Here is a 144,179-nt window from a genome sequence, read left to right as displayed (position 1 = left end):
TGTCAGTAACAGTATCAGCTTGATATGATATATGATGACGAAATGCTTGCCAGTTAGTTACCTTTGCTGAGGGGCTATATTTAGTAAAGCGTAGTTTTGGATGCTGTATTAGGATAGGTAAATGATCACTACCCCTTGTTTCAATGTCTGTTTGCCATGACGCCCCAGATGCAATATCATGTAAGCAGAGCGTGAGGTCTAGGCAACTCGAGTAATTGAAATCCCGTAGGAACGTCACTGGACCGTCATTTAACAAGCATAATGAACTATCCTGAATTGCTTTTTGTAGGTTCTTTCCGTGACGATCGCAGTACGCACTTCCCCACATAACATTGTGAGCATTGAAATCTCCGTAATACATCACAGCTTTCGTGTACATCCGAAAAAGTTCTGTCAATGCAGAAAGCGAGATATTTGTGGAAGGCTGGAGATAAATGCTGATTACTGTTATATTTACTCGACCAAATTTAACCTCACATGCTACATATTGTGGACAATCCGATGATGTAGCATTCAACTGTACTGATGGCAGATCTTTTCTCACACATATCATCGCTCTGCTCGGTCCTGTAGATATAGAGGACATATACACAACGTAGTTTGATAACCGAAAAGTGGTGTCTACCTCGACCTCTGTAATACATAACACTGTAAAGGAGCTCTGAGCCACAAATTTTCGGAAGTCTGCACACTTAGGGCGATTACTATTTACATTCCATTGGAAGATCGCGACATTTTGATAACAATGTTTCATGTTTCGCCAGCACAGTGACTGTTGTGGCTAATTGTAACACTACCTGTTCCATCGACAAGATGGCTTTGACCTCAGGAAGGTTGTTAGCCAATGGGATCGCGGCTAGTATGGCTTTTAAAGCCGAGAATAACATTGGTATGACAAGATGAGCTATCGACACCGAGGAGTTTTTTGGTTGTGTTACACTTATTGGACGCGATGTGCTAGTGCTTTCTCGGATGTAAACCACGTGGTTACTTTTCTCTTGAGGTCCCTTCTGAGACTCTTGTCGAGCTTGCTGCTGGCTTGTGGATGTCCCCGCACTTTTTCCTTGCTTTCGTTGTCCTTTTTCAGCTTGCGCGTACGTCATTACATGGCCCTGGCGTTTATGTTCTTGTGGTCGAGGAGGCCGTGCAGGGTTCATGGTGTTCATGTTGGGCTCAGGCGCGTCATGCTGTTGCGTGCGACCATAGGTGATGTCATGTTGATATTGGAGAGAAGCCGCCTTGTTCTGTGGGCATCCAAAGAACGACGCAGCGTGGGGCCCCTTGAAATTGGCACATTCAGGTTGTGTTATCGATTTGCAGTCCTTGTGATGGCGGTCTTCGGCGCATATTTTGCAGCGCCTTGTTCCTCGGCAATTTTTTTGCCAAATGTCCGAACCTCTGACAAATATAGCAGCGTCTTGCGGGGCCAGATATTCCTCAAATGGATGGCTTGTAAATCCAAGGAACACTTTCTCTGGAAGAGGTCTGTCATATCTGAATTGTAAAATCACACTTCTCAGTGCGTGCGATGCCATCTTCTTGTCGTATGTAACGAGTCTGGCGTTTAGCCGATATCACTCCTGCCTCTCTTAAATACTCTGTAAGTTGTTCTCCTGTGCATTCTAGAGCCACATGTCTGATTTTGCTTACATTTCGCATGTAATACTCCGGAATGAATGGCTTCACCAACAAGCCATTCATGCGAGAATTAAAGCTCTTCGTATGTGGTGTGGTGTCGAAGCATATTTCGCGTATTTCAGAAGCATTGTGTTCACATAACAATTAATGCACAATGCATAACAAAAATGAACTTATTTGCTCATTTAAGCTTGCTTGGGGCCAGGAGTAACTTCACAAAACCGTTTGTTTGTTTCACGAAGCATACACATAGTGAAATTGAATACGGCAATGCTTGTTATGTTTAGAATGCTCTTTTTGTGCATTAGTTCCTCCCTTTCTGGACAAGAATCACACAAACACGCGATGCTTATATTTCACTGCCAAAGTGAAAACACTGTGTTTATTTAGTTTTATACTTTTTGTTCAACAATTCAGAAACTTTAAGTCATGCCTATTTGCAGGACGACAAGGTTGCCGGGTGCCCACGTCACGATGAATTCGCCGGGTGGTGATGTCACGCCAAAAATTTTTAATTCGTGTCATGGCTATTTTGGCAGCCTTAAACTTCTATTTTGGCGCATTTAGTTGTGTTCTTTTCTATTTTGAAGAAATACTGAGCAAGCTTATCAACTACCCTTCGTTTCGAACTTTTTCTGAAGTGTTGGCTGATACTTTCACCTCTCTTGCTGCCCGTCAACAGCCTAGTATACACCCATCGCGACACCTCAACACAAGCCAGGCGCGCCTCCGAAGGCAGAGCCACTGAGCTCTTGTTCTTCCTCACCTAAACTTAAAACCTGGAGTGGGAGATTGCCGAGGAATCGGACGATTTCATGAATTTGTATAAATATAAAAACCAAGAAGCAATACGAGCGAAATTAGGTTAAAGTGATAAAGTTTAACTTCGCCTTTTGGATAGTAGGTTTGTTCAAACTGCCTGCCACACGTGTTGACGGTACGAGAAGTTCCTAATGCGAATATATAAGGAGTATTCGTGTGCAAAGTTGCCAAAAATATCTGCCACAACGCGAAAGTGAACTTGCAATACGGTGACTACTAAATATCGCATACCTCGACTTGCTTCTATTGACGATGAAGTTGTTCCTGTTGACTCATTCGCTGAAACGTTCTAATCTTACTCAGTCTATAGTAACAGCTCTATAGTAACAGTCTATAGTAACAGCTCCATCTCTTTCTATTTTTCTGCTGACTCAAAATGATAATATTCATTGTTGAAATATATAGGCTGTTGCTATAATAAATCTCTTCAATATTTCAAGTAAAAGACTCGTGATAAGGCTCTAAGGCTGGCTACTTTGATTACTTTTGGCCTAATGTCTGACTTCTTTTCAAATTAATACCCGACGGCAATACTGCTAAACCACTAGCTCAGATTGTAGAACAATCTGCCAGACTGAATATTCACGTATTGGGACTAGCTTTTCTAACAGGAGCAAAAATAATTTGCACTATAAGAATATTTCCAGTGACGAATTATTTTGCTGAATCTATGTTCAAAACAATTATTTACTTTTGGGCGTGGAGCGTGTCCACTTGTTGAACCTATAATACCCGGCTTCAGAGTATGGTGGCTAAGGACGTGCTTTGAAAGTTATAAGTATACAGAATACATTAAAAGGCATCAGTACTCGAGCTATTACGCAGCCGCAATGTTATGTTTAGTTTACTACACACTCTACGCGTCCTTCCGAGTCACTTTGGAAACTTTTTAAAGAAGCCAAGAGTTTATTTATTGCTTTCTATCTTCAATTGATCAACTAAAGAGCCATATTTTAGTCTCTAAATTATGTTAGTCATTTTCATATTCGTTCAAAATATTTTAGGTGATCCTGCTTTTTCGATATTGACTAAGTTACACTGATGAACCGGCCGGGGCCTACAGCAACGTAAAGTGAAGAGCCGATGTCGCAACTCAGAGATTAATAAACAAGGTTAGGATGATATACTGCTACTTCATATTTATTAGAGCACGGTATATATTCTGTAAAACTTAAAATATTTCATTTGCGGTTCAGAAACAAATTGTCCGATCAGACCGGGTCAGCATACGTTAGGCTTGCAAGCTGGCAATGTTCATAGGGTGAAAATGAACGACACATAAATAGGTATCAAAAAAGCTGCAGAATTGGTGGCTACGCCATTAAGAGTGCATATAGTCTTTACCGTGTGCCTTGACGGGCTTTCAAGGACGTGGAAGGGCAAGAAAATGCTAGCAAGCATCACAGCCTAATACCTTATATCGAAGGGCACGGAACAAGCTACTCGTATCTTTCCTGGTATGCGATCCGGATGTAGGGCTTGTGACTTGGCTACCATTAGGAAGGAAAACCAAAGACCATGCTTCTTTGGACCAACTAATCTGAGAATACGGCAGAGCCGAATGACGCTGTAAAAGGCCGTGGGCGTTATCCCAAGGGGATATTCAGACCAAAAAAGTACTTCATGATCAATATTCAAACATTCTTAAAGGCAGGCATGTTTGCTGAGAGAGGCAGATTTTCGTCATGGCTTTAGCATTTGCCACGTGACTGCTTATGTTCATTTCCTATTTATCCGTAATCTTACTACAACTACTTTACTTGAATTTCTGTATTACTGCTTATCTTATATTTCTGTTATTTGGCTGGCTTATGCAACAAGCACACTTAACATGACAGCTGCTGTGTGTCCTGTCTTCGCCAGTCGCTCTTTTTTTGTGCCTGCTACAATGAGCAGAAGAGGGTGTTTTGCGACTTACAACGTGTAACTTCACCAGAATTATAATCAAGAATTCTGTGTGTTATACCAGCCTGTGACTTTTCAAGATGCATAAGTAATACAGAAAGTGTGGCAATTTGGCGAAAGCAATGTGGTTGTAAAGTTGGCGTAGCAACAAGATGTGTTGATCTGTTAGGGCGGTAAATGAAAAAAAATATCCTAGCCAGAAACAATTGGTACACGAGTGAAAGCCTTTAGGTTTCAAAAAAAATCGGTTTACTTTATGAATCATTACTACCAGTTTGCTTGATTCAAATGGGATAACTTCTTGGTAAAGGAAGAGATTAAAATGCAAGTCAGTAAAATTTGTCACCAGGGAATAGAGGAATAGCACTAACTCAAATGTTTAGTCTATCACTAAGTAGCTAGACATCACGTTTGCGCCTTAATAACTGTACTAACTAGAATTAACCAAATACACGTTTACTCCTCTTTTGCGCACGTGTCTGTGTCCAATGTCGTATTAGGTTCAATATCTTGCAAAAGAATATGAAAGAAAAAGCTTGAAAAAAAATGAAACGGCATCGTCCGCGTTAACCCATCAAGGGGTGCCAATTACGTGAAAGAATTTTCAGGGTAAATTTACACCACAACACTGTAGATAAATGCATAGACGTACGACAGATGAGAACACACACAAAGGCGCCCACAGATATTGGCTACTATGTACCCCCTGTCTGCACTAGCAGATGCTTGAAAGTTATTTACGATCTTACTTTCAATAGCACGCAATGTGCCGGTTATCTATTTTGGATGGCTTGCATACATTCACTTGCGACCTTCTTACTGCACGCTCAGCTGTAAGCATGTTTACCTCGAATTCTCCGACGCCTGGCCTCTGCAGCTTGCCCCACCGTGGTGGTCTAGAGGCTAAGGTACTCGGCTGCTGGCCCGCAGGTCACGGGATTGAATCCCGGATGCAGCGGCTGCATTTATGATGGAGGCGGAAATGCTGTAGGCCCGTGTGCTTAGATTTTGGTGCACGTTCAAGAACCCCAGGTGGTCGAAATTTCCGGAGCCCTCCACTACGGCGTCTCTCATAATCATATGGTAGTTTTGGGACTTTAAACCTCACATATCAATTATCAATCTACATGACCAGCCATCGAATGCACTAACTTAGCGTTCCGTTTTCGTCACATTTCACTCGTAGCTACGTTATCGTGCGCACCAATGGCATTCATTGTCGTATACTTATCTCTACAGTGAACCATTGTGTGCGATAAGCTTATGCACCTTTCCAGATTGAATTTTGATTGATTGATTTGTGGGGTTTAACGTCCCAAAACCACCATTTGATTATGAGAGACGCCGTAGTGGAGGGCTCCGGAAATTTTGACCACCTGGGGTTCTTTAACGTGCACCCAAATCTGAGTACACGGGCCTACAACATTTCCACCTCCATCGGAAATGCAGCCGCCGCAGCCGGGAATCGAACCCGCGACCTGCGGGTCAGCAGCCGAGTACTTTAGCCACTAGACCACCGCGGCGGGGCCAGATTGAATTTTCAACTGCTGCTCAAAACAAACAACTTGTACAAAAGCAGAGCAAACACACGTTTGTGGTGATTGATTATTTTAAGGAAGCAAGAATTGAACTGTTCTCGCTTTTTCTGTTGAATTGACGCTACCTGCTTGGTTTACGCTGCACGGAAGATGGGGTCTCGCAGCGCAAGACTTGTTCGTATAATAGTATCTGTGGTTTAACGTCCCAGAAGCACAATTTTTAGATGCGGAGCATCTTATACTCGCGCCTTGTAGTGCGCCGTCCGCACCGCTTCTCGAACATTCGACAGCTGACGCGCGCGCATGCGCCGTTGCGCCGTCGCCCACTCTTCCACCATCTGTGCATCCCTTCCTCCTCTACACACCGCGCGCGCTTCACTCCTCCACCATCTGTGCACCCTTCCTCCTCTACACACCGCGTTCGACATCTACAATTCTCCTGATTCTCCAGTGGACGCGCATGTGGCGTCGCGCTTCGAGAACATTCAACAGCTGACAGTGCATGCGCCGTCGTGCTGTATATATACTCAAGGTCGGCGCTCGCTCGCTCAGTTGCCGCTCGTCGGTTGGTTTGTACGGCGCGTCGACGTCCAAGGTCGCGGTGAAATGAATTCCAACGAATCCACAAACACAATGATCGACGTCCCTTCGACCAGCGCCGCCCTTTCGCATACGTGTGTATGTGTTCACTCATTTAACACCACCTCCTACAACCACGTTAACCAATTCAGCCATCGACCCAAGTAAGTCGCAATTTAACACCCCATTTCACAACCACGTTAACCAATTTAGCCATCGAACCAAGTAAGTCGCACTTTAACACCCCGTTAACCAATTATATGGTCCGCATCCTCCTCAGTGTTCCCCCGAGGGAAGCTGCGGGCAATTTTTTTATGAGGGTTGCCGTAGTTGAGGGCTCCAGAAATTTTACTGTGGTTCATTACTGTACACCTAAATGTAAGTACACAGACCTAACAATTCATTTGTGCGTGTTGCAAGCAAGGAAGGTGCGTGAATACAATATAAAAAACCAAGACCATATCTTCCGTACAGCATGAGCCGAACAGGAACGCATACTCTGAATTGTGAGAACAGCTCAATTCACGCTGTCTGAAAATTAATGAATGAGAACATCAACAACGCCATGACATTTCAGATTTTTTATGGTACAACTTTTACAAACAGCATAAACGTGCATTTGCTTCAGTTTTTATACATGTGATGTTCTCCGGGGTGGCTCAGCGGTTAACGCCTCGGTTTCACTCACTCATACATGTAATTTCTTTTGAGCAGCAGCTGCGAGTTCAAACTCGCGAGGTGCAGAAGCTGTCACACGCATTGGTTAATTTTCAAGGTAAATATACAACGAACGCCGTTGGTGGCACGATAACGTTAGCAAGAGAGAAACGTGGCGAAAACGGAATGCCAAGTGAGTGCATTTGGCCCGCTAGCCAGGTAGACTGGAAACAGGAATTCATTAGTGAAACCGACACATGCTCTATCTAGCATTAACTGCAGCGAGTATATCATTTTCAACGTTTGGCGGCGCTGACGTCAGTCCAAGCGAGCCGAAGCCTTGCGTCGAAGCGTTCGAGTTGGAAATGCTGACGGCTGTATGTGCGCCATCATGTAACCTAAATGTGTTATTCCTGCGTACTACAATTATAGACGATTTTCCGAATTTTGCGTACGTTTCTCACATATACTGCATAGTACAATGTTGTATCTACGAAGCATCTTCCAAGAGAACTGGCTCAGTAGTCACCTATATTTGGTTACAACCTAAGAATGGATTTACATATGTATTCGGTTTCAGCCAGACAGGATTTACATATGTACCCCACTAAGATTCATGGCTTATTTACGTGACGTCAGGCATTTTCACGTATTTGACGCATAAGACTTCGCCGTGCAGGCAAATGGTAATTTCGAAAGTTCACTGTCGACAAATTTTACTTTGACTATTTCATTGAAAATTCTGACTTCATGCACTGCTCACCCAAAAGTTAACTTCTAACAACAAACGAGGAACTCTTAATTATTATTATGAATAGTATTGGCAGCAGTATCAGTTAAAAAAGTGCTTAGGCTTAGAACGGAAATCGCCAATCGTGTCTTTGTTGCAGAGATGAATGACAGGCGTGCTGTCGTACTTGTGGGGGGGAGAGGTAGTATTTATTCTGAGGTTGTGACCAACTGTAGTTACGCGCGCTCAGAAAACTGGTTGTGAACGGCGAAATGCATAGGTGCTGGTTAGTACAGGGATTATGCGAACGTTGTCAGCTATGTCTAAAGCAACTAAATACTCGCGTTTAACATCACTGCACTTAATTTTTTAATGTGTTTACTGCTTTACCTACAGAAACGATGCACTTGCGGAATATATTCGAGTAGTCGCACATTGCTCTGTTTGAATCTCGCACACTCTAAACTCTCAAAGTTGAAAATTCAGGCATCGTGTAGCTGAGTGGACTTTGTACAAGAACAAACATATGTTAAGTACTTTTGATGATGATGAGTGGTTTTTAATGACGCAAGGGCAAATTGATGGCCAAAGAGCGCCTTTTCAATAGTCTAGAGGTATGAACAATGATATGTTGTGTGGCTGCAATTTTAGAGACATGAACAATGATATGATGGGTGGCTGTAAAGGGGCCTTAAAATTCTTCACGCTAACGCGGGTTAAAACATGGAAGTAATATGAGCATGACAGTGGTGTGAAATATGTGCTGTGAAAGTGGATGGAAATGTCATGATATTAATATCATGGAGGAGATGTAGTCATCGCAGCCACGACCACGGTACAGAGGTCGTGCTATGGATGACCTCGAAATATCAGGTGAAAGCTATGCACATCTTTTAAACACGTGAGAAGTGTATGCAGTTTACAAAGCGGATCCCTACCGATGAGCATCCCAGGGTGCAGTGGGAGCTGCTGTCGGTAGGGCAGTAAAAAATGCTTTTTCCTTAGAGCATCAAGCTCATTGCACTGGACGAGAATGTGGAGAACCGTAAGTGGTTCTCCACATCTCTCACAATACGGTGGATTGCCGGTAGGGAAGAGATATGAATGTGTAGAGTATGTATGTTCTGTTCTAAGCCTTGTTAAAGTTACTTCTGTGTGTCGTGATTTTGATAGTGGCGGCCAATAACCTAGTTGTGACTTAATAGCATGGAGTTTATTCTCTGTGTGTTTATACCACGTCCTCTGCCAATACCCCCTGAGCTTTCGTTTTAGAAAAGGTTTTAGGTCAAGTGCAGGGATTGGTATTGATGCATTGGGAGTGGTGTTGTTGGCGGAAGCAGCCAGCTTGTCCGCCAATACGTTCCCTTGTATTTCACGGTGCCCTGGAACCCAGCAGACAACGACGTGCTGTTTTGATGGGTACAGTGTGCACAGAAGTGAGTAAAGTGACACCAGCACTGGGTTCTTGTGTTTTTAGGAGTTTTCAGGGCTTTGACCACGCTTAGGCAATCTGTGTATATTACCGCCTTTTGTAATTTTATCTGTTTGATGTGTTTTACGACCGCCAGTATTGCGTAAGCTTCTCCTGTGAAAATGCTTGCATGAGGATTAAGAACGCCGGCCTCGGAAAATGATTAGCCTACCGCAGCATATGACACAGAAGTGTTTGACTTTGACGTGTCGGTAAAGAACTCAGGACATGTGTATTTATGTTGTAGTTCTAGGAAGTATGTATGTATGTGTGCAAGTGGTGCGTGCTTTGTGACTTCAACAGAAGAGACGTCGCAGTCTATAAGCTGCCACTGCCACGGTGGCAGATGTGTTGCAGGAGCCATCAAACAGTGTTTGAGAAGAGGCACACCTGTTTCTTCGGCCAGGCCCCTTACACGGAGCGCGTAGGGCTGCCTAAACGAAGGACAGTTCTCGAACAAGCCAGAACAAGACAAATCATTAATTGTGAAAGGGGAAGGGTGTTTCTTGTCTGCCTTCACCTTCAAAAAGTACAAAAAGGACAGGAAACATCTTTGTAGGTGGAGCGACCATCCATTCGAATCCACGTACAAGCTCTCCACAGGGCTAGTTCAAAAAGCACCCGTCGAATGCCTAGATGGTGGACGGGGTCGAGAATCTTCAAGGCTGATGATGTTGCCGACTGATAGACTATAGCACCGTAATCTAGGCGTGTGCGTATGAGGCTTTTATATAAGTTCATTAGACATTTCGTGTCACTACCCCATGTAGTGCGTGACAACACTTTCAAAATGTTCATTGTTTTTAAGCACTTGTCTTTTAAATACTTGATGTGTGGGATGAAGGTTAGTTTAGTGTCTAATATGACACCAAGAAACTTGTGCTCGGTCTCACTAACAGAGGTTGACCATGCAGGTCAATGTCGGGGTAAGGATGGAGGCCCCTCTTTCGCCTGAACAAGACACAAGTGCTCTATTGCGCATTGAGTATAAAACCCTTCTCATTTGCCCATTGAGATATCTTGTTCAACCCTAGTTGAACTTGACGTTGGCACATTGAGATGTTGCACGATTTGTAACCAATCTGCACATCATCGACATATATGCAGTAAAAAATATTACGTGGGAGAAACAGGTGCAAGGAATTCATTTTAACTATGAAAAGTGTGCAGCTCAATACACCTCCTTGTGGCGCTCCTGTTTCTTGGACAAATACTCGAGATGGGACAGTGCCAACTCGCACACGAAATGTACGGCTGGAAAGGTAGCTTTCGATAATTGTCAGCATTCTACCCCGCACACCTAAATGTGACAGGTCTCGCAATATGCCAAAGTGCCATGTAGTGTCATATGCGTTTTCTATATCGAGGAACACAGAAAGAAAAAAATTGCTTATGAACAAAAGCGTCGCGAATCTGTGCCTAGATACGGACAAGGTGGTCAGTGGTGGACCGAGCCTCTCGAAACCTACACTGGTATGGGTCAAGTAGGCCATTAATTTCAAGGAAGCGCATCAGGCGCCTGTTAATAATTTTCTCAAAGACCTTGCAAAAACAGCTGGTGAACGCTATTGGCCTGTAGCTGGAAACTGAGGCTTGGTCCTTGCCTTGCTTTAAAATTGAGATAACGAAAGCTTCCTTCCAGGCTGAGGGTAGCTCGCCGGAAGACCATATCGCATTGTACAGAGAGAGGAGAGCTTTCTGGGTTTCAGTGGGCAGGCGTTTCAACATTTCATATGCCACATGGTCCTTGCCTGGGGTAGATTTATTGCAGCACGTAAGTGAGGCTTGTAGTTCAGCCAAACAAATGTTCATTGTATGTCTCATGTGTTGTGGTTTCGTGCTCTAATCTCTGTTTTTCTATTCTGGTTTTGTATCGTTCGAACGCTTTACTATAGTGTGATGAGCTGGAGACCTGCTAGAAGTGCGCCCCAAGAGGGTTTGCCTCGTCTTCCAAGCTCTCCCTCTGTCGCCGCTATAACCTCTGTGTGTTCACTAGAGAAAGTGTGTGTACTTGTCTTCCTGCTACCTTACTAACCATGTTCAAGACTCTCGCCTCATCTGTGTATGAATTAATGCCTGATAAGTATTTATGCCAACTTTCTCTTCTCGCCTGTCGGCGCACCCTCCTTCCTTGCGACTTGATCTGCTTAAAGTTTATAAGATTCTTGGCTGTAGGCGAGTTTCTTAGCAACTTCCATACCTTACTTTTTTCTTTGCGCGCACTACGGCACTCATTACTCCGCCATGTGACTCGCCGTTTGCCCGACGGTCCACATGTTTGTGGTATACATTTTGTTGCAGCATCAATCAAAATTGCTGTCAGGTAGCTCAGAGCAGCTTCAACGCTTAACCCCTCCATGTCAGTCCAAGTTAGGAGAGTCATTTTTTGATACTGTTCCCAATCGGCTTTGTCGGTGAGCCATTTGGGAACCTGTGCAGGACATATATTCGTTATTGATGTGCTGATAACGATAAGAAAATGGTCACTGCCGTATAGATTATTAATGACCTTTCATTTAAGTAGAAGCAGGAGTGATGGAGATGTTATGCTGAGGTCTATGGCCGAGTACGTATTGTTAGCGATGTTGTAATATGTTGGCTCTTTCCGATTCAGAAGGCACGCACCGGAAGAAAAAAGAAACTGTTCAATCAGGCGACCTCGCGCATCGCAGCGATAGTCACCCCATAAACTACTATGAGAAATAAAGTCCCCTAGGACGAGATACGGTTCTGGAAGTTCTGCTATCTGCGACTGAAACTCGTGTTTAGTCAGTTGATGGTGTGGCGGTATGTACATACTGCAAATTGTTACCAATTTGTTGAAGATGACAGCTTGGACAGCTGATGCTTCCAGGGATGTCTGAAGGGTAACCATGTACAGGCTGTTCCTTGATTAACAATTAAGGCAACACCACCGGATGAGGCGACAGCATCATCTCGATCTTTTCGAAAGATAACGTAATTTCGAAGAAAGTTAGTATGTCTTGATTTTAAGTGTGTATCTTTCACACACAGCACTTTTGGTGTATGTTTGTGTAGAAGTTCTTGGATACCGTGGAGGTTCCTCAGTAGGCCTCTCACGTTCCACTGTATTATATGTGTCATTTTAAAGATGTGTGGTGCTGTGTGTACAAGAAGTCTCACTTCAGGTTACAGGGTCTTTTGGGGACCCGTAATTCGACGTTTTTCTTTCTGGGCGCGCTCCAGAGAGTTGCGCCTATCCTTCGGCGTCTGAGGCGCCGGAGGAGTGGGGCTTGTATCTATCACCTCCTGCGAGGTGGTGGATGGTGCCTGATGAACAGGCACATTCACAGAAGTTTTAGACGCAACTGCAGGTGCAGTGGTCCGGTGTAAGGCAGACTCTGAAGTCTGCTGAATCTGTTTGGCAGGAGGCGGAGCAGAACAGGCTACTCCAGCCTTGGGCGCAGATGACGCGACCGTAGTCACACTTCGAGTGACATTCGCAGACGCGGAAAGATGTGGCACGGCACCCTGGCACGTCACATCTGCAAAAGAAGGAGAGTGCTTGTTATGGAGGGAGAAGCGCTGGCGCGCCTCTTGAAAAGACAGATTGAATTTAACTTTGAGTTGATGAATTTTTTTTCCTTTTTCCAGGATGGGCATGTTCGTGAGTAGGCGGGATGGTCTCCTTTGCAATTCGCACAGCAGGCTGCAGCAGTACAATTGTCCGATGGGCGTTCGTTTGAGCTACACTTTGCGCAAGTCACGCGCCCTCTGCAGCTTTGCGAACCGTGTCCAAAGCGCTGACATTTGAAACACCTACGAGGATTTGGTATGTAGGGCCTGACTCGAAGCTTTCAGTAGCCGGTTTCGATTGAATCGGGTAAATCGCTAGTACCAAAGGTGATAATTATATGTTTCGTTGGTGTTTCTTTTTTGTCTCGTCGTATTACTATTGTTTGAACCTTCACTACATTCTGGTCTTGCCAGCCTTCCAATACTTCACTCTCTGATAATCCAAGAAGGTCGTCATCAGAGATGACGCCGCGGACTGTGTTCAAGGACCTGTGGGGGCCTACGAAAACTGGGACATCCCCAAATGTTACAAGTTTCGGTAAATTGTCATATTGCAGCTTGTCGCGAACCTCCAAAAGGAGGTCGCCGCTTCCCAACTTGGTTACACGATATCCTGGCTTGATTGCTTCTGTGAGTGTTTTTGAGACAAGAAAGGGTGTGATTGCTCGGACTGTTTTGTTTCCTTTCTGGCTATGTATGACATGAAACTTGGGGAAAGACTGCTTTGGATTTGAAAGGAGGAACGGGTCTTCGGTGCGCCACCTTTTCGGGTGGCGATCAGGGAGAGAGGGGAAAAAGTTAGCCATACAGATTGTTTAAAGTTCGGCGGCGATGATGGCCACCCACCACCGAGCAAAACAAGGCGACGCTACAAGGTTGAATAGTAAACACTTGGAGACACCAGCCATGCATCGCCGCTATAACCAAATATAACTACCCAAAGTTGGGTAACTACACAAAGTTAACCCTTGCCGCCTGGGGGATGGAAGTAAACAGAAGTGAGGAGATGACAGGAAAGATTGAAAAAGATAAAAAGACGAAGACCAGGGGAGAGAGAGAGAGACAGGAAAAGGCGACTACCGATTTCTCCTGGGTGGGTCAGCCCAAGGGTGCCGTCTACGTGAAGCCGGGGCCAAAGAGGTGTGTTGCCTCTGCCGGGGGGCCTTAAAGGTCTAATCACCAAGCGTAAGCTCAACCCCCAGGATCCCCTTTTCCCCGGACACGGCAAAGTCACGCACGGCTAGGCGTGGGAGGGGGTCGAAACCCCCCCGTTAGCTCGGGTCCGTGTTGTCGCTACACACCAAACGTCTGCTTGCGCAGACGCCCCTGCGGGGTGTTAAGTACTTTTGGGGTTTCACGTACACGATAAACCGTATTAAAGTTACAAAGTATGCTGTAGTGGGTGATTAATGATGAATTTTCAGCGCATGTGGTTATTGCATGATCACACATTTCCAGTGTTTCACCAGTCCACCAATGTTTCAGAGATCTGACCTTTATCTAAAAGCAGCCGCATTGGCAGAAAAGTGACTGCTTAGCTACCTAACGCGGCTATAAAATATTACGTCTGTTTTCTATGATAGCGATTCACCAAAAAAGGACAACAAATGATTTATTTCCTCATTTCGTGTGGTGCTTCCTTGTGTAAATAAAAAACGAGAATACCAAGATTATGCTACCTTCTTCTGTCAATGCGACGATCACATTGATAATGTTTGGCGTTCATTATTACTCTAAAACCAGTCTGAGTCACGTCACACATAAGCAAAGCATGCTGAGAACCGTTTACAAGTTGATGGAAGGCTTTATTCGAATACAAACCATTTCTTGCATGCATTGCACTACAGTGTGGATAAAGCTAATGTGTTGATAACCATAGTTCTTACCATTACGAGATAAGACACACTGACAGGCAGGTGTTGCGAAATTGCAGGAATATTACCGGTCGTAGTCCTAGTGGCTGCCTTTAGCGTTACTCTGAAATGCCTTCAGCGCTTATTTGGAGAAGTAACGCGGAGCCAGGTGGCGATAATGGCTGGAGATGCAAATGTGTTCCGGCTGTGCTTGACTGTCACAACGGGTATTGTTCTTTAAGCACATGTAGGATAATGCAAAATAAAGAAATGTTTGTGGGCATGCCATGGGAAGCCACAATAGAACTCCCGCGGAAGTTTTGATAGTTTGCAACAGCATGTGAAAACGACCTCATCAAGTCGCACATTCTTGTCAACAAAGGGCGTAATTTCCATTCATACGTTGAGCTATTCTTCCTTTGCAATTATGAGCGGAATTAGGTATCACCTATTTGTAATTTTCAGTCTCTCGTTAACCTTCTGTTTACATGTTCATACAATTTTTTCCAACTTTTTCGCAAAATGTGTTTTCAAAAATATAGATATGCATTTACAATTTGCTAATCTCGGACAATCACTTGACACACTTGAACCAAGTTATATAAACTCAAGGTAAACGAATTTCCACCTGCATTGAAATGCAGGTAGAACTTAATTTATTTCAGGATAAAAAAAAATTGTCGGTTACATTCGTTTTACAGGCGACGAATCGGCGCACCATTTACAATGGACCGTTTACAACATTCTGAAGAAGCGCTACAATGTTTGTTGCAAAACTTCCTTGGTAAACCTACGAATTCATATATTCGTTACTCTACGTATTTTTTTTATCTTGCATAGCGCAGAAAACGAAAAGCCTGATTCACAGTTTTCTTCACAGCAATGTGGCCAATTTGACTTGACTAGCCCCTTACGTAACGTTTCTCAAGCATGGCGTCCGCAAGCTTATTTATAGGATATGCTTGCTATCCGTACAACGTGCAGCCTCCATTCTTGCGGAGAGTATTCCACCACCCGAACGTCATGAAAATGTGGTGGTCGGGATCTCGAGCACTATACGTTTCGCGTGGTATACTCGGCCTATCGCAGTTGCTGGTGTGACTGCGCTTGCGCTGTACGCAATTGTGCAAAGAAAAAAAAAGTCGCAGCTCTGCCGCAAAGACGAAGCAATGAGTGCGATAGCAACAACTTAGAAAGTCACGCGCAGAATGGCAAGCAGATTGAAACGTGCCCCGCGTTTTTCACGCAAAAAAGAGGAACGCAATGTACTCACAGGTACGAATTAACGCAAATAAGCGTCTTAGGTGTTACTTTGCTTTGTCTGAAAAGCGTGACCTTCTCGCAAATGGAGGCTGTGCAACAAATGCAGTGACCTTTGTGCGTCCAATAACTACAAGAGAACCATTCCGGTGAAATTCAAAGGCCAGTCGAGACTTACGATTCTCTCTACTTCAAGATAACGGTGTGTGGTCAAGCGTACACCCCCCCCCCCTTATTCTGTACGCGGGCCAAAGTACGCGTGAGAGGTAATAACCGCCGCGTGCTCACTGCGCTATCTCGCTAATAATGCTGAAAACAGGATAGTCCCCCCCGTCCCCCCGAGATGCCCACCAACAGCCGTAAGTGGTATAAATATGAATAGCTTGCCGTTTGAACGTTGAAGGAGGTACTTCTCAGTGGCTCAATGGTAAACGCCTCCGACTTACGACGCGGAGGTCTCGCGTTCGATTCCGTGCGCCGGAGTCTTTTTTCTGAGACTTTTTCCTTCTTGCGTTTAATATATATATATATATATATATATATATATATGTATATATATATATATATATATATATATATATATACGTTACATAACATCAACGCTGACGTCGACGCTCACGCTGACGCCAGCGGCGAAGTCCAGGCGACGGTGTCCAATTAATTGCTGTCACACTAAAAAAACGGTGCACCGACGAGCTATGTTGCGGTTACTTTCACAGGAACAAAAAAGACAAGATGGAATAAGTTTCTTTTAGGTACTAAGCATCTTATGCCGGAGGCTTGTGTCCCTTCCCTGCGGCATGCACTCGCCCCCCCTCCCCCACTGAGCATGAGCGTTCTCTCCATCCCCTCTCTCTTCTCTCCTACGCGTTTCCTTCTCTCGCCTCGCAACGCTGATGCAGACATATATCTTCTGGCGGGTATCTGGATTTAAAAAAACCGACTGGTCGCGCTACAGAACCGTTCACTGGCCACCCCGGATATATAGGCACTGGATCTCGACCTCCAAAGTATCAGAGGGAGATTTCTCGTGTGCGTTGTTGCGCAATAAACATTTTAAGCGTGCGGGTTAACTAAACGTGGGGCGGCGAGTCTTTGTATTCGAATGGAGTGTTCTCTCCCTATCTGCCCATTGTCCGCGATTGCGCGTTCCCGTTGGAAACACCGGTCCACCACTTCAATCTTTTCGCCTCCTCAGGTTTCTCTCGTGCGCAGCGCCGCGATGATTGCCGTCGTCAACGGCACCGCCAGAGTAGGCATTAAAGTCCGCTGCTTCGCATCCTCACATGTTGCTCTTTAGCGGGAAATTGCGTAACTTTTTCTCTGAACTTTTTGTTCACGAAGAGCGTGTCAATACATTAGCCGCAAGTGTAACACGTGAAACTTGCCTCAGAGGCCAGCTCATCAGTTATGTTTTAGAGCGGCTGCTTTTGGCCTAACATAGATTATTAGCTTTGCTAGACGCTCGTTGTTGTAATATACCGCACCGCATTTATTGTGTGTAGACAGAGCAAGCTTTTAATTCCAGCCAGAATCCACAGAAAGACATGCACTCGTGCTTCTACTGGAACAGCTTAAGAGATGAATTTTATTTTTCACAAAATCTCAATCTGTTTCACAGGTTGAAGTAAAATGAGACACCTGCTGTCTTTTTTAACTATATTTATGATAACCTTTTGAAATGTGCCAACAAAGTCATAGTTATGTTGCACATACTTTATACGCAAAGAAATATTTCTGCGGTAAAGTTTCATAAAAACGAGCTAAATGAAAAGATCTACTAAATACATCGAAATTTTTGTCTCAATTCACTTCACCCTTCCATAAGTGGGATAATAATTATGCATACAACTTATCTAATGTTGAAACTTCGCGGCAGAGAAGAGCTGTTCGGATAGGTGGCGAGGCAGTAAATTTTGTAAAGAAAATTGTCTACTTAAGACAGGTACTAAATAAAGGGTCAAGCCATTGACGAAATCAATACGCGGCTAAAGACTGGATAGAGCCCATTTGGCCAATATTTTTAATAATCGCATAGTCAGGGACTGCCTCTTGAGAGGATTGTATTTAACAGTTTCATAGGAAAAGTAATTGTCTAAGGAGCCTGTAGGCTTACAAAAAATCTTGCCCCGCCGCAGTGGTGTAGAGGCTAAGGTACTCTACTGCTGACCCACGGGTCGCGGGTTTGATCCCGGTGTCGGCGGTGGCTGCATTTTCAATGGAGCTGAAAATAATGTAGGCCTGCGTGCTCAGGTTTGGGAGCACATCACAGAACTGTTCGAAATTTGCGGAGCCTTCCACTACGACGTCTCTCATGATCATAGGGTGGTTTTGGGACGTTAAAGCCCACACACCCCAAATATCAATCCGTCAATTTCGAAGAATGTTTAACTTCAGGATGATACAGCGAGAGGTGGAAAGGAAAATGACACGTGCCAGTTCAAAAGACAGGAAGAGAGCAGAGTGGTTCAGGCATCACACGGAGGTTAAAGATATCATAGTTGAAATCAAGAAGAAAAAATGGACATATGCTGCGTTCGTAGTGCATAGGCAGGATAACGGCTGGTCATTAAGAGTAAATCACTGGATTCTAATAGAAGGCAAATGCGTGAGATGAAGACAGAGATTAGGTGAGGAGATGTGATAAAGTCCACATCTATAACATAGCAGCGGAGTGATTGATATGTAGGGTTTCACGTCCCGAAACCACCATTTGAATATGAGAGACGCCAAACATGGCAGCGGCAATGACAGCCCTATGTTGTTTGTCGAAACACGCCAGAAGCCTTTTCCCTCCTGTGCCCGAATTTCAGCTGATGATGATTAGATCAAAAAAGCACAACTACTGACAGCTGTGCAGTGACTCGAAAACTGGTTGGTCAGGTAGTTGCGTGAATTATTCTCATTATTAACTATTCAGGATTACTTTCAGTGTTTCCTTTCGCTACGGAGTACGACACAAACGCTTAAAATTGATGAAATGATACTGCACAAGTGCAGTTAGGTGGGCCTATTGGTATGGTTCCATGGTAGTAAGAAGCGCGCAAAAGGAGATGATGAACACACAAAGGCAAGTAACAAGAAGAAGCGTGCGTGGGGCGTCCTTTGTGCGCAGGCTGGTTTTTCACGCTGTTTTAGCGTGTGTCGTACTCTATAAGCGCGAATAACTGATGCTATACTATACCATAGCAGCGTGCTATTGTATAAATGTAATTGATTGATATGTGGAGTTTAACGACCCAAAATCACTATAAGATTATGAGAGACGCCGTAGTGGAGGGCTCCGGAAATTTCGACCACCTGGGGCTCTTTAACGTGCACCAAAATATGAGCACACGGGCCTACAACATTTCCACCTCCATCGGAAATGCAGCCGTCGAAGCCGGGATTTGATCCCGCCACCTGCGGGTCAGCATCTGAGTGCTTTAGCCACTAGACCACGGCGGTGGTGCTGTTGTATAAATGTACGCAAAACTGGCAGTAGGCACTTTTGCCAAAAGCAAACTAATGAGCTCAAAAAAGAACTTCTAAATATCAAATTTATTTGTATAAAAGTGTTATTTTACCTATTCACCGTCTCTACATTGTTTTTGCGAACTGTTGCATTACATTAAAATGATGTCTTATATTTGTAAACCTAAAGGTTCAGCGTGGCCTGACATTACGCATTATCAGTCCTGTGCAGTCAAATGAGGCTGTTTCTTTTCTTACGTAGACATTAGTATTCTTAATTATATATTTAGCTAGTTCAGTACCATATGACATGGAAGTTTTGACGTGGACATGTTTCCTAAATGAGTGCATCGAAAGCGAGACGTAGGCTTGCCATTCATGCAAGAGAAAAATTCCTACTGAAGAGGTAAGACGTATGGCCAGAATGAAAAGAAGCTACGTCTTGCTTCTACAAAATTGGAAGCGGAATAAAATTTCTGGCCGCCTTAAATTAACCCTTAATGACAATGGCGCAAATAGCTTCCCTAATGAGAAAGAAAACGCATGATGAAAACTTGACAGAGAAATCTCAGAATGGGGAAAACTAGAAGGTTTTGCGCGCCATTTAGAGTCATTTTGCCGGTGGGCTAATCACCCGACTTTCATTCATTCATTCATTGTTTCATTCATTCATTCATTCATTCCTTCGCTCGTTCGTTCGCTGTTTATTCAGACAAAAACAACGTGTATGCCGTAGGTGGTAATGAGCGAAAACAATTACTCATTCGAGATTAAGAGAATGTAGCACGTCTTTACGGCACTTCCGCGTAGCTTCAAAAGTGCTGTCCTCACGGCAAACTTTCGGTTTTATTCAAAGTGCCAACTTAGAAATGGAGGCTATCAAAAGACGAAAAAAATTATGTTGTAGGTAGCGCAAGTGCTTTAGCCATGGTTGACTTTGTTGTGAAATTCTTGTAGAAAACAAACTGGCACGCTTTGCCTTTATGAGCTGACTAACAAGAATATATGTCCTCGGTTGAACATCAGAGTGACAAAAATACCGAGAGTCTTTCCGTTCGTTCGGTTCTTTATAATTTTATCGCTTATGCCTGGCTTTCAGCGAAGGAAGTGACTTATTTGTGTATCAGGATATGATTTTTCCGCAAGTTCACTGCGCAAAGCTGAACCTAACTTTCAGATGTATTTTTCTAGCATATATAAAAAAATGAAACATCTGTCTGTAGAGCAGGATATTGAAGCATTCGCAATGCCTATAGCACTCTTAAAAAAATGGAGTGACGTTCTCTCCATTTAGGGAGAAACGGCGATGTCCCCAATGTTCGTCTTTAAATAGAGAAACGTTGCTCCCTCATCCACGGAGAAACACGTTCCTCCTTATGAAAATCAACATGGCTGCCCCCCCGGCGAAGTGAGTAGGCTTAGCAAATGCAACGATTCTCGACTGATAAGGAGTACACGGCACTGAAAGTTACAAAAAACGGTCCCGCAGAGCTTCATATTGCACGAAATGATTATAAAAACAAGCAGACGAACCTATGGCGGTGAACACATCGCGAAAGAGCACGACGCAGCAAGAACGTTTCGTTCGGTCAGCGAAGCCACGTTCACTCCGATAGACACGGATATATACTGCAGAGCCCTCACCTGAAGAGTGCATTCTAGGCTTGCTGTATTTAGTTCTCGCAGATTCACATATTTTAGCGAGGTTATCCATGCGTTTACGGGTTCACAGGTCACGAGATGTGCCTCCAAACCATAGACTCGATTGCAGCGAAACCATTGCGACTCAGTATTGCAGCTTTGATAGACAGATGTTCAACGTTATATAAGTAGCTGGAGGTGTGAGAGCGTCATAACGGTGAAGTAGGTGGTAGCTGGCGCCATCTAGAGGGACTGAACAAAACTAAAAAACAAAAGTTGCCTGCCGCGAAGTACATTGCCGTACTCTCTTTCTCGGCTTCATTGCGGATTGTTTACGCCTCAGACAATTCAGGACTATTTACGTCACAGCCCATTGAGGATTACTGTCACTGACACCGGAAGACTAAACATGCGCTGGTGCAATGCATATAACTACACATGCACACATGGGCACATACTGCACATATAGTGCGCAACAAATATACGCTATCATATACGCTTACAACTACGCAACAAGAGCACAATCAACCACTCACAGCAACGAATCACACTACGACGTGTTTACTCACACCATACTATGAAAGCGCGCCAGCTTATATAGCAATGAATTTCGACTGACCATAGTGGCACAGGTTACAAGTAGGTTTTGTTACACCTTTTTCAATACCACGACATGCGCACACGTAAATATATTGTATCTGATGCTAAGACAAACGCGAGTTTATCAACGGTTGCACAATAATGAACGGAATAATTACTAGAGCTTATCAGGTTTTCACGAACGCGGATACCCCCAAGCCTTGCATAGTTGCCCACGGCATTCCGAACGCTGCGCCATCTGTTGATCAGTGCCACAGTTACTTTTTCTTTCTTGAAGCCTTCGAGAGTGCAAACACTTGCCGCACGTTAGCCATTTCGGAGGTCACGGTGCTTTTTCTTCTTGTTACTTGGAGAGGGCGCAGCATGCGGACCAAACTTTGTCTCTGTCGTGGTAGGTGTTCTGTGGTCACGTCGACCTCGTTTAGTTGCTTCGTCTTAACGTTTGCTTATATTCTTTTTACGTGCGTACCACAAGTGTGACCGTTAGTCATGGATACAGTACACCACTAGCCCTTCAATGACAAGGTTTGTGATGTGGTAACGACCGTCCTAGCAGTGTATACGTGCGTTACAACGCGGGTCTTGCGAGAGAAATAAGCGATGACCTCGCATCCGACGGTATTTTTTCGTGAGCTATGACAGTGGCTGTTGGCGTCGCGGCAGCTCTAATACAAGGAGTGGAGGAACTATCGCTGCAGTGCGCAAGCTTACTATAACTTTATATAATGTTGTGTCTGCATACATTTCTGCTTCAGATGCCTCTCGCGATTCGGCTCGCGAGTCAACTGGCAATCATTGTGCGTGCCACAATTTTGTTGTTAGCGCTGCGGCTGTGATGGTTATTACTCTGGATTCGGAATACTCTTTTCACAAAGGTGAGTGAGCATTAGTACTTACTTGCTGTGCACAGCTGTTACTAGAAGTGCATTTTGTGTTGAGTTTCTCACGAAAAAGGAGAATCATGGACGAGAAAGGCATACTGCACGCGTGCATAATTCCTTCCTACTTCTCAGTGCTGGCATGGGCAATTCAAAACGAATGCGATTCAGAATTTGGTTTAACCTACAGAAGTCATTGGTTCACTTTTCACAAAAGTTTAGTTATGATGATGTTTATAAAGTTTCTGATGGTTGTAACCTAGCCTGGCGAATAAACACTCGGTGAAACTTCGCAGCCTGTTTCCCTTTGTGCTTTCACCTGCCGTGGTAGCGTAGCCTTATTGGGTGTCGTGTGATTATGCTGGAGGACGCAGGTTCGACTTCCGGACACGGCGGCCGTATTCGAATGATGTAAACTGTTTTAGCGTGTGTCGTACTCTATAAGCGCGAATAACTGATGCTATACTATACCATAGCAGCGTGCTATTGTATAAATGTAATTGATTGATATGTGGAGTTTAAAGACCCAAAATCACTATAAGATTATGAGAGACGCCGTAGTGGAGGGCTCCGGAAATTTCGACCACCTGGGGTTCTTTAACGTGCACCCAAATCTGAGCACACGGGCCTACAAAATTTCCGCCTCCATAGGAAATGCAGCCGCCGCCGCCGGGATTCGAACCCGAGACCTGCGGGTCAGTAGCCGAGTAGCTTAGCCACTAGAACACCGCGGCGGGGGGTGATTATAATATTGGTGTATGGGTATTGTACAAAAATATGTGTCATCTTAAAGTAAAACAATTAGTTGAAAGTTTGCGCAGTGCACGTGGCCTTCTTTTTCGTGAAGGTCGTGTTGCGGTTCATCATATCTTCTAAGAGTCCTGGCCAACTATTCGGCAACGTGAATAACTGATGGGTATTCTATTCGAGTATGGCCAAAAGTAAAGCTCCGAATCAGTGAAGAACTGCCACTTCGGTGGGACACCTTTTGCGGTGCTTATCGGCTTGCGTGAACGTCGTTGGTTCAATCGCAGCAACGGTGGTCACATTTTAAGCAGGTTGAATAGGCCCCTGTAGACTGCACGTTGAGAAACCGCGGAATTCAAAGTTTTCTGGCACCCTGTGCACGGTTTACGTCACAATTGTATAAATATTTCATTACTGAAAACTTTAACAGCGAAAAAATTTTAGAAAATTCTCGGTTTACTATAGGTCTTCGATATCTCCTTATCAAACGAAGTAAAAGCACGCTGTCAAGGAGATGCGAAATGTAGACATTTCTAAACATTCCTTATCCGTGTAAACAATCTTAGCTCCCCAACCTTCAGAAAAGAGTAACCCCTTCTAATATAAATGCCTGTATTGGGAAACATAACAGGTAAATCATGAAAGAAAAGCTTGATTATCTCCTTGCATTTTTGAGTGTGGCTTAAAAGTCTGCACTAAATGTTGGGGAGAAATACCCATGGTTACACAGTTTGAAAAAATACTACGTAAAACCACCATGATGAGCGAGCTTTGCTCTTGTTTTGGAAGTCAGCATTAAGAAAATGCACAAACGACAAAGAAGAAACAGCAGTTGGATGACTGCAAACAAATCACCCTCGACTATCGCGATTCAGTCAGTGTCATACAGGCGGAAGGTCTCCTAAAAAAACTGCTCAAAAAGTAATCCTACTGGGTAACCCCATGGGAAGCATTTACTCTGACAGGACAGAGTGCCTTCGGTATAAGAGACGGTACTCTTTGCTGATATAAAAACATCATACTGAGTGGAGAATTAAATCAGAAAAATTCAACTGGTGGGGGCAAAACCTAATTCCAAACAAAAAAACACAAAAATACATGACACAACAAAGTTGGATCAATGAACCTGGTATATTACTATGTACATCAATCTTTCTCTTCATTCTAAAAGCAAGGCTTCCGCGACACGGCACTAGAAAACTCAGCCTCCTTTTTTCTGGATCCATACGAGTTATAAATAATGAAATACTGTTGAAATGTCACGTATGTTTTCATTCTTTGTTCATCATTTCTGATTCATAATTTTTCATGGACATCAATAGTATAGTCGCTGTGGTGGTTTTTTGCTGACCCGGAAATTGTTGGTTTCGTCCGTGCCTGCCATGAGAAGTGCTACAAACCTACCGTTCACTGTTCGTTTTCCGAACACGTTAGGAAACAGCAGATTGCTTTAATTTCTTGAGCCACCACTAAGGAATACCTGAATAACCTCATGTTTTTGGCACATGAAACAACATATATGATAATGATCCATTTGAACCCAGTATGCTGTGCATTCACCTTGGATTGATATTTTTCAATAAACAACCAAGAATGTCATGGTTAGAGAGCGCTCTTTTGTAACCTATTCTGCTTCTCCAGAGGAGTAAGTACTCTATTAGATATCATTTATTTTGTTATCTCACTAAATTTATAAAACATGGTTCTCTGGCGTAGGACACCTCAGGTTCTATTGAGCTTCTGAGCTTGGCAGCTGCTCGGAACATACTCGGGCACTGCTGAGTAGTAACTACTATTGAGGAAGCGCACCCCCTGAGTGCTCCAGTTACTAAAAAGTGAGTGAGAGTTTTCACGGGATATTTACCGCTTGTTATCCACAAACCAGTCGCTTAAGTGGATAGTTTAACCGAACTCTTGGTGACATGTCGATGCAGGTTGCGTCAGACCACTCAGTCGGCTTCTTGTAGTTGTGGTTGTCATATAAGCACACAACGCTATCTCCCAAGCCACTTCAGGAGTTTCAATTTTTTTCGTCACACCTGCGGGTCTTCCAGCGTATTTTCTGGCATTTTCCGCAGTGCCAGCGCTGCGCTCTTATAACCTGGGTCAGCAATCACTGAACACGCTGATCCATGCCAACAATTGGCCAGTTCTTTGATGCCTGCTCAGCAACTTTAACAAAAATGTAATAAGTACAAAACACATCCTACCTAGTTCGCTGACTATTCTCGGTCGTCCTGGGTGCCACCTGCCTATGGTCCTGGTCATTCATCTAAAATTCTTCGGAAGTACCTCGGATGCCATCATTTGACTCTGCAAAGACATCTAAACCAACCTTTTCAGTCAGTCAAGAACTTTAATATATGGTCCTGAGGAGTTTAAGCCACCAGGGTGCCCACGTGGGACATCCTAGCAGCCGCTACCGTAGGCGACGCCCGAGTCGGGGCGGGAACGTGGTGGCGTTCCGCCAGTTCTTGGGCCCTCTGGACTGCCTTAAGTTGGTTTCGGAGATTGGGGCTCCTGAGTGCCTCCTCCCAGTCGGACTCACTGGTGAGAGGTCCCTGAGGTAACGCGGGACATTGCCAGAGCATGTGCGCGAGTGAACAGTACACTTCTGTGCAATCTGGGCACTGTGAATTTATGTCTGAGTTATAATGGCTGAGTCGGCCCCGTGATGGGTACGATCTCGTTTGTAACATTCTAAAGGCTACTTCTTGCGCGCGTTCTAGTTTTGAATGGGGTAAAGGGTATCGGCTTCTGTTGTGTCGGTAGTGGGAGGTAATTTCATGGAAGGTGAGTAGTGGGTCATTAAACTGCACGTCTGGGCCCAGCTCTTCGGTGGCTGATTGATCGTCACGGCGGGTCAGTTCTCGTGCTCGATCATGAGCCATTTCGTTGAGGTTGGGTTGTTGTGGGTGAACGTCTTTGCCCATGTGGGCAGGGAACCAAGAGAGGTAGTGCGAGCCCGTATATTTCCGTGTTTGTAAAATGCGGGCTGCTTCTGGAGCGATGTTGCCGGTTTCGTAAGCCCGAATGGCGGCGCGAGAGTCTGTGAAGACATTAGTGAGTGAGGGGTCGGTCATCGCTAAAGCTATAGCAACTTGTTCGGCTATGGCGCTTGTTGATAGCCTAACCGAGGCGGCTGAGCGTAGGGCTCCGTCGCCATCTACTACCGCGAGTGCGAAAGAGGAGGAGTTACCGTATTGCGCTGCGTCGACGAATGCGGTAGAGTTGCGATTCGCGGCGGTACGGTTTAGGATCGCGCGAGCGCGGGCCAGCCGTCTGCCTTCGTTGTGTTGTGGGTGGACATTTCGCGGAAATGGGGTTACCATGTAAGTAGCTCGGACAACTCTGGGGAGGGTTACTGCGCGTTCAAGGCAGGGGTGTGGGGACATGCCGGCCTCGCTTAGAAGTCGGCGGCCTGCCTTGGAGGAGGAGAGGCGGATCACTTGGGCCGTGGTCTGGGCCTCGATCACTTCATCGATGCCGTTGTGCATGCCTAGTTGGTCGAGACGGGAAGTGCTCGTGTTTTGAGGCAAACCAAGGACTTGTTTAATGCTTTTGCGCATGAGTGTGTTTAGTTTCGTCTTTTCTACCTTCGTCCAGTTGTGGGCAGAGGCGACGTAATTGATGTGACTCATTAGGAACGCGTGGTATATGCGCAGAAGGTTGGCCTCTCCAAGGCCTCGTCTACGACCCGAGACTCGCTGAATGAGTCGGAGCATGTTCTCTGTTTTTGCTGTGATATGTTTAATTGTTCTTGCATGACAGCCAGTGGCCTCGACGAGGAGGCCGAGAATGCGTATGGAGTCCACTCGGGGTATTCGCTGCCCATCTTTGGCGTGTAGCGCTATGGGTAGATCACCTAAGGGTGTTAAGTTACGAACGCCTTGGCGAGATTGCCGGTACAGTAGCAACTCTGATTTTGTGGGCGACAAACGAAGTCCAGTGTTTTTTAAGTAGGCTTCTGTGGTATCGAGAGCAGTTTGAAGGGCTTGCTCCAACTCCGCCAATGAGCCTCCTGGGCACCAGATGGTGATGTCATCTGCGTATATAGCATGGTTTATGTTTGGGATGTCGCGGAGTTTGTCAGATAGTCCCTTCATTACTATGTTAAAAAGGAGTGGAGAAATGACTGCCCCTTGTGGTGTCCCGTTGGAACCAAATGTGTAAGTATCGGATGTAAGTTGCGATAAATGCAGCTGAGCTGTTCGATTTTGCAGAAAAGAACGAATGTACGCCTGGAATCTTTTACCGAGACCAAGGCTGGCAATGGATTCCAGTATAAAGCGGTGTGAGACGCTGTCGAATGCTTTAGTGAGGTCTAGGGCGAGAATGCCACGAACATCTCTCGTTTTTGAGTCGAAGATCTGTTTCTTTAGTAATAGCATGACGTCTTGTGTTGAAAGGTGCGGACGGAACCCGACCATGTTGAACGGAAAGAGTTCGTGATCCTCTATGTAGCCACGGTAATCCTTCTCTCAAAGCCAGGTAAACCACTCAACTTCGACAATCTACGCCCGATTTCCCTAACCTCATGCATAGGAAAAGCAGCTGAACATGTCATCCTAAATCGTGTATCTAAACCAACCTAAATCAATAATTTTGACTTACATCACTACAGATGGGAGATGGCTCAAACACTGATTAGCTGGAGTTGTCATATGGTCCTCTGATATCTATTAAGGTCGCCAGGATGCCTAGTTCACACACCACTTTTCGACGCCATTGTTTTGATACGATAACTATGCATACAAAAAATGCAAGGCCCACTGCATAGAGCTATTTATTTAGGTGCAAACATTAAATGTTCATCAGATGTACGACTGATTTCAGTACCCTTGGCGTTTCCGAAGCATGCTTCTGAAAGAATCGCCATAAGTTTATAGTAGTTTTAGTGGAATCAAGCCATTTGGTGACGTTACCTACAGATCACGGGCTGCCAAAAGTATTCGTTAGAGGGGATTTACATTATCATTGCTGTTAAATGAAATACATGATGGTGGTAGTATGCGGATTTTTTTTTTAGCTTCTCCTTCAGGAAATGGCTCGTTTCTGCGGCTCCAAGTCGCAACAACTACAGGCGCTACATTTACATTGTGCGAATGGTTACACACTTATAAAGCCATCCTCCTCACTCAAGCCGCAATACAAATGATGGTGAATATCTGAAAAACTGAGATTTTTTACCCATACTTGGCATTTCGTTGTGGCCACTTACACCGTTGTTGTGGTGTTCTGAACTGAACGTATAGCCGGTAACCGGAACATTTGCAGTGACTTTGCGGGAGTTCATAAGGGTCGGTTTGTTTTATTTACGTGATAATCTTGACGCAACTACGGGTGTGCAATGATTCCGCTCTGAGCCTCTTATTTTTTTTAACTTACATTACTTTTAAACACACATCCGAGATCCGCTAATAGTTGCGTGATTTTTTTTCTTTAGGCAACACTCCACGTTTACCAAATAGGTGTCTCTTAAACCACATATCTTTCCGCCTTCTACCCTTTTATCTTGAAGGTATAAAAAGTGAACAGCTTGAAAGTTAAGCTGTAAGGTAGGGTTGTAGGTTTAGTTTTATGTACAAGTGAGTGTCTCGAGGTCTCATCATGAGGTGTCCAAAACAAAGTACGCCAACCATGTAGCGATGTCAAGCTTAGGCCCCCAAACTCTCTTCTTTTTTTCTGCAATAAATCTTTGCAGCTCTCTACACCTGCGTTCTGTCACGCCTGATTCACGTTCTGCTTACAAAGCAGCAGAAACGTTCCTAATCTCTGCCGGTGGTAGTAGCTTCACAATGCTTTCGGCTTTCTAGCAACTTACTTTCATTCATGTTTACCTCCGAAGTTTCGTAAATCATCTTTGTGATCCTCCAGTCACTCCAGCATGGGAGACGTCGAGCCAGGAATCGGGTAATGCAGAAAAGCATGAAGCGCCACACCGGGCGCGGCATTCCGGTCGTGCCGGTGCCCTGGGCTTTCAAAAGCCTTACGCATTTGGAAGCCTACTATGCTGGCCCACGCCACACTCGGCACAGAGCAAAATAGTGTTGAAGCGTGGAAAGTTAAACGTTTAATTAAATACCACCTCCTACTTTTTGGCGCAAAGCAAGGGCAGATTTTACGCGCACTCTTCTCTCATTCATTTTCATTTTGAAGTTTGTTAGGCGCTCCTTCGAAAGGGCCCAAAACGTAAACAATGCGTCGAGTGCTTTTCCTAAAGTTTTTTCTAAGGTGTGTTATTTATGCCAGTACTTTGCAGTATTCTGGCGGGGGCTTGCCCTGAAACCTATTCAAGAGCAAAAAAAAAAAAAAACTTGAAAACAAATCGAGGCGGAAATGTTTTTAAGTAAACAGATTTCGTTTGTTTTGTTCGTAACGAGAAGAAATCAGTGCTCCATAACAACGCCACGCAACAATCCCACTTGCCTCAGCATTCTAGCTGTCTATGAACAACTATATCTGTTACGCAGTATTATGTTTGGATGGCTTTGAAAGGAGAGCTGGGAAAGTGGTTCATTGCTATTTTAATTGTAAGCAGAATAGACGCATGTAACCGCCTTAGCTTTCATGATGTAAATCTTGTTACATGTTCGCGCCAATAGGACAGTTTCGTTGCGTTTCATTTAGGGCACCAGGGTTTCGTTATAACATATGCGTTTTTTACCACTTTTAAAATGATGTACATTATTTTTAAACAATTCTGGTATTACCGGCATTAGTATCAATTTCCCACTGAACCATATGGAATCGAAAAATCAAGCTAGATTAGCTGTTCTAGAGAATTACATTAAACCAATAACTCCAACGCCATTCTACCTGAAAGACAGCTTCCATGGGCAAAAAAAAGTGCAGCGTAGGTTTCATTCTTAAACTGTATTCTGGAGTCAAAAGGTGTCCAACGTGAAGTAGTGTACAAGACGCAGGTGTTTGGGTAACAATCTTGAATGCTTAGCCCTTATAGATGGTCGCGGCCAAGGTGTGGTGGTTTAGTAGCTAAGAAATGCTAAGCTAAGGTAGAGAATGGCTAAGGTACTCCGCTGCTGACCTGCACGTCGCAGGATCGAATCTCGGTTGTGGCGACTGCACTTTTGTTGGAGGCGAGAATGCTGTAGCCCAGTGTGCTCAGTGTTAGGTTTACGTTAAAGGGACACTAAAATCAAATAACAATTTACGTCAGAGTGAAAGCTCAAAGAATGACAAAATCTAAAACGACAATATTATCAACAACAGTGTCCTAATTACCGAGAAATTGAGGTAAATGCATAAGAACACATGTTTTGCAGTGGGACATTCTCAAAATAATCCCGATGACATCAGATGTACCGCCTACATTTAAATAATGGTAATTGACCTAGCTGCACTAAATAAAGAACCTTCCGTGCATCCAGAGACCCAATAAATTGCTGTCTGTTCGTTTCTGTTGGATTCATGGAAGAAATAACCACCGGATGTTACTATGGGGAACGGCACGGGTGGTTAAAAATATAATTTTCAGGTAGTTGCACTGGACAGGTGGTGTCATCTAGCGGGGCACAGATGAATTAGAAAAACGTCTTCGGTCTTGGAGCCAATGGTATGAAATTGTTCAATGGCCGTTGTTGCTGCTATGGCTCCCACTGTTTTCGTCTGCTGCTACTAGCACAGCAAAGCCGGGCAACGTTGTGCACGGCAACCGTGACGTGAGTCGGCCCTGTCGGTCCGCTTCTTGACGCGGGTAATTTAAAGTGCGCTAACACGATGCAGACCACTGAAAGATGATTTTATTTCAAAATAGGCCCTTCGTTGGCACAAAAAAAAAACACTACGAGGTTCCTGGACCGCTATTTCAAGAATCAACGTCAATTTCATGGTTGTGTTTATTGTCCTTTTAAAGAACCCTAGGTACTCAAAATTAACGGAGCACTCCACTACGACGTTTCTCATAATCTAATGGTACTTTTGGGACGTTACACCCTACAAATCAATATTATACCCGATCATGTGATACTATCTTTGATATAGTACCATTCGCACGCGTTCGTGTGTGTCTGTGTGTGTGTGTGTGTGTGTGTGTGTGTAAAACACACACATACACTGTGCTCAGGAACGTGTGTAACACACACAAACACACTAACATGCACACAGGGAAGTTTTCTCGACCACCGTGCTCCTAATAAAGAAATGGGCTTCGACCTCTGAGAGCTCGAAGCCCATTTGTGAGTGGGTTTGGTACGTTAAGCCTCACCTAAAAATCAATCAATCAATCAATCAAACAATCAGTCATTCAATAAATCAATCAAGTATTCATTTTTTTTATTTCAACAGCAACGCATTTTGAATATATACACAGACACGTAGACACACGCACGCACGCACACAAGCGCACAAACTTCAATCACTGATCTAGTGAAATACACCGCTGATGCATGTTGACCTGCTTCTTTCGGAGATCCTAATTGGTTTATTGCTTGTACCCCCATTCCACGCTCATTGACTTTTACCCGTGTGTTTTTTTTTCACAAATTGGCTTTTTTCAAAAATTCCCTTGGGGCATTTCGCTCATTTCTGTTAGATTGGCGTGAGCCCATTATACCTCAAGGTAGTGCTGGCCACTCTCATTTTTTTCAAGTTATTTTCATATATAGCAGGTCAAAGAAGCACACGCACACACGCTTCCCTAGCATGTCTAGTACGTTTTCCGCATTGTTAGTGCACGTGTTACACACACATAAATTCACACACACAGTGGTCTAATACGTGTTTGGTGTACCACCATCCGTGTGTGTTCATAGAACGTTTTGGCGCTAAGTTCCTTTCAGTTAAATCGTAGAAGCCAATCCTTTACATGGCCGATTCTAGACGCAGTAAGCGCGTAACGGCAATGCTTCAAACAATCAGTCCTCTCTTTTTATATTCATTAATGTATGTGAACTGCGGAAAACACATGGGACGAGTGCCTGAGTCTGAAACCTCTAATTTCACAATTTTATCGCCAGTAACAAACGAGCAAACACTTTTTGTTTTACGGCTTCATTGTTACGCCAACCATAAGTACTGATTTTTCTTAACAAATTTTGTGTGTTAGAATAAATATCATGAGCACGTAAAGTGTTCGACGTGCCTAAATAATTCTCTTTTCAGAATGACCGTAGTGTAAGAGGTAAATAGAGATAACTGACTTATGTGAGGCTGTCTTCTGCATTGCTAAATCCCGAATAAATACTAGAGCCTGTTTATTTAAATAAAACGCTATCCGACTATATTGGATGGATCTAATAATCATGGCAAATAGGTCTGGTTTAATTATTCGTGTAAGTATATGTTTTCGAAATTTATTTTTATAGATTAAAAATACGCCTGTGAGTTTTGTAGCAGCTTAGTGATGCATAACTGCTGTGTGTGAACTTCTAAGAATATATTTAGGCTTGGCTAAACACCATATAAACTTTACAAAATCATTCCCGACTCAAGTGCGAAATGTGTTTCCAATTAAAGCGTTAATAAAGAATCATCTGTACTCCACGCTAGCATCAGTAATTTTTTCATGTTTCTATAAAACGAGGAAGTACAAGAGAGACTGCCATAAATTAAAGTGGACGGGCATGTATCCGCAACACTGTAACAGTGACCCTGATATATGAGCCTTCACACAAGTTATTGCTCACCATGAATCATGGACAAAGAAGTTGCTTGCACGAAGACAGGCCACTGTGCCTTTCAGCATTGTTGATCGCGGCAACTTGGAACGCCAATTTCGCACCTATTACCGTCGAAGCAGATGTACGCGGCACTGTGAGACGGGAACATGTTCTTTCGTCTGAATGTGTCACCTTTCCTCTAGTACGGATCATATTTTCTTCGCTTTACGAGGAAGCTTACCATCAACGTGTTTTTCTTCCACTTTCTTGACATAATAAAGTGCGGTTCTCCAAAGCGGGCTACACGCGCCGTTATTTAAGTGACACCGCGAAGCAGGAACAAAATTATATCCCTGGAAGAGGGCATGCCTTCTCTGACCTGCTGTTCTTTGTGTGCAAACGATGAGTAAGTAGCAAGCAAAAAGGGCCCACAAGAGACGGCCAGGCACCCTGATCAACTTGAAACTTCTAAATTACACAGTGACAAGTCACGCATTTCTTAAATCTTGGAGTGTAATTAAGCGTCAAACAGTCGTGTTTTCTTTGATGTTATTGAGAATCTTTGAACATCCGATGTTGCTAGAGTCATTGTTACGGCGAGTTAACTGATTATCGTTAAGATATCAATGCAGCTTGCTCCGACGAAGACGATTGCACATGTCAAAACATAACCTTCAGAAACACCCCATTTTTGAAGATTTCCCATACTTTAAAGTTTCCCCCTTCTCCAGAGCTTTCTGCCTCTATTTTAAAGATGATATTCTGTCTTGGGGACCTTCAACGCAAACATTTTGATCTGTCTGTCTGTCTGTCTGTCTGTCTGTCTGTCTGTCTGTCTGTCTGTACAGTTGTCTGTATGTCCACGCTTAACGGCACCGTGTACTTGAAACGGCCGACCTCATCCGCAGCGCCCACCAATGTTGCTCGAAATCTAGCGTTCATATTTGTGCAATTGCCAATAATAGGTAATTATTGCGCACATCTTGAGCACCATAACAACACTTATATATTCTATATGTGCATTTTTTTACAAGAAAAGGAACGCTTAAGTAATTTTAAGGACCGTAGCGCTTATCACGCTGCACTGACCAAGGAACGCTTGCACGAAAAGCCAAGGGTTTCCAATGCTTTGCTAAGACGAGACGGTGGTGGCACCTACCCGTCGCCTTGTGTTCTACACCTTATCACCTCGGAGACGAGCGCGCACACCCGTCTCAGAGCCACGCGCTTCGTTTTCCAACAAAACTGCCAGAGGGCGCTCATGTCTTACGTGTGACGTGACTTGATGCGCTCGTTTGCCTCTGCTGCGCGCTCGAGGCACTCTAACGCAGCGCCTCCAGAATACTATTCACCAATTTCCTTGCGCAGAACATCAAATTGTTCACTCTCTCCACACACAAGACGTCTTTCGACGACATTTGCAGATTATCATGTAGATACGGGGCCATTTTTTTACTGAATGTGGCGCGCACACAAACAATGCCTTGAAAAGACAGAAGCAACGCATTCTCTGAAAAAAAAGGGAAGGCACCTCACTCCATTCTAGAAATAACCGGGATTTTGTATAGTTCACTCTTTAAGCATCGAGTAACTTCGTCATGACAGCGACTACTTTTAGCTATTTTATTATACTTGTAAACGTGTGAATGCGCTTCTATTAAGGTTGTACTATAATGAAGACATAGTCTTTCATTAATTTTCTGTATTACAGATTATACCTAAGTTGTAAATGCGCTTGCCGGTTAGAAGTATCTTTATCTTTTCTCTTTAACGTACCATGTTAACAACGAAACGGAGTTTCTTATGTCTATGTGGCCTAAACTAAGTATTGCCGAGTGCGCGAGTACATATGATGAATTAGAACCGCTAACATTGGGTACAGTGTACCATACGGGACAGCTTATGCCTCGGAAGAAATTTGTGTGCGTGTAAATTCGACCATCAGCATTGTTACATGAACCGCACTCAGCGGAATTCTCAGCAGTTTAAATTTCGGTTCGGTTAAGGGTTTCATCATTGGGATTTTTTAGCTCTTGCATCGCTTCCTAATTTCTTCTAGGCGACTTCACTAAGGACCTCTAAGGAGTTTAGTTGGGCGCCATCGCCTAACTTCCGTAACTTAGGGGTGATTTGGCGTCACTTGAATGCTTCAGCCCTGGAAATGTGGTAAATTTTAGGTTTTCATCACTGCACATGAAGCTTACGTGCGCTTAATCACATTTAATGACACAAAAAAAAGGTCATACGCAAAAGTACCATGAACATTCAAAATATACTAAATGAGCGGTGGTGTACCGCAGCTCAACACTTTCTACACTGTGGAAATCGCAGTTTAGTGACAAAATAATGAGAAGCAGTCATTTCGTCCTGCTTCCATGACGATCACCTACAAATCATAACTACTTACTTTAATTAACGAAAAATCTTTTCTGTGGGAATTCTCGGGTGACGTTGACTTAGAAGTAACATTGCTTTCAACAGCATACAGGGCGAAATGAGCAGCATACAATGTTTAGTTGACCTTATTGCCACAGCAAAGCTAGTATTAGTTTTTATAACAAAAAAAGAGGCAGTATATTGAAATGTGAACTTCAAGATGAAGCAAGAAAAAGATGAAACTTAAAGACTTCTAAATACAGCTGCAAGAAGCAGGACTGTGCTACATTTCAGTGAATAATACGTAACAAGCTTGTACAATAAACACTCACCAACTAAAAATTACAAAGAATTACTCGCTCTTTCATATGTATTGTGTTTTTTTTCTTGGAAAGGCACGAAGTTCGACCGGAATATCCGTAAAAGTAAACTAGTGGTCATATTGCAAGCCTGAGAAGCCCAGCCGCGCTGGTGCTTCAAAATTATGCTTTAATTTTTTTGCCGAAAAATATAGCACCCGAGAGATAGCAGACCGTCCATTTTCATTGCGCCAATGATGATAAGGCTCATAATGCGTGGTAAGACGACTATGAACGCGGCTATCTCCATAACCAGGCTAAAAGAGTAGATGTCAACACAACCAATTAGTGAGTTTCCTCCACTTGAAACGTACGTAAATCTGGCGAATACATCCAAATTATAAGTTCACGTAATGAAGGTCATTTATTTCTTCGGCTGTGAGTGCGACATACACATCAGAAACAGCAAAAACTAAGCGCTGACATATAAGAAACATCAGAAACATCAGCGCCGAAACTTCTGAGAAGATCATAGTTGCAAATTTATTATAGCTCCGTATTGTTGGGCAGACAATATCTATCCAAGAAGGAACAACTATATACGTAAACGAACTCGCCATTCTATTACTCGGGCCCATTTGAGCACGAGGTGCTTTGATTATTCATACGGTCAAGCAGCCAAAGATTTGTGATTCTTGTGAATCACTCTTTCATAGTTTGCGCGTATCTCAACAGATTTGACAAAACTCTTCTGAAAGGAAATGTTTTCGAGTCAGAACAAAACCTTGTGAGTCTGAAAATATACGCCTTTATGACGAGAAACAAAGAGGAATGATTCACGGGCTTCTCTATCGTAATTTGTGCGGAAACCAGATGTAGATTTTCAAAAGAGTGGCCAGGAAGGTGCACGTACCTTGAAATGGGCAAGTGGGGCAAGGTGTTAGCATGAGATTTATGGTTGTTAAAACGCAGTCTAAAAGGCCCTTCTGTTTTACCAATGTACTGTATTTCACATAGTGCACATTCTATCATGTATATCACGTTCTTAGAATCGCAGTCAAGATTGCCTTTGATTTTTGAGGAAAAGTTGGAAGCAGTACTGGTGACCTGCTGGCATGTGCGAAAGTACGGGCATACTTTGCATCGCGGTTTTTGGCAAGGATGGCACCCGATCGTGTCAGGACTGTCTGCTTTCGACGATGATGACGATGAGATTATGTCTCGAATAGTTTTAGCTTTGCGATACACTGCTTTAGGTGGTTCGGTGAAAATGGTTTTTAAGCGTTCACTTTGCATTTGAATATTGTGGTGCTTTCTCAGCACATTCGAAACACGCGGAACTGACGCAGAATGGGTAAGGACTAAGTTTGTCTGCGGTGAGGGAGTCGAGTTTTTAGCAGCGCACAACAGCGTTCTACGATTATGCATGTCGGCACGTTTTATTGCGTCATCAATTAATTGTGGCGGATATTTTTGTTTGACTAGAGCATCGTTTAGTGTTCTGCAATTTCTTTGAAACTCTGATTGTTCTGAGCAGATTCTTTTAAAGCGTAAAGCCTGACTATAAGGGATGCTAGTTTTGCAATGTTTCATGTGGCTACTATCAAAGTGCAAATATTGTTGCCGGTCTGTAGGCTTTCTGCATAGAGCAGTGGATAGCTTATCATTTACAATCGAAATGCTTACATCAAGAAAACTAAGCGTTGATGTGGAATAGGTATGAGAAAATGATATTGATGGATTGGCATCATTAAAGTCAGATATAAAGGAAAGCAACTCCTGTTCACCATGCGGCCAAATAAAGAAAATGTCATCAATGTAACGTTTATAATATAAAGGTTTTGGCGCGCGGGTTTGCAAAAATTCACTTTCAAGCTGGCCCATGAATATATTGGCGTAGTTTGGTCCAATACGCGTACCCATTGACGTGCCGCTAACCTGGACATAGTGTTGCCCTTCAAATTGAATGTTATTTAGCTCTAAAATGAGCCTGAGCAACACTGCTAATGTGTGGCTGTCGATAAATTTACCCGGTGATGCTGCTTCATAGGACCTGGCGACTGCCGCTATTCCGTCTACATGCGGAATGTTGGTGTATAAAGACGCTACGTCTAGCGTGACCAAAAAGGAACCTTGAGGAATATTCAGATCTATTATACCAGAAACAAAGTCGGTAGTGTCCCTTACGTAAGACGGAAGTGATGCTAGGATACTACTGATCAGAGAATCGACATAGCTGGTCAATGTTTCTGTGCCAGTACCTATACCTGAAATAAAGGGACGGCCGGGGTTGTTTATCTTGTGTATTTTAGGCAAAAGGTAAAAACGACCGGGAACAGGACTAAGGGGAATAAGAGAATGAATCGCATTGTCAGGCACCTTTTTGTTTTCCAGAAGCTCTAGCAAAGTGCTCTGGACAAGAGATTTAAATTGTTCAGTGGGGTTGTGATCCAGATGCTTGTAAAAACTCGTGTCTGCGAGCTGTCTTTGGGCCTCTGCTTCGTAATCAGACTTATTCATTACGACAACAGCCCCACCTTTGTCCGCAAGCTTGATGACGATGTCGTTGCGACAGGACAAGGTATTTAATGCTTTCATTTCACTGGTGGTTAGGTTACGGCGAATCGGCGTTTGCTTTTGATACGACTGTAGTACGTCTCGTTGTACAGCTTTGATATACCTGTCTAAACATCTGTCTCGTTGTGAGGGAGGTACCCAACGTTTTCCAGAAGGTAATGCGCTTGTGGAACCATTTGTATTTTGCCGGTCATGAAAAAACTGGCGCAAGCGTAAGTTTCGGGCAAAATTATCCAAGTCTTTCAGTAATTGAAATTCACTGTGTCCGCCTGTGGCAGGACAGAAATTGAGACCGCGGCACAGAACGCTGCGCTCCTCAGCGGTTAGTACCATGTCCGAAATATTTACTATATTCTGCTCCTTGACGATTTCTTTGTCTATGGAAGGTGACAAAGAAGAATCGGGGTAAGCTTGTACCGGATTCGTTTGCAAAGGCACGTAATTGCATGCTTTGTTCTGGCTAGGGCACCAAACACCATCAAGCGACATTTTCTTGACTTTCAATGCGTAAATTTCACGATGCTTTTTAGATGCGAATGCCTCTAGTGCGGCGGATTCATTAGACGAGAGGCTTAAGTTTGCTGACATTTGATTTTGTTGGTGCAAGATTTTTTTGCTTGAAGAACGATAATGATCAAGGGTAACTCGGGTGAGTTGTAGTGAAGCATTTCTTAATATGTCGTCCCACCTATCTATATTTTGCTGAGACATGTTAGATAGGGCTGGTTTCACAATGATACGTAGACCCTTAGGTGCAACAGATGCAGTTAAGTAGGTGTTCAAAGTATCTACATGTAGGTCGTTGCGAACACGTTTTTCTACAACTTTCCGTAACCTTAGAAATTCCTTTGAAAAGAGGCAAGAAGTGTTTTTACCGGGTGCCAAAGTCTTTAGTCAATCGGCAGGTCCCTGTCGCACGGCTTGGGTATGGCTGCGAAGCTTGTAGCGGTGACCATTGGCTGAGGGATCTGGAGGGTCCTTTGCTGAATGCGAAGGTCCAATTGACGAACCTCTCGAAGCGGAGTCTGTCGGGCAACGTTTCGAAGCAACCTTGTTGCGATAGTCCTGCGTCACTCGCTCGTGGGGTGATGGTGGCTTCTGAGGGGAAGCACAACTTCTTGTTTGGCCAGTCACCAGTGCTGTGTCAGACGACTCGCGCACAACGGTAGGCCTCCTTGCGTGATGCTGAGGTGGATCGGTGGGCACACTGTCTAACCAGGAGTGGGACATTGCGCTGGATGGCTTGTAACAAATGTGCCGAATATGGCTCGCCACGAGCGAAACCCCTTCAAAGTTAGGATGCAAACCATCAGCGGCCAGTACGCGGTGCGAAGGCAACCATTCGAAGCCGTGATCCAGGAAGGATACCAGTCGAGAGCAGCGACACAAATTCTTATGTAGAGCATTAAAATAACACGCTTCACGGTTGAAGCAACGCACGAAAGTTTCACTCGGGTGCCATCGTCGGTGGTTTCTGGTCCTTGGTAGGATGAGGGTGGCGTAGATCAAAGTGACTTTGGGTCGTTCCTTGGCAATAGGGTTGATAACTTTCCAGTAGCTGTAAAAAGCTTTCTGTGCTCAGGCTCGAAGTAAGTCGTTGATACCTACGTGTAGGACGATTCTAGTGGTGTTCCGAGGCACGAAATCTAATAGAGCTGGCACGTCAGCGATTAAGGCACCACACTGGGACACAAAGGGGGCCGTCAAAAGTGATCACGGCAGATTTGGTATCCCCAAGCATTCGTGCACTGTGCACTGTCACTTCCTGCGCGCGCACGCGGAGGTTGGCGGTGAGTTCTCCCGGAGTTGTGCCAGGGTCTATCCCATGAATAACTCCCCGCAAGGTGCCCTCAGGGGCCGCCACATAGGTATTGAATTCCTAGATCTTCCTCTCAAGCGTGAGGGTGGTGATCCGACGAAGAATTTCGGCCGTCTTAACATGTGGCGTGCTGGCAATGATGATGTTCGACCCAGGGCGAGTACGTATAATGAAATGATCACCAGTACAATGTTGTCGAGAATTGCCCGCCAGTGCTACGGCTCGGGAGATTTGATGCGTAGTGAAGTTACATATGGCCAGGCTCTTTTTCGGGCGCATGATGATCTTCATGTCCGTGCGTGGAAGCGGCGGCGGCTTCCGTCGTAGCTGGCGTGGCTTCGTTACGGGTGGTGGTGCTCGCGCCGGTGCGACGCCGGCCGCGTCTTCCTGCGCAGCAGGAGCGCTCGCAGCCGCAGCTGCCCCGGCGTTGACGTGGCTGGGCGGAGTGCTTGCAGGACCGGCCGGCTGCCTCAATTCCGCTCGAGCTTTGTCGAATTTTTTCCGGCGTTGACACTGGCGACGGGAAATCGCCAGTTTCCAGTTGGCGTTGGTGTCGCTCGCCGGTCCCAGCGATGCAGGCGATGTGGGATGGTGCACGGCAACTTCATCTTCGCTTGCCGAAGTGAGCTCGTCGAGGTCGAGAGATTCTGTGTTAACATGGGTGTCGTTGGGGCTGAATGCGGATTAAACGCATCTGGTAGTAGTCACGTCAGCAGTTGGCGTAGTGCTAGTGTCCATATTGTTGTGGAAGGGGTCCCACCGTTAGGCCAATTCACCCGTACTCGCACAGGCGAGCTGGGTCGACGCTTAGGCCCAGCGGCCCAGCGCTCACATGGGTTCTTCTGAAAGCGATAGAGAAAAATGGAGATGCTCTACAGCCTCGGGAAGGGTGTGCGGTTCCTAGGACACTTAAAACTTGATGATCCGACAAAGTGCCGGTGACGATATCAGAGTAATCTGGTCAACGAGAGCACACGTTCGGCGGAGCGTATGCGACGCGCGTCCGCTCACTCCGGCGTCCACCGTGCGTCTCACCAACGGCGAGGGGAGCCTGGTGCGGGGTGTTGGCACAAAGACATGAAAGGACAGTGTAACAATGGCTAGTCAAAGAGCTTCTTCGGATATAAAAACACCCCCAAGCAGCCCGTACAAATGATTAACCAGCGAAAGCTGAAACGTGCCGCCCCGAAGTATAGCAGTGAGATTAGCCCGACGCTGCACTGACGCCATTCCCCTATATTGGTTTAATGTTCGTGCTTTTTAATGAAGTTCGACACAAATATGGGTTTACGCAGTGTTTATTTCGCAAGCCGTACACAGGCGTCGCAGCCGAAGTCAAAGCGCCGCTCGAGAAACTCCCACCTATAGCGGGCGTTTGCACTGGCAAATGCTCTCCTGCAATCGCCTCGTTGACGCTGCAGTCACCTCAACGCCACTTGTTAACGCACGTTATTTCAAGTGTTTGACATCATGAGCTAACTCGGTGGCGTGGTTTCCAAGATCCGCCTGCCTCCGGCGCTTGCCTTCGCATTAGCAATTGGGCACGAATCGGAAGGCTGCCGTATCGACGGTACTCAGTTTCTGCTGGCACTCGGTCTCCCTAGTCTGTTTAAGGGCGAGGCTCTTAGGCTGTGCGTTGTCTCTTCTCTGTTGTAGTAGTAGTAGTAGTAGTAGTAGTAGTAGTAGTACTAGTAGTAGTATTAGTAGTAGTAGTAGTACTACTACTAGTAGTAGTAGTAGTAGTAGTAGTAGTTGTAGTGATATATGTAGTAATTGTAGTAGTAGTAGTAATATATAGCCTCCTCTAATTTATAGATGGCGTTGTGTGCATATAATCTTGAAAATTATATCGCTAGGTGGTGCTAGTGGTGTTTGTACAGTTGACGATTACGTAGAAATGACGGAGGGAAGGACAGACAAACAAATGAACGGATGGATGGATGCATGGAAGTGCCGACAAACGGACGAATGGGACATTCTGTGATCACTTCATATCCACACAGTGACTGATGAGTGGGGTGAAGTGTTCATCCGTCTGTTTGTCCGTCCATCCATCCGTCCACTCTAGTTTGTGGCCGCCTGTTCATTTCTGCGTCCATGCTTCTGTCCGTCCGCCCGTGCGCCCATCTGTCTCTCTGTACGTTCATGCTTCCGTCCGCCCGTCCATGGTTCCGCCCGTCTGGCCTTGCGTCCGTACACCCATCTGTATATTCGCTAGTTGTCCGTGTGTCTTTAATTCATGCGTCCGCTCGTCCGTCCGTGCTTTCGTCCGTCCGTGCGTTCATGCGCCCGTCCATCCAAAGAAAGCACGAATGGACGGACAGACGGAAGCACGGACGGACAGACGCAGGGACGGATGCTTCGCCGCACTCCTCATCTCTAAATTCTGTGGGTACGCTGTGAATGTTTTTGTGTCCACGCTGCAGCATCAACCAGGCGAATGCGAGCTCTCTCACGCTTCCACTGTCAGTGCTCTTCTAAAGTTGTCGGCTCGCTTTAAAAAGCGTAGTTATAAAGCAAGATTCAATAAACAAGAACAATCTACATGATGAAATGGTAATGGCGAACCGTCTTCTGTATGAATGTGGCAATATCCACCCGTGTATACGTATGAGTATGAGCCTACATGAGGCCTTGGGTTTTAGGGACAACCACGGAATGCGGAACACGTCCACGATAGAAGCAACTAATAGACGATTAGAGTTACAGTATTGATAGCACAAAAGCGGAAATAAAGGATAGAAATTGCGGGAAAATTAGATCATTTGGCGTCAAAAGGCAGAGAGATGAGCTGTGAATTTATAATTTTTGTTGTGATGAGCTCGTTTCAATCGAACGAGCTAAAGCACAAAACGAACATAAAAAGACAGTTTTTTTCGTTTTTTTAATTCAAGCCTAGTGGCGCACATGAGCCTCCCCGTTATTTGATCATTACAGCGACGCAGGCGGCGCCATGCAGCCATGCTCCGAAGCTGTGACACGGTGATAATGTGCGACGCAGTTCAGTCTTTCAGTAGCAATGAACCAATGAACGCGTCTTCACGCTCTGTGACACTGACGTGCACGCTCGCGGCATCACCGTCTTGTCCGCCATTTTGGAGTACCATTGCGCCGCCTATATTCGCCGGAATGGTCGAATAAAGTGAGTGCTAATAGCATACATGCGACCGGATGTTCAGAAGTTCGTAGGACCCATGGCTTACCCATTTGAAATCCACCAGTCTGTGAAAACTGATGCGCACATGCTCAGCGCCATGGGAGCGAGAGGATGGACAAACGATAGGAACGACATAACTGATAGCATCGTCAATGGAGGCTGCTCGTCACACCAACACGAAATGATATTATATACAAAGCATCTCCCGGCAGCATGTCCTACGTTCTCGATGGCATCCACCTTACACTGCGAATGCGTAACACTCTTTATTTTCTCTCTCTCCAACCAGCTGCATGTCCCTCTCTCAACTTCTCTCCTACACATGCTTCCAGTCGCCCCCTCTTTCTCCTCTAGGCATCCCTCCCAGAGGCGCTAAACCACCGTTTTGCATGATCGTCCCCTCGCCTCTCTCTCCTCTCCTATGCTGGCCCCTTTCTATCCAAAGCGCGTTTCAGATTCAAATACCAGTCATAAACATCATCATGAATGTTTCGAAGAAATGAGCGTGGTGTTTGCGGCGCATGAAAAACACGCGGTTGAAAAGAATAGACGTCATTGGTTTGACTCGCCTAGCTGGTAGTAGACGTTGCCATCTCATCCTAAGAGAGGACAATATTCGGGAGATAGTCCTCGCTGGCGGCGACTGCTTCTTGCCGTGGTAGCTGTAGCTGTCTCCAAGTAGCTCGGTGTGTCGGCTGAAGATCTGCAGCCAAGGCGCATTTACCCCGCACCTCCACCAGTTCCACAAATGAAATAACAGAGAACGACGAATCGACGTCTTGCTCGCGCCCAGACCAGGAAGCAAAAGTCCTCTTCTTTCTCTATTTCCAAGCGATTTTACGCTACAGTTGTGGCTCATATCCATTACCTGTGACTATATATATATATATATATATATATATATATATATATAAATATATATATATATATATATATATATATATATATATATATATATATATATATATATATATATATATATATATATATATGATTGCGAAATGTTCCTGACGTTTTTGTTTTAGAACACTGTTTCATTATGCTCCATTTTGAGCGTGAGTGTCTTGGTGCTTATTTCTAGTGAGTTCTAAAGGTCGCCTTTCTTACCCGGCACGAAGTAAACAGAACGCCGAGGACAAAGTTGACGACAATAAGGATGGTAAGTGCAAAGGAGTACACTCTGAGCAGGAAGGTGTTCTCCCGCAGTGCCCCGACGCAGCCGCACGAGCTGATGGTGAACAGCGCAAGCCCGAATAGGAAGAGCAGCACCTCCATATGTGTTAGCAGCATTCCCGAGATATCCAGGCGTTCCAGTACGTGCTCCTCTTCCTTGTCCCACGAGTCCATGAACATCCTCAATGCAGCCCAGATGAGGGATATGCCCACAAACCACAGGAGAAGGTTGAAAAGCAGCAGCGGGCATCGAACCTGTAAGTGCGACAGCGAGAACAGCTTTGCACTGACTAGCGTGCTCCCTCTTACAAGTTGGTTCTTGAAATGCCTCCAAAATTATCTGAAATTTCAGCAGGCAAATGATGGCTTCATTCCTTCAAGATGATCTTTCCGGGCGGCACTGGCTGACATGTGAAGTTGAGCGATGTCATAAGCCATCTTGCCACTGCCACTATAGTCTACAGCAGTAGACTTGAGGCAACGGAAAGATGCAGCAGCCACTGCGAGCAGTTTGCCGCAGTAATTTAAACTGAACTGATCGTTTTTTAGATTACAGAGCAAGTGTCCGCTAGCAATATAAACCGACTAACAAAATTTAACGATTTTTTAGAATACAGAGCGAGGGTCCGCTAGCAATTTAAACCGACCAACAAAATCTAACCTATTTCAGCGGCTCTTACATGATACGCGTATCAGCATTATCATGTTTGCACCAGTCGTCTGTTTCGTTATTTACTGACGTCACATAACACTAAATTTGGTATGTGTAGCTATCAAAACGACTGCGAGCACATTATGAAGGGCTCAATACACTCCGATGTAGCGTTGAAGCGCGAGCACGTTGGCAACAGCAGCGCTACCTTAGCAAAACGTGAGCACTCTATAGTTTGACGCCAGGCACAACCAGCGTCCGTCGGCGCGGCCCGACGGCAACTGGCGCGAAATGCGACATGCTGCATTTTGCGCCAATGCGTCAGCCAGACAACACTGCGTCTTTCTATTTGTGTTACCGAGGGACGCCGGATGCACTGAAATGCGCATGCGTCAAAGAAACAGAACGCGGCGCGCGCCTGCGAGTATATGGCAAGACCGGCGCTGGCGTGCACCAACGCTGGCTTGACGCGACGAAATGAACACCAGCGAGCACCCGCACCGCGTCACGTCGAAATGTATTGGCGCCTTGACTGTAGCATGCCATCATGTTCTCACATGACACGCATCTCATGACTATCATGTTTGCACCAGTCACATACCTTCGTCATCAATTGGGTCACATAATACCAAATTTGGCATACGTTAAGCTAACGAAACAGCCGCGAGTGCATCATAAGTGTGGCATGTAGTTATGTTCCTCCATGACACGCATCTCGTGATTATCATGTTTGGATGTGTCATTTACCATTGTCGTCCGTTCACGCTGCGTAATACCACAATTGGTACATGTCATCATCATCATCAGCCTGACTACGTCCACTGCAGGACAAAGGCCTCTCCCATGTTCCGCCAGTTAACCCGGTCCTGTGCTTGCTGCTGCCAATTTATACCCGCAAACTTCTTAATCTCATCTGCCCACCTAACCTTCTGTCTCCCCCTAACCCGCTTCCCTTCTCTGGGAATCCAGTCAGTTACCCTTAATGACCAGCGGTTATCCTGTCTACGCGATACATGCCCTGCCCATGTCCATTTCTTCTTCTTGATTTCAGCTATGATATCCTTAACCCCCGTTTGTTCCCTAATCCACTCTGCTCTCTTCTTGTCTCTTAAGGTTACACCTACCATTTTTCTTTCCATTGCTCGCTGCGTCGTCCTCAATTTAAGCTGAACCCTCTTTGTAAGTCTCCAGGTTTCTGCTCCGTAGCTAAGTACCGGCAAGATACAGCTGTTATATACCTTCCTCTTGAGGGATAGTGGCAAACTACCTGTCATAATTTGAGAGTGCTTGCCAAATGTGCTCCACCCCATTCTTATTCTTCTAGTTATTTCAGTCTCGTGGTTCGGCTCTGCGGTTATTACCTGCCCTAAGTAGACATAGAATTGGTACATGTGAAGCTAACTTATTGGCCGTGAGCACATCATGAGCGTAGAATGTAGCCATGTTCTTACATGACACGCATCTCATGTTTATCATGTTTGCACCAGTATCATACCTTCGTCATTCATTCACATGCCGTAATACCAGATTTGGTATAACTGAAGCTAGCGAAACGGCCGCCAGCGAGTCATGAGCGTGGCAAGTAGTCATGTTGTTACATGACATGCGTCTCATGATTATCAAGTTTGCACCAGTCACCTACCTTCTTCATCCATTCACGTACTGTATTACCAAAATTTGGCATATTTGACGCTAGCGAAACGGCCGTGAGCGCATCATGAGTGTGGCATGTAGTCATGTTTTTACATGACATGCATGTCATGATTTTCATGTTAAGATCTGTTGCTTGTGTTCGCCATGCAATCATGCTTTACCATACTAGTTTTCCAGCATTCCATGTGAACGAAACCACCGCAAGAGCAGCAGGACCATGAAATGTTAATCATCACATTCATGACATACATATCAAGATTTTCTTGTTAAAACTAGTCAACTATGTTCTTCATACAGTCATCGCATGTCATACCAAGTTTGGTATTGATACAATTATCGAAACGGCCTGGAAAGCTAAAAGTTTTAGGCGGCCAGATAGATACATATATAGATAGATAGATAGATAGATAGATAGATAGATAGATAGATAGATAGATGGATAGATGGATAGATGGATAGATAGATAGATAGATAGATAGATAGATAGATAGATAGATAGACAGACAGACTAAAAGTGCCCACAGTTCACTCGAAGCACTTTGTGTTTAAAACGATTTTTCGTAATAGTTTTCAAAAAAACTTTGGGCGTCTGTCATAAAGATCTTAAAATTCATATTACTAGTGAAATATTTAGTTTTACGTGTGAAAGGTACGCTATAATGCACGTCATTTGGCGCACTTCAAAGTTATTAGAGCCGCTGTAAGTTTGTCTCTTCCTGAAATAGTAAGCTGAAATACCAGCGCAGGCTTCTCTCTGCGTCATATTCCCATCCATGTGCTCATACCCCAGCTGGTCAAGAAACTCATGCTCCCGTGCTTACAAAAACTATGCCATTCCTGCTTATTCATCATTCTGGTACTCACTTACGACTCATTCCGAATGGGAGGGTGGTAAAACACGGACACCAGCAATAAATCATGAAACCTACAAACTCTGACTGTTCAGTGCCTTGTATTCTTCGTAATTCTCAAAAGAAATATTTTACGGGCGTTATTGTAGAAGGTACCCAATATCAATGCCGAATGTGTGTGAAAATATTTGTAAGGAATTCTCTGAATTTCTATGCTATTGATTCCGTCTCTGCCAATAAAGCAGACGTTCTGTTACTTCCCAATACGCACACACTGCTTTGCAAAAAGGTGCTCTGCTGAATAAGCAGCTTGATGGGTCGCTCATTAACCAATGTTAATATTTCAACGTCTGCAACTCCTTGTACGTAAGCTTGCAATATGAGCAGGTTGTGTACTTCACATGAACTCACCACTGGATTGACGTCAAGCAGGACCGTCTCCTCCTTCTCTAGGCTGCACACCGACACTGGCTGTCTCAGCGAGCTGGTGCATTCACTTAATCGACCTCTGGATTGTTCAGACATGAGGCTGAGAACGTCGGTGAATGTCCGCTTTGCAGCACAAAAAGCGCTTGCACGTAACAAGAGTTTTAATTTACACCAGCCAATGATCGCCTTCTTCTGAATGTTCACGTTCGTTTGTGGCTAATACCCTCTGTGAGAGATAGGCAAAGAATTTGGGGGTCTTAATAAATCTTATGGAGTTGTTGTTATTCTTGTAACAATGATCGCCTTCTTCTGCATGTTCACGTTCTTTTGTGACTAGTACCCACTGTGGGAGATGGGCGAAGAATTGGGGGGGGGGGTCTTAATAAATCTTATGGAGTGTTGTTCTTCTTGTTGTTGTTTTTGTCCCAACACATGGTTTGTACCCAATGAAGGGGATTGGCCAATTATAAGGGGAATTCTCCTAATTTTCCCTGGATTGTTTAATTCCAAGGAACAATTGTGTAGAGGCCTTCCCAGATTGAAGAGCTTGTCTTTTTCTATAATGCGCAAAACTTGATGGAGACAAGGGCCCATTATCAATACTTGTTCCTTTCCACTATTCACTTTACGGATGTTTTAGTTTCTCAAGAAGAACATCGAACAATGTACTATATTTTAATTAAATCTTTCCTTCATAAGTAATGAATTAGAAATAAATGTTTTTATGCGGTCATTTGCGCAATTACCTCCGTTTGATATTTTTTATTTAGAAATATTACAATCTTGTCAGTGATGCTTGCAGCAGTTGGTCCAAATGGCGTGAAAACATTAGAGCACTCAGTCGCACTATTTCACCTTCTGGCTAAATGTTCTTGAAAAAAGGAAGAAATTTAACGACAAATCGCTTTTGTAAATACAAATTATGAAAGTAAAATAAGTATGATAAACTCACGAAATGGAAAATTGATGACAAGTTTACACCAGCCTCCCCCAAAATTTTGAATTACAGGTGAGAAAGAAAGAGATAAACACATATACATGACTAAGTTTCCTCATACATCTACTGCCAAAATGATTCGTAATGCAATGCAATTATCAGTGCTTTGATTGTAAGCGAAACCCAGATTTCCTAATTATTTTTATTAGAGGGAACTCTGTGGCAGTCGTTGCTGAGCCATATTGGCAATAATTGCTTTCTGAATAAAGAATAATGGACAGCGCGTGGGTTTCCGTGGGATTCATACTTGAATAATAGAACATGGGTATTTTTCAATACTTGCCATAGATGGTTAAATAGACAGCTGAATGGAAGGCAGCCATCCTAAGTCCCATTCCAATTTTCTCGTAGAAGGCAAATAGACAGCTCCGAAAAGACCGCATCGTAGACAAATGCGATGCAGGCTACTTTGCTGTCTAAACAAAATGGCGACTCAACAATTCACTCAGATATGTCGGATCTCGCCGGAATGGTCATCTGCACACAAGTATACACTTCGCCACATACTCAATGTGAGTAACGTTTATTTTTTTAAATTTGAACACGAAATAAGCCACAAAATACAATCTTTGCATTTGCTTATTTTAGCCTTCTTTTCACGACGCGAGGTGGTGCCTCGCAGCGTGGAATCCGGCTTTCCTCAGAGAGGAAAACCAGGCAATGGTAGAGCGTATATCAAATGACATTCAGGAGTTAGCAGGAGAGTGCGAGATAATTATACTAGGTGATATGAATGCGCACATAGAAGATATAGATGGGTATACTAACCCAACAGGCAAATTGATCATGGCTATGTGTGAAAGGCATGATTTGTTCATTTTCGACAGTACCGGGAAGTGTGAAGGGCAAATAACGCGGGAAGTAGGAATGCTGCAGTCGACGATAGATTACGTACTGATGTCACATAGGATGTATGATATGCTCAGGGGAATGTACATAGGTGAAGGTGCTCCAGAAGTCTGGGTAGTAATCTCAAACGTATCAAACTAAGTTTTAAAAGAGCAGTCAAAGTGGGAAGGAGATAAGATGAGCAACTACAGGAAAATGGTTATTCATAAAGGCAAATAGGTATAGCTACTAAACAAATTGAGAAAGTAATCACTGACGATAATAAATCAGTGTGGACATACATGAATCTAATTAGACTGGTTGAGCTGGAGCTTGAAAACACACGTGACTAGTCACCCCGGAAAAGAAGACACAAACCCAAAAGTTGGTGGGATGAGGAAGTTAAGAGAGCCATAGCAAAACGTCAGGAAGCTTCTAGGGAACACAGACATGCTAAGCAGTGGGGTGAACCGATATATGATCTTCAAAGAAAACGGGAAATCTTTCGAAGCTTTAAAATGGATGCATCCCTTAGAATCAATGAAAAGATTAGAAGAAAGGGAGCTCAGTGGCTCGCAGAAGTACACAAAGAAGATAGAAAGGCAGCTGCGAAGTTTTGAAACCATCCAAACTTCCTAAGAAATGAGACGAGCCTAGAGCAGAGGTTTATAAATACAGCTTAAGATGCTAGGCTAGAAGGGGACGAAGCTATTGAATATATGTGGTGCCTAAATCACTTCTTTGTTTGAAAAATTTCAAACAGAGAAGTGCATTAGGCACCACAATAGACAAGGATAAATAGAGTGACGCAATGGCTCCATTTTCACAATGAGAGTGGGAAAGGACTGAGAAGAGGGTTCCTAGTAGTACATCAACAGGCCCGGATGGCATTCCAATTATGCTGATAAAGACATTAGGTCCGAAGTCTAAGCAGGCTTTGAGAGAGGCAGTGAGAAAAAATGGTGAAGTGGTGAAGCTCCCGATGCATGGAAACTTAGCAAGATGAGCATGATATATAAAGAAAAGGGGGCAAAGCTGACATAAACAACTGCCGTCCTATAACAGTGACATCAGTGGTCTACAAGCTGGCAATGCAGATTATAAAGGAAAGGCTGCAGGCATGGATAGAGGATGAGGGGTGCTGGGGGAACTGAAGGTCAGGTTTCGGAAACACAGGAGGTTGAAAGACAATCTGTCCTCACTGACGCAGTGAATCGAAATAGCAGAAAAGGAACACAGGCTCCCGTGGCTTGCATTTTTGGATAACAAGGAAGCGTACAATAGCGTGCTTCAAGAGGAACTGTGGGGAAAACTGGACACACTAGGGGTGGAAGTTGTAGCCACTAATCTTATAAAAAATATCTACAAAGGTAACAAGGTAACTATAAAGTGGGAAAAACAGGTATTGAAGCCAGCAGAGGTAAAACGGGGGCTTAGGCAAGGGTGTCTCCTGTCACCCTTGTTATTGATGATGTACCTACAAGGATTAGAGGCCAAATTAGAGAGAAGTGGACTGGGCTTTAACCTCTCTTTTGTCAAGCAAGGAAAACTCATTGAACAGGCACTACTAGCATTGATGTACGAAGATGATATAGTGCTAACGGCCGACAACAAGAAAGATTTGCAGAGATTGGTGGACATCTGCGGTAATGAGAGAGGAAGGTTAGATTTCAGATTCAGTAAGGAAAAATCAGCTGTCATGACATTTAGTTACAATGAATGTAGTGAGCTTAGAATACAGAAGGTCACGCTAGAGATTACAGGTAAATACAAATATCTGTGCGTATGGATAAGCAATGAGGCCGAGTACCTAAGGGAACACGAAATATACGTGACGACTAAAGGTAAGAGGAATGCAGCGGTAATGAAAAACAGGGCACTGTGGAAATACAATGGTATGATGTTGTGAGACGAATATGGAATGGGGTCATGGTTCCTTCTCGCACGTTCGGCAATGTGGTCTTGCGCATGACATCAGAAGTTCAAGCAAGATTAGAAATTAAACAACGTGGAATAGGTAGGCTTGCCTTAGGAGCTCACGAGAATACACCGAATCAGGAAGTACAAGGTGATATGGGATGGACATCATTTGAGGGCATGCAAGCTAACAACAAGATGAAATTTGAGAAGCAATTGAGAGAAATGGGGGAGGAGCGTTCGGCTAGGAGGGTATTCAGCTACTTATACATGAAAAACGTCGATACAAAATGGAGAAAGCGAACCAGAAAACTGACTGGTAAATACTTAGAAAACAGCAGGGGGCCAAACCATGAAGAATTATCGGTAAAGAAGAAGGTGAAGGATTCTGAGACCAATATGTGGAGGTCGGTGGGATTAAGTGAGCAGTAGAGATCTATCGAACATTTAGGCAAGAAATGGCCAAGGAAAGGATCTATGATAATACTCGGGGTAGTTATCTATTGTTTGAGGCCAGGACAGGAGTATTGCGAACCAAGAAATACCGGGCCAAATACAAAGGGGTATCCTCGGTATGCAGTGCGTGTGGAGAGGAAGAGGAAAGGGCCGCACACTTGATAATGCTCTGTGAAGGGCTTCATCCTTTAGTATTGGATGATGACACCGAGTTTTTAAAAGCACTGGGGTTTAGGGACAGGGTGGGAAAGATACACCTTAAGCGGGTAGAAATAACTAGAAAGAGGTTATCCGATTGGTGGCTAAAGTCAGGGCACGAGTGAAAATTAAACACTTCACTGCAAAGTATGAATCCTCAACCTCACTATGTAAAGGAAAAAAGATATATCTAGTTTTTCGTTCATTAATTATTACGGCTTGGTGGCGCTTGCCACCGCCCGATCTAAAGGGTACAGCCATATTCATCCGTCCGTCCATCCGTGCGTCCGTCCGTCCATCAATGCATCCATCCATCCATCCATCCATCCATCCATCCATCCATCCATCCATCCATCCATCCATCCATCCATCCATCCATCCATTCATCTATCCATCCATCCATCCAAACGTGTTCCATTTATTGGACAGCACGGGCTCGATACCGTCTTTTAAGCTGTCTGCGAAGACGGTTTAAGTGCTGTCTAAGAATTCTAACACAGCCATTATTCTGGATTTTTCGTTTTAGTTCTCCGGTTCTGGATGAGCGCTTGGCCCGGGGTGGACGGCTTTGCATGTGTGAGTTCAAAAGCAGCAGCACTCGATATTGTTGGTTTCGTTGTGGAGACAGTCGTTTAAACATATATTTTCTGTATGTATGCTAATAATATTTCCTGTATGTATGCTACCTCAGCATTGCAGTTAAACTGCTTTCCCTTTCGCTCATGTTTGTCCATGTTTGCATGTATATTTCTACGACTATTTTACGAGGAATTGTGTCATGCCTACGTGTAACGATATTCACAAGGCACAGGTAGCGAGATATGTATACTAAGAATAGTCGAGAGTTCGACGGAATGCCGTCTGGTCAGGTAAAGGCATTGTTGAATAAAACAGGTCACTGACCAATGTCAAACAAAACAATGACGTTTTGGGACCCGTACGGATCCCTTGTTCACAATGGAATGACGACTGAGCAACAGGTTCTTATGTAACGTTGAGCGCATGGCGCAAAGTCCGGGAGTACACGTGGTTTAGTGTGCCAGATGATCTATTGATTGTGTTACTTGTCGTCTGAATGATTAGTGATTCGAGGTTCAGTCTGGTTGTAAAATTCTTCTCCGTGGCCATGATGCGTGCGTTGTCCCAGATTATCTCGTGGCCCGTCTTCTCGGCATGCTCTGCGAGTGCATTTGTCACTGTGTGGCCCTTGGCGACGTCATTCTTGTGTTGCTTCAGACGTCTGCAGTAATTTCCACTCGTGCCAATGTACACTGATTCGCAATCGGTGCATGGTATCTTGTAGACCACACCAGGAAAGTGTTGCCGAGCGAGAGGATCCTTCACATTTAGCAACTCAGCCTTAAGCGTGCTTGCTGGAACATGCGCGATCTGTACACCACGTTTTCTGAATAGACGGGCTAGGGCTACGCTTACAATTCGAATATAAGGAATCGATGCACGCTTTTGCGTAGACGATGTGTTATGCATGGCTTGACTAGTTGCCTGCAGTTTATGCATGACGGATTTAGTTGTTTTCCTAATAAAAATCTTGGTGTATCCATTCCTGATCAGGTCATCTTCAATGGTCCGGAGCTCCTCCTGCAGGCTTCCTTCATCGGAACAAGTGCGAATCGCTCTTTGAACTAAAGACCGAATCACTGAGCGTTTGTGGGCTACCGGGTGGACTGACTCATAGTCGAGGTATCTACCGGAGTGTGTTGGCTTTCGGTACACAGCGAAGGCGAGGCCTGTGGGAGTATGTTTTACAACTGCATCCAAGAAAGGGAGGCAACCATCTATTTCTTCTTCCACAGTAAACTTGATGGAAGTCTCGACGCCATTTAGGCAGTCAAGGAAAGCTTCGACGTCTTTCTTCTTGTTGTTGACATTGTTGTTGTTCACAGTTGTTTGACATTGGTCAGTGACCTGTTTTATTCAACAGTATACTAAGAATGTAACTGCAAAGGCTGAAATCACCGGGGTCATCTGATAAAGGGACGTTCGTAGCACTGATCGTAAGATACATTGCTCGCGTGATGTTTTTTTGCATCATGTGTAAGCCCAAATTTAACTTGTTTACGCGTTACAGAACACACGGCACAGTGCTTGTATCGAATTAAATGTTATTCAAAGCTGGATTGCCCTTGAATTGCGAGCCGAAATAACTGAAACATCTTTTGCAATGTACCCGCAGTTAGTTTGACGAGCTTGCAAATTTTCTGAAGAGAGTTTCGATTGACGAAAAAAGCTTGCCAGGTCCTCAACGTTCAAAAACTGTGCATGAACATCGACAAAAGATGGCTTAAGCACTTTCGGTTGCGGACGGCTCTCTTCACAGAACCTATTTAGAATCAGCGCAGCGGTGAGGGTGCTGGTGGCGGCGTTTTTCGCAGCGCCACCTGGACAGAGCCTGACGTGCATGGCCACCGTAGAGCGAGCTCGGACCAACCATAGAGTGATCGTAGAGCTCTAATGTTGGACCATAAAGTAATCTCGGGCAGACCGAGCGAGCTTTGTCGGCCCGAGAAGCTAGGCTCATCCTGTATAAAACCCCAGTATTTTTCATCGACACAGCCGTGTCACCATATCTGTCTTGAATTACGCAGAGCTGAACTAGTTGTTGTTTAGTGAATTATTATTTAAATGCAAGGCCAGTTTTTGACTGGTGTTAATTTCGAATAATAAAAACATTGAGAAAGTTTATCGAATTAGAAAATTATAAAATACATATGCGACACATTCATGACCTAGTGGCCTACTCACCGGCATTAGAAAAGTGACCTTTGCCTAAGCAATCAGGTTGACACATTTAACTTCTAACCAAACTGAGATGCGCTATGTATTCAAAGCTGCCGCAGAGAACGCTTATTAACGCTATGTTAGTGTTAAAATGTGCGTTACAATTAGAAGCGAGTTAGTTGTACTGAAGCGGTCAGGATACTTCGACAATAAGGTGCTATGCACTTGACGTACGAGAAGACATCAGAAACACATTCAATAATTCTTGTCTTAATAGCAAATTCATCTGCCCTAACGATGATCAACGATCATTTAGACATTGTGTAAAAGAGTGATTATTTTTCAACAGGTGCTGGTAAAGTAATCCATCTCATAAATGACTTAGTGTCAGAAAACGCAATACAATAATGCCAATATATTATTTTGTTGTCTTTGTGACATTTAAAATCGTGTTAAAAATATCATCGTCAAGAAGAGAATATTTTCGAATGGAGGGAAAAATTAACTTCAGTATTATAAATATTTTTTTCCACTGCATACATCTTGGAGCGGTGCGTACTAGCTTTACTTTAACGTTTGAACGCATTGAAAAGCGTTTAGTAAGCACAATGTTTTTTCTTTGATTTTCTAGCTCAAAAGAATGGTTTCCTACGTGCAATGATGTCCAGGAAAGATTAGTGGCTGACAGTGTTTTGTGCCCTACTGCTTTTACCACGTATACGAATGCGTTCGTGCACCACTCGATATAAAAACCTCATAAGTATTCAGCAGAAAGCTTTCATCGATGCATAATACCTGCATGATAGTGCTACATCAAAAGTGTTCTTATTTTACGGGACAAGTCCTTTTTTTTAAAAAAAAATCACTACTGCCTTCCGTCGGCCGGTAACATTGCCACACAAACGCTCAAGACAATGTAAAGAAAGATGAGTTTTTCAGCGATATTTTGCGATAGTAAATGTAAGTAATGCCGTTTAAATTAAGTTCGAATATTCGGGCTCTTTAAAGCATTCATAAGTGTAAGCACACGGTTGCTTATGGTAACTTTGTTTTAAGAACAGTGAAAGTACAGAAGGGTCCCAGTTTTTGTGTTTGTAATATTTCTGTGTAGGGGCACCATGGACATATAGGCTCATCCAAGGCACCTCGCATATTCGCAGGTGCCTTTGCAGGTGCACAACTACAGTGCTGTAGTTGTGCACCTGCAAAGAGCATGCAGAAGTGTAGCCTGGAGCTTTGTTTTTCTTAAGAAGCAAGACCCTAAAACACTGCATGCACACGCCATTTATTAGTACAAATGTTTGAGAGGATGTCAGGAGCATTTTAAAATGTGCTTAAAGTGGAAAGTGGCACCTATTCTGAAATAACTTCAGTAAATGGACGGCACGACGACAATCAACAGCATTGTGGAACGTTTCACTCGCTGATCTCATTACAATGCATTAGCAAAAACCTTGGGGGTCGAAATTTCCGGAGCCCTCCACTACGGCGTCTCTCCTCATAATATGGTGGTTTTGTGACGTTCGAGCCCACATATCAATCATCGATATAAGTATTAGCAGCCGAGGAAGGCCATACTATTTCGTACGTCCTTTAAGTCATACAATCAAGCAGTTACACTCGCACTAACATGACCGGGCAAATCACCCTTTGAGAATGCATAACGTACGCCCACATGGAAACACGACATGGCTAGCAGACGACGCACGGAGCAATTCAAACTTCTTGTTGTTGTTGTTGCTGTTGTTGTTGTAGTTGTTGTTGTTGTTGTTGTTGTTGTTGTTGTTTTCCTTTGCTCATCACTCGTACCCAATGGAGGATATTGGCCGATTATAAGGTGAATCCACCCAATACTTTCCGCATTGCTTCATTCCTGGAAACGCTAGTTATTTAGTTTTGATTTCAAGTGCCAATAGCGAATTTGAAAAATATGTAGTGAGCCCCCTATTTAGCAATAAAATTGTTTAGTCGCAGTGATATATTCCTGAATGGCGAATAAAACATCCCCTTGGCTGTACCCGAATGTAGAGGCTCCAAAAGAACAAAAAGAGCAGGTTCTGATAATTCCAAGCCCAGTTCTTGAAGAAGTGATCCTAGTGCAATTTTTCTAAATAGATGAAAACGGCGATAACTGCGCGCTTCAGACAGTTGCCGCCAGGTGGTGACTCCACACGATCTCACAGTCAATAGTTGAGCACGGCGAACGGGTAGGAAAGAAAAGTGACAATAAGGATGAGAGAAGGCAAAGACGGGTACAGATGAAAAAAAATAGAGAGTTAGAGTACGAAAACAAGTAGTTAACTTAACTAATAAACTTAACACGTGCAATTGAAAGTGTGAGCTCAGCTTCATATCACTGAACAAATCACAGAAAAAAACGTTGAAGACCTGTAGGGAAAGTTTTTTTTTTGAACTATTTCTTCGCAAGGCTGTAAGGCAACGTCAAAGGCGCGTCATTAAGATCCCCTTCACCGCTTTTTAGTACACTCATCTAAGCACAGTAGTTAACTTGCACAAGGGCATGTCAACAAATGCTCTCTTTAACCACTATGTTAGCAAATTATACATTTAGGAACATTCATCTACATACTGCCCTAAGAGATATAGCAAGCTGACGTTCTGTACATTTTCAATTCCTGTATTTTTTGTTCACACAGGCTTCGTGATGTCTACGGTCGTGGTGCTGTCCACCAAATGCGAAAAAAACCCGGACAACATCGCGCCGGCCTTCGCGGCTTCGTTCGGGGACCTGACCACGCTTTTCCTTCTGAAAAGCGTGGTCAGGTCCCCGAACGACCGGCGGGTCAGCATACCGGCGGGTCAGCATACGAACGACCGGCGGGTCAGCAGACCGGCGGGTCAGTGACCGGCGGGTCAGCAGGTACTGGTGCATGGAACGCCTTTAGTAGTTAAGATTCAGCACTAACAGAAAGTGTCGCACTGAAAGATAAAGAATATGTTATCATGACAGCTGGTGTAATTGCAATTTCCAACCGGCGCAAAGCGGCCACAACTGTCAAAAATTCAGCCACAAAAACGGGTATAGATCAGATAGTTGAAAAGTATAAGAACAGTATGAATTCGGTCTAAGTATACCAACACACCAGTTTTCATCTGATTGTAATGCGTCTGCAAGAACAATAACAATTGTTGTAATATTGCGCAGGTGATCTTGTAATAAAGCATCTAAGTTATTACAGGGAAGTCATGGGGCTTTATTTGAAAAAAATATCATCAAATTGAATTTCCTGGGGGTATGACTTATGACCAGTCGGGATGATATTGCACATATGTGCGTTTATGACTTGTTAGCTGTGAAATCGTGGCTATGAAGCTTCAAAAATTCATACCGAGTTGAAAAAAAAGGCCGTTTCTCATTGTCGTAATAGTGAATCATGAATTCTCAAGATTGTTTGTACAGTCAAATGCAAATTCTACTGGAGATAGAAGGAACTCTCGATTCTAGGTACAGAACGTAATGTTAGGAACTGTTTTATGCAGGCTAGGACATAAGCGCAAAGCTTGCCTTTCCGAAAACAAAGAAGAGGTCTAATTTTCAAGCTGAAGCCTTAGAGAAAGGTGTACAACCGGCTTCCAAACTAGGACAAATGTATATATATGGCATATATCATTATCAGCGGGTCTCTTCTAATACTTATGAGGTAGTTGCTTAGCCTACGTAATACGCCACAGGCCCGCGCACGTTTTCCGGCGATATATTCAATTTGAGGTCGCCAGTTAAGCAAAGTATGATGAATTACTTATAGTTGCCTAATATATTCTGCCTGTCGTATATCCTGATGATAATAAGGCAGTGAGATGTGCACACGACACTGCAGTGGGAGAATAAGAAGCGCGCATTCACCCGAATTAAGCATAAATCACTTACCATCGAGCCAGCTATCCATAGTGTTATGGTAAATCTGTAGCCGTTTAGATAATGTCTGAATGTGATGAGCGATTGCAAAAAACGCAATATCGTCTGCATAAACAAAATTTGTTATGTTCTGGTGACGTGTAATGGTGCTGATCAGTGCATTAAATGGCACTGGGAAAACCACTGAGCCTTGCGGTAGCCCTCTTATTTGTGAGTGAGTTGATGATCTACACCCATCTCTAAAAGAGTGAAACTTTCTGTCTGCAAGAAAAGTGCGAGCCTACGTTATTAGATACGTTAGAAATCAAGCTATTTTAATCGATTTATAAAGATACAGTGCTCTACGGTGTGATATGATTTAGCGAAGTGTAACGTAATTAAAGCTGCAGATTTGTTACGTTGCCGAGCAAGTTGCATATGACTTTTCAAATGAACATGGATATTCAAAAATAAACAACCAGTCTTTAACCCAGTCGGACAGAGGCTATAAACTAACCTCTCGTCAATAATTTTATTCTTTGTATTTTGATTATCCTCTAAAACAATTCCACTAAAGTTTATTGTCAATGTGATTGGTCTTTTGTTATCCAACATGTATGCTCCAGTTTGATTTCAGAGCAACATAATTTTAGCAAGTTTCCATTCTGGCGGGATCCATGCGTTCCCTAACAAATAATTCACAAGTTTCAGCAGAAGATTAGGCAATTCCTGAAGTAAGACCATGAATAAAAAAAATTCTTTTTTTTTCATCTGGTTCTGCAGATGTCCTTGTTCGGCATCGTACTTTGTGACTTACTTCAGCTAACAATTTTTTTAAATCCGAGTGATATTACTTGCACAAAGCGAATTGACGAAAATTTAGCAGTGAAGCAGTGCTTTAAACTTAGCACTTTGTCTTCTAGAGAGTAGTTCATTTCTTCCGGCATAAAGACACATGATTGTAAGGTTAAAGGCGTTGGCAGTACTTTCCTTCTCACGAGCTATAGGAACAAATCACGCTCATTTTTTTAATTTGGAAGGGTAATTGTAATGTCAACTGTCGTATTTTTTTCGCACACTTAATAGTACGCTTTAATACGAGAGCAAACAATTGATAGTATTTCCAGTTTGTTCAGTACTGATTATTGAGAAGTTTTCTACCGGAATTTAGGCTTCTATATTCCCGCGTAAATTCATCCTTCCACCAACAAGATGAAGGTGATTTACTCAATCGAATAGTGAATTCAGTATTTTTTTCTAGATCTCTTTAGCATATAGCTATTCGTACATGCAATCTCGTTAGCACTCGCATTTTGAAATTTAGAAATGGCACAATGCAGAGAGGCATGAAATTTACCATGGTTTTCATATGTGCGTGTTGGCCGATCTAAAGTTATGACTCAACAAGTAATATAAAAACAATAAGAAGGTGATCGCTGTTAGTTGTTGAGTCAACAACAGCCGATGAAAAAAAAATTGATTGCATTGAAGAAAAAGGGTCAATCCAATACTGAGCAAGTCTGATTTCGGACAAATGTTACGTGGCCTTTATTCGGACACGAAAGGCTGTGGTCAGTGATCTATTCCCACAGCCGCCTTCAACAAAAATTTGTCCTTAGCTCCCAAGAAAAATGCAGTGAATTAAAGTCTTCTGTGAATACAGTTTTTCCTTCAACAGGCTGCCTAAACACTGCCAACGTGACTAGTGCTTTAAACACCAGAAAGAAAATGACAATTAACAAATGAAAAACGCCTGGTATCCGGGGAGACACAAAGGTATTGCTACTCTTTCACGCCCCGAGCCTAACATTCTGAAGGAAATTTTCGCCCTATCGCATAATTTGCTTGATACAATTATTATTAAACAACTTCACTCGTTTGACGATCTATTCGAAAAAGAAAACAAACCAATTGTCGTCTTGTTCTACTGCATGATTAGTGTGGCTGATATTGTATAATAAAGAAAGGTTGAAAGATATAAAGACTGTTCTAACATGTTTCAAAGGGTTACAATATCAAGCCGCACCAATAATGTCACCACCTTTGTAGTACTATTACACTTTTTAGGGCACATCTGTAATTAAATAGGGCATTGAAAACAGAGAAAAAAAATTACCCGCTCAAGGGGAAATATTACCCTAATGAACGACCCTTACCAACATAAAAAAATGACGGGGACTGTGTCACATATTTCTGTTTGAAGTCTAAAGAGAAAGTTGTGCGCTGGCAGTCATTGATGTACCTTGCATATAAAGAAAACCACACTACTTAGCACTGGTACACTGACAAAGTTAGAGGGGTCCTGCTTCACTACTCACCAATGATCAAGTAAAATGCTGAGTGAGGGGAAATTCAGCAATAAGGCGCATGTAATTGAAATGGCTTTTGAAGACCGTACACGAAACGCCAAGCACACACGGCAAATTTGACAATATTTAGAGGAAGACTGCGGTTGTCGGAGGGAAAAATTGCTTGATTTTTAGTTGAAATATTTGACAATAATGGCAGAAAATGCAATTGTACTTTCTGCGTTTTTATGTTCCTGTCCCAAAACTTTTGCGCCTGTTATACCCATATTGTCGGCTGCAGTGAAAGTGACGCCTGTTATATTCACCATCAGGTGCCAGAAACGCACGAACACTGTTTTTTACGTATCCTGCATGAACTCGCCAATGACAGAATTTTTTTTTATTTTACTTGTCGATATCGTAATGTGCCGCAACGTGATAAACTTGTGTTCGGCGCTTCACTTGAGGTCAACAGTGAGACTGTGGTCGTAAGAGCACTTATAACCTTCTTGTAAATTATTCGACTCGATGTAGAATATAGCACTTGGTCAACTTGTAGCAACGGTATATATTCACAACCATATATCAACATTGTTTTCCATCGTGTGGTTGCTTTCCCGTTTTCCTAACCCGGTGTAGAGGAGCAGGCAAGAGAACACTGTTACCAACGCAGGCCTCTATGCTTTTCTGGGAATCAAAATCCCTCTGTCTAGGTAGATTTCAGCTTTTTCATTCAAAGACGGTGTCACCTCTACGTCATGTACTGTACCACTTTATTCCTCATCCATATTCCCAGAGGGAAATAGGTAATGACGAATGAGCCTTAAATTTCCGATTTCTTTCCTTTGTTAATAGTGAGGCTTTTGTTCTGGAAGACTTGATGTATTTAGGCTGTATGCAAGTGATTATTATTTAGCTGCCAGCTCGTAATATATTCACGTGGTGCGTGACGCCAACAGGCCGAAAGATGTTTTCAGGGCTACTAGCGGCCTTGACTCTGAGATTGTCTGCCTAAAGAGGATGCCTGCCTAAAGAGGACAGATGGATTACCGCTTACAGCAAGGTACGTTCTTGCCTACTTTTCTTTTTTTCGTAGACTTTCCATGCGTCATTTTCTGTTAAGATTATTTATTATAACGTGTAACAAAGAAAACCAAGCTCTTGAATTTTCACATCTTTCGATCAACTATTTAGGTTGCGATTATTCGCTATTGTGGCCTGATGTGCTAAAGATATTTTAAAAAAGTTTATAAAAGGGAACAAGATTGATTACCAAGAAAGATTGAACGTGTATATGTAAAGAGAAAAACAAACGGGACACGTTATAACGAATATTGCCTCTTAGGTTGTGAATGTGGATGACACTCCACCCTCTGCACCGTTGACATGGTCATATATCTTCCGAATGATGTCGATCTTGTCAATTACGGCATTCGTAACCATGTCTATGAAGGCCAGAACAATGACAGCGACGAGGCAGACACCCCCGATGATCATGACGTGCTCCTTCACGTAGCGGTTTGTCGCGTCAGGGCAGCTTCCCGTGTGAACGCGGAACCACGCCTCGTGATCGGACAAGTTCAGTACGCTGCGCCCACAGAAGATGCCGGTGAAAGTTGACTCGGGGCGGCAACACGATGGCGGCACCGAGCACCGTTCTTGCCTCGGGTTCGACGCGTCACAGTGGAAGTACCTGCAAAGACAAGTTAAATGAAGATAAGATGAATTAAGGAATTGGATACTTGTGATAGGTTAAGTTTTTTTCCAAGCATCGAAAACCCACGAACTGTGCTGACCTGTGTTATCATTGATACTATAGGCCATCCTATGGGTGGGTTTGGATACGCCATATTGGGGTGTTAGCTTTGCTTTTTTGCATCTTTAACAGCTAAAAGAACAGTGCTGTGTTCAACACATACGCATTTGAAAGTGCGGGTCAATGCATTTTGACGTTCTGTGACATTAAAGGAACACTGTTGTGAAACAATTATTTGTTCTAGATTGACAAACTGCACTCTGAAAACTCTGGTAGCATTTGTTTGACTATCATAAGCTTAATATTAGCGAAGAAGATTGAGGTTGAAGTTTTGTTTATAATTTTTCCACCAATGCGGTGGCCGCCAGGTGGCTTAGGTGTGTAGTCGCACCTCACATGGGCTCCTGCTCTTATTGCTATTTTCTTTGCAACCCTGCCTGGACACAGCTTGCATTTGGTGACCTGGGATTCCTCACGTCGCAGGGCATGGTTTGATACCAGACTCATCGCAGTGAGGGTACTTTTTTTACTAGATATTGAACTCTAAACATATTGTGCCTGTTCGGGGGGACGCAACATCGCCAAGGAATTCAGAGGTTGCGCTGCACGAGAACGCCGCTGTGGCACGAGCACGGGCCTGCAAAACGAGCTGGGCGCCAGCGGCTCACAGGTGCACGAGCACGCTGCTCACGCAACACAGAGACACGCAGCATCTAAGGTAAAGTGCTAAAGCTCTCATGGAAACGCAGACGTCTAACCCACGTCAAGAAAGCCCGAGTATGATGCAAGTCCACAACACGGAGGGTAACTCAAGAACGGCATCACAATGAACGTTTGATGAAAATAGTGGCAAAACGACAGGCAAAGCCCACATTGAGTGGCTTCACGCTGGCCGTAAAGGCAGGTCAGCCAAAGAAGACAAGTCAGCCAAAGAACGAGCTACGCAACCTGTGAAGCCAGACGCCGAATCTCAACCGCAACGTCAACGCAGGACTAGGATGCTGCCATTCCCTGCTGATGACTTGAAAATTGTATCGGCCCGCAACCAGGACTAGATCTTTCAAAACGAACACTCATCGAAGTTACACATACCATCGGAAGATCCAGTGGCTTGACCAGCAGGACTTCTATGACCATGTGCGAGTGCAGGTGGAGAAAGTAGAGAATGTGATCATCGCAAGCACAGCGAGTACTGAACGAGCTTCCCAACTGCAAATTATAAATGCTATACAGCTCGGTGAAGTAATATATCAAATAAATCCGCACACTCGAAACCCCAATGGTGTGTGCCGCGGAGTGATCTACGGCCTCGAACCAGGAACAAGCTCCACAGAGATTGTTGCAGGACTTCTCGTAGACCCCAGTTACCACGTCCTTGGCGCGCGCATGCTGGGATCTTTCACAGCTGCAGTTATCACTTTCGACGGGCAGCACGTTACTTTTTACGTAACGTACCTCAGTGGAGACTAGCGATGCAAGCAATACCGGAAGTCCATCCTATATTGCCGAACCTTTGGCTCCATAGGTCACCGAAAAGACATCTGCCCTCATCCGAAAGTGAACTTCTGATACAAATGTGGCCACGACAAGGACACAGAACCACATGACTGCCAACCAATGTGCAAGATCTGCGGAGAAGACCATGAGACTGCTGGAAAAGAAAATGCAAGAAGAAACACCGGGCAACTCCCCTACTTATCAAGTAAGACGACAGCAGCTCGATAAAGCCCGCGCCCGTGAGAATCGCTGCAGTGCTTGCACCAATGATTTACCCGGGTCAGTTATCACACCAGAAATTTCACGCGCCCCCTCTTTTCCCCCAAAATTTTACCGAAGTCACTCTCGCTTTAAGAAAAAAGGTCGCTCTGAATCGCGCAAGCCATCATAGTCTCGCTCCGTTAGGGGAATCAGTTACGCCGCCGCTGTGACCGGTTTTGACGGGCCCAGTTCTTTAAATACTACAAGTGCCTCGACCATCTTGCCTGCTCAGACAGCGACCATCTGGGCTCTAAAAAATAAAGTCCAAGATCTACAACGGAGGGTACAACAACGCCCACCAGCCGAGTGTAGCACACTAGAACTTGACGACAGCATACTAAAACAGATGGAAGCCAGAATAATGAAGCGGGTAGAAGAAAGGCTGCAAGCACATGAAGCGAAGATGCTCGAACTCTTCGAACTACGCCTTGAAGCTTTCGAAAAAGCCCTCCCTGTGAAACTCCTCGCATTCATAGACATAACCGTAGAGAAAGTGGTTACTAAAATTTTGGAAAAGATAGAACCACTGACCCGTACTGTAAGCACGCTCGATGACAAGCTTGATGGCTTCATGGCACAACAGCATAACTTCATAACATATGCATACAAAAATTTCGTTACCCATGAGCAGCTGGTGGCGCAATCAAGGACCAAGCGGAAAGAGCAAATACTTTAGGGGATGAAACTGCAGCGGAAATTCGATCGACAGCACCAAACGACCTGCACTAGGCGGGAATCAACAGCCAGAATGGCAGCTCCCACCCATAGATAGTCTGAGCCACTCCCCGCTCTTCGAATTTGGCACTGGAAATGCAGATCCTACAGACCTCGTCCTGCAAACATGCAAGAATATGTTAAAACAAATAATCTAGATATGATCGCGTTGAAGGAAACCCACACAGAAAAAATCAAGCTCCTTGGCTACAGCACTCTCACATGCTCACCCGGCACTCCAATTTTAGTAAAGAAGACTCTAACCGCACAGCGTTATGAAATTGAAGACTTTGGCATCGAACACACCATCGTGAAGATAATCCCCACTCGGAAGACTCAACAAAACTTATGCCTGACCAACCTTTACAGCCCTCCGCGAGAGCAGTTACACCAATACGACCACTTCGTCCACGAGCTCCATCAAATGGTTAACGGCAACCGACTCGTCATAGTTGGGGACTTCAAGGCTCCACACACGGCCTGGCGCTATCACAGCACCACCAAGAAGGGGGCGCGTGTTTACGACGCTGTACAGGAACACGGTCTGACGCTGTGGAATGACTTGCTCCATCCAACCCGAGTGGGCAACAGCGTGTCGAGGGATACTAATCTTGATCTCACGTTCACTAGAGACGTGCACAACGCAACGTGGACAAGGCTACCAGACACTCTAAGGAGTGACCATCACATAATTCAAATAGAGGTCGAACAGGCCCACCGCTCACTCAAGACAGGAAAAGCTCGGCTCATGAACTGGACCGCCTACAGGAATGACCTTCATGATGCCTCGACTATCGAAGACAATGAAGCCTGGTTAAACAATATTCTAAGTGTTGTTGACGGACATACCAAAGCGATACACTTGAACGAGGACGATCCGGCAGTCGATAATCATCTCCTTCCCCTACGGGAAGCTCAAAGATTGCTTACTAAACGATGGCAACGGTAAAAGCTCAACCGCAAGCTGAAGCGCCGCATCGCCGTACTCACTAGACAGGCACAGGAGTACGCCGCAAACCTTGCGAGCCAGAACTGGCGGTCCTTCTGCAACAAACTTCAAGAGACATTGAGAACAAAGAAGATTTGGCGCATTCTTCGAGCCCTGATCGACGACACCCACACAAAAACTAATTAAAGAAATACAATTCAGTGGCTCATGCACAACTATGAGGGCACAGAGCACCAGTTACTCCAAGAACTTGAAGCAGAACTGCGTGGCTCGGTTAACCAGCAAGCTACCTCCATCAACAATTCGACATCCACAGAGTACCGAGGAGCACCGAAGGAAGCACTAGACCAGCCTTTCACGCTCGCAGAGCTAAGCGGCCCTCGCAAAGCTTACGCGCAACACGATCCAAGGAAAAGACAGAGTGACCAATAAGCACCTACTACAGCTACCGCCCCGGGCGTAGACGGCACTCCTTCGGCACTATAACGACTGCTGGAGGAAGGGCGAGCTACCTCAAGCCTGGAAGCACTCAGAGGTGACCATGGTACACAAGCCAAACAAGCCAATCTCGATTGCGAATCTTCATCTCATTTCCCTTGCATATTGCGCTGGGATACTCTTTGAGCACATGGTAAAGTAGCGGCTCACCACACATCTCGAAGGCAATGGTCACTACCCGAACACCATGTTCGGCTTCCGCCAAACGCTCAGCACACAAGACGTCCTCTTGCAGAAAAAGAAACATATCCTTCTCTGCTTGAGCGAGCACAATAAGTCATCTTTCCTTGCTTTGGACGTAAAGGGTGCATTGTACAATGTGAGCCACGAAGCTATTCTGCGTAGCCTGGAAGATGTCGGCTGTGGTGTCAAGACATACGCCTCTATGCTGGCTTTTCTCACCAACCGCACTGCCACTGTAGGGATTGCCAATATCAGGAGCGAGCTTTTTCAACTCCCTTAACAAAGGCACGCCGCAGGGCTCAGTGATATCACCAGTGCTTTTGAACTTGGCCCTCCTTATGCTCCCACGTCTCTTGGACGCTGTCCCTGGGATACATCACCCTTTATACGCCGATGATATCACTATGTACACAAGGGGTTCAAGTATGAGTGAACAGGAAGACCAACTTCAAGAGGCGGTTAACATCACTGAAAGATATGTCAAGACCTGGGGCCTCCAATGTGCTCCGGAAATATTGAAACTGTTAGTACTTGCGGCACGCACTCGGGGTAGACCACCAAGCTACGACACTCCTGACCCACAAGTCTTTCTACAGGGAGTCCAAATACCACAAGTTGACACGCTTCGAGTCCTTGAACTACATATACATAAAGAGGGGTTTGGCTCCGCTGCACTACCCCGGCTGCAGAACACTGTGACACAGCTCACCCACCTAATCTGAAGGGCGGCTAACCGCCTCAGTGGCTTCAAAGAGCACGACAACCTAAAAAGGTACAAGCTCTCCTTTACGGCCACATAACGTACGGAAATCCCTACCTCAACCTGAAGACAGCGGAGAAACGAAAACTTAATCTGCTGATACAAAAGGCTACAGAGCTTGCCTTAGGACTGCCGCCAGCCGCCTCCACTGACCGACTGCTTCGCATGGGAGTTCATAATACGTGGGAAGAACTCACCGAAGCACACCTCATTAACCAGGTCGAGAGACTCAAGCTGTCACTCACAGGGCAAGCCGTCCTTCGACGCACAGGATACCAGACCACCCTAGGACCCAACGAAGAACGCAAAGGCAAAATACCGTCTCAGCTGTGAGAAAGCCTTGGAATTCAGAAGATCCCTCGAAACATGCATCCTCAACGGCACCGAGAGAGGTGGTTCGCCAGGTTAACATGATCCGGAAAAAGCATCGCAATGACCCGCAGGTGCAACACGTGGACGCAGCCAAATATCCAGGACGTAATGTCTTCGCGATTACCATCACAGATTACAAGGGCGTGGTGCTGGCATCGGCGAGTATTATCGCCAAACGTGCGGACACAGCAGAAGAGGCTGCTATAGCACTCGCCACCCAGACGATTGAGGATCCCATCGTGGTTTTTACCGACTCACAAACAGCGGCACAAAACTACCGGAAAGGCAGGGTCTCCACGGTGGCGATTAGGCTACTATAGCGCATGGACAATCCTCCTCCCTACACATGCATCGTGTGGATTCCGGGTTATGAAGTTCTCAAGGAAAATGAAGCGGCACACACCGCAGCCCGCGAATGCGTCAACCGGGCATTCCAATATGAGATCCGAAGCACCTCCCACTCAACAACAGAATCAAAGGCAAAAGAAGCCATACCATGCATTACTGCAACATTATCGGCTCGAACGCAGGTTATACCCTCCGCCACATCCGAAACTCACAAGAGACGAAGGGACTGATTATAGGCGTCTTCAAAACAACACGTTCACCCACGGCGTACTATTGCACCTTATGAGGCCAACGTTTTTGCACAGGTACATCTGCCCTCACTGCAATGTGGCAGACACGCTGGCGCACCTCCTACTGCAGTGCAAAGTAAGCGTCCCAAGACTATGAGCAGCAGCACCAGATGTGGACCCTGACCTCCTCAGTGAAGCGTGGGAAGCTGTGATCTCTCAGCCGGACCTGGTCGAGCAGCCTCAACTCGTCGCTCGAGCTCGGCGGGCTGTCCAAGCCAGAGGGTTCCTAGAATAAGGGACCCTCCCACCTTCACTCACAAGCTTCTTTCAATAAATGTTTTTTCTCTCTCTCTCTCACACCGATGCTCACGTGTTTGGCGTCAAACATTTCACCTTGCACTATCAAAATTTTGGAGACGTTGTGTCGATCAAATGTACTGGAAGTTCGTGTGATAAATACCCACAGGTGAAAATGTACAAAAATGTATTGATTAGGAGCTACCTAAGACCCAGTGCACGCCTTCAAATCCCATCACGTCACAGTGTTTGTGCAAGAATCTCGAGTGGCGTCTCTACACGCATTTTTGTTTCGCGCGTTTTCTCGCTTAGCAAGCGCTGAGTCGCGGCAAAATTGGCGTTTTCGGGATTGTGAAACTGTACTTCACTAGTACGCAAAAAAAGCCTAACTCTTAAGTGGGCCTTTAACTAACAGCTTGATATATGCACGAAAATAATAAAACAGTCGCTAACCACTGAAGGTGGCATGGCCAATATGCATATTTTTCAGAATATTCCTTCAATGATCATTGCATATCTTACGAATAATATTATAAAAACATAGGATCGCGTATAGCTGCCTCAGTATGTGCGAAGACGACATGTTGCTCCTTCTTTGTTCTAAGCCGATGCAATGAACCACCAGCTTTCGCAAAGAGCTTTATTACATCTGTACATTGCAGTACCTCTTTCGACAACTTTCCGCAAGTAACATTGTTTTTCAATGCCTCCATGATTTGAGGCTTTGTAAGCTCTCTGCACCAACACTTGTTTTCAAAGTAAAAGCGGCGAATGAGGTTGTGAGCTCACTTACATGTTGTCGTTCCAGTCACGAAAGTTTCGTGACGTCATGCCGCAGCACTTGAGGTAACGCTGTATTGCGTCTACGAGGTCGTGAATATCCTGAGAATAGCGGTAGTGGACCACGAGCTTCTCAGACATTGTCGTCTTTATCACACTCTTCATGCTTCCTACGAAATTGGACGTATCACGCATATTAGCAATAAATTTGTACTAAAGTCCATTATCTGCTCTGGTCAGCTTGCGTACATCATGTTAAAACAGCGCGAACAATGAAATGCTGAAAAAATGACATGTCGCCTTGTTTTTTTTTCTTCCGCTTTCAATACAACTCTATGCATTTTCGAAAATGCTGTAAAAAACCACAGTTGTCCCAAACTTTTCAGGATTGAAAACATAGGTTCCATTGTGAGGTGTTAAAATAAAAAAAGCACGACGCCTCCAATCAATATAGAATATATAATTAAGATAGAGATTTGTGCTCCGTTAAAATTAGGTACAGAGCAGTCTAAGAAGTATCATAGAAATTCACAAGACCAGCGTAATCCTTTCGACAGCTTAGCACAGAAAAACAGCATAGTGAAGCACAACTTCACGCACCACTACCCATGCCACCTTTTTAGACAAGGCATGTAATTGTGTTTTGCTAATGTATATATACACCATTCCTGCATACGTATGATAAACATGCTGCCAGGAGCTAAAGAAGCGATCATTTCTAGAAATGTTCACTTTTTTATCGACAATGCTGCTTACTCGACTGTGAATGCCTGCACAGGTTAAAAAAATGTTGCAACTTTTGCTGCACTTATGCGCTTACAGTTAGGTTGTGAATGTCTTAATTGACTCACTGTGTCCCAGTTCTCAAAATTCATCGCCGGCACAAAGTTATCCTGAGCAGCGCAGAATTCAACTTTTATAAGGACATCAGTGCTTCATACACTAAATGTCCTGAAGCTTTTAAAAATATTGCTCAATCATCCTTCTCTTTTTCTTCAGCTACCACGTTCGTTAAGGTCCTTTCTTTAAATATAATGGCACATCTCGCAATGCAAGAGTGACAGGTGGCACAGTGCTCTAAAGGCCTAAAGGCGATCGGCATTTCTGCCCATTCTTTCAGGCCATTTCTTTTTAGTGTGAAGTGTGAGGCAGTAGATTGCACAACAAAATATGTTACTGGAACTTGAATTTCGTTAGTACTAATTTTGTTGAATTGAAACGCTTTAGCATTAGTTCCAATGACGCTTCAGCGGGAAATTTGAGGTTCGTACAACTGAATAGCCCATTTCACAGACGTTTCCTACTGCGGTATTTTACCACTTATATGTACATGGTAGGGATACTGTTGTTCTATATATATATATATATACATATATATATATATATATATATATATATATATATATATATATATATATATATATATATATATATATATATATATGACGCTATGATGACTGGGAGACGTGGCCTGGCTCATACGCCAGTTTATTCTATTCTCACTTCTTCCTCCTCAACTTCTCCTAACCATCCTTGCCTTCTTACGTCACAGGACAGTACAGGACTGGTTCAACCTTTTTGAGCTCCACGCCGCCACTGCATCCTGGTCGGAACAGGAAATGATCATAAACTTCACTGACTACATCTCAGGTGAGGCATTCAAGTTTTACCTCACCCGCATCTTCGAGAACGATGAGTCTTGGAAAAAGATCAAAGAGAAGATGATTACGCGTTTTAATGGCTATGACCAAGACTTACTCATAGCCAACCAATTAGAGGCAACTGCACGCTATTGTCAATTTCCTAAGCAGTCCTAAAGCATTCGGAAGTCCAGCGCGAATCGACAAGTGCCTCAAGACGAAGTGGCACATGCGTTTACTTACAGAAGGCCATGCGTATATTGGGAAAAACCCAACCGTCAAGCGCGTCTCTCTTGTACACGAAAGTCGGCATTTCCGAAGTCATCGCTTCAGCATATGACACGAGACGTTGCTCAACCACCTGATGCCCTTCACTCTTCGTCTCGCATACGTGGTCCACCACCTGGGTTTTCGTCACGCGGTTCTTCATGCACTCCTAACGCTCACCACTTGCCTTATAAAGTCGCCGTATTCATGATAGATGACCTGGCGCATCGAGAAAATACCCCGTTAAGCCATTCTTCTTCCGTACGGTTTCATGCATCACCGTCCGGTGCACACACCCTCGACAGTCCAAACAAAACAGAACGCTCAGACGCATCGAACGTCGCACGCTACCAGGCGCAAGAACCACTCGCAGTGAACAGTAAAAAAAAAACCCTGAAGAGCTTCCTGACATTTCTACGGCACCGCAGACTTGCCAAAATTTGCACTTCTTCCTTCTCGGCTTCTACAAATCATTGCTTCATATGTCACACGATTCCCCCTCCCACCGAAAGAAGGCATAGATTACGAACAAGAAAATGTAAACAAGGCAAGGTTGAGAAGTCACAAATGTCAAAATTCACAATTGGTTTCATGTCCCAGTGGTGTTCCGTAAAATCTCAAAACTTCAGAAAAGAGTGCAGCAGTCCATTGAATGGAGGAGTTCTGGTGGGCAAAGTTGGCTGTGGCATTCTGGAGAAGGTAACAGCGTCTTTAAAAACTGCACTGACCGTGACACGACTTGAGCACCTGCGAGGAACGAACAAGGTTGGAAGTCCTTGTAGCATTTGAAGGTCGAATGTCGTAGGCGCCGAATACTCCGTCGTACGCGCTGTATTTTGTGATGCGGCTGAGACAGAATCAGTGCTTGCAGCTTGCGTGTAAGAGAACTGAAGTTCAAGGAATTATGTCTATGTTCGTGCGTTGTACAAATTGTAACGCTCAGTCTTTTTTGTTGTTTTCTGTGGCGTTGGCTCCATTGTCGCAAACTAATGGGATGATGTCTGAATCATTGCGCGGTAGAACTGGCGACTTCTTGTCTTATTCGGTGTTTCCTGAGGTTTCGGAGGTGTAATCTTAGGCGCAGGGTTGATATTTCGTGCCAAATGCGTTTCTGGCGCCGATCCCTTATGCGAAGTTGCCTCACTTCTTGAATTTGTTTTAAGAGACTTGCTTTGCGTCGTCGTCCTTGGTGAGTCCGTTGGAGTGTCTGCGATTCACCGACTTGCTTTCGCTGGCGTTGCTGACGTTGCTGTGGACCGTATCGTGGTGGAAGCCCTACTTGAACATTGCGCTGGTTTTCATGACTACCTGATGGGGTCTCCAGTCGGCAGCTGGTAGTCTGTGAGCTGTTGTCATGCAATTCAGGCAATGAAGATGATGCTTTAGAGTTGATAGAAAGTTCTTCAGAAGCTTTTTCTGCGCTGTTCACTACGAGAGGCTCTTGCGCATGGCAGCGTGCGACGTTCGATGAGTCTGAGCCTTCGGTGTTGCTTCAATTGTCGGGTGTGTATGCACCAGACGGTGATGCATGAACCCGTGCTGAAGGAGCATGGCTCGACTGGGTATTTTCTCGGTGTGTCAACTCGTCTATCGTGACCATGGTGTCCTTATGAGACAAATGGTGAGCGTCAGGAGCGCTTGAAGAGCCGCGTGATAAAAAACCGGGTAGTGAAACACGTACGCGAGACGAAAAATCAAGTGCATGAGGTGGGTAAGCAACGTCTCGTGTCGTGTGCTGGAGGGACGACTTTGAAAATACCGGCTTTCGTGAAGGGAAACCTGGTGGAAAGCTACGTTCCTTGAAAAATAAGCGTGCACTGTGATGGCCGCGTATGGTTGTGTGCCAATGGCGGGTAATGAGGAAGTCCTTGTCGTAGTCGTTGAAACGGGCAATCATCTCTTCTGTGATCTTTTGCCAAGATTCGTCGTTTTCGAATATGTGTATCAGGTGAAACTTAAATGCCTCACCGGAGATGTAGTCAGTGAAGTTGGTGATCGTTTACTGTTCCGGCCATGATGCAGCGGCGGCATGGAGATCGAACAGGTTGAACCAGTCCTGTATGGGTTCGTCGTCCGCTGGTCCGGTGTACTTAGGGATGTCAAGGTCGTCTGATGCTGCTGTCATGAGGCTTGATGGTCTTGGTCGTCCGCGTTCAGTCACTGCGTCTTGCTGAGGTCTTCGATGATGATGGCCGGGCGATGTAGTGGTTGCGAGGTCTTCATCCTGTCGACTCGTGTGACGCTACGATGAATGGCAGACGTGGCCTGGTTCATACGCCATGTTTATTCCGTTCTCACTTATTCCTTCTATACTTCTTCTAACCATCGCCCATTGCTTCATACGTCATTAATATATATATATATATATATATATATATATATATATATATATATATATATATATATATATATATATATATATATATATATATATATATATATATATATATTGTAATGAATCTGAATAACAGACGCTCTGCTGGTAATAAAGACGACGCTGATGATCGGTGGCTGCAGTAGTACCTCGCACACGCCGCTCGCCATTAGCCATACCTGCCTGATAAAGGACATTTTGCAAGCTACGTCTGAACCTTTCTCGAAGTACAACACCTCTATTTTAAGTGGTGAAGGAGCCGGGGTTCCCATCAACCTGGAACTTCGCAATCGGACGCTACCCTCACCGTTCACCATGACTGCTCCTGGCCCTTCTCAAGCTGCCTTACCAACGACAGTCTACTGTACTGGCGCGCCTCGGCAACGCGACCCACCAATTTTTCGCGGCAACGACGAACAAGACGTCGAGGACTGGCTCGTCGAGTACGAAATCGTAAGCGCTTCCAACAAGTGGAACGCCTGCGACCAGCTCACAAACGTGCGCCTTTACCTCGCTGATGTGGCCAGCCTCTGGTTATAGAACCACGAAGGCGAAATTACCAACTGTTCCGCCTTCAAGACCACCATCGCCGCGGTCTTCGGTCGTCCCGCCGTGCGCCGGCTTCACGTGGAACAGCGTCTCTGTAGTCGAGTCCAGCGCAGGGACGAGACCTTTACAAGTTACATTGAAGATGTCTTGTCTCTTTGCAAGCGCGTCGATGAATCTCTAACCGAACGCGACAAAATCAAGCACATCATGAAAGGAGTTGACGACGACACCTTCCAGACGCTCGTCGCTAGAAATCCACAGACCGTCACCGATGTTGTCCAGCTCTGTCAGGAGTACGGCGAGTTGCCTAAGCAGTGTGTTCCGACGCGCAGGGCCGCAGAAGATACGGCTGAAGTTTCCGCCCTCGTACACGAAGTCGCTGTTGATCACACCGTCTAACTGCCCCAAATCAAACAATTCATTCGTGAGGAAGTTGCGCGCCAGCTTTCTCTTGTGGCCGAAGCATCCGCGCCAGTGACCTCGTTAGACCCACGTCTACGCCAGGTCATCGAGACACAGGTCACGCAGGCACTGCCTCCATCGCCATCTGGCCCTACGCCGCTGACCTACGCTGCCGTCGTTGATAGACCCCCAGCCCCACCTATCTCTGGCGCATACCGGGGCACCGGGTCCTCCTACCCTACGACGCTGCCCACATACACGGCAACGCATCCCGTGTCGCCCCCTGCACCTTCTGTCGTTAACCCATGGCGCACCTTGGATAATCGACCCATCTGTTTCGCATGCGGGATCATGAAACATATAGCACGCTACTGTCGCCATCGCAACTTCCAGCCTCCAGACCATGGGAATTCTGCAAATTACCAGGCTGCCCAGAATCCCCAGCGACCATCTTCTCCTATCACCGACTCATTGTCCCCACGACGCCCCGTCGATTCTCGCCGGTCATTACCACCCCGTCACCGATCTGTCTCCCCGATGCATCGGCGCACGAGCCCCGCTCGAAAGGAAAACTGACAGCCACAGTTCCGGAGTCAAGAACTACGTCGTCGTCGAACTTTCCAAGACCTCCTCTTTGTCCGACCAACGAAATTGATGTGCTAGTAGAAGGTGTTGCTGTATGTGCACTTGTCGACACCGGCGCTGTCGTTTCTGTAATTAGTGAAAAACTGTGTCGCGATTTGAGAAAAGTTACAACGCCGCTTACGAATCTTGCTCTGCGTACAGCCACCTCCCATTTCATCGCGCCGACAGCTCAGTGCACAGCACGCGTTCTTATTCAAGATGTTTGGTACGCCGTCAACTTTGTTGTTCTCCCACGTTCATCTTACGACGTCATACTAGGATGGGATTTCTTTTCAACCCATCAGGCCCTCGTCGACTGCGCTCGTGCTGAACTCACGTTGACGAATCCGTGCCTTGATATCGACCACCACAGTCCCTCGAAAGTGTTTGCCGCAGCTGACGTCCACATCGCGCCGTTGTTCGCTGTCCTAGTGCCTGTGTTTTCCCCTGCTGCCACTAACTCGACGCTCTTGTTCCAACCAACTATAGCTAGTGTGCAACACCGAACCATCGTCCTCCCGCTTGCCGTCATCAACTTTTCCAATGGTTCGGCGGTACTCCATGCGTGCAATGTTTCTGCTTGTCCGTACATCCTGCTACGCGGTGAGTGTCTGGAAGCCTCGAGACATTAAATTGTATTTTCGAAGACCCGATCTATCCAGACAAGCCATTTATACCGACTTGTGCCATTACACCCGCAACTGACGCCAATGAACCTATGGATGTATTCCACAAGTCCATTGATTGTAACCTCACGCCTGGGCAGAAGAAGCAGCTGATCAAGCTCCTACAGCGTTTACAAGCCTCGTTTGACCACAATCAGCCTTCCTTAGGTCGAGCGTCATCTGTTGTTCACCGTATAGATACCGGTCAAGAGACGCCATTACGGCAGCGTCCATATCGTGTGTCAACTACCGAACGCCGTGCCATCAATGAACAGGTTGACGACATGCTGACACGTGGCCTAATCGAACCGTCAAGCAGTCCCTGGGCCTCTCCAGTTGTGTTGGTGAAGAAGAAGGACGGATCCATCAGGTTTTGCGTGGACTACCGGCGTCTCAACCGAATCACGCGCAAGGATGTCTATCCGCTGCCATGCATTGACGATGCCTTGGACTGCCTACAGGGAGCCGAATTTTTCTCTTCTTTAGATCTGCGCTCTGGATACTGCAGGTACCCATGGCAGAGGCCGATCGTGAAAAAACTGCTTTCATCACGCCCGACGGGCTTTATAAATTCACAGCCATGCCCGTCGGCCTCTGCAACGCGCCAGCTACTTTCGAGCGGATGATGGACTCTATTCTTCGAGGCCTCAAATGGAACGTTTGCCTTTGTTATTTAGAAGATATTGTCGTCTTTTCAACTGATTTCGCAACCCATTTAACCCGCCTCGAGAAAGTCATCGCGTGTATTTCTGCCGCAGGGCTGCAACTGAATCTGAAGAATGCAATTTCGCCGCTCGAAAGCTTACGATCCTTGGCTACGTGGTTTCAAAAGACGGCATTCTTCCTGACCCTGCCAAACTTACAGCCGTTTTAGCGTTTCCTAAACCGACCACCATGAAAGAGCTCCGAAGCTTCATGGGCGTTTCCTCTTACTTCCGGCGCTTCGTACGCAATTTCGCGGCGATCATCGTTCCTTTGACCAAGCTCCTCGCCGGCTCTAGAGACCTTTCAGCCTGGTCTGCCACCTGTGACGACTCTTTCAATAAACTGCGCCGCCTCCTCACGTCGCCGCCTATTCTGCGACACTACGAGCCATCGGCACCCACAGAGATCCACACCGACGCTAGTGGTGTCGGGCTAGACGCTATTCTTGCACAGAAGAAAGACGGCTTCCAAGAGTACGTGGTTGCCTACGCAAGCCGAACTTTTAGCAAAGCCGAAACCAACTATTCTGTCACTGAAAAGGAATGCCTCGCCATTATTTGGGCGATAGAGAAATTTTGACCTTACGTGTATGGGCGCCCTTTTGACGTCGTGACTGACCACCACGCCCTCTGCTGGTTGTCGTCACTGAAGGATCCAAGCGGTTGCCTCGCCCGATTTGCATTACGCCTCTGTCATGATATGCGCGGTAGGCTCATCTGGTGCGCGATGTTTGTGAGTTTGTGCTGTGCCGTACGCCGACGAAGATGACGATGAGACAAGGAAAAGGCGGAATCGTGTCGTCAAAGTGAAGCGAAGCCATGGGGAGAGAGAAGAGGAAGACGACGACGGGGCGTTCGAGAAGAAGGATCCGAACGAAAGAGGGGCAGGCTGAAGCGCTCGTCGGGTCGTGGTCCCGAAGCCTACCTGTGCTTGTGTTCCGCACGAGCCTGGCTCCCTTCTACCTGTGATCCAGCAGCCGGCGCCGGTCCGTTGTACTCGGATCCGGTCGTTTTCCAGACCTGGGCCTACTACTGGCTGTCCGGGACGTGCTTGCCACACATCGACTCGGCCTCACGCTCCGCTCCGACCATGCCTTAGTCATCGCTGATGTCGGCGTAAGACGCAACGCAACTGATCGACTCATCTGCCTTCGACGTCACACGGTGAAGTGTTTCAAACCTTGTGTAGTGCAGTGGGGGACTACGCTAAGCGTCAGACCTGGTCTTTCGAGAACGTGTGTCGTGCTCGTACCTAAGGCAGTTCTTCGCTGTTGCCATGTAACACGCCAAGCTTCATTATCGTTTTTTTCTTTTTTTGTGGCATTAAAGCCTTATAACTCAAGTTGCAAATGTCTTCGTCCGTCTCGACAACGATTATTTAAGTTGCCGAGATTACTCGAACCTTATCCCTCACAATTGGCGTCCGCGCGACAGGACGAAGCCGTTTGCACTGGGTTGAAATCTATAGGGAAGATGAGTGAGCAAGAGCTTATAACGCTAGCGGAACGCATGGGGCTTCAAGGAGCCGAGCTAAAGACGTGGGTAGACGCGCGGTTAGAGCGGGCTCATGAGGAATCTGTGCAAGCGCGTGAAGAGCGTTCCGCGGAAAGGCAGGCGGCGAAGGAACGTTTGGAGATAGAAGAGAGAATTCTTCAACTGCGAATTCGACTAGCTGAGGTTGAAGGTAGCCGAGAGCCAACAGCGCGGGACCGCGAACCTGAGAGGAGTCAAAGCCGCCCGTGCTTGATCAATCCTCACAACCTGATTCCAGTGTTTGACGAGGGGCGTGACGATCTCGATGCGTATCTCAAGAGGTTCGAACGCGTAGCAGTTGGTCAAGAGTGGCCTGAGGAGAAGTGGGCGACAGCGCTTAGTTTATGCCTCAGTGGGGAAGCATTGAAAGTCTTCGGTCGTCTGTCGCCAGAAGACTCAATGGATTACCAGAGTACGAAAGTGGCCTTGCTCCAGAGGTTTCGTTTCACAGCCGAAGGCTATCGCGAAAAGTTTCGGCAAAGCAAGCCTGAAGACGGCGAAACTGGTAAACAGTACGCCACGAGATTACAGAGTTACTTCGATAGATGGCTGGAAATGTCGGAAACGGACAAGGACTTTGCATCCGTGCGCAACCTCATTGTAGCTGAGCAGTTTCTGAATAACTGCCACGATCGCCTGGCACTTTTTCTAAGGGAGAAGAAATGCAGGACGATAAAAGAAATGGCAGAAGCAGCTGATATCTTCTTGGAAGCCCAGCGGCAAACAAACTTGTTGGTATTTCGTACCAAGTCTGCAAACAACATTCCCAAGGAACAAGAAGGATTTACTTATACCCAGCCTCCTCTTAGATGTTTCGTCTGTGATCGACCCGGCCACAGAGCATCTGATTGCCGCACGAAACCCCAACGAGTCTTCTGTGGGCACTGTCGGAAGCCCGGCCACGATGCAAGAGCATGCCCAAGCAACGGCGGGTCAAAGAAAATGACATCTTGCATCGTGTCTACTGACCAGAAGTCCGAGACGCCCCGATGTGCCGATGATTCATCACAAGATGAATATGTTGCTAGTGCACTCGGAACGCGCACCGCAACAGCTACACGAAACTTGCCGGTGTTACAGGGAGAAGTGTTTGGACATACTGTATCAGTCTTGAGGGATACTGGAAGCAACACCCTGGTCGTGCGACGTTCCCTCGTTCCCGATGATGCGCTGACGGGTACTACCGCCACTATTTTATTGGCCGATGGTAGTTGCATCGAGGTACCGGAAGCAGAAGTACGGATTCTATCGCCCTATTTCACCGGAAATGCGATAGTCAAATGCATGACGTCGCCACTTTACGATGTCATCGTAGGAAATGTTCCCGGCGCCCGTGACGCTAATGACCCCGACTCAACGTGGAAGGAGTCAGCGAGCCTGAAGTCGGAAACTAATCAGGCATTGAATTCTGAAGAGAAATCCAAGGATGGATGCGGGACGAATAGCACAGTCATGGTTGGTGTTTCAAGCAAAGGACATCGCCGGAAGCTCACGACTGCTAAATTTGGAAACTTAGAGGTGACACAGGAGTAATTTTGCCAAAAACAAGAGGAAGACCGGTCGCTGGATGTTTGTAGGGCGAAAGTCGACATCCTCATCCGCGGTAAAGGAGCCACATACCACTCATTTATGTTCGAGAAAGGAATCTTGTACCGCGTTTACCACTTGACTCCGGGTAAATCAGTTCAACAAGCGGTGGTTCCAAAGGCGTTGCGTGTCCATGTGTTGCACTTGGCACATGAATCACCGATATCTGGTCACCAGGGTATCAAGAAGACGAAGGACCGAGTTTTGGAGTCGTTTTATTGGCCCGGTGTACAGGAGGAGGTACGAAGATTCGTAAAATCATGCGACGCATGCCAAAGGACATATCCCTAAGGCAAAGTAGGCAAGGCGCCTCTTGGATGGATGCCTTTGATTGACACGCCATTCGAACGTGTGGCCGTTGATGTCATTGGACCTCTGACGCCGATTTCAAAGAAGGGTAATCGGTACATTCTTACCCTTGTAGATTTCGCCACTCGGTACCCGGACGCGGTGGCTTTGCCCGCAATTGATTCGGCAACAGTAGCAGATGGACTACTGGAGATGTTCTCTCGAATAGGATTTCCACGGGAGATCCTCTGTGATCAAGCATCCTGCTTCACGTCAGGCCTGATGGAAGAGGTGAATGCTTTGCTTGCTATTCGACATTTGAGCTCGACGCCTTATCACCCGATATGCAATGGCTTGGTCGAAAGGTTCAACGGCACTTTAAAACAGATGTTGCGCAAGTTGTGCCAAGAGAAGCCGAAGTCATGGGACCGGTTTCTTGCGCCTCTGTTATTCGCCTATCGAGAGGTACCCCAGGCCAGTATGGGCTTCTCGCCGTTTGAACTGATCTACGGCCGGCACGTCCGAGGACCCCTGGATATATTGAAGGAACTCTGGACAGGGGAAGACCTAGAGGAAGATATCAAGACTACTTACGGATACGTGCTTGATCTGAGAGAACGTCTTGAACGCACCTTGAAGCTGGCTCAAGAGAATCTCTCCCGAGCTCAACACTCGCAAAAGAAGTATTATGACCGAACCTCCAGAACCCGACAGCTCAAAGTTGATGACCGGGCTCTTATATTGCTCCCAACCAGGGAAAACAAGCTTCTTATGCACTGGAAGGGGCCATTTCCGGTTACAGGAAAAAAGAATGACCACGACTATTGGTTGGACCTTGGGCACACCACGAAAATGTTTCACATAAACATGCTCAAGCGCTACGAAGAACGTCAACCAGAAGTCACTAGCCAAGCATTTGAACAGCCGGATCTTGCACTTGAGTCTCGCATTGCAAGAGTACACCTTTCGCGTTGAGCATATCAAAGGATCAGAGAACGTAGGTGCTGATTATATGAGCAGGCTACAGGTGTAGATGCTAGCTATACAACATTAATGTAATAATGTACCATATGCCTAGGGACTCTCACATACAGACTATTCTCTTGGTGCAACAGTTCTGTACATTTGTTTGTCGTAAGTCTTGTCTCCCGCGCACTTTGGACAGTTCTTTTTTTTTAAAAAAACTTTTTGAAAGGGGGGACTTTTGTCATGATATGCGCGGTAGGCTCATCTGGTGCGCGATGTTTGTGAGTTTGTGCTGTGCCGTACGCCGACGAAGATGACGATGAGACAAGGAAAAGGCGGAATCGTGTCGTCAAAGTCAAGCCAAGCCATGGGGAGAGAGAAGAGGAAGACGACGACGGGGCGTTCGAGAAGAAGGATCCGAACGAAAGAGGGGCAGGCTGAAGCGCTCGTCGGGTCTTGGTCCCGAAGCCTACCTGTGCCTGTGTTCCGCACGAGCCTGGCTCCCTTCTACCTGTGATCCAGCAGCCGGCGCCGGTCCGTTGTACTCGGATCCGGTCGTTTTCCAGACCTGGGCCTACTACTGGCTGTCCGGGACGTGCTTGCCACACATCGACTCGGCCTCACGCTCCGCTCCGACCATGCCTGAGTCATCGCTGATGTCGGCGTAAGACGCAACGCAACGCATCGACTCATCTGCCTTCGACGTCACACGGTGAAGTGTTTCAAACCTTGTGTAGTGCAGTGGGGGACTACGCTAAGCGTCAGACCTGGTCTTTCGAGAACGTGTGTCGTGCTCGTACCTAAGGCAGTTTTTCGCTGTTGCCATGTAACACGCCAAGCTTCATTATCGTTTTTTTCTTTTTCTTTTTGTGGCATTAAAGCCTTATAACTCAAGTTGCAAATGTCTTCGTCCGTCTCGACAACGATTATTTAAGTTGCCGAGATTACTCGAAACTTATCCCTCACAGCCTCCAAGAATATAATCGCGTGGTCTATCGCTCCGGCCGGAAACATTTGGACGCAGACGCCCTATCCCGTTCGCCTCTACCCCCTGACCCGGACTGCTGCGAAAGTCTAACCTGTGATGCCACTGCCGTCACCATCGCCGACATGCCATTTGAGCAACGCAAGGACGCTTGGGTTGCTTCGATTCTAGACATCCTGGCTGGGTGGACGGCTTCCCCCCCTTCTTGCACGTTGCGTCGGCAAGTCGAGCACTTCGCCACTCGCGACGACGTGCTGTACCGACGGAACTACGCACCCGGTGGACGTCAGTGGCTACTCGTGATTCCACGTCATCTGCGATCCGAAATTTGTTCCACGTTTCATGACAACCCCCATTGTGGCCACGCAGGTTTCCTGAAGACTTATTCTCGCATACGTCTCTGATATTACTGGCGTGGCATGTACCGTTTTATACGACAATACGTTCGGGCCTGCTCGACGTGCCAGAGACGAAAAACTCCCCCTTGTCACGCCAGCGGTACCTTGCTACCCTTACCATGCCCATCGCGACCATTCGACCGCGTCGGCATCGATATCTATGGTCCCCTTCCCAACACCGCTGACGGTAACCGCTGGATCATAGTTGCCGTCGACCATCTCACGCGGTATGCCAAAACTTCATCCCTTCCCTCGTCTACAGCAAAAGGCGTTGCGACTTTCGTTGTTCACAACATCGTATTACGTCTTGAAGCACCTCCGGAGTTACTGAGCGATCGTGGTTGCGTATTCTTGTCAGACGTCATCACAGCATTGCTGCGTGCGTGCCACGTCGTTCACCACACTACAAGCGCCTATCATCCCCAGACCAACGGAATGACAGAGCGCTTCAACCGCACCCTTGGTGACATGCTGTCTATGTATATCTCGTCAGACCACTCCAATTGGGACCGAGTGCTCCCGTTTATCACGTTGGCTTATAATACCGCCATTCAAAGCACTACTGGGTTCTCTCCTTTTTTCCTCCTTTACGAACGCGAACCTTCTTGCACTATGGACACCATTCTTTCGTACAAACCTGACTCCTCAGAGTCCACGACTTTGTCTCAAGCCGCTACATACGCTGAAGAATGCCGCCAACTGGCAAGATCATTCACAACCCAAGACCAAGGACGCCAAAAGCATTACCATGACGCATCAAATATTACTACTTCCAACGATCCAGGTTCACTCGTCTGGCTGCATGTCCTTCTGCTACACCTGGCCTTTCTACCAAGTTGGTCCCCAAGTATCACGGCCCATATCGTGTGCTGCAAAAAACGTCACCAGTGAATTACCACATCGAGCCACTGGAACCACCTTCTGACCAACGTCGTCGTGGCCGGGAAATTGTCCACGTCTCGAGACTTAAGCCCTGCTACGACCCTCCCGTGTTTACTTGTCCATAGGTCGCCAGGATGGCTCCTTATTTCGCGGGGAGTAATTGTAATGAATCTGAATAACGGACGCTCTGCTGGTAATGAAGACGACGATGATGATCGCTGGCTGCAGTAGTAGCTCGCGCACGCCGTTCGCCATTAGCCAGACCTGCCTGATAAAGGACATTTTGCAAGCTACGTCTGAACCTTTCTCGACGTACAACACCACTATTTTAATATATATATATATATATATATATATATATATATATATATATATATATATATATATATATATATATATATATTGTTACATGACATCAGCAACGAAAGAGCATCATAGACGACGAAGACGATGAAAGCGACCGTGCTCGTGTTGTTGTTGCTGCTGTTCTTCCATCTTGGCTGCAGCTGCCTCTGACTCTCCCTGTATATTTTGTAAATATGTTTATTTCATTCATTCTCTCACCCCCATGAAATTTGGTGGTGGTGCGGGGTACAACACAATATAACGAAGCTCCGCAGTGGCCGACGCTTGAATTTTTCCACCATGGCAAACCAGGGACCGGCTCCCACCGAGGCGACTACCACAGCAGCTGTTGTCCTTCCACCGCTAAAAGATCCTGGCACGTTCTGTGGCACGGATGATGTCGACTTCGAAAAATGGTTGCCGTCGTACGAACGTACAAGTAAGAATTACTGCTGGGATGAAACTCTTATGTTAGCCAATATCCTGTTCTACTTGAAAGGAAGAGCAAAAGGGCGGTTCTAGAACCACGAATATAAAGTTGGAAGTTGGGATGCGTGCAAAAAAAAAGATGTGCGCCCTTTTGGCAAGTCTGTGCGTAGAAAGGCAGCGGCCAAGATGGAGTTGGAATCTCGTGCGCAATTGTCATCAGAGTCCTACGTGACTTACATAAAGGACGTGCTTTCCCTTTGCTGAAACGTGGACAACGGTATGGAAGAAACCGAAAAAGTAGCTCACATATTGAAAGGCATTGCAGATGATGCATTCAACCTTTTCATATGTAAGTACTGCAACACGGTCGATGCCATCATCAAGGAGTGCCAGCGTTTTGAGGCCGCAAAAAGTTGACGTATCGCACATAATTTCACTCGACTACCGAACACAGCAGCAACCTGGTCGTGCGAAGACAGGCCTGCGCTAGAGACGCCGTTAACTGCAGAGCTCGTGACCAAGATCATCAGACGTGAACTTGAAGCTCTGTCTCCCGCGTCCACGTGCTCCCATGCCTGTGACTCCAGCCCTCAGGTGGTGCCACTGGTACATTCCATTGTGCGACAAGAGTTTTCTAATGCTGTACTGGCCTCCGAGTTCACTACAGCTCCCTCTCAGCCGATCAACTGTCGTCGGCCCCCTGTTTCGTATGCCCAAAGCCAAAACCTTCCGGCGCACCCTCGCAATCCAGCCGAATGGAGGACTGCTGACGATCACCCGATTTGTTTCAACTTCCACCGTATTGGACACGTTGCCCGCCATTGTAACACTCGGTGGTATTGGCATCAGGCATCCTATGGGTACCACCATCGGCCAGAGAGGGATCATGGACGCTTTCAAACTTACCGGGAGTCACCTCAGGCCACCAGTGAAGACGTTCCTTCTTTGCTACCATATCGTCGTCGCTCTCCATCTCCGCATGTTCACCAGCCCCGTTCACTGCTCTCCTGTCACCCATCGTCTCGCTCGCCCCAATTTTGCCGACCAACGTCGCCGACTGACCGCCTGGCGCGGGAAAACTAGATGATGCAGCTTTCGGAGGTGATGCTGTATCGACCACTTGCCCACCAATTCTCTGATCATGCTGCCGACTCGACGCAACCTTATTGAAGTTGAAGTAGATGACACACCCGTTGTTGCACTTGTGGACACAGGGGCTCACATATCAGTGATGAATTCAGAATTTCTTTGCCGCCTTAGGAAAGTTATCACGCCACCCACAGTGCCACTCATCCAGGTTGCCTACGGCGGCACGTTTCCCGTCCTTGGAATGTGCTCCGCGCGTATAAGTGTGGCTGATCACTCCACGACAGTGCTATTTGCTGTGCTCGAGAAATGTTCCCATGAACTTATCCTCAGCATGGGCTTTTTATTTTATCCGCCCACCCTGCCCTTATTGATTGTGGAACCGGCACGCTTCAACTTGATTTACCGTGTTACCATAACGACCCAACACCTGCTCAACCACGTCTGTGTTCTGCAGATCACGTTCGCCTAGCACATCAAGCCGTTACTTACGTGAGCCCGAGATCTCTCCCTCCGGGTCCCGATGGTGACTACATGTTGACACCTACTGCTGACGTTCTGCTGGCCAAAAATGTTACCGTGCCTCACACACTTTTGACAGTCAAGAGAAATACACCATCTCTTCCGATCCTAAACCTCAGCTTGTGCGCTCAATTTATCCCAGATGGTATGACTGGCAAAAGTTTTTCTATAGATGCTGCCATTTTGGCGTTCGTTGTCGAATCTTCTTCGTTCTCTGCTCCGTTTTCATCCTCGAAGAGTGCAGCGGATGCCACAATCGACAAGAGGATCGCTCCGGACCTTCTTCCAGCACAGACAACTGACATCCGGCACCTGCTGATATCCTACCGCGACATCTTTAATTTTGATGACCGCCCTTTGGGTCAGACATCCTTTGTAACTCATAGGATTAACACTGAAGACGCCAGCCCCATACGATGACGTCCTTATTGCGTGTCTAATTCTGAGCGACAAGTTATCCAGCACGAAGTTGAAGAAATGCTCACAAAAAACGTCATTGAACCTTCCTGCAGTCCATGGGCATCACCGGTCGTGCTAGTCAAAAAGAAGGATGACAGCTGGCGCTTCTGCGTAGACTACCGTCACTTAAACAAAGTAACACGTAACGACCTCTATCCACTGCCGCGGATTGATGATGCTCTCGACTGCCTACATGGGTCTGCCTACTATCCATCTATCGGCTTGCGATCAGGGTACTGGCAGATTTCTGTCGATTATTGAGACCGTGAGAAAACAGCATTCATCACATCAGATGGACTTTTCCAGTTCAAGGTTATGCCATTCGGATTGTGTAATGTGCCAGCTACATTTGAAAAGATGATGGACTCTCTCCTGCATGGATACAAATGGACCACGTGCCTGTGCTATCTCGATGACGTCATCGTATTTTCACCTACATTACAAAGCCACCTTAGCCGCCTAACGACTGTTCTTGAGGTTCTCCGGGAAGCAGGACTTCAGCTCAATTCTTCCAAATGTCGCTTTGGCCATCGCAAAATCACTGTGTTGGGCCACCTTGTCAGTGCTCGAGGCGTGCAACCTGATCCTGACGAAATTCGAGTTGTCAAAGATTTTCCCATACCACGTTCAGCAAAGATGTACGGAGTTTTATCGGCCTTTGTGATTACTTTTGACGTTTCGTGAAGAATTTTGCTTACATTCCCTGACCACGTACGGAGCTACTGAAGAAGGACATGTCTTTTTATTGGGGTACTGATGAAGCAACTGTCTTCAGCACCCTTACAACATTACTTACTACCCCACCCATCTTGGCCCATTTTGACCCGTCAGCCCACACTGAAGTTCGTACCGATGCCAGCGGACGTGGAATCGGTGCTGTTCTCCCCCAGCGGCAACGAGGACAGGATCGCGTCATTGCTTATGCCAGTCGCCTGATTTCTGCTTCGGAGAGCAAGTTTTCCATTACAGAGCGTGAGTGCCTCGCACTAGTCTGGGCAGGCGGAAAATTTCGACCATACTTGTTTGGCCGCACCTTTTAGGTAATTACAGATAACCATGTCTTGTGCTGGATGTCGTCCCTTAAAGATCCAACAAAACGACATGGCCGTTGGGCCTTGAAACTACAAGAATACAGCTTCAACGTGGCATACAAATCTGGCCTTATGCACAAGGATGCCGGCTGTCTATCCTGTCACCCCGTGGACCCACCTGACCTTTCAGCCTATGATTCTGACCCTTGTGCTTTCGCCATGTCGGCTTTCACCAATATGCGCAAGGAACAGCTCAGCGATGTCCACTTGTGGTCTATCATCCAGAGTCTACGCTTGCCCCACGTAGACCCGTCGCTACACTTGTTCGTTCTACGCGATGGAATTCTTTACCGACGCAACACCGGCGCCGAAGAACCAGAGCTACTACTCGTAGTTCCTTCGACTCTCCCTTCCGCTGGACTTGAACAGCTCCATGACGCCCCAACCGCGGGACATCTCGGGGTCACGCGCACGTACGATCGCGTGCAGCGTAGGTTCTTCTGGCCAGGCCTTTACCGTTCTGTGCGCCGATACGTTGCTGCATGTGAGTCCTGCCAGCGCTCCGAACATTCCACCTTGCCACCAGCTGGTCTGCTCCAACCAATATACATACCTACTCTTCTCTTCTGCCGCGTTGGTCTAGATCTCGTGGGACCATTTCCTACTTCTCTCACTGGAAACAAGTGGATAGCCATAGCCACTGATTACGCCACAAGATACGCTATCACACGAGCGCTACCGACAAGCTGTGCCACTGACGTCCCGGACTTCTTGCTTCATGACGTAATTCTTCAGCATGGTGCTCCTCGACAGCTGCTGACTGATCGTGGTCGTTCATTTCTTTCAAAAGTAGTAAGTGACATCCCTCGCTCGTGTTCGACGCGTCACAAGCTCACTACGGCCTATCACCCACAAACAAATGGTCTTACCGAGCACCTAAATCGATAATTGACAACAATGCTCTCCATGTACGTTTCGAAAGATCACCTTGATTGGGATAGTACTTTGCCTTATGTGACATTCGCGTACGATGCGTCACGCCACGATACCGCTGGCTTCTCTCCCTTCTATTTATTGTTCGGCCGCCGTGCAGCGTTGCCCTTGGAGACTCTTCTCCTATCAACTACGCAAACGGTTACAGAGTACGCCTGGAATGCCACTGCCCGGGCTCGATTGGCCCGCCAAATCGCCCGGGAACGTCTTCTTGGCTCGCAGCTCTCTCAGAAGGCCCGCTACGATAGCCATCACAGAATAGTTTCCTACTCTCCAGGTTCATTGGTCCTCCTCTGGACACCATGCCGCCACGTTAGTCTCTCTTTGAAGCTCCTCTCTCGCTACTCGGGGCCTTACAAGGTTTTACGCCGGCTTACCGATGTCACATACGAGATTGCTCCGTTGGTGAGTCAGTTATCGTCGTCCGCACACGCTAGTGACGTCGTCCACGTGACGCGCCTCAAACCGTACATACCCGCATATGATCCCACTCTCCTTTAGGCGCCGAGACGGTACTGCCAGCAGCTGGGGGTTATATGTTACACGACATCGGCAACGAAAGAGCATCATAGACGACGAAGACGATGAAAGCGACCATGTTCGTGTTGTTGTTGCTGCTGTTCTTCCGTCTTGGCTGCAGCTGCCTATGACTCTCCCTGTATATTTTGTAAATATATTTATTTCATTCATTCTCTCACCCCCGTGACAATATATATATCTATATATCTATATAAATATATATATATATATATATGTATATATATATTCAAATATATATATATATATGTAAATATATATATTGCCACGAACGTAATTTAATTACAGACAGTGACGAAACGACGTCTTGCTTGCCCTCAGACCAGGACGCAAAAACCCTCTTCTTTCTTCACTTCCAAAGGATTCCACCTACAGTTGATGGCTCATACCCATTACCTTTGACATTACTCTCTTTCCTCGAAAAGCATCGATGATGGTAATGAGCGTTGAGAAAAAAATTTGAAACAAAAGATGCTACCATGGAACCTAACAACTCCATAGTAAGGGGAAAAAATGTGCTGGCTTCATAAAAGTACTCAATAAAGAAAGGAGTAAGTACACAAGACAATAAAAAACAAACCAAAGTGACAAAAAAAGTAGTCATTGCATGGTAACTTAGTCCACGTTCGATGTATGACGCGAGAAATATGGCTTGAGTCTTGACACGTGCACCACATCACTTTGTGGAAAGCGACGGGAACGTCTCGAGGCGCCCGCACGGAGAACTTCATACGTAACGTCACTGAGTTGGCGCAGAACTTTGTAAGGGCCGAAGTAGCACCGAAGCAACTTCTCAGAGTGACCACGCTGTCGGATGGGAGTCCACACCCAAACTTCATCGCCTGGTTTGAAGGTAACCTCTCGGTGTGTAAGGTTGTAGCGGTGTGCGTCGGCAGTTTGGCGAGCCTGAATACGGCATCGGGCAAGTTGACGGGCCTCCTCGGTGCGTTGAGCGAACAATGCAGCGTCCGTGTTGAACATGCTCAAGTTGTTCGGAAGGAGCATTGCGTCGAGCATTGTAGTGACCTCTCGACCATGAACTAAGCAAAATTGGGTGAAACCTGTACTCTCTTGGACTGCTGTATTGTAAGCAAAAGTTACGTAAGGGAGTATATCATCCCAGTTTTTGTGATCAACGGTCACATACATTGATAGCATATCTGCAATGGTCTTGTTCAACCGTTCAGTGAGTCTATTTGTTTGGGGGTGATAACCCGTGGTTTTCCGATGTTCTATACCACTTAGTCTCAGCACTTCTTGAAGCATCATTGCGGTGAAAGCTGTACCACGATCAGTAATTATTACAGCTGGCAGTCCGTGACGAAGTACGATGCTGGTGACAAAAGACTGTGCGCTTTCGGCTGTGGTAGCTTTGGGCAGGGCCTTTGTTTCGCTGTAACGCGTTAAATAATCGGTGGCAATCACAATCCACCGGTTTCCAGACAAAGAGGTGGGAAATGAGCCGAGCAAGTCAATGCCGATTTGATGGAATGGTGTCTTCGGCGTGGCGATAGGCAGTAGTAGTCCCGCTGGTCGGACAGGTGGAGTCTTACGGCGTTGACAGTCGCGGCATGTGCGGACGTACTGCTTGACTGTCTTTGCGAGAAGGGGCCAGTAGTATGAGCGGCGAATTCTTTCCAATGTGCGAGTGTAGCCAAGGTGTCCGGATGAAGGTTCGTCGTGACAAGCATGTAAAATATCGTCCCGAAGCGAGGTCGGCGCGACCAGTAGGTAAGTAGCCTGGGTATGGTCGAAATTTTTCTTATAGAGGACTGCATCCCTGATGCAGAACGAGGCCAGCGAACGTGCAAAGTTTCAAGGAAGGCTGCGTTTTCGGCCTTCGAGGTAGTCAATCAGCGGGCTGAGCTCTATGTCGTCGCGTTGTTGTTGAGCCAAGTCGGTGCTGACACAGAGGAAAGGAATGTATCATCCTCTTCAACGTCCGCGTTCATACTTCCAATTGGTGCACGTGAGAGACAGGCACGATCAGTGTGTTTGCGTCCTGACTTGTGAATGACTGTAACGTCAAATTCTTGCAGCCGAAGGCTCAGCGTGCTAGACGACCGGAAGGGTCTTTGATGTTGGCGAGCCAGCATAAAGAATGGTGGTCGCTAACTACCCTGAATGGTCGACCGTATAAATAAGGGAGAAACTTTGTTATAGCCCAAACAACGGCTAAGCATTCCTTTTCTGTTGCAGAGTAGTTTTTCTCTGCAGATGATAGTGTTCGACTTGCATAGGCAATCACGCGCTCGAGGCCATTTTTCCATTGAACCAGTACAGCTCCAAGTCCGACGATGCTGGCATCCGTGTGTACCTCTGTGGCAGCGTTATCGTCAAAGTGACCGAGTGCAGGTGGTGCTTGAAGATGGTTTCGTAGCGTGTCAAAGGCGTGATGCTGATCATGACCCCAAACAAACGGCACGCCGTCTTTCGTAAGTTCATTTAGCGGTTCAGCGATTTTAGAAATGCCTTTGACGAAGCGTCTGTAATATGCGCAGAGTCCCTGAAATCGGCGGAGGTCGCGCTTGTTCGTTGGGACAGGAAATGCGGCAACAGCTTTCGTTTTCTCAGGGTCCGGATGTATACCGGCGTGGCTGACGACGTGACCAAGAAATTTCAGTTCTTCGAATGCAAAGTGACATTCCTCAGGTTTGAGAGAAAGTCCAGCTGTTCGAATCGCCTGAATAACTGCCTGTAAGCGCTAGACGTGCTGCTCAAACGTGTCCGAGAAGACGACCACATCGTCAAGGTACACAAGACAAGATTGCTATTTTAGCCCAGAAAGAACCGTGCCCATCATTCTTTGAAAAGCAGCTGGCACCGAGCATAATCCGAAGGAAAGAACCTTAAACTCGTAGAGTCCGTCAGGAGTAACGAAGGCGGTCTTTTCGCGGTCGCGCTCATCAACAGAAAATTGCCCATAGCCACTGCGTAGATCCATGAAAGAAAAGTAAAGAGCGTTGCGAATGTGGTCCAGCGAGTCATCTATTCGTGGTAAAGGATACACGTCTTTCTTCGTGATCTCTTTCGGTAGTCGACGCAAAATAACCGGGTACCATCTTTTGTTTCTGTAGTAACCCAACAGGGGACGCCAAGGGACTGGTCGATGGCTGGATGATATCATTCTTGAGCATCTGCTGAACCTATGAACCTGTTGGCATATAACGTCTTGTTCTTTTTGCGAGACTCTGCAGGCATGCTGTCGAATGGGTCTCTTGGTAGGCCCGGTGATGATACGATGCTTGGCAAGCGGTGTTTGGTTAACTTTCGAAGTCGTAACGAAGCAGTCCCGAAATGGGCCGAGTAGCTTCAAAAGACGTTCCCGTTGTGCAGACGGTAGACCCTGGTTTACGTCGAGAGTGCTTGCAAATGTCATGGCGGAATCGTCGCACGACGAAAGAGCAGATAATGTTGAGGGACCAGGAACGTTGGCAATATCCTCAAGGTATGTGATCGCAGTGTGTTTGGTAAGATGGCGATACTCCTCGCTGAAATTCGTGACTATTAGGCAAGCCTGCTTTCTACTGGGCTGAACAATACCTTGGGCAACGCAGATTTGTTGTGCAAAAAGTAGGGACAAATTTCCTTCTGCAAGTACAGCATCGGGGACGTCTTGGTCATATTCAACGTTGATAAAAAGGCTGCTGCGAGGAGGCAGAGTAACAGATTCGGAAGATACACGTAGGGCAGCCTTCGATGAGCGGGCGTTTTCTGGTTCAGGATGAAACGGGTCCTCGAACGACACCTGCAAGTCTCGTAAGTCAATAATTGCGCCGTGTTTGCGAAGAAAGTCCAGCCCCAGAATGAGTGGACGGGAGCACACAGGTAATACGAGGAAAGACCCTATGAACGTCGAAGCACGGACTCGAACACGGGCTGTGCACATTCCAGTCGGCGTGACGAGGTGGCCCCCTGCCGTGCGTAACGGTGGTCCTTGCCAAGGGGTAATTACCTTCCTCAGTTGGGATGCTAGGGCGCTGCTCATAACCGAATAATCGGCGCCGGTGTCGACGAGGGCAGTGACAACGTGATTATCGACGTGTACGGTGATGTCGGCGGAAACAGTCTTACGACTTTCGGAAGCAACTGGAAAGCGAGAACGGTCTTCGTCGGGTCTTTGTTTCGAAGAAGGCTTTTTGACAGTTCGTTGGGACGCGGCTTCACCCCCAGGAGCCATGGTTTCTAGTTTCCCCTGTGGGGGCTCGGTGACCGGCCTCTGACAGGAGCATAGGATGACGAGGGAATGCTAGGGGACGTGGGGCGGCGAGGTGATGGTGATCGTGATTGGGGGCGTTGACCAAGGCGAGTAGCTTGCTGGCCCGTAAGGTACGCTTCGATGTCGCGAGGACCCTCACTGTAACGCGGGCACCGAGCATCAGAATGAAAGCCAGGGAGACCAAGTTGGTGGTACTGGCAGTTACGGTAGACGTGACCCGCTTCACCACAGTGGTAGCAGAGTGGACGGTTATCGGGCGTACGCCACACGTTGGCCTTTTTGGCGTTCTGCCGCGATCCAGACGGACGATAAGTTGGTGCACTCGGAAACCTTGAGGCGGGTGGCGGAGTCGAAGAGGTGCCCTGGAATCGATGGCTAGCCTGATCCATTCTCCCCATGGTGGGATCAGGGCCATGTGGTGCAGGAGATCGCAGAGCCGCCGCATAAGTCAGCAGGGGCCACAGGCCTTGTTGGCGCGAGTGGGGTGACCACCTGTCAGATCTCATTTCGGATTAAATTTGTGAGATCACTTACGGGTGGTTGCGGTCCCACTGCTTGGATTTGGCGCAGCTCGTCCCGCACGACGCTTCTTATGAACTCAGCGAAGGCATGCCTCTCGCTGTCAGCCCCGATAAAGCATGCAGCAGGGGTCACGTCGTGGCGTTCTTACTGTGACGACCTATACTGGAGAGTACGCTCCATTGTGGTTGCCTCATTTATGAACTCTGCCACAGTCGTCGGTGGATTGCGCACGAGTCCGGCGAAGAGCTGCTCTTTTACCTCACGCATTAAATGCCGCACCTTCTTTTCCTCGGACATTGCAGGGTCAGCACGCTTGAAGAGTCGAAGCATGTCCTCGACAAACATCGAAACTCTCTCGTTGGGTCGTTAGTTTCGAGAGGAGATCGCCTGCTCCGCTCTCTCTTTCCTTTCAGTGCTGCAGTACGCATCACGAAACTGTCGGCTGAACTCATGTCACGTCGCAAAGGAACCCTCGTGATTCTCGTACCACGTTTTGGCAGAGTCTTCTAACGCAAAGTAAGCTCTCCACAGCTTGCGAGCTTCATCCCATTCGTTTATGTTGGCAACTCGATTGAAGTGGTCAAGCCAGTCGTCAACATCTTCATAAATGTCTCCATGAAATGAGCGTGGTGTTTGCGGCGCATGAAAAACATGCGGGAGAAAAGAAGAGGCGTCGTTGGTTTGACTCGCCTGGTTGTTAGTTGAAGTTGCCATCTCGTTTTGAGAAAGGGGACCGTACTCGGGAGATAGTCCTCGCAGGGGGCGACTGCTTCTTGCCGTGGGAGCTGTAGCTGTCTCCAAGTAGCTCGGTGTGTCGGCTGAAAATTCGCAGCCGAGGCGCATTTACCCAGCACCTCCACCAGTGCCACGAACGTAATTCCAATAGCGACGAAACGACGTCTTGCTTGCCCTCAGACCAGGACGCAAAAACCCTCTTCTATCTTCACTTCCAAAGGATCTGGCTCATACCCATTATCTGTGATAATATATATATATATATATATATATATATTATGAAGTCTTGGTAGTCTGGGTTGCGACAGCGTTTAATTGAGGAAAGACCTCGCAAAACGAACGGGCAGAGCCAGTACACAGACGATGACGGTGATGATGAACCAGAGTGGCAATGAGGACAAAGAGACAAGCGGATGATGGTGATTGCGATCATGCAGGGATGAGGACAATGCAAGTAACAAATGCCCACACTAATTCCCCCCACTTGGAAGCGGACATCCTGGCCGCCGTAGGTCAAAGTGACGGGGAACGTCGCGTGAAAGGTTTCATGCGACAAACGTGGACAATCTCTGTGCTGCGGTAGCGGCGGTCTGTTGGGGCGACGAGTGGTGTCACACGATAAATAACTGGAGAAGTCTGTTCTAAAACAATGTATGGGCCGATGAAGCGTGGTTGGAATTTGTCACAGAGACCAGGAGTGCGAATAGGTGTCAAAAGCAGCAGCTCGTCACCAGGTTGGAAAGACACAACGCGGTGGGATTCGTCATAGGTGATCTTTCGCTCGTGCTGTCTCGCTTCAGTATTGATGCGAGCCTGATGGCGAGACTGAGCCAGGCGGGAAATGTATTCTTCGCTAGAAGACTGACACGAATTCCCATGGCTGCTAAAGAAGGAGACGTCGAGAAAGGTAGTCGGGGTGCGTCCGTACACGAGGTAAAACGGTGAGTAGCAAGTTGTTCGCTGAACGGCGGTGTTGTAAGCGAATGTCAGGAATGGTAAAAGAGTATCCCAGTTTTTGTGGTCGGGTTGGACGTAAACGGCTATCATGTCTGCAAGGGTTCGGTGAAATCTTTCTGTGAGACCATTTGTCTGAGGGTGGTAGCTTGAAGCTGTCTTGTGCGTAGTTCCAGAAGCGCGTAGTACTTCATTTACCATTTGTGACAGGAACACTTTGCCGCGATCACTAAGCAGTACACGAGGAGCCCCATGACGCAGTATTATTGCGTGAAAAATAAAGTCTGCAACTTCCACAGCTGAGCCTGTAATAACAGAGGAAGTCTCAGCGTATCGTGTCAGGTGGTCCACGGCGGTCACTATCCATCGTTTGCCAGCAGATGTGACGGGGAGAGGCCCGTAAAGGTCAACACCTACAACCTCGAAAGGCATTGACGGGCACGGAAGGGGCTGTAGAGGTCCAGCAGGTGCAGACGTGGGGAGTTTACGACGCTGGCATGGGTAGCAGGAACCGACGTACCGCGCTACACTAGAAGAAAGGCCAGGCAAGTAATAACGACATCGAATGCGGTTAAGAGTTTTTTTAAAACCAAGATGACCAGCAGTCAAGTCATCGTGGAAGGCTTCGAGCACCTGAAGTCGAAGAGAGCGTGGCAGTACAGGAACCCAGCGCTGACCGTCAGGGTGGTAGACGTGGCGGTAGAGAACCCCATTGTCCAGCTTAAAGTGCAGGAGTTGACGACGGAGTCGCGCGTTTGGTGGATGAGAAACTCCCGAAAGGTGGTCCATCATGCGTCTGCAGTATGAATCGGACCGCTGGTGGGACATAAATGTTGCCTGGTCGTCCGAAAAGGGTTGCGTTATTGATGCGAGCGTATGAACTTTGGTAGGTGTGGCGTTTGAGTTCTCACCAACGCTGATATGGGTAGTTGGAAGCGGGCAACGAGATAAAGCATCGGCGTCTCGATGTTTTCTGCCTGACTTGTAAGTTATGTCAAAGTCGTACTCCTGCAAGCGTAGTATCCACCGACCCAAGCGTCCGGACAAGTTTTTCAGTGTAGAAAGCCAGCATAAGGCGTGATGGTCCGTAACGATTGTGAAGTGACGGCCGTGGAGATAGGGACGGAACTTCTGGACCGACCAAACCACAGCCAGACACTCTTGCTCAGTTATAGTGTAGTTCTTTTCAGCAGGAGTGAGTACGCGACTGGCATATGCAACAACTTTCTCTAGGGAAGACTTGTCACGTTGTAGAAGAACGGCTCCTATACCAAGGCCGCTAGCGTCGGTATGAAGGATAGTCGGTGCGGCTTCGTCAAAGTGGCATAGCAGAGGTTCAGACGTGAGTGACCGCTTCAACAGCTCGAATGCCGTTTCACATTCTTGAGACCACAGAAAGGGGACGTTCGAAGCGAGTAGTTGGTGTAATGGAGCAGCAATAGAAGCGAAGTTCTGGATAAACCGGCGAAAATAGGAGGCGAGGCCAAGGAAACTGCGAAGCTCCTTTGGTTTTTCGGGACGCGGAAAGTGAAGGACTGCAGAAATCTTGTCAGGGTCGGGCCGGATGCCATCTTTGTTAACGACATGTCCTAAGACCTTGATAGATTTGCTAGCGAAAGAGCATTTCTTAGTGTTTATTTGAAGCCCGGCGCCGGCAAGGCACGTCAGAACTTGATCCAGTCGTTCTAGGTGCTCAGGAAACGTTGACGAAAAGATAATAATGTCGTCCAGGTAGCACAGGCAACTTTTCCATTTCAGACCGCGCAGCACGGTATCTATCATGCGCTCAAAAGTCGCGGGTGCGTTGCAGAGCCCGAAAGGCATCACGTTGAATTCATATAGCCCGTCGGGGGTTGCAAACGCCGTTTTATGCTTATCGTCTTCATGCATGGGAATCTGCCAGTACCCAGAACGCAAGTCGATGCTTGAAAAGAATTCCGCGCCTTGTAGGGAATCAAGGGCGTCGTCAATGCGTGGCATAGGGTACACGTCCTTGCGTGTGATCTTATTGAGCGCCCGGTAGTCCACGCAAAAACGCACAGAGCCATCCTTTTTGCGGACCAAAACAATGGGAGACGACCAAGGGCTTGATGAAGGACGGATGACTTCCCGTTTAAGCATGTCCGCAACGTTTTCTTCTATAATTTTTCTTTCAGTCAGAGACACGCGGTAGGGTCGGCGGTGTACGATAGATGTCCCAACAGTTTGAATTCGATGTGCTGTAGTATTAGTGCGGCCCAGCTTAGACGAGCAAATGTCGAAAGAATTTGCATGTTTCTGTAACATTGCGAGCAGCTGCTGCCTCTGTGAATATGTCAATTCGCTGCTGATAGTGGTGGTGAAGGCGGAGGAAGAAACATGCTCACCGAGGCAAGGCTCTTTGGATGCGATGGCCTGAAGTGGCGTGACAAATACAGGCTCGAAGTCAGCAACATGGGCCACAGTACTGCCCTGTGGCAGTAAGATCTTCTCCGGTGTAGAGTTGACAGCGGTGACAAGTGCGGAGCCATTGCAAAAACGAACGACACCGGACGGAAGAACTATACCTTTGCGAACGCAAAGTGGTGACGGTGAGACCAATACATCCCCGTGATAGATGTCGTTGGACGTAATGCTGACAATTTGCTCTTGTAGTGGCGGCAGTTCGATGTCTTTCGCAGCAACCAGACGAAGTGGCTTCTGATTGTCGTCGTCAAGCATGTAGTCCGTGTCAGCGAGGTGAACGACGCGTTGTCCACAACAAATCGCCGCGGAAGCAGATGATAGAAAATCCCACCCTAAAATTAGTTGGTGAGAGCAGCGGGACAGGACAGCAAACTGGACATGATGGCGGATGCCGTCGATGAAAACACGCACCGTAGAAAACGCGGAAGGGCGAATGACGTTCCCCTGGGCAGCAACTAATGTGGGGCCATCGTAAGGCGTCATTACTTTTCTTAAATGTTCACACAAATCAGCACGTATCACAGACAATGTCGCACCTGTGTCCACCAAAGCATCGACTCGCACTCCTTCCACTTCCACAGAAACCATGTTACACGGGCCCGATGGAGGAATTTCAGTTCTGATTCCGAATGCAGTTTTTCCTCCACAAACTGCATCACTTAGTTTTCCGAATGAATTTCAGAGGTGAATGAGGCGGGCCGAAGTGGAGAAGTGGAACGGCGGAAGGACGAAGGCGAGCGGCGTCTCGTGTTTCGGCTGTTTCGTGGTGCAGTCGATGCAGGAGGAGATGGAGAACGGTGCGGGGGAGACGAATAACGCCGACCTTGATAAGACGCCCCGGCGTACAAATCCCGTTCACGCACGTCGTTCCGACGCTCATCTTGCTGGCGCTTTCGGCAGAAACGAGATATGTGGCCTCGATAGCCACAGTAGTAGCAAACAGGGCGAGACGAGCGCCACGGTGGGGAATAGACGACATTCGGGGCACCTGTAGATAGCGCGGTCAGGTGGGCCGGAGGGTCAGGGGGTACAGAATGGTAGTTGACCGGGGGAGCGGCAGCAACTGACGCGTAGGATGGACGCGGCAATGTCGCGTGGGCGTCGCTGGGAGGCACGGCAGCAACTTCAGGGTACGTGGGTATGGGGCGTAAAGCATGTGGCTGTACGGGCGCAGAGCCAGTCAGGGATGTAAGTTCCTCCCTGATGATGTCACGTAAGGGCATTCCCGAAGGCTGTGTAGGTCGTGGTGTAGGAAGTGTGAAGCCCATGGACCGCAATTCTTCGCGTATAATGTCCCGGATGAGGTCGCGCAGGTGGCCATCTGACGTGGAGTGGTGGTCGCCAATGTCTGGTTGGAGGCGAACGGAGTCCAGCGCATCAAGGCGCTGGAATGTCGTCACGACATCAGCGATGGTAGCTGGGTTTTGCACAGCGAGTGCATTAAAGGCAACAGGCCCAATGCCTTTCAATACGTGGCGCGCTTTGTCCGATTCCGGCATGGATTGATTGACACGCCGGCACAGTGCGAGGACATCCTCGATGTACGATGTGTACGATTCACCGGGATGTTGTCGGCGAGTATCAAGTGTCCTCTTCGCGACGGCGGATCGAATGTCCGGGGTGCCAAAAACGTGTCGCAGCTGCTGCTGGAAGGTAGCCCAGTCGGGTAAGTCAATGACGTGGTTAAAATACCATGTCTTTGCGACTCCGGTCAGATAAAATGGGACGTAACGCAGTTTGGCGGCCTCGTTCCACCGATTAGCGACACTTACGCGGTCGTAGTCGTCGAGCCAGTCTTCTACGTCTTCTCCACGACGACCAGCGAAGAGCGGGGGTTCCCGCTGATGTCCGTGTATGTAAATAGGAGGGGCAGCTTGCGTCGGTGCATGGTTGATGACATGAGCGCCGGTAGGCTCGGTCTGGGACATGCTGCCTGACAGTGGGCGCAATCGGCGGCCTGAACGAAGCTCCAGCGGGTAGAGCGGGCTGCGGGAGGTAAGAGGACCGAAAATCCACCTCCACCACGTATGAAGTCTTGGTAGTCTGGGTTGCGACAGCGTTTAATTGAGGAAAGACCTCGCAAAACGAACGGGCAGAGCCAGTACACAGACGATGACGATGATGATGAACCAGAGTGGCAATGAGGACAAAGAGACAAGCGGATGATGGTGATTGCGATCATGCAGGGATGAGGACAATGCAAGTAACAAATGCCCACAATATATATATATATATCTGTATATGTATATATCTATATATATATATGTATATTTATATCAAAATGAGATTTAACAGACAATAATGCCAAGGATTGTATAGGAGAAGTAATTAGAACCACTGTAATGTAAATAAGAAGAAAGAAAAGTGGGAAAAAATACCTTGCCGTGAGAAGGAAACTAACCTACGACCTTAGGATAACGCGTTCGGTACTCTAGCCACTGAGCTGTCACGGCGGCTATCCCTCCAGCCACTTTATTGGGTTTATATGTGAGTTTAAACGTGGGAGTGTCAGTCAGTGCCAACTGTAGCCACAGCGCCGAGTTTGGAACACCCTTTTATGAGCCTGTGTGGTGTCAAGTAGCACGTGAACTTATTACGAGTGGGCAGGTGACCAATAGTCCCTTGTATACGACCTAACGGCGCCAAGTCTGCCAGTACAGGACCCTCGTTAATGAACAAGGGAAAGAAGTGTATAGCTAAGGGCTCGTTTTACCGTGTTCGGACACAATAATAATGAGATCTAACAGACAATGATGCCAAGGAATCTATAGGCGAAGGTACTACAACCAATGTAATGTAAATAAAAAGAAAGAAAAGTGGGTGAAAAAGGTTCGATTCCTGCTCACGGCAAGTTGTATATATATATATATATATTGTAACGCGGAGAAATAAGACAAAGAGACAACGCCTTTGCTGCAGGCCGGCTGTTCTTTTTCTGCTTCCCCCTCGTCGTCCTCCGTCTCTCCCAGGTATGCGCCGAGCACGATCGCCGCTTTGTCATCATTACACTCGGCCACGCTGCAGCTGGTCTACTCCTGTAAGAAAAACACAAACCAATGTCACGTTTGCCGCCGTATGCAGTTCTTCATCCGCGACACATGCACCGCAAAGTTATTCCGTTTTCTCTTGTCTCTGCGCGTATCAGAAGCTGTGGATCGTACTCGCCAAGTGTTATCTCCCAAGCGCTCAGAAATAATGTAAGGGCCGTCGTACTTTGGGTGCAGTTTGTTTGAAGACGATGGCGCACCTCGCTGTAGCCACACCTCATCACCTACACTGTATTTCGGCGCGGGACGGTGGCGTCGGTCGTAGTATCGCTTTTGTGCCTGTTGAGCATGCACAATCCTCCTACGCGCCTCCACACGGATATCGCGACAAAGTCTCTGGCGTGCAGCGGAACGCCCTACTTTAACGGGAGTGTCCAAACCGAACGTAGCATTCAGTTGCGGGAGCTGACCATAGACAATCTCGTAGGGGCAAATTCCTGTGGAGCTGTGTGCCGCCGTGTTCACTGCGTACGCAGCTGCTTGGAGATGATCATCCCAGTCGGCCTCACCTCGTTTGTGATTCTTACAGTACGGTGCGAGTCTAGCCTGGATAGTCTGGTTCGACCTTTCGGTCAGTCCGTTCGCCTGCGGATGGTATGCCGACGCGAAGTGATGGTCCACTCCAGCTTGTTGTAGGTAAGTGCGGAGCTCGCGACTGCGAAAGGTGGTCGACCGGTCGGAGATCAACTTGTTAGGAAGACCGTGTCGCCATTCGAAGCGATCTTTCAGGAATCGGATGACATGGCTAGCAGCAAGCGAAGGCACGGCCGCGACCTCTACGAACTTGGACAAGTAGTCCACAGCGAGTATAATGTAACGATTGCCCGCTGTCGTCATTGGAAGAGGCCCGATGTGATCTATGCCCAACGTGTGGAAAATTGTCTCTGGAGGCTTGATCGGCGTAAGAAGTCCATGTCGAGCTCCAGGACGTCGTTTGTGTTGCTGACAAATCTCGCAACTGGCAACGTATGAACGCACGCTTTTATCCATTTTCGGCCACCAAAAACGTTCTTGTGCCTTGCGTAAGGTGGCTCTGTAGCCAACATGGCCTCCCTCGGGAGTGTCATGGATGGCGCGTAGTACGCTCGATCTTAAGGTGTCAGGAATGACCAGGAGATGACACTCGGTGCTTTTATCGGCCCAGTGACGCCGATACAGCGTTCCATTACGTAAGACAAACTTGGCATTGCGTCCCGCATCGCCAATGGAGTCTATAACGGATGCGAGTCTTCCATCGGCTTGCTGAGCCTTGGTCACGTCCTGTTGAGAAAACAGGATCCAGGTTTCTCGATTTCGTGTGGAGAACTCCTCGATCGGATTTCGCGATAAAGCGTCCGCAAGCTGATTTTGTGCTCCAGCACGGTGACGGATGTCGTACGTATAGTCTTGGAGCCGAACAATCCATCGGGCAAACTTGTGCTTGAGGTGCTGCTTCTGGAACATCCACGCAATCGCGGAGTTGTCTGTTACTACCGTGAAGTGTCGGCCAAACAAGTAGTGGCGGAACTTTTCATCCACACTCCATACTACAGCCAAACACTCCAGTTCATTCGAATGATAATGCCGTTCTGCGTCCGATAGTTTACGACTGGCGTAGCAGATGACGTGCCCACGCCCACTCGAGTCACGTTGAAGTAAAACCGCCCCCAGGCCAATCTGACTCGCATCAGTATGGACTTCTGTCATCCAATCTTCATTAAAGTGGCAGAGCACCGGGCTATGTGTAAGCTGGTGTTTGAGGGTTTGGAAGGCGTTATCCTGCAAAGGACCCCACTGAAATTGGGCGTTTTTCTTCAGTAAGTCCGAGAGTGGAGCAGCAGTTGACGCAAAGCTCGGTACAAACTTGCGCAAGTATGACGCCATTCCTAGGAATACCTGGAGCTGTTTTATAGATGTTGGTGCAGGGTATTTGGCAACGGCGTCTATGCGTTCAGGCAAGGGTCGTACGCCATTATGAGATATCTGATAACCAAGATAAGATATTGTCGTCAACCCAAACTGGCACTTCTCGCGGTTAAGTCGAAAGCCGGTGTTGTATAGCCTCTGCAGAACCGTGTCGAGATTTTGTAGATGTTGTTTTTCTGTTTCCCCGATGACTAGAACGTCATCGAGGTACACGACGCAGGCACGGTCTATCAGTGTGCCTAACACTGTGTTCATGGCACGCTGAAAGGTGCTTGGAGCAGTTCGCAGACCGAACGGCATCCGATTAAACTCGTACAAGCCAGATGGTGTTCGGAAGGCCGTCTTAAACTTATCTTCTTCAGCCACGTTGATCTGCCAATACCCTGCTTTTAAATCTAGCGACGAAAAGAACCTCGCTTTTCGTACGGCGTCAATAGCGTCGTCAATGCGTGGCAGCGGGTACGAGTCTGGTATGGTGTGCTTGTTCAGCTCTCGGTAGTCAACACAGAATCGGAGATTGCCGTCCTTTTTACGGACTAGGACAACAGGTGCTGCCCACGGGCTAGAAGATGGCCTGATTATGCTTGCGGCAAGCATTTCTTGCACCTGCTGGTCAATTAATATCCGCTCTCGTTCGGCATATCTACGTAACGGTATGGACACCGGCGGATGATTGTCGGTAGTAATATGGTGCACTAGCACGCTAGTTCCGGGAAGCTGAGTAGTAGTATCAGCGAAGAGCGATGCGTGCCTCTCGAGTATTGCGGGAAGTGTAAGTGGCGTCGTCAGCTCACCTTGGGATTGCGCCGGAGGCACACTTGGAGCCACAGGATGGAGGTTGACGGTACTTCCTTCCACCGTGAGGCGCACTTCCCCGGAGAGCAGGTAGTCGGCCCCTAAAACCATGTCTGTGGGCAGGTCGTCGAAGACGGGCACCGAGGACAAAAACTTGCTGCCGGCCTCGGTGTTGAGTTGCAGGTTTAGGGCACCGACCGGTAGTACGTCGCCACCGAGACCCCGCAGTGGTGGCTCAGTCCAAGGCTGGAGAGGTTCGGAGGCGTGGCGGCGAAGCAACGCCGTACGTTGAGCTCCGGTATCAACGAGAGCTGTCAGTTCTCCGATGCCGTCGACGCGGACCTTGAGGGTTGGAAGTGGGCGTGATTGATATTGCATCGCTTGAGGTTGGCTTTGTGGGCAGCTTTTATACCCATGCCCGATGCGGCCACACGTATAGCATCCGCGTCTCGGTGAAGCTGGCTCCTTTGGGCCAACTGCAGCCGCCCGGCGATGAGACGTGTCCTGCAACTCCATTGCCTGGCGTACGAAAGTGGAGATGTGGACTGGGTGGTTGTAGGCGGACAAGACGGCTGCGTGCGTCGAGTCATGGATCCCGTCGATGATGTACTGCCTGGCTGCGGAGGAGGTCCACTGTATATCGCAAGCTTGTAAAAGGTCCAGCTTGTCGTAGATGTAAGTCGCGACGTCCTCGGTTGCACCTTGCCGGCGTGACCGCATGGTCATGAAACGGTCGTCGTAAGCGCTCGGAAGCGGCGCAAACGCGGATATCAGGGCCGCGCTCCATGTTTGCCATGTAGCGTATGTACTGCCTTGGAAACGATGCCACGCTTGGGCAGATCCTCGCAAACGTCCTTCAGCGACCGACTTCTTAATCGTGTCGCTCCACGAGTATTTAAGGGCAACCGAGTTTATCACGCTTACCCAGTTGGTAGGGTCATCCTTGAATCCATGAAAATATGGAATTTCGTTCTCGTTGAACGATCCAAAAGAGGCGCAGCCAAACCCGGATGTCTTGAGCTCTTGGGCGAACAGAGAGAAGCCTCGAGAAATGGCCTCGCTGCAGTCATGATGCGGTGCCGCCGTGGAGGCTTGGACGCCGTCCGTGATCGGTGGGGAGTTCGAGAGCACTCGTCCACTTCGAAGTGTAGTGGACGCAGGGATATCGGGGTCAGTAGTTCGCGACTGCGCCATTGTAACGCGGAGAAATAAGACAAAGAGACAACGCCTTTGCTGCAGGCCGGCTGTTCTTTTTCTGCTTCCCCCTCGTCGTCCTCCGTCTCTCCCAGGTATGCGCCGAGCACGATCGCCGCTTTGTCATCATTACAATATATATATATATATATATATATATATATACATATAGATATATACATATATTTCTTCGAACGAAATAACAGACCGCGACGAATCGACGTCTTGCTCACCCTCAGACCAGGAAACAAAAGTCGTCTTCTTTGTCTACTTCCAAGTGATTTCACGCAACAATTATGACTCATACCCATTATTTTATACGTGAGATTACTCCCTCTCCTTGAAAAGCATCGTCTCGATGCTGGTGATGAGCGTTGAAAAAAAATGAAAAAAAGGAGCTACTTTGGAATCTAACAACTGCATCGTAGGGCAAAAAAATGGGCTGGTGTCATAGAAGTACTCAATAAAGAAAGGAATAAGGACAAAAGACAATCAAAAAGAAACAAAAGTGAAAAAAAAGTCATTGCTTGGTAAGTCAGTCCACGTTCGATTGCTGAGGCGAGAAATATGGCTTGAGCCTTGACACATGCACCACAAAACTTGGTGGAAACCGACGGGAACGTCTTGAGGTGCCCTCAGGGAGAACTTCGTAAGTAACGTCACTGAGTCGGCGTAGAACTTTGTACGGGCCGAAGTAGCGCTGCAGCAACTTTTAAGAGTGGCCACGCTGTCGAATGGGGGTCCACACCCAAACTTCATCGCCTTGTTGGAAGGTAACCTCTCGTTGTGTAAGGTTGTAGGGGCGTTTGTCGGCAGTTTCGCGACCCTGAATACGGTGTAGGGCCAGTTACGAGCCTCCTCGGCGCGTTGAGCGAACAATGCAGCGTCCGCGTTAAACATGCCCAGGTTGTTGGGAAGGAGCATTGCGTCGAGCATTGTAGGAGCCTCTCGACCATGAACTAAGCAAAATAGGGTGAAATCTGTACTCTCTTGGACTGCTGCCGTCTAAGCGAAAGTTACGTAAGGAGGTATATCATCCCAGTTCTTGTGATCAATGGCCACATACATACATTGACAACATATCTGCAATGGTCTTGTTGAACCGTTCAGTCAGTCCGTTTGTTTGGGGGTGATAACCCGTGGTTTTCCGACGTTCTATATCACTTCGTCTCAGCACTTTAAGCATCTCTGCGATGAAAGCTGTACCACATTCAGTAATTATCACAGCTGGCGCTCCATGACGAAGTACGATGCTGGTGACAAAAAACTGGGCGATTTCTGCTATGGCAGCTCTGGGCAGGGCTTTTGTTTTGCTGTAACGCGGTAAATAATCGTTGGCAACTACAATCCACCGGTTTGCAGACGAAGACGTGGGAAAATATCTGAGCAAGTCAACGCCAATTTGATAGAATGGTGTTTTTGGCGCGGCGATATGCTGTAGTAGTCCTGCTGGTCCGACAGGTGGAGCCTTACGGCGTTGGCAGTCACGGCATGTGCGGACGTACTGCTTCAGTGTCTTCGCGAGGCGTGGCCAGTAGTATGAGCGGCGAATTCTTTCCAATGTGCTCGTGTAGCCAAGGTGTCCGGTTGATGGTTCTTCGTGACAAGCATGTAAAACATCGTCCCGAAGCGAGGTCTGCGCAACCAGTAGGTAAGTAGCCTGGGTATGGTCGAAATTTTCCTTATAGAGGACTCCATCCCTAATGCAGAACGAGGCCAGCGAACAAGCAATGTTTCGAGGAAGGCAGCGTTTCGGCCTTCGATGTAGTCAATCAGCGGGCTTAGCTCCATGTCGTCGCGTTGTTGTTGAGTCAAGTCGGTTTCTGATACAGAGCAAAGGAATGTATCATCCTCTTAAACGTCCACGTTCATACTTCCACACCAGTCTGGTTGAGTCCGGACTTGTGAATGACTGTAACGTCAAAATCTCGAAGGCTCCACCGCGCTAGACGAGCGGAAGAAACTTTGAGGTTGGCGAGCCAGCATAAAGAATGGTGGTCGCTAACTACCCTGAATGGTCGATTATAAAAATAAGGGTGAAACTTTGCTATAGCCCAAACAACGGCTAAGCATTCTTTCTCTGTTGCAGAGTAGTTTTTTTTCTGCGGATGATAGTGTTCGACTTGCATAGGCAATCACGCGCTCTACGCCATTTTGCCATTTGTACAGCTCCAAGTCCGACGTTGGTGGCATCCGTGTGTAGCTCTGTGGCAGCGTTGTCGTCAAAGTGACCGAGTGCAGGTGGTGCTTGAAGATGGTTTCGTAGCGTGTCAAAGGCGTGATGCTTATTATGACCCCAGACAAATGGTACGCCGTCTTTTGTAAGTTAATTTAGCGGTTCAGCGATTTTAGAAAAGTCTTTGACGAAGCGTCTGTAATATTCGCACAGTCCCAGAAATCGGCGGAGATCGCGCTTGTTCGTTGGGACAGGAAATACGGCAACAGCTTTCGTTTTTTCAGGGTCTGGGTGTATACCGGCGTGACCAAGAAACTGCAGTTCTTCAAAACCAAAGTGGCTTTCCTCAGGTTTGGAAGAAAGTCCAGCAGTTCGAATCGCCTGAATAACTGCCTGTAAGCGCTGGACGTGCTGCTCAAACGTGTCCAAGAAAACGACAACATCGTCAAGGTACACAAGACACGATTGCCATTTTAGCCCAGAAAGAACCATGCCCATCATTCTTTGAAAAGCAGCTGGCACCGAGCATAATCCGAAGGAAATGACCTTGAACTCGTAGAGTCCGTCAGGAGTAACGAAGGCGGTCTTTTCGCGGTCGCGCTCATCAACAGAAAATTGCCCATAGCCACTGCGTAGATCCATGGAAGAAAAGTAAGGAGCGTTGCGAATGCGGTCCAGCGAGTCATCTATTCGTGGTAAAGGATACACGTCTTTCTTCGTGATCTCTTTCGGTAGTCAACGCAAAATCACCGGGTACCATCTTTTTTTTCTGTAGTAACCCAACAGGGGACGCCAAGGAACTGGTCGATGGCTGCATGATATCATTCTTGAGCATCTGCTGAACCTATGAACCTGTTGGCATATAACGTCTTGTTCTTTTTGCGAGACTCTGTAGGCGTGCTGTAGATTGGGTCTCTCAGTAGGCTCGGTAATGATACGAAGCTTGGCAAGCGGTGTTTGGTTCACTTTCGAAGTCGTAGTGAAGCAGTCCCGAAATGAGTCGAGTAGCTTGAAAAGACTTTCCCGTCGTGCGGATGGTAGACTCTGGTTTTCATTGAGAGTGCTTGCGAATGTCATTGCGGAATCATCGCACGTCGAAAGAGCAGATAATATTGAGGAACCGGGGACGTCGGCAATATCCTCAATGTATGTGATCACAGCGTGTTTGTTAAGATGGCGATACTTCCCGCTGAAATTCGTGATTAATAGGCAAGCCTGCTTCCTCCTGGGCTAAACAATAACTCGGGCAACACAGATTTGTTGTGGAAAAAGTAGAGGCAGATTTCTTTCTGCAATTACACCATCGGGAACGTCTTGGTCACATTCAACGTTGATGAGGCTGCTGCAGGGCGGCATAGTAACAGATTCGGAGGATATACGTAGGGCAGCCTTCGATAAGGAAGTGTTCTTAGGTTCAGGATGAGATGGGTCCTCGAACGACACCTGCAAGTCTCGCAGGTCAATAATTGCGCCATGTTCGCGAAGAAAGTCATGTCCCAGAAAGAGTGGACGGGAGCACACGGGTAATACGAGGAAAGACCCTGTGAACGTCGAAGTATGGACTCGAACACAATCTGTGCACATTCAAGTCGGCGTGACGAGGTGGCCCCCTGCCGTGCGCAACGGGGGTCCTTGCCAAGGGGTAGTTACCTTCCTCAGTTGGGATGCCAGGGCGCTGCTCATAATCGAATAATCGGCGCTGGTGTCGACGAAGTCACTGACGACGTCATTATCGACGTGTACTGTGATGTCGGCGGAAACAGTGTTATGACTTTCGGAAATGACTTGAAAGTCAGAAGGATCTTCGTCGGGTGTTTGCGTCGAGGGAGGTTTTTTGACAGTTCGTTGGGACGTGGCTTCACCCCCAAGAGCCGCCGTTTCTAGTTTAATCTGTGGGGACTCAGTGACTAGCCTCTGAAAGGAGCATAAGATGACGAGGGAACGCTAGGTGACGTGGGGCGGCGAGATGATGGCGATTGTGATTTGGGGCGTTGACCAAGGCGAGGAGCTTGCTGGCCCGTAAGTCACACTTCGAGGTCGCGGGACGCTCACCGTTACGCTGGCACTGAGCATCAGGGTGAAAGCCACGGAGACCAAGTTGGCGGTACTGGCAATGGCGGTAGACGTGACTCGCTTCACCACAGTTGTAGCAGGATGAACGGTTATCTGACGTACGCCACACGCTGGCCTTTGCGGCGTTCTGTCGTGATCCAGACGGATGATAAATTGGTGTACTCGGAAACCTTGAGGCGGGAGGCGGAGTCCCTGGAATCGATGGCTAGCTTGATCCATTGTCCGCGTGGTGGGATCAAGAGCATGTGGTGCAGGAGATTGCAGAGCCGCCGCATAAGTCAGCACAGGGGCCTCAGGCCTTGTTGGCGCGAGTGGAGTGATCACCTGTCGGATCTCATTTCAGATTAAGTCTGCGAGAGCACTTACGGGTGGTTGGGGTCCCGCTGCTTAGAGTTGGCGCAGCTCGTCCCGCACGACGCTTCTTATGAACTCCGCGAGGGCATGCCTCTCGCTGTCAGCCCCGATAGAGCATGCAGCAGGGGTCACGTCGTGGTGTTTATAGTGTGACGACCGATGCTGGAGACTATACTCTATTGTGGTTGCCTCATTTGTGAACTCAGCCACAGTCGTCGGTGGATTGCGCAGGAGTCCAACGAAGAGCTGCTCTTTTACCCCTTGCTCTAAATGCCGCACCTTCTTTTCCTCGGACATTGCAGAGTCGGCACGCTTGAAGAGTCGAAGCATGTCCTCGACAAACATCGAAACGCTCTCGTTAGGTCGGTGGTTCCGAGACGAGATGGCCTGCTCCGCTCTTTCTTTCCTTTCAGTGCTGCGGTACACATAATGAAATTGTCGGCTGAACTCTTGCCACGTCGCAAAGGAACCCTCGTGATTATCATACCATGTTTTGGCCGAGTCTCCTAACGCACAGTAAACTCTCCGCAGCTTGCGAGCTTCATCCCATTCTTTGATGTTGGCAACTTGATCGAAGTGGTCAAGCCAGTCATAAACATCATAATGAATGTTTCGAAGAAATGAGCGTGATGTTTGCGGCGCTCAAAAACACGCGGTTGAAAAGAATAGACGTCATTGGTTTGACTCGCCTAGCTGGTAGTAGACGTTGCCATCTCATCCTAACAATATTCGGGAGATAGTCCTCGCAGGCGGCGACTGCTTCTTGCCGTGGTAGCTGTAGCTGTCTCCAAGTAGCTCGGTGTGTCGGCTGAAGATCTGCAGCCAAGGCGCATTTACCCCGCACCTCCACCAGTGCCACAAATGAAATAACAGAGAACGACGAATCGACGTCTTGCTCGCGCCCAGACCAGGAAGCAAAAGTACTCTTCTTTCTCTATTTCCAAGCGATTTTACGCTACAGTTGTGGCTCATATCCATTACCTGTGACTATATATATATATATATATATATATATATATATATATATATATATATATATATATATATATGATTGCGAAATGTTCCTGACGTTTTTGTTTTAGAACGCTGTTTCATTATGCTCCATTTTGAGCGTGAGTGTCTTGGTGCTTATTTCTAGTGAGTTCTAAAGGTCGCCTTTCTTACCCGGCACAAAGTAAACCAGAACGCCGAGGACAAAGTTGACGACAATAAGGATGGTAAGTGCAAAGGAGTACACTCTGAGCAGGAAGGTGTTCTCCCGCAGTGCCCCGACGCAGCCGCACGAGCTGATGGTGAACAGCGCAAGCCCGAATAGGAAGAGCAGCACCTCCATATGTGTTAGCAGCATTCCCGAGATATCCAGGCGTTCCAGTACGTGCTCCTCTTCCTTGTCCCACGAATCCATGAACATCCTCAATGCAGCCCAGATGAGGGATATGCCCACAAACCACAGGAGAAGGTTGAGAAGCAGCAGCGGGCATCGAACCTGTAAGTGCGACAGCGAGAACAGCTTTGCACTGACTAGCGTGCTCCCTCTTACAAGTTGGTTTTTGAAATGCCTCCAAAATTATCTGAAATTTCAGCAGGCAAATGGTGGCTTCATTCCTTCAAGATGATCTTTCCGGGCGGCACTGGCTGACATGTGAAGTTGAGCGATGTCATAAGCCATCTTGCCACTGCCACTATAGTCTACAGCAGTAGACTTGAGGCAATGGAAAGATGCAGCAGCCACTGCGAGCAGTTTGCCGCAGTATTTTAAACTGAACTGATTGTTTTTTAGATTACAGAGCAAGTGTCCGCTAGCAATATAAACCGACTAACAAAATTTAACCATTTTTTAGAATACAGAGCAAGTTTCCGCTAGCAATTTAAACCGACCAACAAAATCTAACCTATTTCAGCGGCTCTTACATGATACGCGTATCAGCATTATCATGTTTGCACCAGTCGTCTATTTCGTTATTTACTGACGTCACATAACACTAAATTTGGTATGTGTAGCTATCAAAACTACTGCGAGCACATTATGAAGGGCTCAGTACACTCCGATGTAGCGTTGAAGCGCGAGCACGTTGGCAACAGCAGCGCTACCTTAGCAAAACGTGAGCACTCTATAGTTTGACGCCAGGCACAACCAGCGTCCGTCGGCGCGGCCCGACGGCAACTGGCGCGAAATGCGACATGCTGCATTTTGCGCCAATGCGTCAACCAGACAACACTGCGTCTTTCTATTTGTGTTACCGAGGGACGCCGGATGCACTGAAATGCGCATGCGTCAAAGAAACAGAACTCGGCGCGCGCCTGCGAGTATATGGCAGGACCGGCGCTGGCGTGCACCAACGCTGGCTTGACGCGACGAAATGAACACCAGCGAGCACCCGCACCGCGTCACGTCGAAATATATTGGCGCCTTGACTGTAGCATGCCATCATGTTCTCACATGACACGCATCTCATGACTATCACGTTTGCACCAGTCACATACCTTCGTCATCAATTGGGTCACATAATACCAAATTTGGCATACGTTAAGCTAACGACACAGCCGCGAGTGCATCATAAGTGTGGCATGTAGTTATGTTCCTCCATGACACGCATCTCGTGATTATCATGTTTGGATGTGTCATTTACCATTGTCGTCCGTTCACGCTGCGTAATACCACAATTGGTACATGTCATCATCATCATCAGCCTGACTACGTCCACTGCAGGACAAAGGCCTCTCCCATGTTCCGCCAGTTAACCCGGTCCTGTGCTTGCTGCTGCCAATTTATACCCGCAAACTTCTTAATCTCATCTGCCCACCTAACCTTCTGTCTCCCCCTAACCCGCTTCCCTTCTCTGGGAATCCAGTCAGTTACCCTTAATGACCAGCGGTTATCCTGTCTACGCGATACATGCCCTGCCCATGTCCATTTCTTCTTCTTGATTTCAGCTATGATATCCTTGACCCCCGTTTGTTCCCTAATCCACTCTGCTCTCTTCTTGTCTCTTAAGGTTACACCTACCATTTTTCTTTCCATTGCTCGCTGCGTCGTCCTCAATTTAAGCTGAACCCTCTTTGTAAGTCTCCAGGTTTCTGCTCCGTAGCTAAGTACCGGCAAGATACAGCTGTTATATACCTTCCTCTTGAGGGATAGTGGCAAACTACCTGTCATAATTTGAGAGTGCTTGCCAAATGTGCTCCACCCCATTCTTATTCTTCTAGTTATTTCAGTCTCGTGGTTCGGCTCTGCGGTTATTACCTGCCCTAAGTAGACATAGAATTGGTACATATGAAGCTAACTTATTGGCCGTGAGCACATCATGAGCGTAGAATGTAGCCATGTTCTTACATGACACGCATCTCATGTTTATCATGTTTGCACCAGTATCATACCTTCGTCATTCATTCACATGCCGTAATACCAGATTTGGTATAACTGAAGCTAGCGAAACGGCCGCCAGCGAGTCATGAGCGTGGCAAGTAGTCATGTTGTTACATGACATGCGTCTCATGATTATCAAGTTTGCACCAGTCACCTACCTTCTTCATCCATTCACGTACTGTATTACCGAAATTTGGCATATTTGACGCTAGCGAAACGGCCGTGAGCGCATCATGAGTGTGGCATGTAGTCATGTTTTTACATGACATGCATGTCATGATTTTCATGTTAAGATCTGTTGCTTGTGTTCGCCATGCAATCATGCTTTACCATACTAGTTTTCCAGCATTCCATGTGAACGAAACCACCGCAAGAGCAGCAGGACCATGAAATGTTAATCATCACATTCATGACATACATATCAAGATTTTCTTGTTAAAACTAGTCAACTATGTTCTTCATACAGTCATCGCATGTCATACCAAGTTTGGTATTGATACCATTATCGAAACGGCCTGGAAAGCTAAAAGTTTTAGGCGGCCAGATAGATACATATATAGATAGATAGATAGATAGATAGATAGATAGATAGATAGATATATAGATAGATAGATAGATAGATAGATAGATAGATAGATAGATAGATGGATAGATGGATAGATGGATAGATAGATAGATAGATATATAGATAGATAGATAGATAGATAGATAGATAGATAGATAGATAGATAGATAGATAGATAGATAGATAGATAGATAGATAGATAGATAGACAGACAGACTAAAAGTGCCCACAGTTCACTCGAAGTACTTTGTGTTTAAAACAATTTTTCGTAATAGTTTTCAAAAAAACTTTGGGCGTCTGTCATAAAGATCTTAAAATTCATATTACTAGTGAAATATTTAGTTTTACGTGTGAAAGGCACGCTATAATGCACGTCATTTGGCGCACTTCAAAATTATTAGAGCCGCTGTAAGTTTGTCTCTTCCTGAAATAGTAAGCTGAAATACCAGCGCAGGCTTCTCTCTGCGTCATATTCCCATCCATGTGCTCATACCCCAGCTGGTCAAGAAACTCATGCTCCCGTGCTTACAAAAACTATGCCATTCCTGCTTATTCATCATTCTGGTACTGACTTACGACTCATTCCGAATGGGAGGGTGGTAAAACACGGACACCAGCAATAAATCATGAAACCTACAAACTCTGACTGTTCAGTGCCTTGTATTCTTCGTAATTCTCAAAAGAAATATTTTACGGGCGTTATTGTAGAAGGTACCCAATATCAATGCCGAATGTGTGTGAAAATATTTGTAAGGAATTCTCTGAATTTCTATGCTATTGATTCCGTCTCTGCCAATAAAGCAGACGTTCTGTTACTTCCCAATACGCACACACTGCTTTGCAAAAAGGTGCTCTGCTGAATAAGCAGCTTGATGGGTCGCTCATTAACCAATGTTAATATTTCAACGTCTGCAACTCCTTGTACGTAAGCTTGCAATATGAGCAGGTTGTGTACTTCAAATGAACTCACCGCTGGATTGACGTCAAGCAGGACCGTCTCCTCCTTCTCTAGGCTGCACACCGACACTGGCTGTCTCAGCGAGCTGGTGCATTCACTTAATCGACCTCTGGATTGTTCAGACATGAGGCTGAGAACGTCGGTGAATGTCCGCTTTGCAGCACAAAAAGCGCTTGCACGTAACAAGAGTTTTATTTTACACCAGCCAATGATCGCCTTCTTCTGAATGTTCACGTTCGTTTGTGGCTAATACCCTCTGTGAGAGATAGGCAAAGAATTTGGGGGTCTTAATAAATCTTATGGAGTTGTTGTTATTCTTGTACCAATGATCGCCTTCTTCTGCATGTTCACGTTCTTTTGTGACTAATACCCACTGTGGGAGATGGGCGAAGAATTGGGGGGGGGGGTCTTAATAAATCTTATGGAGTGTTGTTCTTCTTGTTGTTGTTTTTGTCCCAACACATGGTTTGTACCCAATGAAGGGGATTGGCCAATTATAAGGGGAATTCTCCTAATTTTCCCTGGATTGTTTAATTCCAAGGAACAATTGTGTAGAGGCCTTCCCAGATTGAAGAGCTTGTCTTTTTCTATAATGCGCAAAACTTGATGGAGACAAGGGCCCATTATCAATACTTGTTCCTTTCCACTATTCACTTTACGGATGTTTTAGTTTCTCAAGAAGAACATCGAACAATGTACTATATTTTAATTAAATCTTTCCTTCATTCGTAATGAATTAGAAATAAATGTTTTTATGCGGTCATTTGCGCAATTACCTCCGTTTGATATTTTTTATTTAGGAATATTACAATCTCGTCAGTGATGCTTGCAGCAGTTGGTCCAAATGGCGTGAAAACATTAGAGCACTCAGTCGCACTATTTCACCTTCTGGCTAAATGTTCTTGAAAAAAGGAAGAAATTTAACGACAAATCGCTTTTGTAAATACAAATTATGAAAGTAAAATAAGTATGATAAACTCACGAAATGGAAAATTGATGACAAGTTTACACCAGCCTCCCCCAAAATTTTGAATTACAGGTGAGAAAGAAAGAGTTAAACACATATACATGACTAAGTTTCCTCATACATCTACTGCCAAAATGATTCGTAATGCAATGCAATTATCAGTGCTTTGATTGTAAGCGAAACCCAGATTTCCTAATTATTTTTATTAGAGGGAACTCTGTGGCAGTCGTTGCTGAGCCATATTGGCAATAATTGGTTTCTGAATAAAGAATAATGGACAGCGCGTGGGTTTCCGTGGGATTCATACTTGAATAATAGAACATGGGTATTTTTCAATACTTGCCATAGATGGTTAAATAGACAGCTGATGGACGGCAGCCATCCTAAGTCCCATTCCAATTTTCTCGTAGAAGGCAAATAGACAGCTCCGAAAAGACCGCATCGTAGACAAATGCGATGCAGGCTACTTTGCTGTCTAAACAAAATGGCGACTCAACAATTCACTCAGATATGTCGGATCTCGCCGGAATGGTCATCTGCACAAAAGTATACACTTCGCCACATACTCAATGTGAGTAACGTTTATTTTTTTTAAATTTGAACACGAAATAAGCCACAAAATACAATCTTTGCATTTGCTTATTTTAGCCTTCTTTTCACGACGCGAGGTGGTGCCTCGCAGCGTGGAATCCAGCTTTCCTCAGAGAGGAAAACCAGGCAATGGTAGAGCGTATATCAAATGACATTCAGGAGTTAGCAGGAGAGTGCGAGATAAAAAGGAAAGTGACCGTGTGAGGCTCGTTTTTGACAGGCTTCACATCAATAATGACGTTTATGTATGGGACCCCAATACCAATCAAGCCGCACCCATCACTAATCACGCTGCGCTATCTCAATCCTCTTCCGCTACGGTATGACTGCAGCCCAACCCTACCCCCGTTCAACAATTAACCATTCCTTATCATCGCACCAAAGAAGTTCTGGTGGTGTTCGTTTTTTGTACACGAACATTAGAAGCGTTCAGTCCAAAAGCATTCCGTTGTCATCCCTCGTTGATTCTTGCACACCAACCATTGTCGCACTAACTGAAACGTGGCTAAACGATGACATTCCTGACAGCAGTATTTTTCTCACGTGGGCAGATTACAAACTTTTTCGTTGTGATAGGAAACATGGAAGGGGAGGTGGCGTACTTCTGGCGATAAAAAATGATGTGCTTGCAGTACCTGTTCCGGTTACCTCGTTTTTGGAATGTGTATGGGTATCCCTGAAGTGTGGCGGCCACGTCATACTTATTGGTGTTTTTTACCGCCCCCCAGATGCAAATACTGACTTTTCTAATGAATTTACCCGTGTCTTGACGCTACTGTGTTCTCGTTTTCCTAATTCTCTCTTAATAATTTTTGGCGATTTTAATTTTCCGAGCATTTGCTGGTCAACTCTATCCGTTAGGGATGGTCAAAGTGAAGCTCATAATTTCGTCCAGTCTTCTCTCGACTTTTCCCTGGCTCAGCTAATTACTCATCCCACGCGGTGTTCCGCCACATCAGCTAATATTCTAGACCTAGTATTTACCAACAACCCTGATATTTTTTCTGAAATTACTCATCTTGACGGGCTTTCTGATCACGACGTTCTTACTGGAAGCGTCCGGATTTCCCCTAATAAGCGCATAACTACCAATAAGCAAATAAGGTGCTATAATAGAGCTGATTACGATAGCATTAATAATGAACTCCTGTCTTTCTCAAATAACTTTTTAGGAGGGTATTTATCCCGATCCGTTGAAGATAATTGGCTCATGTTTAAAAATGCACTTACCAACTTAATCAGCGGGTTCATTCCCCTTATCACCATCAAAACTGTAAACACCGCACCATGGTATAACCAACAGCTTCGACGTCTCAATAACAAAAAGAAAAGACTTTACCGCCACGCCAATAAAATAGACCCCCTTTCTGTTTCCTGGTTACGCTACAAAACATGTGATAAGGAATATCAGTCACTGCTCACATCAACTCGACGTCATTTCTTCAAACATGACTTAACATCTATGCTATTAAATAACCCTCGGAAATTTTGGCGTGTCATCAATCCTGTTGATCATCCTGATATAGTCCTTACCACCAGTAATAACAGCATCATTCCCACGTCTCAGTGCGCACAAGTTTTAAACGACGCATTCATTTCGGTATTCACGTGTGAAGACATCCCGTCATGCCCGAAAGTTAACCTAATTCCTGATATCAGCATGCCAGAAATAATAGTCAGTGAAGCGGGTATATTCTCCTTACTAAATAAACTCAAAATTTCTACTGCTTCTGATCATGTCGGCTTTAATAATAAGATACTAAAGAATATATCAGCTAGCATTTGTCCCATACTGGCCGCCCTTTTTTCACAATCGTTATCATTAGGCTGCATCCCACATGACTGGCGAATCGCTAAAGTAATTCCCATCTTCAAGTCTGGTGAACGCTCATCGCCATTAAACTATCGTCCCATCTCATTAACCAGTACCATTTGTAAAATTCTTGAACATATAATCCACACCCATTAACTACCTGGAAGATCATAACATTATACATAAATATCAGCATGGCTTTCGCCGAGGATACTCATGTGACACGCAGCTCGCCGGCTTCATTCATGACATTCATTCAGCTCTCGACGGTGGATCCCAGGTTGATGCTATTTTTCTCGACTTTTCTAAAGCTTTTGACCGTGTCCCTCATCACCGGCTTCTAACCAAACTGTCTAGGCTTAACATTCACCCTAACATTTTGGCATGGGTAAAAGATTTCGTTTCTTCTAGAACACAGTTCACGTCCGCTAACAATTGTAACTCTTCCTTCAGACCAGTAACTTCTGGAGTCCCACAGGGTAGCGTACTTGGTCCACTACTGTTTCTAATCTACATTAATGACTTGCCATCCTGTGTCTCATCCCGAATTAGAATTTTTGCTGACGACTGTGTGGTTTACCGAATAATTTCCTCTGACAATGACCGGAAGGCTTTGCAAACTGATCTAAATGCTATTAATGCATGGTGCTCATCTTGGCTAATGACCCTAAACTGCTCTAAAACGAAGTTTATGTCTTTCAGTAAACACGTAACCCGGATTCCTACCTCCTACATGTTGAATAATACTACTGTTGACCTCGTCTCCACTTATAAATATCTTGGAATTCATTTGCAACCTGATTTGACATGGCACTACCATATAAAACTCACCCTGGCGGCTGCTAACCGGTCTTTCGGATTTCTCAAGCGTAACCTTAAACAGGCTCCTCCTAACATACGCAAACTTGCATTTACTACACTAATACGTCCAAAATTAGAATATGCATCAGCCATTTGGGATCCCGAACATGCTTACATCATAACCGACATTAAATCACTGCAAAATCGTGCCGCTCGCTTCATATTTTCAGATTATTCACGTCATTCCAGCGTCACAGCACTAAAACGCCGAGCAGAGCTACCCGAACTATTCCATCGTCGCAAACTTGCACGCCTATCACTTTTCCATAAACTTTATCACCACGTGTCACTTCACAGCGATTTCTTCGAGCCACCTGCCGTTATTTTTCCTCGCCGCGATCACCCCTACAAAGTTAAACGCTTAAACTGTAAGTCATCTGCTTTTTCCAAGTCATTCATTCCGCGTACCATAATCGATTAGAATAAACTACCATCACACATTTCCTTAGAAAAAAACGCCACTAAATTTCAAGAACTAATTCAAAATACTGATATCATCTAAACTTTTGCTTTTTTACTTGTTTTTCCCTCTTTTCTATAACGTACAGAGCACACGTGTAGTATTCTTACCTTGTTTCAGCTTATTTGAGGTGTGATGAGCGAGTGTATATTTTTTATTCGTTTTTGAGTGTACGTTTTTTTTTCAAGTGTATTGATTATTTTTTCTTGCATTTTCATAGGTTGTTCACTAGGTACTCATCTGTATTCTAATGATTTGTTGCCTATTCTTTTCTCTATTTTTTGCTGTCTTTACCAATTACTAGTTATAACATATATCTCAACCTTAGTCTGTATTTAATTTGAATTTTTTTTACTTTTTTCTCGTTCTTGACGTTTATTGTTTATTTTGCTCATGTAACCCCCCTATGTAATACCCTCTCACGAGGGCCTTTAGGGGTACTATGAATAAATAAATAAATAAATAAATAATTATACTAGGTGATATGAATGCGCACATAGAAGATATAGATGGGTATACTAACCCAACAGGCAAATTGATCATGGCTATGTGTGAAAGGCATGATTTGTTCATTTTCGACAGTACCGGGAAGTGTGAAGGGCAAATAACGCGGGAAGTAGGAATGCTGCAGTCGACGATAGATTACGTACTGATGTCACATAGGATGTATGATATGCTCAGGGGAATGTACATAGGTGAAGGTGCTCCAGAAGTCTGGGTAGTAATCTCAAACGTATCAAACTAAGTTTTAAAAGAGCAGTCAAAGTGGGAAGGAGATAAGATGAGCAACTACAGGAAAATGGTTATTCATAAAGGCAAATAGGTATAGCTACTAAACAAATTGAGAAAGTAATCACTGACGATAATAAATCAGTGGGGACATACATGAATCTAATTAGACTGGTTGAGCTGGAGCTTGAAAACACACGTGACTAGTCACCCCGGAAAAGAAGACACAAACCCAAAAGTTGGTGGGATGAGGAAGTTAAGAGAGCCATAGCAAAACGTCAGGAAGCTTCTAGGGAACACAGACATGCTAAGCAGTGGGGTGAACGGATATATGATCTTCAAAGAAAACGGGAAATCTTTCGAAGCTTTAAAATGGATGCATCCCTTAGAATCAATGAAAAGATTAGAAGAAAGGGAGCTCAGTGGCTCGCAGAAGTACACAAAAAAGATAGAAAGGCAGCTGCGAAGTTTTGAAACCATCCAAACTTCCTAAGAAATGAGACGAGCCTAGAGCAGAGGTTTATAAATACAGCTTAAGATGCTAGGCTAGAAGGGGACGAAGCTATTGAATATATGTGGTGCCTAAAGCACTTCTTTGTTTGAAAAATTTCAAACAGAGAAGTGCATTAGGCACCACAATAGACAAGGATAAATAGAGTGACGCAATGGCTCCATTTTCACAATGAGAGTGGGAAAGGACTGAGAAGAGGGTTCCTAGTAGTACATCAACAGGCCCGGATGGCATTCCAATTATGCTGATAAAGACATTAGGTCCGAAGTCTAAGCAGGCTTTGAGAGAGGCAGTGAGAAAAAATGGTGAAGTGGTGAAGCTCCCGATGCATGGAAACTTAGCAAGATGAGCATGATATATAAAGAAAAGGGGGACAAAGCTGACATAAACAACTGCCGTCCTATAACAGTGACATCACTGGTCTACAAGCTGGCAATGCAGATTATAAAGGAAAGGCTGCAGGCATGGATAGAGGATGAGGGGTGCTGGGGGAACTGAAGATCAGGTTTCGGAAACACAGGAGGTTGAAAGACAATCTGTCCTCACTGACGCAGTGAATCGAAATAGCAGAAAAGGAACACAGGCTCCCGTGGCTTGCATTTTTGGATAACAAGGAAGCGTACAATAGCGTGCTTCAAGAGGAACTGTGGGGAATACTGGACACACTAGGGGTGGAAGTTGTAGCCACTAATCTTATAAAAAATATCTACAAAGGTAACAAGGTAACTATAAAGTGGGAAAAACAGGTATTGAAGCCAGCAGAGGTAAAACGGGGGCATAGGCAGGGGTGTCTCCTGTCACCCTTGTTATTGATGATGTACCTACAAGGATTAGAGGCCAAATTAGAGAGAAGTGGACTGGGCTTTAACCTCTCTTTTGTCAAGCAAGGAAAACTCATTGAACAGGCACTACTAGTATTGATGTACGAAGATGATATAGTGCTAACGGCCGACAACAAGAAAGATTTGCAGAGATTGGTGGACATCTGCGGTAATGAGAGAGGAAGGTTAGATTTCAGATTCAGTAAGGAAAAATCAGCTGTCATGACATTTAGTTACAATGAATGTAGTGAGCTTAGAATACAGAAGGTCACGCTAGAGATTACAGGTAAATACAAATATCTGTGCGTATGGATAAGCAATGAGGCCGAGTACCTAAGGGAACACGAAATATACGTGACGACTAAAGGTAAGAGGTATGCAGCGGTAATGAAAAACAGGGCACTGTGGAATTACAATGGTATGATGTTGTGAGACGAATATGGAATGGGGTCATGGTTCCTTCTCGCACGTTCGGCAATGTGGTCTTGCGCATGACATCAGAAGTTCAAGCAAGATTAGAAATTAAACAACGTGGAATAGGTAGGCTTGCCTTAGGAGCTCACGAGAATACACCGAATCAGGAAGTACGAGGTGATATGGGATGGACATCATTTGAGGGCATGGAAGCTAACAACAAGATAAAATTTGAGAAGCAATAGAGAGAAATGGGGGAGGAGCGTTCGGCTAGGAGGGTATTCAGCTACTTATACATGAAAAACGTCGATACAAAATGGAGAAAGCGAACCAGAAAACTGACTGGTAAATACTTAGAAAACAGCAGGGGGCCAAACCATGAAGAATTATCGGTAAAGAAGAAGGTGAAGGATTCTGAGACCAATATGTGGAGAATCGGTGGGATTAAGTGAGCAGTAGAGATCTATCGAACATTCAGCCAAGAAATGGCCAAGGAAAGGATCTATGATAATACTCGGGGTAGTTATCTATTGTTTGAGGCCAGGACAGGAGTATTGCGAACCAAGAAATACCGGGCCAAATACAAAGGGGTATCCTCGGTATGCAGTGCGTGTGGAGAGGAAGAGGAAAGGGCTGAACACTTGATAATGCTCTGTGAAGGGCTTCATCCTTTAGTTTGGATGATGACACCGAGTTTTTAAAAGCACTGGGGTTTAGGGACAGGGTGGGAAAGATACACCTTAAGCGGGTAGAAATAACTAGAAAGAGGTTATCCGATTGGTGGCTAAAGTCAAGGCACGAGTGAAAATTAAACACTTCACTGCAAAGTATGAATCCTCAACCTCACTATGTAAAGGAAAAAAGATAAATCTAGTTTTTCGTTCATTAACTATTACGGCTTGGTGGCACTTGCCACCGCCCGATCTAAAGGGTACAGCCATATCCATCCGTCCGTCCATCCGTGCGTCCGTCCGTCCATCAATGCATCCATCCATCCATCCATCCATCCATCCATCCATCCATCCATCCATCCATCCATCCATCCATCCATCCATCCATTCATCCATCCATCCATCCATCCATCCATCCATCCATCCATCCATCCATCCATTCATCTTTCCATCCATCCATCCAAACGTGTTCCATTTATTGGACAGCACGGGCTCGATACCATCTTTTAAGCTGTCTGCGAAGACGGTTTAAGTGCTGTCTAAGAATTCTAACACAGCCATTATTCTGGATTTTTCGTTTTAGTTCTCCGGTTCTGGATGAGCGCTTGGCCCGGGGTGGACGGCTTTGCATGTGTGAGTTCAAAAGCAGCAGCACTCGATATTGTTGGTTTCGTTGTGGAGACAGTCGTTTAAACATATATTTCCTGTATGTATGCTAATAATATTTCCTGTATGTATGCTACCTCAGCATTGCAGTTAAGATCCCTGCTTTCCCTTTCGCTCATGTTTGTCCATGTTTGCATGTATATTTCTACGACTATTTTACGAGGAATTGTGTCATGCCTACGTGTAACGATATTCACAAGGCACAGGTAGCGAGATATGTATACTAAGAATAGTCGAGAGTTCGACGGAATGCCGTCTGGTCAGGTAAAGGCATTGTTGAATAAAACAGGTCACTGACCAATGTAAAACAAAACAATGACGTTTCGGGACCCGTACGAATCCCTTGTTCACAATGGAATGACGACTGAGCAACAGGTTCTTATGTAACGTTGAGCGCATGGCGCAAAGTCCGGGAGTACACGTGGTTTAGTGTGCCAGATGATCTATTGATTGTGTTACTTGTCGTCTGAATGATTAGTGATTCGAGGTTCAGTCTGGTTGTAAAATTCTTCTCCGTGGCCATGATGCGTGCGTTGTCCCAGCTTATCTCGTGGCCCGTCTTCTCGGCATGCTCTGCGAGTGCATTTGTCACTGTGTGGCCCTTGGCGACGTCATTCTTGTGTTGCTTCAGACGTCTGCAGTAATTTCCACTCGTGCCAATGTACACTGATTCGCAATCGGTGCATGGTATCTTGTAGACCACACCAGGAAAGTGTTGCCGAGCGAGAGGATATTTCACATTTAGCAACTCAGCCTTAAGCGTGCTTGCTGGAACACGCGCGATCTGTACACCACGTTTTCTGAATAGACGGGCTAGGGCTACGCTTACATTTCGAATATAAGGAATCGATGCACGCTTTTGCGTAGACGATGTGTTATGCATGGCTTGACTAGTTGACTGCAGTTTATGCATGACGGATTTAGTTGTTTTCCTAATAAAAATCTTGGTGTATCCATTCCTGATCAGGTCATCTTCAATGGTCCGGAGCTCCTCCTGCAGGCTTCCTTCATCGGAACAAGTGCGAATCGCTCTTTGAACTAAAGACCGAATCACTGAGCGTTTGTGGGCTACCGGGTGGACTGACTCATAGTCGAGGTATCTACCGGAGTGTGTTGGCTTTCGGTACACAGCGAAGGCGAGGCCTGTGGGAGTATGTTTTACAACTGCATCCAAGAAAGGGAGGCAACCATCTTTTTCTTCTTCCACAGTAAACTTGATGGAAGTCTCGACGCCATTTAGGCAGTCAAGGAAAGCTTCGACGTCTTTCTTCTTGTTGTTGACATTGTTGTTGTTCACAGTTGTTTGACATTGGTCAGTGACCTGTTTTATTCAACAGTATACTAAGAATGTAACTGCAAAGGCTGAAATCACCGGGGTCATCTGATAAAGGGACGTTCGTAGCACTGATCGTAAGATACATTGCTCGCGTGATGTTTTTTTGCATCATGTGTAAGCCCAAATTTAACTTGTTTACGCGTTACAGAACACACGGCACAGTGCTTGTATCGAATTAAATGTTATTCAATGCTGGATTGCCCTTGAATTGCGAGCCGAAATAACTGAAACATCTTTTGCAATGTACCCGCAGTTCGTTTGACGAGCTTGCAAATTTTCTGAAGAGAGTTTCGATTGACGAAAAAAGCTTGCCAGGTCCTCAACGTTCAAAAACCGTGCATGAACATCGACAAAAGATGGCTTAAGCACTTTCGGTTGCGGACGGCTCTCTTCACAGAACCTATTTAGAATCAGCGCAGCGGTGAGGGTGCTGGTGGCGGCGTTTTTCGCAGCGCCACCTGGACAGAGCCTGACGTCCATGGCCACCGTAGAGCGAGCTCGGACCAACCATAGAGTGATCGTAGAGCTCTAATGTTGGACCATAAAGTAATCTCGGACAGACCGAGCGAGCTTTGTCGGCCCGAGAAGCTAGGCTCATCCTGTATAAAACCCCAGTATTTTTCATCGACACAGCCGTGTCACCATATCTGTCTTGAATTACGCAGAGCTGAACTAGTTGTTGTTTAGTGAATTATTATTTAAATGCAAGGCCAGTTTTTGACTGGTGTTAATTTCGAATAACAAAAACATTGAGAAAGTTTATCGAATTAGAAAATTATAAAATACATATGCGACACATTCATGACCTAGTGGCCTACTCACCGGCATTAGAAAAGTGACCTTTGCCTAAGCAATCAGGTTGACACATTTAACTTCTAACCAAACTGAGATGCGCTATGTATTCAAAGCTGCCGCAGAGAACGCTTATTAACGCTATGTTAGTGTTAAAATGTGCGTTACAATTAGAAGCGAGTTAGTTGTACTGAAGCGGTCAGGATACTTCGACAATAAGGTGCTATGCACTTGACGTACGAGAAGACATCAGAAACACATTCAATAATTCTTGTCTTAATAGCAAATTCATCTGCCCTAACGATGATCAACGATCATTTAGACATTGTGTAAAAGAGTGATTATTTTTCAACAGGTGCTGGTAAAGTAATCCATCTCATAAATGACTTAGTGTCAGAAAACGCAATACAATAATGCCAATATATTATTTTGTTGTCTTTGTGACATTTAAAATCGTGTTAAAAATATCATCGTCAAGAAGAGAATATTTTCGAATGGAGGGAAAAATTAACTTCAGTATTATAAATATTTTTTTTCCACTACATACATCTTGGAGCGGTGCGTACTAGCTTTACTTTAACGTTTGAACGCATTGAAAAGCGTTTAGTAAGCACAATGTTTTTTCTTTGATTTTTTAGCTCAAAAGAATGGTTTCCTACGTGCAATGATGTCCAGGAAAGATTAGTGGCTGACAGTGTTTTGTGCCCTACTGCTTTTACCACGTATACGCATGCGTTCGTGCACCACTCGATATAAAAACCTCATAAGTATTCAGCAGAAAGCTTTCATCGATGCATAATACCTGCATGATAGTGCTACATCAAAAGTGTTCTTATTTTACGGGACAAGTCCTTTTTTTAAAAAAAAAATCACTACTGCCTTCCGTCGGCCGGTAACATTGCCACACAAACGCTCAAGACAATGTAAAGAAAGATGAGTTTTTCAGCGATATTTTGCGATAGTAAATGTAAGTAATGCCGTTTAAATTAAGTTCGAATGTTTGGGCTCTTTAAAGCATTCGTAAGTGTAAGCACACGGTTGCTTATGGTAACTTTGTTTTAAGAACAGTGAAAGTACAGAAGGGTCCCAGTTTTTGTGTTTGTAATATTTCTGTGTAGGGGCACCATGGACATATAGGCTCATCCAAGGCACCTCGCATATTCGCAGGTGCCTTTGCAGGTGCACAACTACAGTGCTGTAGTTGTGCACCTGCAAAGAGCATGCAGAAGTGTAGCCTGGAGCTTTGTTTTTCTTAAGAAGCAAGACCCTAAAACACTGCATGCACACGCCATTTATTAGTACAAATGTTTGAGAGGATGTCAGGAGCATTTTAAAATGTGCTTAAAGTGGAAAGTGGCACCTATTCTGAAATAACTTCAGTAAATGGACGGCACGACGACAATCAACAGCATTGTGGAACGTTTCACTCGCTGATCTCATTACAATGCATTAGCAAAAACCTTGGGGGTCGAAATTTCCGGAGCCCTCCACTACGGCGTCTCTCCTCATCATATGGTGGTTTTGTGACGTTCGAGCCCACATATCAATCATCGATATATGTATTAGCAGCCGAGGAAGGCCATACTATTTCGTACGTCCTTTAAGTCATACAATCAAGCAGTTACACTCGCACTAACATGACCGGGCAAATCACCCTTTGAGAATGCATAACGTACGCCCACATGGAAACACGACATGGCTAGCAGACGACGCACGGAGCAATTCAAACTTCTTGTTGTTGTTGTTGCTGTTGTTGTTGTAGTTGTTGTTGTTGTTGTTGTTGTTGTTGTTGTTGTTTTCCTTTGCTCATCACTCGTACCCAATGGAGGATATTGGCCGATTATAAGGTGAATTCACCCAATACTTTCCGCATTGCTTCATTCCTGGAAACGCTAGTTATTTAGTTATGATTTCAAGTGCCATTAGCGAATTTGAAAAATATGTAGTGAGCCCCCTATTTAGCAATAAAATTGTTTAGTCGCAGTGATATATTCCTGAATGGCGAATAAAACATCCCCTTGGCTGTACCCGAATGTAGAGGCTCCAAAAGAACAAAAAGAGCAGGTTCTGATAATTCCAAGCCCAGTTCTTGAAGAAGTGATCCTAGTGCAATTTTTCTGAATAGATGAAAACGGCGATAACTGCGCGCTTCAGACAGTTGCCGCCAGGTGGTGACTCCACACGATCTCACAGTCAATAGTTGAGCACGGCGAACGGGTAGGAAAGAAAAGTGACAATAAGGATGAGAGAAGGCAAAGACGGGTACAGATGAAAAAAAAATAGAGAGTTAGAGTACGAAAACAAGTAGTTAACTTAACAAATAAACTTAACACGTGCAATTGAAAGTGTGAGCTCAGCTTCATATCACTGAACAAATCAAAGAAAAAAACGTTGAAGACCTGTAGGGAAAGTTTTTTTTTTGAACTATTTCTTCGCAAGGCTGTAAGGCAACGTCAAAGGCACGTCATAAAGATCCCCTTCACCGCTTTTTAGTACACTCATCTAAGCACAGTAGTTAACTTGCACAAGGGCATGTCAACAAATGCTCTCTTTAACCACTATGTTAGCAAATTATACATTTAGGAACATTCATCTACATACTGCCCTATGTGATATAGCAAGCTGACGTTCTGTACATTTTCAATTCCTGTATTTTTGTTCACACAGGCTTCGTGATGTCTACGGTCGTGGTGCTGTCCACCAAATGCGAAAAAAACCCGGACAACATCGCGCCGGCCTTCGCGGCTTCGTTCGGGGACCTGACCACGCTTTTCCTTCTCTCCGGCTACTCGTCTATAATGCTGTACCATCCGTGTGCGTCTTTGCCACGACCTATTTGATTGCGAAGCATTTCTTAGCGAACTTCGGTGACTTTCAGCGTATCTATCTATCTATCTATCTATCTATCTATCTATCTATCTATCTATCTATCTATCTATCTATCTATCTATCTATCTATCTATCTATCTAGCCGCCTACGACATTTAGCCCTCCAGGCCGTTTCGAGTATCGATACCAAACTTGGTATGGCGTAACATGACTATATGAAGAACATATCTCACTAGTCATAACATAAAAATCATATCATGTGTGTCATGTATATCATGATTTACATTTCATGGTCCTGCAGCTCTTGCGGTGGTTTCGTTCACATGGCTTCTTGCAAAACTGGTATGGCATGGCATTATTGCATGGGAAACACAAGGGACAGACCCTAACATGAAAATCATGATATGTCTGTCATGTAGCAACCTGACTATATGCCACGCTCATGATGCCCTCGCGGCGTTTTCGCAAGCGTTCTATACAGCAAATTTGCTATTACGGTAAGTGAGTGGATGACGAAGGTATGTGGCTGGTGCAAACATCATAATCATGAGATGCGTGTCATGTAAAAACATGACTACATGCCAGAGTCAAGGCGCCAATACATTTCGACGTGAAGCGGTGCGCGTGCTCGCCAGTGTTCATTTTGTCGCGTCGAGCCGGCGTTGGTGCACGCCAGGCACTGGTGCTGCCGTATACTCGCAGGCACGCGCCGCGTTGTATCGCTTTGACGCATGTGCGTTTCAGCGTGTTCGGCATCCCTCCGTCACGAAAAGAGGGACACGCAGTGTTGTCTGGGTAACGCATCGGCACGAAATGCAGCATGCCGCACTTTACACCAGTTGCCGTCGGGCCGCACTGACGGACGCTGATCGCGCCGGTCGCGCCTGGCGTCAGACTATAGAGTGCTCGCGTTCTTCTAACGTAGCGTCGCTTTACCCTTCGGGTTCGCGTCAACGCTACATTGGAGTATATTGGGCCCGTCATGATGCGCTCGCGGTCGTTTTGCTAGCTCTACATATACCAAATTTGGCGTTACGTGACGTCAATGAATGACAAACTATATGACTGGTCTAAACATAATAATCCTGACCCACGTGTCATATAAGAGCATGACAACATACCACGCTCATAGCGTGCTCGCCACCGTTTTGCTAGCTCCACATATACTAAATTTGGTATCCTGTGACGTCAATAGACGACGAAGGCAAATGACACATACAAACATGATAGTCATGAGACGGAAGTCATAGAAGGCATCATTTGCCTTCAACTCGTCACGTTGGGCTGATTTCAAAGTGACGTATTAACCTTTCTCATTCATGCTTCGCATTTCGTCGATTCCCACTGTACGTGGGATCTGCCAACTTTTATCAGCATTGTAACGACCAGGTCTTGCAAAAGTAAAGTAAAGCCTGTTGATATGCGTTCTTGTGCAAGTTACACTACGCTTGTTCACTGCGCACACGCTTAGGTGCTTGCCGCCGTGCTTCAGGTGTTTGGTTAAGTTTCGGTCCCACTTGCTATAAGAATAGTTGATATCGATTGATCACAATGTTTATTATACTGACACCATTGGTTCTGATGGTGCAAGTTGTGGTATTATATGCGTAGGCTTCATGAACAAGTGCGACCGCTCTATGCTAAGTTTTGCATGCGTTCAGAACACGAGCTGTTGATGGATAGGGCCACTTAACGTTGATAGTATATATTTAAACGTGCCAGAGCTAGTGGACAAGAAAGTGTTGCAAACAAAGGCCAGCAGTTATTTACTAAAAGCTGTGTGCATCAGTTGCGCATAACTTCAAAAGTGTTGCTGTAGCAATATTAATTATTCATCTACGTATAATACAGCTCACTTTCATCTCTTTTTTTGCACTCCCGTCTGTTCATGCATGGTCGCACCGCGAGGCAGCACCGACTGTCCCATTTCCCACGCTTCTACTTTCAATATGCGCTCGACGGTCATATGCAGATCTGGCGCCGCTTGTGATCGCGTTGTGCCTGCTCCTGCTGCCAATGTGGATAGTTCTGGCCCGACGCAACACCGTCTCCCGGGAAGTGCTGCGCGTCGGGTGGCTGCCAATTATTATCGCACTCACGGTCTCGAGGTAAGTGAGCAGAGAACGCACCCATTGCTCATTAGGAAAGCGAGTGTTACACTCAAAGCTTTTGCGTTCATTCAGGTGAAATTTCTTCCCGTAATTTACGTCTAAATTGGCTTTCCCTGCTGTTACTGTTGCTGCTCTGTCTACTAATAGCATTGGCAGCAGGCCACGCTGTGGTGTTCTAGTTGGTGAGGAATTAAAATGCTGACCGGAAGGTCGTAGGATCGAATATCGGCTGCTGTGACTGCAATTTTTGGTGGAGGTGAAAAATGATGTATGCGAACGTGCTGAGATTCCTGGGCACGCTAAGGAAACCCCGGTGGTCGACATTCTCTGAGTCCTTCCCTGCAGCGTCTCGAATAATTATAGGGTGATTTTGGGGCGCTGAATACCACATATCATTCAAGCATTTGCAGCAGTGTCTAGGTTATTCTGTACAAATCAATTTTATGGGCTCATTCTATTTTGTTTTGTTCTCTATTTCTATTTAAGTTTTGTATGTAGCTATTTGATGTGTCTTCTACCTGGAATGATGTGGAATGGGATAAAAAGAATTCTTAATAATGCAACGAGCAAGGTTGCGTAAAAACACAGGTTATTGTTCTAGAAACGTAAGCCGCAACAAGCTGGTACAGGCAGGAACCCGGCAAGCACGAGCCACACACGGACGTCAACGTCTTCTTTCACGCTGGCACAGAGCTGGCGCCACTATGCTTCGGTACAATTACTCCCCGCGTAAAAAGGAGCCAACCTGGCGACCTAGGGAAAGGACACGACAAGGGGGTCATAGCACGGTTTGAGGCGTGATACGTGTACTGTTTCACGCCCACGGCAGCGTTGGTCCGAGGGTGGATCAATGGGCTCAACTTCATAGTTGACAGGAGATGTTTGCCGCACGACACGGTAGGGGCCATGGTATTTCGACGAAAGCTTCGGGGAAAGACCGGGAGGGGTAGACGGGACCCAGAGCCAAACCAGCATTCTTGGGTTATAGTGTACAGTAGATGCAGAGGAATCGTGGTCAGTTTTCTGGCGCCATTGGTCTTGTGCGGTAAATGAGCGAGCGAGTTGACGACACTCTTCGGCATAAGCAGCTGCTTCAGAAACAGGCGTCGCTTCGGAAACATCAGGCCTGTAAGGGAGAATGGTGTCCATGGAGCATGATGGCTCACGTCCGTACAGAAGGAAGAAAGGAGAAAAGCCAGTGGTTGTTTGTGGCGCAGAGTTGTACGCGTACGTGACAAAAGGGAGCACTTGGTCCCAATTAGTGTGGTCTTCAGAGGCGTACATGGCAAGCATATCTCCAAGGGTACGGTTAAAGCGTTCTGTCATGCCATTGGTTTGGGGATGGTATGCCGAGGATTTCTTATGGACAGTGCGACATGCCTTGAGTAGCTCGTCGACGGCGTTCGAGACAAACACGCGTCCACGGTCACTGAGTAATTCACGAGGTGCACCGTGTCGCAAAATGAGATGGTGAAGAAGAAAGGACGCAACGTCTTTCGCAGTGGTAGCAGTCAGCGCAGATGTTTCAGCGTAGCATGTTAAATGATCCAGGGCGACGATAATCCACCGGTTGCCTCGAAGAGAGTTGGGTAGAGGACCATAAATATCAATTCCGACACGGTCGAACGGTCTCGCTGGGCAGGTTAAGGGTTGCAAAGGGCCAGCAGTGCTGTGAGAAGGCGTCTTGCGTCGTTGACACGTGGTGCATGACCGAACGTACTGGCGAACGTGCCGATACATGCCGCGCCAGTAGTATCTTAGACGAAGGCGAGAGTAAGTCTTAAATACTCCGGCGTGGCCACACTGGGGGTCATCGTGAAAGGCAGCGCAGATGTCCGAACGCAAATGACGAGGGATGACAAGGAGCCACCTACGGCCATCCGTCACGTAATTGCGGCGATACAACAAGCCTTCACGGACAGCAAAGTGTCTTGCTTGACGAGAGAGGGAGCGTGAAGTCGTTTCTGACGAACTGTGAGAGAGGACGTCGAGCAAAGAATTGATCCAGGGATCCTTGCGCTGTTCGGATGGCATGTCAGTGATGCTCAACGATGACGAATCGCAAATGGCAGTTGATAAGCAGGCAAGGTCAGGAGGCAGTGGAGAACGGGATAGTGCATCGGCGTCTGAATGTCTGCGTCCTGAGCGATAAACAACACGAATATCGTATTCCTGAAGGCGTAAATCCCATCGAGCGAGGCGGCCAGTAGGATCTTTCATGGACGCTAACCAGCATAAGGCATGGTGATCTGTGACAACATCAAACTGGCGTCCGTAAAGGTAGGTGCGAAGTTTTCCTATAGCCCAAATGATAGCCAGGCACTCCTTTTCCGTGACGGAATAGTTGGACTCTGCCTTCGTTAGTGTACGGCTGGCATAGGCGACAACGTACTCGTCGCAGCCATCCTTGCGTTGAGCGAGAATGGCACCGAGGCCGACACCACTTGCCGTGTTTGTGGACGGATTCGCCACTATGCTTCGGTACAATAAATAAATAAATCCCAGAATAACCAAACCAAACGGGTAAACAACAAAACCACAATAAACGAAAATAAATAATATTAAAAGCAGTCCTCATTTCAGACATTCAACATTTGCCTGGTCACCTATATTACTGGTTTGTAAACAAGGATAATTGAATAGAATTTCATAATGGCAATGTGGAATATTCGAAGAGGCTCCAAGTTTAATTACCCGACAATTTGTAAAGCTCTTCGTACGAAAGCTCCTAAATACAAGTTGCTAGTAACTTTTATTGCACATGCGTTTTTGCAGCTTCGGTGGGTACATCCTGGATTACGCAGTCTTCGCTTATCCGCCAATTGCCCTGCACCTGTCTGCAGTAAATGGTGAGTCAGGCTATTCAAACACTAGAATCCACCCCGTTCTACGCGATGGCTTTAAACAGTTACTTTCGCAGCCGAGTACGTGGCTGCACCACAGGTTCGGGGCTTGAATTGATACTCTTCCATAGTGATAACTTGAGAGTGAAGTAATTAAAAAAACAAATAAATAGCGCTTATGTAGTGTCTCTTCTATTTTTACAATATGCCAGCCAGGCGTGCCAAATGTAGCCATTCGTCGCCCTCTCCAGATCTTGCCGTTTGCCTAGCTTTGGCCTGCGCTATGTGGTTATGGGGGAGATAGCCCATCATGTGGTGTCTCACGAAGCAAATCATACGAAGGATTGTTTTGTTCGGTTGTGTACAGATCCGTGGGGCAGTGTCTTACATTCCTGGTGTTCACAATGTTGGCGCTCACGCTGCTTCTGTAAATGCTACGGTACTCTAAGATAGCATGTCGGCGTTCATGGCGCTATGTAAGCAATCAATAGGGAAGCATCATTACGACACTTCTTCATGCACTGACTTCAAGAGCACCATGAGGTGGCATCGGCAAGGCTTTGAGCCAGAAACCAAGGAGCACGAATGAACGAATCTGACAGATGTGTAATACTTCAGCATAAATGTGTCCAATATACCTACGAGGGAAAGTGCTTGAACGCACGTGTGGCGCAAGCAGCTTCACATGTGGCGACGCATCACGACCACTCCCTGAACTAAGGTGGACCGATGGCTTCCGTTGAGGAGCGTGCATTCGCACTGGCTCTGAAAGAAATGAAGGAGGCATTGGCTATTTCTTTCTTCATAGATTGGGCTTTTACCTGAAAGGTAAACGTATCTTGACAGAGGTATCTAACCATTTGCTGCGCATTTCCACAACGGCGAAGGAATGAGGGCGGCAGCAACAAATTTAAGTTAACGTGAAGAACGGCATGCAGCTCGAACATGCCGCGCGCTGTTCAAGCAGAACAGATGCACGAAACGGACATACAACAGAACAAGTGCCAACTAAGAACTGTATACCAGCTTCTCACTAATCGCTGGCTGCTCAGACACAAAGGAACGCGCATGAAACGAACGCTCAAGTATACACAGAACCAGTGGGAATCAGCAGCTGTCACAATTGTTACCTAGTATTTCAGCAGTGCACTCCTTTCGCAAAGGCGGCCACTGCAGTGAGCGAATTGGCATTTGTGTTCTCCGTAACTTCAACACAAACTAGCTGTGAAACGTTTAAACCACCCGCATTGAGGGCACGCCCGCACGAGCGGCAACGTCTTGCAGAGGCGTGCTCACTCGTGCGGACCGTGGGAACAGATTCAGAGGAAGAGCGATGACCTCTAAAGTTGAATCTCAAGCGCACCCTTCTCACTATCTCACCAGTAATATAAAGTGAACGGGCTGAAAAGCCACCGACCTATGATCACCGTCAACAGAAAATAACGTACATAAATAGCTCACCGTTAGTGCACTGATTAATGTGCGTTCCGTGGTGGAGTCGCTTCACTCCACACGCAGCGGAGCTATATATAGGTGTCATAGGTGTGACTCATGGTGACGGAACAATTTGTTCTTTTCTTCGAATTTTTCTTGGTCATCTGTGCGTGTATATTTCACAACGTATTACCCTCGACGGAAAGACGTGAGTGGAGCGGTGGTGTAACCCGGCGTAAAACATTTTCGTGTGAGAAAGTTTGTTTCGAATAACAATCGAACCAACCATAAAATACTCTGCTTCGCGTGTCTGATGGTTACCGATTGCAGCGCTGGGCGGCAACCTGGCGGCCGTCTTCTGCTGCAGCTTGTCCAGTTACCTGAACCGGGTGACGCCTCTGGGAGACATACCATTCGGGGAACACGTCTGCGTGGGGCCCCTACAGATGTACTACCAGGGTGGGGAGATGGCCAACGTGGCCTATGTGCTCATCGGCGTCGTGGTTCCCGGCCAGACGCTGTTCGGCCAGACGCTCTCTAGGATTCTGTGCTTCGGCAAGGTCTCCATGACCATCACCTTCTTCGCAGTGTACTGTGGTGCATCGCTAGGGCAGGTGGGTCCTAACCAATGATGTTATGTAATTACAAAACACGAAAAATTCACTTTAGTTTAGACACAGGAGAAAAAACATGAGTTTTCCGCACCTGACCATCCGGGCTACGAACAACGCTGACAAACACTCCCAGGTGTCGACGCACAAGTACACCCGATAAAGTAGACAGGAGGACTACAGCCGGTGTAGTTCAAATCGTTGAGCATTGGACGCCTTATTCAATGGCTGCAGCTGTGGTCTCGGCGGGGCCTGTAGGAAGGAAGAAAAAAGGAGGGAGCATCATCACACGAGTGAAGTCCACCGTGTCGGCCCAACACATGATCAAAATGTCAGAGCATACGGTGGGATTTTGTGACTTTGGTGGCGTTTCATTTTTGAACCTCCTGCGTGAGCCGGCTGGTCTGCACCGAACAAAAGGATTTAGAATGAAATCTGCTGCGTGCTATACTCCCCAGTGCATCGCAGTATCGGCAAGGATCGTTGCGTACTTGATCTTGGCGTGAAATGTCACATGTTGGGCCAACCCTGGTGGCTTCAAAACGAGTCGGCTTGCCAAAGCTGGCTCAATTACGTAATATTTTCTTCTCGTATATGCCATTTAAAATTCTTTCTTTCAGCTAATCAAAGGTCAATTCAAGATCGACACGTCGCACCTTCTATATTTGTCAGGTTACGATACCAGACCCAGGAACTCACTAGCTGTAACTGTAATCATGACACGTTCCAAATTCTTTCTTTCCTAGAATTAACTGTAGTGGATCGGAACAAATAGCCCGGTAAAAGGTTGATGCAAGATTACCTCTCGCAATTTGAATCTCACCTTCGGTAGGAAGCAATTATCTTCTCTGGCTAGAATTATTTTGATATGCGTATTTTTTCTCTTTTACCTCGTGCTAACTCATCTGTTGGACCCAAAAAATGCTGGACTAACGCTTATTGCCCTTTAGTTTTGTTCATCAAAGCACACGTGCGAACAAATTTATTGTTTCTTGGGTCTTTTTTTTTTTATTTTGATGCACCTATATAATGTACCAAGCTGCCAAGATCGTGTACATGATCACAGTATCAATCAGTAGGCGTATAAGTAAATAAATATACAAATACATACTTAAACAAATAAGGAAAAACTGAAATAAATAACTAATGAACTGGCAAGCTTATGTTTCAAGCAGAAAAAAAAACAGAGATAACTATCACCAAGTGAAACTGGTATTTGCAATTAAACAGAAGCCTACTTGACTTGTACCAAATCATTCTTTATCGCGTCCGGTGCTGGTAAACTTAAGCCCGGCGAAAAAATGCGCAGCCTGAGCACCTACAATAAGACGTGCTTTTTTAGGGAATTAAACTACGGCTTTGACTCACTTTGACCCTCCACAAGTCATTGGCGCCATCTCTTTGAGAGACTCGTAAACGCACTCTATGGCACCAAAACTGAATGGTTGTGTCGATTTTCCCATGTTCGCTGATTCAGTTTTATATATAAACTGCCCATGCCAGCTGGAGGGGTTTTCTTTTTTGCATGACTATGTTGGTATCTTTTGTGTTCGTGATTTTCAGTACAGTTTTTCCGGAAGCCGGGAGGTAAGGGCCACATAAACTTTGGTAGCAATTTTCGAGTTTTCAGACAGTCACTAATGCATTACAGAGAAAGGTATTATGAGAGCACAAGGGCCTTTGTGCCGTAATTGTCCATCGCCGGTGTTCGTATCCGCTATCGCGTGCTGTGGAAAAAAGAAACAAGCGAAGTAAATAAAAACTCCGAGGCACGACTGGGATTCAAAACCAGGTACCCTGCCCTCCAGGCCAGTAAATTACCATTAAGCTACACTGGTGCTTGAAACCTCATGCGTGAAACTTCGTTTCAGATTAACACTAGGCAGCTTTCATGTCGAGAAAAAAATCGCGTTATTATAAGTAATAAATTGTTCCAGAACAGCGAAGAAACAACCAGACATCACACAATGCCAATGGCGTTATGACCAAGAATGCCATAGTGGATGCCTTACTACCACAAATAATTGTTATTTATGGCATAATCGCTACTCTGCAAGTGCGCTCGTAGCAGTTACACAATGTATGAATAAAAAGATGCCTTTAGCAATGCCACTCTTGCAGCTTTCGCAGTGACAGTGCAGTGCGTCTCGCGCAAGCGTGGTGTTTTTTTTTTGCTTGAACAAGAAGTCACGTTGAGGTGCTGTAACTGCCCATCGGTCATCATGGCGTTTTAAGCCAAGCCTGAGGCCTACGCACGAGGGATGGAGGATGTGGTGATGCACTTTAGCCGTTAGTTTATCACCAGTCAATTCATTAATAATAATAATATTGTTCTTTCCTAAGAATTTTATCAGTATTAATAATAATATTTATCATTATACCATTAATTTTTTGTTGTTGTTCTATGGGTGGCTTGGCGTTCCGATATGAGTGCAAAAGGCGACGCGGATGCCTCCTAGACAGACGCTTCGACAGACATACTGCATGCAACACTTCAACAGCGGAATAAAAAGAAAGGTGAGACAAAAAAAATACTTGCTAGTCACATTCACCCTTTTCAAATTCTAAGTATCCGGATCATATACTCTATGAGGTAACCCAGAATTGCGTCATCTAGGCACGCTGTTTTCTAGCCGTTCTAAGTTTGCCCGAGGCTATCCTTATTATGTTCGGCCTTCACCCTCCAAAGGTTGATATGTGGGGCTTAACGTCCCAAAACCAACCCTCCGAAGGCCCTTCACGAAGATATGTAAAGTAAGAGTTCAAAACTAGGGTGTAGTAGTGAGAATCGAAAGCAATGTATACGTAAAAATTCCAACAAGAAGGTACAGAGGTAGGTTATGACAAGCATGAGCAAAGAGGCCGTTTTTAGACAAACTCCACTCTCTGCAATGTATAACAGAATCAAGTCCTTTTTATTGAAGTAGTGATACCTAAAATGACGCGAGAGCCACGGTTACTCTGGAAGCTTGTTGTATTAAAAAGGGTGACAGGAAATGCTGTAAAGAAGAGAGGGGAAATTTTTAAGTACAAGTATATATTATAGGTCAACCTTATTACACCTAACTAACTACATTAATAGGGCAACAAAGTGTCTTAAAGACTGTTTAGCCACTTTTCGTAATAGCACCTGTCCTATCCCAGTTCCGCCACGGTGGTCTATTAATTATGGTGTTCGAGTGTCACCAACATGTCTCTGGATCTTATCCTCTCTGCATCGGCCCCATTTTCGATGGAAGTGAGAAACCTATAGGCCCATGTACTTAAATCTAGGTGGACGTTGAAGAAGCACAAGGGATTGGAATTCACGATAATAAAAAATTTGAACCCTCTCTTCGAACGGCACCCTGAAAGAGTGCGAAACATCAGCGTTTAGCATGCGTGGCGGGACGGTTTGAAAAGGCGCTAACGCGGGTTCTGTGGTGAGTGCTGGAAGATTCGTTTGAAGCGATGGCTGGCGTATGTCTAGTTTCTTCAGAGGGGACACGGGCGCTGGACCGGAGCAGGCGCGTGTTTCGCCTTGATGATTGCCGCCTTGTGAAGTGCACGCTGAGAGGTTCCTGCAGACATTCTGCGTCGCAGTTGGCTAAGGCCAGATTGATGCGCATTCCTTTTATTGTGGTGGGTTATTTCCGTTCTACCGACACGCACTTCAGCGAGTGGACGTCTAGCATGTAATCGACGAGCCATTCTCGTCTTTCTCCGCTGACGAAAACGTTGAAATCTCCCGCGACTATAAGAGGCACATCGACAGGCATCACTCACTTCAACAATCAGCGCCTCCTTCAGACAGCGCTGAAGCTGCTCCTTCGGCAGGTTGGAAGTGACGTAGAGCACGAAGATCGACACGTCACCGATGCGCAAGGCAACTCACTCGAACCAGTTGTGTCTTCAAAAAAGCCCTTATCGTTCTTACACGTCGCCTCTTGTTCGCCCGGTGGAGCCCAGCGCTTGCGTACGGGTGCTTCAGTGGAGGCGTGTGGCGCTTTCGAGACGTTGCTAAACGACGATGACGTCGAAAATTCGTCAGCGTTGGCATTCCGCTGTCGGTGCTTGTACTTGGCTTCCTTCACTCGCGTCTCGTCGGTGTTGCCGACGCGTTGTAGACGCTTGCGCTTCGCTTCCTTGGCTTGCGTCTCGTCGGTGTTACCAGCGCGCCTTCTCCGTTCCCGCCCTCACAGCTCGTCGGTGTCGTTGATCTTGCACTTCCGGCGCTTGAATTCGGCTTCCCTGGCCCACGCCTTGTCGGTGTTGCCGTTGCGACGTCGCTATGCGTGAACGCGATCGGCTCTGCTAACCCTCGCAACGCCGAACAACGCCCGGGTTAGGCCAAATCACTTCGGCGCATCTTCCAGCGGGCGAAACAGCTAGCTTCGCTTTCTGGTGTCCTCTCTATTGCAGATAAACGGTCCGAAAGAGTGTTCACTATACTCGGTGACAACTTCCTGTGGCAGCACAGCCAAGGCTACGAAGCCCACACACGCCCTTTTTTACTACGCTTATGCTGTACCACGCTGTAGTGCCTTTGTTTCGGCATACTTCGTCAAATAGTCCGTGGCTGCTACGATCCACTTGTTGCTGGCAGATGTCAGTGAAAAGAACCTCAGTAAATCTATTATTATTTGATCGAATGTCACCCTAGGTGGTTCGAGTGGTTGAAGAAGTCCCGCGGGCTTCAGTGGCAGGGATATGTGGCGTTGACAATCCCGGCGGATTTTCTCGTATCGCTTAACAGATGCGTAAAGCTTAGGCCAGTAGTGCGCTTGCCGAACTCGATCGAGAGTTCGAAAGGAACCTATGTGACCAGATGTGAGCTCATCGTGGCAGGCGAGAAGCATGTCATCACGCAAGTCAGTTGGCACGCCTAGAAGATAAGTTCTCTCAATGCTGTTGGAGTTTTTCTTATACAGGGCCCCATCTCACAGGCATAATGACGACAGGCTTAGAGAAGTACAATGAGGTATGGAAGAGTTACGTCTTTCAAGTTTTTGATAACTGCACGTATTTCGTCGTCCGCGTGCTGTCGTGTAATCAGATCGGTTGTAGTAAGGGTAGTGTAGTACTACCGTCATCTTCGTTGTCATGGCCACAAATCTCGACAGGGGCGTGGGACAACGAATCGGCATCTTCGTGCTTGCGGCTGGATTTGAAAGTGATCGTGAAATCGAATTTCTGCACACGAAGACTCCATCGTGCCAGTCGCCCGCACGGATCCTGTAGGTTGGCTAACGCGCACAACGAATGATGGTCGTTCACTAGCTTGAAGTGGCGTCCATGATGGTAAGGCCTAAACTTCATCGTGTCCCATACAACAGTGAGGCACGATTTTTCTGACGTGGAGTAGTTTAGGTCGGCACAGGAAAGAGCGTTATCACTTGCACCATGCCCTCTTGTAGTTGGACGAGGTCAACTCCAAGACTCACGTTACTGGCGTCAATATGAATATCAGTATCAGCATCTTGGTTAAAAGTGAGCGAGGACTCGCGGTGTCTGCAAATGCTCCCGTAGTTCAGAGAAAGCTGCGTCCTGTTCTTCCTCCCAGACGAATTACACATCATCACGAGTGAATTTAATGAGTGGTTCAGCAATCCCAGAAAAATTGGCTATAAAGCGGCGATAGTACGCACAGTGCCCTATAAAGCCACTTACCACCTTCCTCTCACGTGTAACGGGAAACGAGGTCACGGTGGTGCTTTCGTCAGGGTCTGGGCGAACACCATCCACACTGAAATTATGGCCGAGAAACTTCAATTTTTTATAACAGAAGTGGCTTTTTTTCTGGTGTCAGCGTAAGGTTAACAGAGCGGAGTGCTTCCAGCACTGCCTGCAGACGCTTTATGTCCTCCTAAAAGGTCGCAGAAAACATGACACCATCATTTAGATAAACTAGGCACATGTGCCACGTTGGACCGGTAAGAACAGTGTCCTTAGTGCTCTGAAATGTCGCAGGTACAGAACAGAAGCCGAAGGGAGGTACTTTGAATTCATATAGGCCCTCTGGTATAACGAAGGCGATTTTTTCGTGTTGTTCATTAACTTCGATCTGCCAGTAGCCACTATTCAAGAACATCGATAAGAAATACTTATCCTACCGCAGTCTGTCGAGGGAATCATTCATGCGGGGCTGCGGATAGGCGTCTTTTTCAGCTACGCTTTTGTTTTCTGTAGTCTACGCAGAAGCGCAATGATCCATCTTTTTTCTTTACGAGAACAACCGGAGATGACTACAGCAGTCTTGGAAGGTTGGATAACGTCATCTTGCAGCATCTCTTTAACGTGAGGATTTATCACGTCACGTACCTTTGCCAAAACGCAGTATAGGTTTTGTTTTATGGGTGAGGTGTCGGTATATGCAATTATTCGGTAATTGGGAATCAGTGTCTGACCAACCTGCGAGTTGGATGCTAAGCACTCTTTAACTCTATATAGCAGTTCACGTAGCTCAGTCTGTTGCTGTTCCGAGGGGGTCAAATTGACATCAACTCTGCAAGTAACGAAGTCACGTCACCTGGTGTAGGTCGAAGCTTGTAGTCGGCTGATGTAGATGTGAAACGTTCAGCAATGTCTGCGACAGGGTAAGCTAAAGTGATGGCGGTGTGACAAAACAGGTGCTGGTACTCGTTACTGAAATTAGCCACAATATATTTGTTGGTGCTTAACGTTCCAAAACCACTGTATGTATATGCGAGAGACTGTAGAGCATGGCTGCGGAAGTTTGCATCACCTGAGGTTCTTGAACGTTCACCTAAATCAAAGCACATGGGCCTCAAACTTGGGCCTCAAGCACATGGGCATCCGTCGAACATACGAACGCTGGGGCTGTGATTTGATCGCATGATGATAATATGTGGGGTTAATTGCCCCAAACCACCACATGTATATGAAAGGCGCTGTAGTAGATGGCTCCGGATATTTAATCCACCTTAGGTTCTTTAGCGTGCACCCAAACCTGAGCACACGGGCCTACAGAACTTTCGCCTCCATCGAAAATGCAGGCACCGAAATCGAGATACATTCCCCCGACCTGCCAGTCAGCAGCCGAGTTCCCTAGCGACTAGTACACCTTAGCGAGTGGTGGTGTCAGAATTTCTTAAGCTCTCTGCTACGACATGCCTAATAAATATGTCGTGGCTTTGACACGTGCGACTGCAACTAGTAATATTGAGCCGGAACAACCAACTCTTACTCGAATTGTGAAGGTGCTGGTATTGCTGTACCTGGCGCGCCTCATCGTGTACCACCTCTGGAACTGGGGTGTCGACCCGGACAACGCGGCCATCCCCTGCCTGACGGGCTGCGGTGACTTCCTTGGCACGGGATTTTTCACCCTGGCCTACGCGTTGCTCTACTACATGGGCGACGAATCGGCCGTTCAAGAAGAAGAGCTGCACTCCTACGTGCCCGTGACCACTCATCTCACTGCGCATACGTCGTCTTCTACGCCAAGTTACGGGAATTCTACCTTGTCCTAGTGATGCCACGTACTTTGCTCCAGCTGAGTGGACTAGGCGCAGTTTCAGTGCTCATTGCACATTGTGCGCTTTGATATGTGATGAGAAGACCACTTTCTTGTTTTAGTTTTCGTTGTTTATAAGGTTATTATGCTTTTATCTTTATTACGTCAATTATATTTGCGAAAATGAAAGTTTGCTGACCCTTTGGTTCTTTTTTACTTTGTGCGTGTATGCATGCATATGTCGCAAAGCTCAAGTATGCTTCGACAACGTATTGATATCATGATATCAGATACGTGAAGACGTAAGTATGAGTGTTGCGCAAGTTAGATGGGTTTTCCGTGCAATATTTTGGATAAAAAAACTACACTCTATGTCTTCTTTGTCTCATTTTTACTTGTGATGGTACATTTTGCGAGCACTGTATAGTAATGAACATGAACATTTAGAAGACGTTTTGGGATACATGCCAGTGATGAATAACTTGAACTGCCGAAGGCAATGCCGACAATATTGTTACAACATATGAAATTTACGTATGTGCATCTGTGTAGCGGAGAACAGGGTGGTGCGAGACGAAGAGGACTTTCGGTTGGTGGCAAGAGGAAATTAGTTTTTTTGGTAAGCTACCCAATTTTCGCCGATCCGCCAAAGTGTGTGTGAGCCACGAGTTTAGGATCTACATCTACATCTACATCTCTGGTGCACGTTCATTGTATACCTTCAAGTCGACCGTTACGTCGGCTCTGAATAAACCCCTCTCGTAGACGTAACAGAGTGGTGGAGGTGGTGGTTAACAGCACGTCAACGAACCACGGAGCCACAGCTGTTTGAACTTCTTCGGAGCTGTTGTCTTGCCGGTTTGCACCGACAACAACCGTCATGGCTGAGAGCGAAGATAACGGCTTCTCAACCATGCAAAGGTCAGTGCCGGCTGCACCTTGGTATCACTACATGGAACCCCGCCCGTTCACGGAAAGGGCAGAAAAAGATGTGGATGCGCGGTTGACACATTACCAAAGGGTGAGCCAGTACAACTGCTAGGATCCCACCGACCAACTGGGAAATTTCACGCTGTTTCTCACCGAAACCACCCTGATGTGGTACGAAAACCATGAAGATTCACGTGGGATCGTTTCGCTGGAAAACTCGAGAAATGCTTTGGCGACTCTGATTCGAAAAAAAAGCGTGGAGCGCACGTTGTGTCAAAGAGCTTGGACTCCTGGAGAAACGTGTATTACCTACACAGAGGAGGTTCTGATGCTCTGCTAGATCATATACCCGTATTTGTCTGAAAAGAACATGGTCGGACACCTTCTGAAGAGTATAGCAGAGGATGTCTACAATTTTTTGATAGGCAGGGACGACCTCACTTCCGCCTCCGCCGTCCAACGTCACTGCCATACTTTCGAGAAGCTGAAGACCCGTCGTATTGCCCCGAAATTTGGTAGGCTGGCGAATTGTGACAATGGTCACCAGCGTCGATGTGAGTACGTCCGCCGACCTTGCTGTTACTATTCGGGCCATAGTACGTGAAGAGCTGCAGCGACAAGGTGGTTGGGTTGACGAAACCAGTCCTCATCCGCCTACCAGTCCACCCTACTACACGGCGGCGCCACTAGGTCCTTTGCAACCATCGGTATGTGTGACAGACATCAGTGAAACTGGAACTCCGTGGCCACGTCGTGACTCATTCGCGGCCGACCAGCGATATGGCCCAGGCTATCGTCACGGCCCCGCCACACAGAGGTGGGCAGCCCCCGCTCAGCAAGCTCGTCACCGACCCTTCACAGCTGAGTGGTCTGATGATGATGATGATGATGATAATCCCTGATAATCCAGCGCACCCCC

At 46.2% G+C, this 144,179-nt stretch overlaps 2 protein-coding genes across 2 annotated transcripts; one reads left to right on the top strand and one right to left on the bottom strand.

Moving 5' to 3' along the window:
• Nucleotides 1-62,535: 62,535 nt before the first annotated feature.
• On the bottom strand, nucleotides 62,536-114,540 carry LOC119187229 (tetraspanin-33-like). Its single transcript, XM_075894579.1, has 4 exons — nucleotides 114,427-114,540; nucleotides 110,689-111,010; nucleotides 69,853-70,009; nucleotides 62,536-62,887 (listed from the first exon to the last, which is right to left on the bottom strand). Exons 1-4 carry the CDS (start codon nucleotides 114,538-114,540, stop codon nucleotides 62,536-62,538), a joined length of 945 nt encoding a protein of 314 aa, XP_075750694.1.
• A 15,270-nt stretch (nucleotides 114,541-129,810) lies between these two features.
• Nucleotides 129,811-142,346, top strand: LOC142817544 (solute carrier family 41 member 1-like). The gene is made up of 4 exons (XM_075894577.1): nucleotides 129,811-129,983; nucleotides 132,762-132,835; nucleotides 134,594-134,877; nucleotides 142,074-142,346. Exons 1-4 carry the CDS (start codon nucleotides 129,892-129,894, stop codon nucleotides 142,344-142,346), a joined length of 723 nt encoding a protein of 240 aa, XP_075750692.1. The 5' UTR covers nucleotides 129,811-129,891.
• The last annotated feature ends 1,833 nt before the right edge of the window (nucleotides 142,347-144,179 follow it).

Source organism: Rhipicephalus microplus, chromosome 5 (genome assembly GCF_043290135.1).
Source record: "Rhipicephalus microplus isolate Deutch F79 chromosome 5, USDA_Rmic, whole genome shotgun sequence".
Lineage (NCBI taxonomy): Eukaryota > Metazoa > Arthropoda > Arachnida > Ixodida > Ixodidae > Rhipicephalus > Rhipicephalus microplus.
Note: the sequence above shows the minus strand (reverse complement) of the source record. Positions and strands in the feature narration are given on the sequence as shown.

Coding starts and splice junctions, on each gene's coding strand:
- LOC119187229 (XM_075894579.1), bottom strand. CDS start 114,540: ATGTCTGAACAATCCAGAGGTCGATTAAGTGAATGCACCAGCTCGCTG. Junction 111,011..114,426: donor TGCTTGACGTCAATCCAGCG/GTGAGTTCATTT, acceptor TCGCACTTACAG/GTTCGATGCCCGCTGCTGCT. Junction 62,888..69,852: donor CGTGACTGGAACGACAACAT/GTAAGTGAGCTC, acceptor TTGTCTTTGCAG/GTACTTCCACTGTGACGCGT.
- LOC142817544 (XM_075894577.1), top strand. CDS start 129,892: ATGTGGATAGTTCTGGCCCGACGCAACACCGTCTCCCGGGAAGTGCTG. Junction 132,836..134,593: donor GCACCTGTCTGCAGTAAATG/GTGAGTCAGGCT, acceptor TACCGATTGCAG/CGCTGGGCGGCAACCTGGCG. Junction 134,878..142,073: donor GTGGTGCATCGCTAGGGCAG/GTGGGTCCTAAC, acceptor CGAATTGTGAAG/GTGCTGGTATTGCTGTACCT.